The sequence below is a fragment of the Chelmon rostratus genome, chromosome 2, assembly GCF_017976325.1.
Source record: "Chelmon rostratus isolate fCheRos1 chromosome 2, fCheRos1.pri, whole genome shotgun sequence".
Classification (NCBI taxonomy): domain Eukaryota; kingdom Metazoa; phylum Chordata; class Actinopteri; order Chaetodontiformes; family Chaetodontidae; genus Chelmon; species Chelmon rostratus.
In genome coordinates, this window is record NC_055659.1 from 12,926,530 (window position 1) to 13,069,916 (window position 143,387).

Genomic DNA, 143,387 nt, shown 5'->3' on the forward strand with positions numbered 1-143,387 from the left:
ATGAACATCGTCGCAGTCTCCCGTTTTTATGAAACATTTAGTGATATCTACAGCTCAAGTGTCATAAGGAGGGTGAATGTGGAACTTTTTAATGTATGACTGTCCTAAAACAGACCTTTATTTACATGTGAATTTTATTAACGCATTAAAACATCCAGTATCTTGACATAACAAGATGTGATTTCAAGACTAGTGGGTTAAAAAACTGTGTGATTTACCCTGGCTACTTTCTGCCTGCAGAGAAAATAATTAGTCTGTAGATTTCAGTGTCTGGCTTAGGGTTAAAAATAGAGTGTGGTTTAGGTTGAGGTTAATCAAAGGTCTTCAAACTTACAGAGTGTCAAGAGTCTCTAGAGTTGCAGCACGTAGGCAAGTGATTTGTTATGTATCTATATTTGCACCTCATTTTAAGGTGAGTTTAAATGGATGACATTTTATGAAAGAATCAGCACAGTAGATTAAAATTTAGAAGAATCTTTTCTAGGACAATTTGTAACGGTGACTTTAGACTTAGTATGCCACTTAGAAAATGAATATATTAATGTTTGTCAATGAAAATTCACAGGAATTCGTTGACTATTGAATCGGGTTGATTTAATTGGAAAATCTGTCAATTACTATTACTATTAACATCTTCCAGCAGGTAAATTTAGTCCTCCTTAGAGATGTGACTGTAATGACCCCCTTTAGTCACCATTAGTCCGCTCGGGGCTAACCCAACAATCTGCCTAACAAATCAAGCTGTCTCTATTTGACAGGTATGTAACATTACAGGAAGAGATCAAGATCTCAGGAAATACACTTTGCTTTCTCGGTGACAGTGGGCATTAGATGAGATGTTTAAAACCAGTCTCACTGATGTAAGGCAGCCAAATCACGCTAACTAGCTTAGCTCAAAGACTGACAACTGGAGGAAACAGCTAGCCTGGGTCCGTCCAACAGTAGTAAATCTGCCAACAACTCAAAAGCGCACCAGTTAATACAGCAGCTGTATCTTCTTTCTTTAATCCATACAAAAATTACAATGTAAAAAAACCAAAAAACCAAAAAACACAATTAACCATTTTGCCACAGGAGCAGTAACTTTCTGGACTCTCTGTTGGTTGCCTAGCAACTGCTCCTGCCACTGCACACGTTTTAAACCTCATCTGACCTTTGTCAGTTTTGTACAGATTAAACAAACGAGATATAACGTGTTTGTCTGTGAGCTTTACCTGTGCTGGTAGGTGTATTTTGTTACGTTTGGACTGAGCCGGACTAATACTAGCTGTGTCCCCCTTTTTCCAGTTCATGTGTTAAACTAAATTAGCCGGCTGCTAGCTCCTGTCAATGTTACGTTTTACCGTGACGATAACAACAGGATTTACCTTGGCTAACGCTATCTTATTTCTCGGCAAAAAAGCAAAACATGGTAAACTATTCTTTTATAAGTTTGGCTTGCAATTAAATACACAACCCAACAAACAATAACGCATTTACTTTATTAATCTGAATCCCTCAAAAAAGGCGCTCAAATTAAATGGTTAAATAATAGCCATGCTAAAAGGTAATTTGATGCCTCTGCGTGTGTCCTCAGGACTCCCGGGCGGTGGTGCTGAGAGGAGGGAGGAGAGAGAGACAGGAGAGGCAGGCAGACACCGACCTCTGCAGCAGCAGCAGCAGCAGCAGCAGCTGCATGACCAGGAACCTCCACAGCAAACAGACCTGACCGCTTTGACACTGCACTCCTGTGGACGCGACCAGACGCCGCGGTTTCCAACGCTGACGCGCACATTTGCACAACCGAAGAAGGCGATCCAACTGCGGAAGAGCGAGTGGGCTCCGTCTGCTGTGCGCTTCAAAACACTGATCAGGTCAGTCACCTCCCGCTCGGCTCACTGTTTGCTGTGAGCGCCGCGAGTGTTGTGGCTGCTGTTTGGAGGGTACATGCCGAAAACCACCTTAAAAAGTAAATCAACCGGTCAACACTGAGTCTGCTTTTTAAGTACTGGGTATTAAAAAATCACCTTGCTTTGGGAAAAAACCCTTGTCTGAACTTAAAGTTGTTGAAACTGAAAACCTCTTGAATCCAGCCATGTCAACATATCCTCTTGTTTTGAGGAGCACTAAGACTGCCAGATGTAATATCTTGTTAAGGTGGACACTTTTTTGGAGTGTGACAGATGAGGGGGTTGGTGATGGCGAGGGTGGGAGGCGGGTGCGGTCACAGGACTGACAACTGCCACACAGTCAGGTGTTGGTCCATAGCGGGTCTGTGAGTGTGAGTTTGACATGCAAACACCAGGCAGAGATTTTAACCAAAGTGGTCACAACTTCTCAGGTGAGTACAAGAGACTGTCTCACTCCCTCTGAATTTATCCTGAGCAGTTTTTATGGGTAGCTCCTTTAGAGGGGTTCATTTGTGTGACATTTTTTCATATATTTTATATATTCCTCTTTCATGTCTTCATCCTCTGTGTCATGTGAGGAACATTTAGGTATTGCACAATGTTCAGGCAGTTCTGTGCTTTTTTTTCCTTCTTTTCAATTGTCTGGAAAATCTTGGTCGTGACTCAGCAATAATGTGGACACAAACTCAGGGGCCAACAGTGACTTCTCTTTGAGGGTCTGCCGTGTGACTCTGCGGTAGCTGACGTGAGCAGTGCCAATGTTGTTTCATTATGATGTAATAATAGTACTTGGGACGGCAAACTTATCAGTTAGTTGGACAAGACTCGCACTGTTACTGCTAACAGTGCCTCAAGTTGTTAACCATTCTTCAACTGTTTGTGTAATCATCAGGTCCATAATCTGATCCTGCCGCAAGCAAGCAGGGAAAATTCAAAGAGAATTATTTTGCTATTCCAAACTAAATGTATTCAAAACAATGAAAGCTATTTTTGTTCTTGAGATTCATAAAACTACTGGGCAGATTCAGACAGCTTCATCCATTTCTTTGGTCCACTTACTTGACATAACTGCAGACCTTTCAAAGTATGTTGCCTACCTTCCAGGCAGCCATTAGTTTCCAATAGTGTCACTATTTTATCTAAAAAATTACTTGCAGAGACTGTAAATTTGTTTGAGATACGCCTAACCGTTACTCAACGTTTACTCAAATTTAAGTAAACTTTACGATACTGAAGTGATGCAGCTGACGACACTACATTATCACACAATAATACTTCTTAATACAAAGTTCATTGTGATAGATTATCTGTTTCAAGCAAATTTTAAGTCTGAACAAGTTTATTGTAATAGTGTACCGAGAGCACTTGAAACCAATTGCTGCCTGGAAGTAGGGCTGAACAATTAACTGAAATATTATTGAAACTACAATGCAATACCCAAATCGCAGGAGCTGCAGTTTTTTGATAAAGATAAAACGTGTCACAACACATCATTACAAATTAACCATTGCAGTGCTACAGAAATGCCCCGGCCTATTCTGCAGGCATAAAGGGAACACGTTTGTTTGGTACAGACCCCAGCAAAAATCACATCATCATCATTTCTATATATTTTTTTTAGTAAAAATAAAATACAGAAATTACCGTTCCCACTAAAATCAGGACTTACAAGGACTTACAGGACAATATCTAATCAAAATAAATGTTTTGTTTTCTTGTTTTTTTCTTTGCATATCAATCAGCTCTACCTGGAAGACAGGAAATCAAACTACAGCAGCTTTGAAAAATTGCTGCTGGTTCAGTGCATGTTGTTGCTAACAAATGAGCTGAAACATTTGCCTCTTTGAGAATCATGCTGTCATGCCTCCAAATACTCAGTACTCAGTACTCAGTGATAATGATGTTAGTGGAATCAACAGCTCTGTAAGACAAATAGCAAAAACAATGAAAGAACACAAAACGACAGATAAACAATAGGCAAGGTGTTGTCTTTTACCAGAAGTAAGATGTTCTCTTACCTTAAAAACCAGGTTGTTAAAAATAACTGACAGAGAGAACGAATCAACAGTTTATCTGCACTTCTTGAAAAGATGAAAACGAAGAGTTACAGGTTTGTACAGATAATCCCATAATGTTCAAGTAACAACGTTATTCTGATCCTATAAATTATTAGGTATTTATCAGGATTATATCATGGATGTTAAGTTTATTAAAGGTTAGAATTTCATCACAGATGTAACACGGCTATTTTAAAGTAGGAGAACTTATATTTGTGGTTGAGAAATAACCTCTACTTTGGAGAAGTTATGAAAGGTCATTTCTCCGTTCGACAATGTTCATCTAGATTAATGTCACAATATCCCGTTCTCATTTTAATGTAATATTTTGCTTAGCTATCGTGTTAATTTGAATTTACATGGCACTGGGCATACTTGTTTGGTATTTCCGAAGTATTTCTGTTTCAAGCGTGTGGCTGTTTGAGTTTTGCATCTTTTATGTACTGGAAGTTGTGCCTGGCACACAAATGGATTAAGATGTATCTGTTTAAAATCTCAGGAAATTGAAATCAGTCACAGGAATACACACAACTTGTATGTCTTTTAATCTCTGCATGTGTGTGTTGATATGGTGCCAGTCTGTGAATTATTACTTATCAAGTTATAAAATTCCTAAAGAGAGGTGTGTGTGTGTATGTATGTGTGTGTGTGTGTGAATGACTGAGACAAATGTGGACTTTGCTCTGTTGTCGTAAATGAAAGGAGTGTCTCAAGATAGCATGCTATGTTTATGTTGTCCCTCACATGGCCTGAAAGTGATGTTTAAATCTCTGCAGACGTAAAAACATGCATACGTTTTTAAAGACACCTCCACACCAGCATACTTGTTAATTTAATATACTGAAAGCAACTGTTTCCAGTGTTCTAAGAAGTTGTTTGCTGCAGCTGGGAGGGCTAAACATGATCACTGCATGAAAGGAAGGAAGGCGCTCAACTACACATTTGTATCTGTATAAATACACAGATAAAAAGAGAGTGACACGCTCAGGTTCAGCCCACAGATAGTTAACCACTTTTGCCTCTACACCGCCAACGTCCTGGTGTGCATACCATAATTCAGCTTTTCTTATTGTGAACGTTTTCAGAAAAGCCACCTTTGATTCGATTCTATCAGATGACACTGAGACAGTGTTGACACAGTGTAGCCTTAAGCTCATCAATTTGTTTTTTATATTAGGTTTAATTATTAACTTCAAGGCTGATCATTTCGGCATTTACTACTGACAACAAGATTTTTTAGCTGCAGAATTTGATTTATTTTATCATCAAACAAAGTTTACCTCTGGTTGTTTGCTGATGTCAAATCCAGCTCTGTTGCTTAACTTTGTCTTCCTGACTTTATGTACTGATTATATTGTAATTAATGATTATCTTAATAGGAGATGGAGTTCAACACAGTGATGTATTTGTAATTCTACTTAAACATTTCAGCAATAGTCTTCTGGGCAAATATGTTTAAACGAGTTCGATTAAAAAGTTTAGTATGCTGTATGTCCTTAGAGCTTTCTTGGCTTCTTTTTTTTTAGTGAACCAGTCCATTTGTTACCATTACACCTGTTCACACTTTGTCTCTGTCTCTGTCTCTCTCTCTGTCTCTCTCTCATCTGTTTACAATGACAAGATGTGGTGAGAACAAGCTTCAATCACAACAACTTCAAGCATCTGAGAAGTGACACATGTTCAGGGCAACTTCAACATCAGTTCTCGTCTTGTTACACTTTGTATTAAACTCTGTCTACATCTGCATGAGCAAAGAACACATTTTAAAGCAATTTGCAAACATGATGGCTCTTGTGCCATTATTAGTTACTTATCAGTTACTTTCATAAACACATCTCTAACATCTCTTTCTTCAACATCTCTAACATCTCTTTCTCTAACATTGTCTCACATCCACAATTTTCACACGCAAAAATGTATTTTTGAAAAACAGTTTGCCTGCCTGAGACAGCAACAGAAATAACATTTATTTCTGTTCTTTTGAGGCTTTCTTCAGTAAACAAAACATATCAACGGGCTGTTTGGAGTGACCCTAGCCATTGCACTTCATTCCACTACTCGTAGCATGCTTTGGATTGTGAACGTTTAAAATGATGTCTGATCACAATCTATTAGGGCTTAGGGCTATTTTCATTGTTGATTGTGTATTAGTAAATGACAAGAAAAGGTAAACAAAGCAGAAATCTCATGATAATAGTTTAGTTGTTTTTTGATAAATCAATCCATCGTATGGTCTAGCAAATAATAAAAAAACAAAAAAAAAAGCCCATTACAATTTCCTAAACTTAAACTTGATCTTGTCATCAGATTAAGAAGCTGGAACCAGAGAATGCCGTTGCCTGGTTGGTAATTCACCCTTGCACACACAAATATAAAGACACACGTCAACCAACACAAATACACTAATATGATGCGCTTTCCTCGCCAGTGCACTTTAACATAGATATTATTCAACGGACAGTAGGAATATTTAACAACCTTTGCCCTAATTTCCCATTTAGAAAGATGTGGGAGCAAACAGCAGCTCCTCAGGTCAAAACCTCAGTCTCTAGTGGGAACTAAGACTGACTCAGACTTTATGTGCACATGGTTCTCCGTGGGTTCACTGGATGTGGCACTGCTTGAGACATCAGTTGTTCAGGTCTTGCTAAGGATGATGCATGATGAATGTAATCCGCCTCCTCAATTTAACATAATAATATTTAAATGTCAAAGGATCTTGGAAATGAAACAGGAACATGACTGTAAATTGCTTTCCCTCTTTCTGGAAACTTTTTCTACCTCTTATACCCTGAATGGCTGCTGATCTTACATGCTCTTTCCTGTCTTGTGTATATTGTGGACTTTAGGATTAAGACTAACTCTAGGTATAGAGTAAAGGTGTCTCAGTTCACGAGTTTGGCTGGGGTTTGCTGGCCTCTAAACATGACAGAGCTGCTAACTTTATTGTCAGCTCTGATATATTAGCATCCAGTTTCCACACAGTGGGGGAACCACTTTAGGGGGTCTGGTTTTCTGCTTCTATCTGCTCATAGTGAAAGGTTGCATAATAAGCACAAACAGCTATCACAATAGAGACAATGCTTTGCCACAGCAGTGTAATTAGTTGACAGTGACGTTGCATTGGACAGACTACCAAACTGTCAAAATAATACGTCTTAACACCGAAAAAAAAAAAAAAAGCGACAGATGTTAAGAATACATTCATGGAGATTCAAGAGGGTAGTTGTATATGTCAGGATATGACACCTCGAGGCCAATGGGTGGGATCATTCATCCACTTTGATGGACGCAGACTCAAAGTACACGCAGTCACTTGTTAACTGCTACATTACAGGCCACATAATGAGAACCATGAATGAAGTATTGAGCTGACATAAAATGGTTAGGTGATGGGAGGCGTGGGAGCATTCAGGTACAGCTACCAATTACAAGTAATATTCGACAAATTGAAATGTAAAAAATAGTATCACGTAACTAGAACCTAATAAGAAGCTGTAGAAAATGATTAATAAGACAGTAATGATAACATAGAAATCATTTCCTAATATACCGTATGTCTTTAATATGAGGGTGAGTACATTTTGCCCTTTTTCAACATGCTTACAATTCAATTTTGTATTACAGCTCACACTGTTTAATCCATTCCTTACACTTTTGCTTACGTGAATTTGGTTTTTGACAAAGCTATAAAATCCTCTACACTCATCACATGGCCAGTATCTTAGTTTAGCCCCATGCAAGTGTTTAATGTGTGGAGAAAACCAAAGCTTGACGGTCCTGCTGTGCGTGGGTGCAGATGATTGGACAATCACCGGGAACGCATTCGCAAGCAGGCAGTTATTGAGCCAGCTCTGACACTTATTTTGCTCTTGTCAAACCTTCATTTAACCTTTCTTGTCCACAGACAATTCTAAATCAGTTTCTTTTGCGTACACCGTTCCTGGCACATGAGTTTACAGTACGTTCTGTGAATGAGAGTTACGTCATGAGTTGTTTTGTTCTTGTCCAGCTAAACAGCAGCTGGAGACAGCACACTCCCGTCTTTTCCTCTCCACTTCGAGGAACAGGGCACGACCCTTTCCACATTGTACCTCTCCCTCTTCCTACCGTGTTACCCTCCTCTCACTCCCCGTCTCCGTCAAAACACAAGTTTGGCTGTAAATCTTTCACATGCCTCCACCAGCTGAGACCACACTCATGTAAACAGATAATTTACCTATGTGACGTCATCACAAATGACAGTTGTATAGGACGAATCAGGTGTTTATCTCCTCGTCTGCCTCTCTCCGTCATCCTCCTTCTCTTCCTAACCTTCCTGCCCCTCTTGGACTTTGAAGTGTGTGTGTGTCTGTTTCAGTGTGTGCGAGTGTGTGAGACAAAGAGATTTTTTTTTTATTTGGTTCTCCTGTCTTAAATGGAAGGAGTGCCCAGGACTATGCTTTGTTTTTGCAGTGCACACATGTCCTCAGACATCTCCTCACGTCTTTCAGAGTGACAGCATGGAACATACATGTAAATGTGTGTATGAGTGTGTGTGTTTGAGGCCTTGACAGCATGCAACACTCCTTGCTTCCTTATCCAGCGAGGAAGCTCTTGAAGCTCAAGAGACTCATCAACCATTAACTCATAACTATTTAAAGGAATTGGGGGAAAGTTCACGTCCTCAGATTATTGTTAAAACTACAGATTCCCAGAGAGCAGCATATGGAGCACACACACACACAGATATATAATACAACTGTGCGTACTCTCTCTCTCTCTCTCTCTCTCTCTGTATGTATACTGACCTGCTTGTGTGTTGCCCATATCTGAGTCAAATAGTAAATGTTTAAATTCCTGTGTGCTTACATGCCCTCGCTTGTGCAAATATATGCAGCATGAAGGGTGTGTTTGTCCTTAAATGCTTGTCTTTGTTTGCATAAAAGGGTTCAATATATTTATTTACAATCCCCCAGAGTGCTGTTCATTGGACTTCTGTCACCATGCCGTCCTATAATACAAGGCCCACCTCACGTCCCAGTCACATTATGACTCTGACAGCAATGTAGAACATATCCTGAACATCAGTGTGTGTGTGTAAATCTGGCAGGAACAGCCATCCCATCACAATGGATAATTAAATTATGTCACAATGATCAAAAGCTGGGTTGACCGATTGAAGAGATTAGATTAGCCCCTTTTGTTTTAAAACTGAAGCAGAGTGAGCGTGTCATAGCTAAAACATTTGTTGTTTTTTTTTTGCTAAATTAGGCTGGGACACATGACGTTCTGATTGTTGAGTTGATTATAACCATGATTTGAGTGTGACGACGGAACAGACCAAGTCCAACCAAGACTGTTCATACTGTTCACAGTCAGGAGATAAAATCACATAGTGTGTGGTGTTTAATGATTCTCATAATTGGTCTCCTAATTCAATTGCTGCCCATCGGCCATGACACGCTGACATGTGTCCAAGAGGGAGAAGTAATAAAAGAAAATTGGTCGAAAACAGCAAGCCAACGGAAAAGTAGTATGATATGCTGTGAGTGAAAGGGTTGCTGTTATCTTATTATCCACTTAATCAGGTTTTAGCACAGCTGCCACTCAGTTTAAAGGAATAATCCAACGTTTTAGGTATGTCCTTATTCACCTTCTTGCAGAGAGTTAGATGAGAAGAACAGCTCTCATGTCTGTGTGCTAACTGTTGAGCTTGAGCTGTAACTCCACGTAAACACATGCAACCCCATATCTTATCGTTTTCACATTTCTTTTGTATTTGAAATAAACAAATCAGGTACAACATGTCATTGATGATCTTTAGTGGTGCTGATAGTGTGTCATGCCATTGTTCCAACCACCCATTATTTGATTTCCTTTATTTTTTTGACCCTGAATATGCACATTTCCTGAAATGTTAAACTATTCCTTTAAGAGCGTCTCACTTTTGTGATCACAACCTTAGTGTTATCTCTGTATTTACTCACTTGATCATTATCCTCACTTTGCTCATTGGTGGAAACAGTCTTTGTGTGGTTTGTCTTCATAGGTTTCAGCTAGTCGTCAGTTGTGTCCCCAGCTTCACAAGTTGTCAGTGCTGCAGTTCCACATTTCCACTGGCTCACTGAAAAACATGATGCAGCCCCTTGGCAACAATGCCTAGAGAGTTAGCAACGAGGAGCCAACAATCACAGTGCTCCCTTTTCTGAATGCTGTTGTGTGTACACTCAGTTTGGACCCATCAGAGGTGAAGTCTTCGTAAAGAAACATGCATTCATGTTTACAACCGCAAATGCTTTTTTGTTTACTTTGACTCACTGAAAACCAGTTCTAGGCACTTGTCACAGGTTGCTGTGTTGATTCATGAGTCCAGCCCACGCTATGGTTAAGTTGATGATAGATTCTCTTTGGTGTATGATTAGTTTCAGCACACACAACTTGATGTACAGAAACACAGAAACCTTGTTTCTTGTCAGATGAGAAATACTGTATCATATGATTTTATGAGTCATTGTTTTCATGTTGTCTCCATACCTGAGGTTTTTCAGATGCAGTTTTAACTTCTATCTGAGGTTTATGTTTCAGAACTACACAACTGGATCTTTCTCAAACTGTTAAACATGGTAGGAGATCTATCATGGTGTGGGCAGCCTCTTTCTGTGAGCCTTGAAGTTAACATTTGCTTGGCCTTGAAATGGCCCCAAAACAAGCGGTTAAGTTATGGTTGATCGGTGATCAGATTCAGTTTCATTAACATCCGGGTAGCATACCAGATACCTCACCTAGCCAGACACCTCATCTAAACATCTTCGAATGTTTTTTTTGTTCTTAATCTTTCAAAGAACTGAGGACTTTCCCTCTTGAAAAACGTGCAGTTCAGCATTCTTTCTAATTGGCTGTGCAATGTTGGAGGGATTGGTTATAGTCCCAGTGCACAATTGGGAATGGAGTGGTGAAAGCTACTGCCAAGCTAATGTGAGACCACTTGACCTTACCTGTGTAGCCTTGACCCCTTTGGGCAAAATAGCACAGTAGTGAGTGAATGATTGACACCAGCAGATGAGCTGAGACGCTCAGCGGCTGAATTGTTCAGTAAGTGCGTCTCCTTTTTTCCCCAGACCACTTTTGTTATATAAGTTTTGCTTTGTAATTTTTGTGCATCCCTGTAAAGTCACGTAACTTTTGCACAAATGGAAACGCAGGCAGAAATTTTCCATTGTCACAGTTAATAAGAAGAAACCACTTCTCTCTTGTTTGCCCTGGGAACATGTGAGCATTACTGCATATTTTATTTGGTAGAATTTTAACGCATTTATAGTCAGAGACAAATAACTACTGAATGCTGCGCTGTCTCAGTTTGTTTATTTACTCTGAAAGGACAAAGCACATTGATCAACATTACTGTCAATGTCTCAGTGTTATCCAGAAGGCTAATTTCGTCCAACCAGATGTTCAGTCAGCCCTTGAAATTGACAAAACAAAACACACCATGTTAAATAAAAACAACAGAATGTAGACAAAACATATAGCACATAAACTGAGATTGTACTATACTATATTCTGCCATGTACGAATGAAATAAAGACTGACTTGAGGTTACTGCTACACTGCAAAAATCTTTTTGCCCTCAGATAAAATTAGAACAGTAAAGGCAGTGAGCATCTGTCTCCAGTTTATAGATAACAGCTCTCATAGAAAGTAGCTGTTATTTTTAACTAAATCAGAGAGCCAGCAGACTTGTGTTAGTATTGCATGAGGAGGCAGAAGTGAGTGCGTCACCGCTGTCACATCGACACTGAGTGACTGAACGGAGGGAGAGAAGTGCAACCAGAGAGGCATGATGAGGTCGCCTGTCAGAGTGAAGCAACAGGAAATCATCTGCATCTGATGTCTACCACCTTATACACACACACACACACACAGACACGCGCTCGCACACGCACACACATGCATACACACCTGCACAGGGGAGGAAACAGTTACAAGGAAACACTTTTAAGCACATGGGCACGTATACACAAGTACGTACTGTACGCAGAGATATGCAGAAATAAAAAATTAGGAATGAAAGACACATGCACACAAACTTGCATGCACACGCGCGCACACATGCACACACACACACACACACAAACACACACACACACACACACACACACAGACCACATGATAGTTAGCTGTCTGAACTTCTGCTGAGCCCAGACTCTGTCAGAGAGAGAAAATGTGTGTGTGTAGTTCCCTTTCTATTGGTCATCACTTCCTGAGGAAAAGCATGACCACGCACACACACACACACACACACACACACGCACACACACGCACACACACACACACACACATACACACACACCAGTCTCTACTGTCGCTGCCACTGTCACTTGGTTGCTGGTCAGTGAGCCGACACTGAACACTCTGAACTGAAACGGGAGAAACAGGGTGAGTGGACTGTCCTGTACCCTCTCTGTGTGTGTGTGTGTGTGTGTCACTGTCATTCAGTTCATCATGCTGAATCAATGCATGTGCTGTGGATAGCTTCAATGAATGCTGAGTTGATTTCCACTTTCAGTCTTTTACAAGCCGACTTCAGTGCTTATCAGCGAGATACTGTAAGTCGATCAGTTTTGTCTGATATGCAGTTTGTCTTGTCTCAGACAGTTTAATGCCTCAAAAGGTTGACTGGATTTGTGTTTGGCAGAAGTGAGCTCAAAAATCTACAGATTGTAGATTTTCTTTCAGTTTCTTCCCCAAAAGCGGTAGCCCCATATTCTCCACATTCTTGTGTTTTATTTTGTGTCCTTGTGTGTTCTTTAGTAAATACATGAACCAAGTGTTCTTTAAAATAAAGACACACGGTGTAATTTAGAATTAGGATTAAAGAGTTATTTATATAAGAATTCAAACCTGTTTGTGCATTTTTGTAAAAGCACATTTGTGCCCATTTTTACAAGTGTTGCCTCCCCCTCAGTCTGACCTCAGGTTCACCTGATGTTTAACAGTGCTCCACTTTCCTAACTTTGGAAGTTGAAATACAAAAATGAGTAAAAAAAAATCAAACAGAAATCAGATAGAGAGTTTGTCTACGTGCTTTTATTCACAGCTGTGTAGACAGAGATTGTGGTTTCTAACATCCCAATGTGCCAAGCTTTAAAGTTTCATGAGTAATGTCAGTACCAACAGATAAGTGGGTTTTCAGACGTGAGGAGACTCTCGATTCTGTCGAGAGGGCAGTCCAGACCTCTGGTTGACACTTTGTGTGCACATGGTTTTCCATTACTGTCCTGCTTCATCATTTAGGTGCAGAAGGGGAAGGCCCTTTCAGGTAATTCTGCCTGTAGTGGCTTCACACCGCCAAAGTGAAAAAAAAAAGCTAATTTCCTGAAGAGTGTGACAGGATGGCAGCATTCAGCATTCATGCTACATGCAACTTTTTGTATCCTGCTGTTTTGACTGTTTTGAATCTAGGCATATGTGTAAAATGTAAGAAAAATCATGTAAGTGGAACAAAATCTATAATGGCGGTAATCTGTGATATAAAGTAGTGCAGCAGTTAAAATAACCAAATGGACATATATACAAATAATGAGAACAGATTGTAGAGGGCTATGTATATGAATAGATAAATGTGATGGATGGACAGCTTACAAAGAGGTGGTAGTAAAATAAATACATATACTATGATGTGTGCAGGTATTTACAGGTAATAAATATACATATGGTGAGATGTAAACGGTGTGTAAACAGTAAGTAACCAGATAGTAAGCAGGTGGAGCCAGTGCAGTAGAATGTGTACTGTATGTACAGTACCAATAAGTGCAGTACAAGTATGGCATAAGTATAAAGTAGCAAAGTGTAACATGACATCCATGTATCAGTGTGGTGTGCATTAAGTGTCACAAGAGTTTCCATTTACATTCTTAAAATCAGTTACCCACAAATAAAACACAGCATGATCACAACACATAGCTCTCTGTCCCACAGTTTCCTCATGCACGACTCACCCGACAAAAACCAAGCACACTTTATCTTTTCAAATAAATTGTGGGGACTGTGAGGCAGACGTGCAGGCGGGCATATCTTTGTTTTAGTCACCGACACTGAACCACATGCTGTTTTACATGAAGAGGTCAGGAAGTCACTAACTCTCTCCGCCTATGTGTCACACACACACACACACACATTCATATGCACTGGGCAACTTTCATAATATAAATGGCTTACTGTGCAAAAAAAAACATGCCTTCTTTTAGAGGGGAAACACTCTGCAACATGTTATTTTGTCCAGAGGATGTTATAAAGGCAACAGCAAGAAAGCGTTTTAGACTGAGCTTAATTAAGCATATGTGCAGCTCTGGTAGAGGGCACATATTTACATCTGCTTGTGGTTTACTTCACTAAGTTAAGATGTATTCAAACACCATCAAAAATATGTTCTCTTCCTTTGTATATGTTACAGCTAAATTTTGGAGTTCTCATGAAGCAACCCACTTGTAAAATTTGTTCCAATTTCAAACATGTTTCCAACTGTGATCGAGTGATTGTCTGCTTTGACATTAGTGGTGTGGTTCTCACTCTCGGTAAGGGAGCATAGTTTTTATTCAAACAGAAAAGATAAGAGTGTTAATGCCTCTGAATGCAGCGGGGCAGGTTCTGCCCTTTGTCTCTCACATAAATACACCAGACAGGCTTCTGTGTTGACTTCTCTCCTTTCCTAAACTACTTCTCACCTTGTGCATTTTCTTTGCTTGACTGTGAAACAACTTACTGTGTAGGAGTGTTGGAGGCTTCTACACCCTTGGAAAAAATGATGATGATACTGGATATTTTCTCAATTATTCATAATGAACGTTTTGCGTTCTTTTAGTGTTTTTCTTGAGTTTCTGTTGAGCTCACTAATTATTTTCCCTCTGTGGATTTTTTGTATGGTAAAAAGCTGGTAAAACTGGCAAAAAGCTCAGGTATTAAACTCCAAATTCAAAGGTACAAAAAGGCCTTCACCCACTTTCTGTGCAGTAATCTGATCCCCAGCCTTTGCTTTAGTCTGTTTTTGGACCCAATTGCTGCTGCTGTGAAGAAATACGAATGTTCAAAAACATTTCATTAGTTTTGCAACTTTGTCCCTGAAGGAAAGATTTCACATCTCTCTGTATGACCTCTCAGTTTCACCTCTTTTTTTCTGAGCTGCTGCTCTTAGACGGGGAGAACATCTTTCCCTCCCCTGAAGATAACATTGCAGTGTTCTAATTTTGTTTGATGGTCCAGCTTTTGTTGGTCAGTGTGTACATTTGTTCATTTCAATCCTGGCCATGTAATGCCCATTCAAAGATATTTACAAGATTTTACATAAAATGGCCAATGCGCTTTATTGTATGCATTGGTTCACACACACACACACACACACACACACACACACACACACACAGACACACACAGTGTCAGTCTGGCCTGTCGGTACAGTAGCTTGCCAGACCTGCCTGCCAGTTTTGCCGTTGGCCTTTTGTTATTATGTCATGACTGAGGCAATAGCTGATAGAAAGTACTCCTACATGCTGTACTCTCACCTGTAAGACAAGTCCTGACATGTGGAAATCTGAGAACTGGCAGGAGACACCGGTGCAAATGTCACGCACGTGCTCATACACACACCTTTGCAAACACAATACACACTGCATAAAACTTACTAATCATCTGTCACCTTTTATAATGTCTGACAGGCTGTTTGCCCACACAGCACTCACAGATACAAACATGTTGAATTCAGTAGGTTTTGCACTGCAGTGTTTCCGTGAACACTCTCAGGAGAGAAGTTACAGTACAAACTTGTTTTCACAACATGATTTAAGCACCATGGTTTAACTGCCAGGCTGCAACCGCCTTCCTTTTTGTCTTATTTTCTTTCTTTTTTGTGTGCTGAAGAGCCTGCTGAGCATAGAGCATGAATTTCCTATGATAAGGGGTTTTTCTTGATGCCTCTAGAGTGCAGTTTGACTTCTCGAAGTGGTCAGGGGACCCGCTCTCTGTCACCCCTTTCAACTTTATCTCTCTCACTCTTAATCTCCAGGGTTCTCTCTCCCACGAGATTTCTGTCTCCATACGATGACTTGATGCCAACCAGGATGCAAGTCGCTCCAATGCTCCATCTATTTTAGGTTTAAGTTGGCTGGCAACTGGCCAACAAATGGAAAAATAACCAGGTTTCTCTGGTTATTAATAGTCAGCATTTTCCCCTCCAGCTTCCAGGACAGTGGAAGCTACAGCCTGCACACACACACACACACACACACACACACACACACACACACACATACATACACACACACTTTCTTTCCTTGTTCTGAAACAATGTCAGAGTCGATGTGAATTTTAAGTGGATCCCCCGCTGATTTTTGTTGCCACAGTCCAATCAGGTAGAAAGGAAACAATAAGTAGCTGAGAAGGGAGGATGTTTGCTCCACAGGGATGTTTTGCCAAGTGATTTGGAGCCATTTCTATACCTGGTGCTTCTGTGCCATCGGAGTATTGCTATTTTAGTTTTGTCCTGTTGCATAATTCAACACATTCTTTGTTACATTTTTTTTTTCCAAATCAGGCACACAAGGTTGATTACAGGAGGTTTATTTTGAGAATCAGTGTTGGTTACTAAAGGTTGTTTCGCAGGCCAGGTGGTGCACAGACCTTTTACTCTATTGATTATTTATAAATCATTGCTTTCGTTTCAATTAAGGTCATAATTCAAGCATAGCTTCCACCTTTTTAACAAGCAGAAAAAGATGTGGGAAAAATAAACAGTTTCCAGTATTTATATTCAGACACATGCATCAGCCTTGCCCTTCCTATTGTAGAATAAGTATTCTGCCTTCAAATTCAGCATTTAAATCATTTTTATTTAATGCAAGTAGCAAATTCCATCACAGGTCAAAATCAACAAGAATTGTCTGACTATCCAAAGCCTGATACATCTTATTCTGTTTCTAGCTTATTATTATTCTGTGCCATAGACCTCCATTGATGTCTTCTCTCTTTTTCATGTCCATGTTCCCTCATTACGATGAACAGGGCACTGTAGTTTATTTTGGTCAATCCACCGTATGCCGTCTTGCTGCAGTACATATTCATTAGTGCATCAAAAATGTATTAATCCATGGCCAATAGTTTCCAACAAATACACTTATTACAACTGTGTTGTGCCAAGCTGTTTTAAAAACTATATATGGGTTACCCATTTTTAAAGATTTATATTGTCAGTAGGAATGAGGGTTTTGGGTTTGGTGGGTAGGGACAGGGTAGAGCAAGTGTTGAGTGACAGAGCAACATTGTTGGTTTTGGACTATTTATGGGATTTGTTGACATGAACAAAAATCGAGAATGTCTCCAGCCTTATCCTTTAAAATCTTTACTTTTGTCAATTTTATGTAGCCTTACTTTTAAGAATATCATCTTTTCTGTCTGGCTCTAGTTCGTTAAATATATATATAAGCTATTTAATTTGTAATGAATTGAAAGAGATTAAAATGCTTATAACTGTAGGGCATGTAGTTTAAAAAAGCCACATTAACAATTAAATGCATGCATGCATCATTAAACAAGATATTCTACCAATTTCTGCATCACCTTCTACAACCCTGATTCCAAAAAAGTTGTGACTGTGTGAAACATAAATAAAAACAGAATGTAATCATTTGCAAACAAACTGTCTTTACCAACAACGGTTTTATGAAGTGTCCCTGAGTCCATTAGTATTCTCCTGTATGCAATCATGTGTTCACAAAGTGGTGAACCTCGCTCCATCCTTGCTTGTGAATGACAGGGGATGCCCCTTTCATACCCAATCTTGATCCTATCACCTGTTACCAATGAACCTGTTTACCTGTGGAATGATCCAAACAGGTGTTTTTGGAGCATTCCACAACTTTCCCAGTCTTTTGCTGCTCCTGTCACAACTTGTTTGAAATATGTTGAAGTTGATGAGGTCAAACATTGAATATATTGTCTTTGTACTGTTTTCAATTGAGTACATGTCATAAAGGATTAGGTAATTATTACATTCTGTTTTATTCATGTTTTTCACAGCGTCCCAAGTTTTTTGGAATCAGGGTTGTACCAACTTACCCCTCATGATATAGTCTTTCGTGTGTTGTTTGCTTTTGTGCACTGTAGTAACCTGTGATGACTGAACTTTGACCATCTCTGCAGATCTCTCTCCTCCAATGTCTGATCTGAGTTAGATATTGGAATGACTGAAAAGCCTTCATTCATTTGTATCAACAAAGAGTAGAATAGGAATGAATATCTAGAAGAAGCTGTAGAAGCTTTCTGAATGTCGACTTTCTGAATGATGATTGAAGTAATTTCTCAGACATTATTCAAGTGAATTTGTTCATTTTTTTCCAAGTAGCAGAATTTATTCAAACAATAATGAAACAATAATGGGGAGATACTGTTTTTTCCTTGGTGTCAACACATTGGATGAAAACCAACAATGAATTGATCCTACTATCAAACACCGAGTTTGATGTAGCTTATTTCTTTGTGCCGTAGAGATCCATTGCAGTTTAAAGACGATTAAATGCATATCAGTGAGCAACACAGCTGCGTTGGTTGACAAAGAAAAAAGGACAAAGTCCTTTGCATTTTTTCTTGAAATATGACTTGATAAATCAATAAATGATAAATCAGTTATCGGAATAGCTGCAGGTTAACAGCAGGTTTACACCAGTGGGAAGCTTTTCTAAGGAATTCTTGAACGTAAGAAAAAATAACTAAAAAAGAGAAACTAAACATTTGTGACCATCCACATTCTTTAATATTTCTGGCCAAAATGCCACCTTTTCAGGTAATAAGAATGAAATTCCTGGAAGGTGAAACCACAATTTCACATACCAACCCTATTTATGATTAACCATTAGTATCATATTTCAGTGCTCAGAAGATGCAGTCTGTTGTACTCTAAAAGCTAGAATCTTACATCCTTGGCCCTGGACAGACTGAGGCTCAAACACTGCCTGCTTTCTGGGTGCTGGTTGGTTAATCACACAGCTAGCCACCCAAACAGAAACAGAGGAGGACAGTGTTTTGAGCAGAAGAGACGTTCCTCAGTGCCAGAGTTCGTCTTGTACTCCCTGTGACACTATCTGACTCCCTGTTTACTAGATAACAGACAGACTGGAGGAATGAGGTGGGGGGTACTAATCGTGGTGTGGAGTGTGTGTGTGTGTATGCATTGTTTATATTTCTGAGCTTTTCTCTGACATATTTAACCATTAATATTATGTACAATGCAGCCTGTTGTCTTGTCTATGTATATTTTCATTGTCATCTTTCTTTCTCCCTTCCTCTTCCTCTTCTCTTTTCTGATATCATCCTCCTTTTCTCCCTCTGTCTCTGACTTTTCCTCTTCCTCCCCTCCTCTCTCTAGCTCTCCTAGTGCTGTTTTCTTTTAACAAGGCCACATACAGTCAACAAAGGATATTGCATCAGCTGTCGCGTCACTGCTTCATCTCTCTCCACAGAAGACATGGTGGACACCCAGCAGCTCCTAGCCTGGCCTGTCGGGTTCAGTCTGAACGCCGTGGACCTGTCAGAGCTGGACGACAGCTCCCACTCCCTCGACATGAAACATTTGTCCACGTTAGACTACGCCTCCATCTCTTCCTCCACCATCCAGTCCTCCCTGTCTCCCTCACTCGTATCCTGCATCTCTCCTGCCGGTGTGGCCTATGACCCCAGTCCTACGCAGAGCGAAGAACACCTGACCAACATGGACTACGCAAACATGCACAGCTACAGGACAGAACTGGACACACACAGTAAGTCTGGTCTGTGTAATGGGTTTACCAGAAATAAATCAGTTTTCTTTGTACTGATTATGTGCACGCCAAGCTTAGCAGCAAAGCTACCGCACATGGCATAGAAACTCAATCATTTGCAACTTGTTTAAAGTCGCTCAAGTCTTTGAATAAGACAGTTTTAATGTTAGAATGCACCAAGTATGTCATTTAGAGAAGAGTTGGCCGAGATCTTGATTTGTACTTGTGCTGAAAAAATGAGAATAGTTAATTAAAAGCCAGTTAAAGTTTACAGAACAAACATTTGAAGAGGTGAAATTTTAGCTTTCCGTCTGTCTGCCTACTTGGTGTCCTGCCTGCCTGATGATGTCTCTTCTGTTAGACTCGATCAAGCTGGAGCCGGGGTCGCCTCCACAGTTCTCTGACAGTCCAGTGTTCGCCAAGGTCCAGGACGATGCGCCGGCAGCAGCGCTGAACATCGAGTGTCGCGTGTGTGGAGACAAAGCCTCAGGGTTCCACTATGGCGTCCATGCCTGTGAGGGCTGTAAGGTAGGACTGAAAGACATCATGAGTAAAGGTTAAAATAAGATGTCTAGCCAAACTGGAAGAGAATGTATAACCATGATTTTAAAGGTTTTTCAATTAATCAAGTTCAAAACCCAAAGATGTTCAAAGCTAGAATCTCACATCCCAGACAAACTGAGGCTCAAACAGTTCCTGCTTTCTACTTTTGTTGGGCAGTCACACAGACAGACAGCCAGCCCAACCTGTGGACACTGTATAATCAGCAGGGCTCTGCTGTCATATTGTTGGTCGATATCAGGCAAAATTGTTTGGATCAAGTTTGGGTTTTTTTCTTTATTTTCTTTTGAGAAATTCTGGCCACCAATCAATTGAGAGATGCATATTATGACTTGAATTGCAGTGCACACTAGTGGAAAATAAAGTGATGGCTGCTCTCAAAAGGTAATGCTCAGGTTGAAGAAGAAAAACAATTGCCAGCCGTACGACCTCAGAGTCATGTCAGGAAATGGTAAAAGGGGTAGCAATTTTCTCTGCCAGTTGGCTTTTTTCTGTCACTGAGTTTCACTCTTCGGTGAAACATGTTCGTGGAATAAATCATTCGGTAATGCATGGAGAGGCTTGTGCATTGTTTCATCTTTTTGATGTCTGTCACTTTAACCACAAGCCCCATACATTTTCCACTCAGCAAGTGCTCATCAAAGCAGCCAGCCCCTTAAACTCTGTCTGTTTGTCTGTCAGTATAGAGTATAAATAACTAATAGAGTGTAGGTGAAGTTTCACACATATTTCCATTTTCTTTGAAATATGGAGACATTGTGCGAAGAGGAGCTATAAATTGTGACATTGTCCTCCAAAGACATATGAGATGGATTTTCAGAAGTGTCAGCAGTACCACGTATGCTTTTTTCCTCCCCCCGCAGATCTGAAGACACTGATTAGTATAAAAAGCTACTGCACATGCTGTGTCTCTATCACCTTCAGCAGCTCTCTGCAGTGTAGGAAAAGCTAAAACGTTAAATAGAATATGGTAGATTTGTAGTCTTATATTTTAATGTGGCATTAATATATGGATATTTTAGATAACCTAATCTGAGGACCTTTACTAAATGTAATTCAAGCAAAAATATTATGTTCAATCTTCACTTTGACACCATCAGAGAAAAAAGAAACCTTGAATGACCAAACACCTGTATGATGTAACTCAATGGTATCCTGGTATGATTACTACATTACTGGAACAAACAAACAAGTATTGTCTCTGTAGGCAAAGCCTGATATAACCTATTCCGTCATTGTTAAAAACATTTTAATGAGCCACACAATTACACTGGGTGATATGCTTCTTTATTACCATGAACATGGCCACTGTGGTTTATTATTATTGTTATATTATTCCGTCTAACATACTCCAGCCTGCCGCCCTAAATGCATGCTAGCAAAGTGGCTAAGAGTAGTTCTCACCAAATACACTACTGCTGTGTCATTAACAGTTTTTTAAAACTACAGTGCCCAGGCTTTTTAGCCTGTTTCAAAAATGAAAGTATACATTTGTAACGATGTCTTTGCTTAGTAGGAATGAAACATATCAAGAGCAACAGACAGGAAAGGGAAGTTGGAGTGTATGGAAACACAGACTAGCACATTTTAATGGGATTTGTTGAGGATAAGTAAAATACAGAATATCGCCAGCCTTTTCCTTTGAAGTGCTCAGCTTTCTGTTATAAGATTGCTTCTTTTGTTGTTTGTGTGTTTACTTAAGTGTATGACATGTTTTAAAGCTTTCCTTTGTGGTGGTACTGTAATGGGCTTCATTGTATTGAAATATGTTTTTAATATTTTGATAACCTAATTTACATATCGGAGAAACAAAGTATTAGGAACAACTTTCAGTGTAATACAATCAAATACAAGACAACCGGTAACTGCAGCTTTGATCATTACCACAGAGTTAAATCAGCACCTCTCTGGCACTGTCAGGACTGTTGTGTTGGATTTACTACAAGGTACAATGGTTTGTGTTTTCCTGTCCTCTTAGTTTAAGTCATACTGTACCTTCAGAAGCTGAATGAAGGTGAGGTACAGTAGTCATTGTTCTGCCAAAGTCTCAGGGGAGACTCACCAGAAGAGGGGGTCAGCCAAGCAGGCAAACACTTAATTGTTTCAAAACAGAAAACATTCTTTATTGAGGTGGAGTCTTGACCCCCTTTAACTTCCTCCTTCTTTAAATAACCTACGATTAAAAAAAAGGAACATCTGTGGATCACAGGAATGCAGATGCCAAACACACCGGTGTTCACATTGAGTCCAGATGTGGATTTGTATTCTTACAAAATATATATAGTTCTCCTCATAAAGTTTACAGACCTGAGGTTCTTCTGTTTGTGTCTATTCCACTGTATTCAGTTAATCTTTCTATTAGCTTACTTAGTCAACATAGACAAATACCACAGCCATCAACAAGCCTGTGACTCTGTGCATAGGAGTGAGTGTTTGAACGTGGCTGACCGTAGTTAATAGCTGAGATAAGTGTAAAGCTTATGGTCCCATTGGTCCTAAGGTTGAAAACATCAAAGCACAAATCCACCCTGAAACACAGTGTACTCTAATACATGCTCATTGGCTGTACGATTGACTTCCTCACAGATTAGAAAGAGACAGATGTCTAATCTGCATTTATTAGTCAATAGATGCTGCATGGAGCTACTCCACCAACAGGAAACTCTCTTTTCTGTTTCCCCTACTCCAGCCTTGTGTTTGCTATAATACAGATTAACAAACTTTGTGAATGTCTCTCTCTTTTTTTTCTGTCTTTCTTTCTTCATAGGGTTTCTTCAGACGCACTATCAGGTTAAAGTTGGTGTACGATCACTGTGATCTTCACTGTCGCATTCACAAGAAGTCCCGCAACAAGTGCCAATACTGTCGCTTCCAGAAGTGCCTCAATGTTGGCATGTCACACAACGGTAAGATGGCGATGCTGTCTTGCACAGCTTTTAGAACAATCAGTGTACAATCACAGAAGGTATGCTGTTCTTTGTTCGGTTTTATTAAAAATAAACTTAGGTATGAAATTGTATACATTTCCAGTTAGGCTATGAAAAACTTGAAAAAGTGTGTGACGGTAGCAGAGGTCAGAGCTCCTGTGCACTCGGGGGTTTTCATTTTCATTTTCACTATAAATAAGCAGACACACATTAAAAGACTGATTCCTCTTTGAATTTTTAGCCCAGGAAACGCCTCCTTGCAGACCAACTCTCCTGCCTCTGATGCCCTCTGAGAACAACAGATGCAGCTTCACCACACTGCTGCCAATTTTGAGGTCAAAGACCAAATGTTCTTGGTTTTACTATATGCAGCAATATACACCACTGCCTAATATGTCGCCATGTGCTTCCTCTGTGGTCTTCAACCTGTATGGGTTGTGCAGTTCCCAGCATTTGTGCAATGAACCTGCCACCCCATCAGACTCAAAGATGAAATTGTGGTTGAAAGCTAACTTAAACACCCTGCCTTCCAAGGGCTCATAGTGTCAAACTCAAAACAGCAAAATACGGATGTTTTGCAAAACTCTCTGATATTACTGTCAAGCTGAAAGAGTGAGCATACTAATCACTAGACTGGGTTTCTTTGCTCACCTGCATATTTAATATATTATTAATATATTATCAAGATATACTGTACACCTGAAACTGTGGTTTAATAACCCCATGAGTACAGCGCTAGACAGGTCAGGGTAGAACTGCACCAAATACTGCAAGGCTGCCCACACCTCTCATGCTCAGCTGCCTGTGGGCTGATCAACTGATGCTGTCAAGAGAGGCTGAGTTAGACACTAAATACAAAAGCTATCAGATGACAGCACCTCAGGAGCTCCACAACAGAGTACAATATCAAGAGAATTAATGTCATTGATAATAGAATTCTTCCTCCAATGAAACAGCTTTGCCCCTACACGTGATTGCCCAGCTTTAGAATTGTTTTTGCTTTGTAACCCTTAATTGGCTGCTGGAGTGCATCAAGTCTGTTTTTATATTAAGTGCTGACTATGACTCCCCAGATGAGTTTCATCGTAGATCTCACAGCTGTGTAGGTGTGCACAAGCAGTGCTTGATCTCCCCGACTCACCTGTTAGTTTTGTTGCACCTGTTGGGCAACAAAGATACAAAGAGCTTTTACTCTTTCTATACAAACTTTGATTATTGAGCTCTAGAATCTCAGCATAGCTTTGCACAATTTGAGTCTTAAATTCACATTTTTCTTCTTGTCCAATAAAACTACTTCCCACTCTGCAGTTCGATTAAAGCGAGAAATAGATAGAGGAAGTATTTACAGAGTTGCTAGTTAATAGACAACACAAGTCGTCATTTGCCCATTCACACATTCATTCATACACTGGTAGAGACTACCAGGCAAGTTACCACCTGCTCAACAGGAGCAATAACCATTAACGCACGAACCAGTGGAACAGCATTTGGGGTTCAGTATCAGTACCAATCAGAAGGGATCAAACCACCGACCTTTTTGCTTTAGATTAGTGGATGACCACTCTATCTCCTGAGCCACAGTTGCCCCTAGTGTGACATGGTCATACAAGATTTGGCATGGTGAAATGTACTCGCATGTTGGGGCAAGAAGCTGGCAGGACAGGAAATAACATGGGCAACAGTCAGTCCCAACCCCTCCTCCAAATCAAACCGGCTCGACAGAGGAGAGCCTCATGATTTTTTGAACTTGTGCAAAAGGAAAGGGGTGGGTGCAAATGGCATCCAGAAGTGAATTTTTCTGGCCATGCTCCTCAGTGAATGGAAAGGAGAGCGAATTCCAGGTGTAATCAGATAAATACTTGCAAACACCTGTCAGGGTACACCGGGCCTCTAGTCCCCACCTACACCTGGTATCAACATGCCATCTGTATCTATCAGCTTTATAACAGGCAGTCAACAGTTTACCCAATTTTACCCAATAGTGGGTATTAACTGAGATTTCAGACATTTTTCAGACACTTGATCCATTGTCATTTTGGATATAGAGTCAAACAGCTGTTAATTTTAACATCTATAAATGATGTATTGCATTGTGGGATTGTTTGCAGAAAGCTGTGTATTTGCCATGAACAGTACTTTTTTGTCTAATGTGGGAATTTTTAAAGACACGATGAAAACTGAGCTTAATGTGCCCATCTTAAGAGTTGGTAGAGGGACTGTAAGGCTCTGTGATTAGTTTGTTTGTTTCTCCACTCCTGACACTTTACCCCTCTGCCCCTCTCCTTGCCTCGTCCTTCCCTCATATCACTCCTCTGTTATTTCATGAGGAACAGCGTTGTAAGTCAGCTCTGCGTGGGTTTTTATTTAATCAATGATTGACATCTCAGAGTACATAGACCTCAAATGATTTCTCCAACCTGCTGTGTCACTGCTGTGGGCTCATTGCCAGTAGGTGGAAGGGCCACTTTAGTTTGTATTCATTTGCTTAAGGTGTGCATTCATCACACCGTCACCATTACACAATCACGTACACCCTGCAGTAAATGCAGAGTACAGGGCTGAATAGAGGGATAATTAATGACTTCCACTAACAGAAGAAGGAGGGTTTCACCATTTCGTAACTCAGTGTCAAATTTCAGTGAGATTGGAAAAAACATTTTCATCACATTGATAACAAAATCTAGATTATCATTATAACTTTGTCAAGCATAATGCCACTTGAATTATTAACTTGACTAATGGATCAATAATAGAGTATGAATAATGAAGTATTTTCTTTAATTGAACAGAACCACTTTTTTTAAAGTGGTGTACCTATTTTTACAATCAATGTAGAAGCTAAGCATAAAAAGTAAAACCACCACACTTCCACTAAGAAGTATACAATGTTAAGCAATGAATACAATTAAATTTCAAACAGCATCCGTAAATGATGAAATAAGACCTGGCTCTTTTGTTGGGTTTTTGTAAATGCACAATGTATTATAACCTGCAGCAACAGGTGGAACTACACATGGAAGAGAAAAGAGACTTGATTTTTAAGTGTATGAGACAGTTTTTCAGGTTTTGCAATGAGCTGTGAAAACACCATCACTAATTAAACTAAGCATACACATTATTCACAGGAAGTGCATTTTGTAGTTGCTTCATGAGTCATAAAACCATAGGTGGGACATTTGTTATGTGTTGTTGCCAATTTTCCCTTTCACTTTCCCTTTTTCTTTGTTGTTTACCTTGTAAATGTAGATGGACTGTGCATTTATTGTTTTGTGTTTGCAAAAGCTGCATCTCTAATTGGAAAATAGTTGATTTTTGGGCCATTTGGTAAGCTTTTGATTAGGGTAAGCCTCTAGAAAATGAAGTAAGTCTGTATAATATCCCCAGAAGTGGCCTGATTTTTTGTGTGTGTGCGCTTATGTGTATGTGTATTTATTTATTATTCTTGCTTACAGTATCTCTCTGCATGTGCTCTTATGTTCTATATCTGACTGCCTGCCAGCCTGTGTCTACAAATGTGTACTTGTGTGCTAATGTGTGTTTTTGTCTGTCCGTTTCCTTTCCCAGCCATTCGTTTTGGCCGGATGCCGCAGGCAGAGAAGGAGAAACTGCTGGCTGAGTTCTCGTCTGACATGGAGCACATGCACCCTGAGGCAGCAGATCTGAGGGCTCTGTCCCGGCATCTGTACGAGGCCTATCTGAAATACTTCCCCCTCACCAAGGCCAAGGCCAGGGCCATCCTCTCTGGGAAGACCGGAGATAACGCGGTGAGCAGCACTGCCTTAATTCTACTATACTTTTATATACATATCTCTATGTATAATGGGGGAAAATACTGCACATTGCATGAGCCAAAAAGATATTGTTGAATATACTACTGGATATCACCGTACAGTCAATTAAGTTTTCAGTTTCAGACTTATTACAGACACATTCACTGCATTTGAAATTTTCCCTTTTTTGTTGTTGATTACATTTAGATGCAAAATATATCAGTTGTTGACCTAGACTATATAAATAGTGGATAGAGTTTCTGGCTCTGAAAACTGAAGCAAATGCAGAAGTGCCTTAAATGTGGTTAAAAAAAAGTCCAGTCGTTTGTAAGCTTGGGAGAAATTGAGCCTACTTCTCACTTGATTACCTCAGTAAACATTTTCTTAATTAGTTTATGGTCTCAATCGCTACTTTCAAATAAGTACCAACAACAATTTACAACATGATATTCAATCTGTAAATTATGGTCCCATTAAAAATAAAATAGCCAATAAAGCAGGGTATGCTTTAGGACGTGGCTACCTTGTGACTGACAAGTTGCTGTCATGGCGTGTCCGTGGGTTGTCGGTTAGATCCAGTCAGGATAGAGGATTAGCAATTCATATCCTCTGCAGCTCCGCGCTCTTGTCCAAATATGGTCACTTCTGGCTCCAAAAAACCAAGATGGTTAATGATAGTGTCAATCTCGAGACTTCAAGACAGCAGTCCACAAACCAGGGGGTGACATCACAGTGGCTTCGTCCACTATTAATTGTACAGTCCATGGTTATAGATTATACTCACAGGATGCTTTATGTATACTCTGAACAACACATTTTAGGCTGATCTTGACTGCTGGATCAGTTGCACCATCTCTGGCGGCTTTTCTGCATCATAATTGAAATGCATGGTGTAAATTTGACGTACATTTTTCTACAATATTTAGGAATCCCACTCTGGGAAATATCATAAGGAACCCAACCGCCAAATATCAACCAAACAGCACACAGTTTACATTTATACTTAAAAATAACCAGTCCTAATGATCGCCAGCAGACAGGCTGAGCAAAAATCCACACAATCCTATACTCTAGCTAAACTTGGATATGGGACATAAAAAAGCCTTTTTAACGGTGTAAAATCTCTGTGTCTTCACCTAATCATGCATTATATTACAGATAGAATTTACACGTTTCAATTGAGGGAGTTTAAACTCAAAGTAGTTCATATTTCCACCCTGGTGGACAATAAAGATGTATTCTATTCATTTCCATTCTTTTGTAATGATACCACGCTCAGTTTAGTTCAAATGAGATCTTTTATTTCTGCTCTAACAAGGAAAGTGGATTGACTGGTTTCTACAAGTCTGGGCTGCTTGAAATCGTCTCAGATTACAGTGGTCAAGCTATGCAACAGGATAACACGTCTCCTCTGCAGTATGATATACAGTAATGGCTTCAACATTCCTACTCAAAATGTCAAACTCATTTATTCAGACATTTGATCATTTGTACAAGTGGACTGTGGGAACATGTGTTGGCCAAAACTATGAAAATGTGAGATATCATCTATTTCTGTGTTTTTGTACTTTAAATTTTGAAAGACTTTAATCAGGAAGTCCACATCAGTTAAATTGCAAGTGGCAGACAAAACAAAGCTGTGGTGAATATTTTAGATTGATCCAGAGTGAATATAAAAGCAAGCAATATAAAGCAAGAGGAATACGAAACATGCCCCAGCACCTTTTATGGAGTATTGTTAACTGACACGTCAGCATACTGTCTTTTAATATAGTTTTGGAGTTAGTGATTTTATCTTTTGTAGAATATTTACATTTTTTGACATGTGCCGCCTTGAGATGAGTTGATGTATAATGAGAGCCGCCGGTACACCAGAAACAGCGTCAGAGGTGAAGGAAAAAGACACATTTTTACAATTTTACCCTCAATAATTTCACGTAAAAAAAAAACAAAACACCTTCTTGCAAACAAAATGCAAACAATTAGATAGTAAAAGCCCAAAGTGAATATTAACAAATTATTAAATGTAGTCTGGCAGTAGGAGAAAGGGGTTACAAAGTCAAAAAAGTGACTCAGCTCTGTCTGTTATACAGCAGCATCTATCAAACATTAGCTAACAGTAACCAATTTAGAAGGGATGCAATATTTCTTCTTTGTATGAGTATGAATTTAATCCCCTTTTAATGTTTCATATTAGATTTTCTATTTTTTTATGATTATATTATTTTAAATGATCATAACTGAACAAAACTAGAAAACTTAATATATTGTAGACATAGAGACAAAGTTCAAGCACATACATAATGATCATTCATTTCATAATATTTTGTGAGAATTGCTTGCTCTCATTCCCGGTAGGATGTCTTACTATTCATTTTACTATTATAAAAAGGAAGATTTAACTATGTGAATGATACCATTCATCATTCAGGCTAGTGCACGTCTTTGCCAGTGTTTTAACAGCAAGCACATCTTCAGCTCAGTTAAGCTTCATTTACCTGGAGGTGGAGTTTTCTGCCTCAGCCTGCAGCTAAGATTTATGTACTTTGCCCATCAGACATATGAAATGTGCAGTGTTTGCTTTTGCAGGTCTGATGAATGAGCAAAGTGCAAGTGCATACACAGTATATGTGATTACATCCGTCGCCCACATGTCCTCAGACGACCTATGAGGAGCTGACGCTGCCTCTTTTTTCTCTCTTTTTTCTCCTTTCACCTATCCTTTTCTCACTCGTCCTTATCCTTATTCCTTACCTGCAGCCTTTTGTCATCCATGACATGAAGTCTCTAATGGAAGGAGAGCAGTTTATTAATTGCCGACAGATACCCACCCAGCATCACCAGCAGCAGGCCTCTGCCCAAACAGTCGGACATGGAGGTTAGAAGTATAAACATCTCTTATATTCTAATATTAGTTTCCATGATTCTATTTCTGAATTAGTTCATATAAACATTAAGTGTTTACATAGCTCTGCTACTACAACTCTCAGCTTTCCTGATGACTTTATGTCGTTGACAGCCCAAAGTTTTATTCACTTCTTTTTTTAAAGCAGATATTTGCATGTCACGCTTGTTATCACCTTCCTTGCTCAAAGGGTTTTAAATAACTGAAAATATTTCAAACATTTCACACTGCTGGTCTAGTTTTTCTTGTAATCCTGCAACTGAACTGCCTCACCAGAGACCTGAGCTTTTTCTCTGCTCATTCCCCATCCGGTTTTAGGTCTCACACTAGCTCACCAGGGGTCAGAGTGTAGCATTTCAGAGGCTGTGGAGCTGCGTTTCTTCCAGAGCTGTCAATCACGTTCGGCCGAAGCGGTGAGAGAAGTTACAGAGTTCGCCAAAAGTATCCCAGGATTCATCGATCTGGATCTCAATGATCAGGTGAGAGGCAGGAATACTATTGCTCATCCATTCTGTGACTCACATCTGGATACACGATCATTCACTCCAGTCTGTCAGCAATAATTTTGTCATTCACATGTATAGAGGTGTTATATCGTCCCTGCAGATCTAATTAGCATCAGCTCTTCACCTCAACCCCTTACCCTTTTCCCAGGTAACTTTGTTGAAGTACGGTGTGATCGAGATCTTAATCATCATGATGGCTCCTCTGATGAACAAAGACGGGACCCTCATCTCCTACGGACAGATCTTCATGACGCGGGAGTTCCTCAAGAGTCTCAGGAAACCCTTCTGTCAAATGATGGAGCCAAAGTTTGAGTTCTCGGTCAAGTTCAACACGCTGGAGCTGGATGACAGCGACATGGCGCTGTTTCTGGCTGTCATTATCCTCAGTGGGGGTGAGTGTTTGTGTTTGTTTGTTTATTTTCTCATGAGAAATGTCGGGGATGGCATAGATCATAGCAGCCAAGGTTTAGTCTTAGCAGTCTTAGAAGAATAATTCCATACAACTCTCATGTCTGTCCCAGACCTGTCACCCCTCCCCGAAACACTCAATTTATACTATCTCTGCCATCCTTTTACGTAAACTGGTAGGAGAAATGTCCTTTTGTGTTTTCATTTATATAATGACGGGATGTTCACCGCATTTCACTTTCTAACAGGTGTCTGATTCTGACCACCTAATTGTAGTCACTTAATATAGGAACTGGTCAACCTGATCCTTCTTGCTCTGATATTTTAAATCAAGTGGTTGCCTAGTAGTGATTTTAAGATTCACTGTGTGTCCCCTTGTCTAAATGTAAGCGTTATGTGGACAGTGGTAAAGGTGGTGGGATGGACCAAGAAGGGGCACAGGTAAATTTCCGTTATTTTCAAATCCCAGTGTTGACAGGTCAGGTCTGTCCATTGATACGAAGCTGCAGCCAGGAGAGAGTTAACTGGGGCTAGCGGGGGGAAACAGCTGTCTCAGAAATAGTCTGGCACAAAGGGGCCTGCATTGTTAGAGGGTTAGAGTTAGAAAAGAAATGTCAGGGTCAGAGCCAATCAGAGGCAGAGTAGGGCCAGGTATTTGCAGAATACAGCTGGGGGGGAATCTGAATACCCCAATAAAACTGCAACTTGTCATTTTACAGCAAATAAATTCTTAATGAGCTTTAGCAACTTTATGATACATCTTTATTTTAAGTCTTCTCCAGTGTTTATCCTGGATAGCCTAGTTCCTTATTTTTACTTCACTATTTTTTTTATATTGTTATTTTGTATTTTGTATTGTATTTTTACCTCCTACTTTAAAGTTGTTCTTTACTACTGAGTTGATCTCTACTTGTAAGTTGTTCTTTACTTGAAAGTAGTTCTTGTTCTTATTTTGCATGCCCTTGTGTGTCCACCTTTTGAGCTGCTGGAACTGCAAATTTCTCTTTGGAGATGAATAAAGTATCTATCTATCTATGCTAAGCTAAGCTAAATGTGTAATATCGTTTAACAAGCTGTTGTAAACAATCAAGGATTTTGCGTTTTATTCATGAACCTCGTGATATATAATGGCAGATGTGACATGAGCCCTGTTTATGTGTTGGAGGGCTCCTGTTAACAATCAAAGTTACCAACCCACTGCATCTTACATGCTACGTATGGCCTGCCTTGACCCAGTGTGGTGGGAGGCATACATATTAATTGGTGATTCATTTTTTTTTCTCACACCTTCCAATATTACAACCCAAACTGTGCGGTCTTATATTGCTGGTTTGCATGCGGCTACTTGATAAAAGTCTGACCTTGACCTGATGAGGATTCAAATCAGGTAATCAGGTATTTAAGTTAATAAATAACTTAAATTACTAAGATTATACCTTGAAATGAAGATAAGGAGTCTATTGCAAATAGCAATAATACAGCTAGGTCTGGTAATAAAGGACGGCTAAACTGAGGGATTTTCAGCCAATAAATACTTAATGTGTAGTTGTTGGCACCTTTCATCCAATTTTTTTTAACTTGCTTCTCTTTCTGCCTGTTTTTCTTCTCTTGTGGAGAACCTCGTTTTAATTCTTCATGAATACCCTCACTGATCCATCATCCCTGTCTCTGTAACCCGTCCAGACCGTCCAGGCCTGCTGAACGTGAAGCCCATCGAGCAGCTTCAGGAGACGGTGCTCCATTCGCTGGAGCTGCAGCTGAAGCTAAACCACCCAGACTCTCTGCAGCTGTTCGCCAAGCTGCTGCAGAAAATGACGGACCTGCGTCAGATCGTCACCGACCACGTCCACCTCATCCAGCTGCTGAAGAAGACGGAGGTGGACATGTGCCTACACCCACTGCTGCAGGAGATCATGAAGGACTTGTATTAGAATTCAACAGGAGAAAAAGGACAAGTGGAGAAAAGCGGGAAGAGAAATAGAAAGCGTGAATAAAGAGATTTTATTTTTGAAATCATGACTTGCGAAATTAGAGGAGAAAGCGCTTTGTGCTGCCGGTGGGTTGGAGAAAAAAAAAAGTTGGGTAACCAGACAGGCTGACTGAAAATGAGAAAGAGGTAGAGAGGAACAGGAAAAGAGAAATCAAGGATAGAAAGACTGAATCTGAGCGTTAGATCTTGTCTAGACAGCAGCATGTGAGTAACTTGCGGTGCACAGTCATTTAGCCACTGCTGAGCCTGGACATTTTGTGAATGAGTAGGCTGCCAACTTAAATACCAAACTACCACCTACTGCAACAATCATCTGTGACTTACTGACAGAGAGGGGACTTTCTTATTGGCGAGCTGAAGCTTAAAATTGCGAGTGCTCGACACAGCCTGCTTCAAAGCGCCGTGAGGAGAAACGGATCACTGTGAATATTTTACACCATGTGTCACACAGTACAGTATGTGTCGTTCATGTGCAGCTTATCTACACGTTGCATTACAACCGTCATAGGCAGCAGCGGCGTGTCCGTGCTTCAATACCTCTGTGAACACGCACAAATGCATGAACGCAACACACACACACACAAAACGATGAACAGACAGAGCATTTTCTGTTTTGGCATCAGGGTGAAGGTGCTATCTCTTTTTAATCAGCTTTATCCAAAGACAGAAATCAGATTACCGCCTGTAACATATTTTAGTGTCGGTCCCGTGTACAAACTGTGAGAAAGTGTGAAGCCAACAGAAGGCACATTTCCATGATGATGTCAGCTCTTTGTTGAGAAATGAAACAGTATACGCCATATTGTGCCTTTAAGAGTCACTGTTTTGTTTTTTGTCTTTTGCTGTTTTGTCTGTTTTCTTGTGAAATTACTGCCATTTAGAAAACATTAGATATAATACACATGTATAATGTATAATATATATTCATGTATATTATTTTTGTATAAATGAAACTGTCAAACACAATTGGCTTTTCAGCCTGAGCGGTTTTATTTCAAATTCTTGAAAAAAAGTGGTTGAGTTTTACTATGAAATTATTTTGTACATGCAAAGTGTCTGGTATGTCTGTTGTTTTTCTTTGACGGGGTGTCTTGGACAAAGGTATTGGAATAATACCAGTAAGGGGAGAAAATAGAATTGTGGTAAATAAAATATTTTCTAACTTTTTATTTGAAATCAGTCTCTTGTCTGTCTCAAGCGAACTTGCACATGTACTGTCAAAATCCATTTCCAAATAGTGTCTTGAAAGCAATCCAGTCACCCAAAACTCTTGGAAATGTGTTTGCATTCATTACATCAGCTGTCCTCAGCGTCTGTTACCAAACACACACGCGCACACACCCTGTTGGAAAGATTGCAACATCTGAACTCTGCTGAACTCAACCAGAAGACCAAAGTCTGTGGATGCAGATTTGATCAGCAAGAGGGGATGTGGGTTTATTTTTTAGTCTTTAATACTTTTTTGGAAATTCTGCTTTTTTTAAGCAGGCATCAGCTTATTTCCAGGAGACAGGCCAGAGAGAGGAAAGCATGAGACAACAAGGTCAGAGTCAAACCGAGGACATCACACTATCAGGTCACCTCAACATGTGGCGATGGTTCACTTATACAAAGCTCCTATTGTCTGGCTTTTTGCCAAGTCTGTCAACACCCGAATGCATGTGTTCTTCCTCCCTTACAGCAGACACATGCCTTCATCATATGAAGGACTTATACTCAGTTAAATCCAATAGTTAGTTAAATAATAGTTTATGGCTATGAGGTATTCAATGTGAAATTCAGCTTTCAGTTCTTAATGATGAATTTTCTTGTTAACTCATACTCCTTGATTTGCTTTTTCTTACCCTTCTCTGGAAGATTGGGATGTTCTGATGGTGTATCAATACAAAACTGATCAGATATCTGAAGAACAATTACCTGGTGAAAACAAACCACATACCTGTATGTTTGAAAAGTTCCATTAGAACATACATACTGTCCCTTGTTTCTTTTTTTTTTTTTTTAATTGTTGTTTTCAGATATGCTTTATGGACCTTGCGCTTCACTCTGTGGTTTCCCATTCGGTATGGAACCTCAGGAAACAGCCGCTTTTGGTTGTGAAACAGAGACGAGCGTCACATTCCTTCTTGCTTTGCATAAGAAACACAACTCTTAGTTTAAGAACTCCATAATTCGACAAGACTGTTGGCTCTAAACTGGTAACACCGAGAGGACTTCCTGTCAGTCCTGACTGTGGGATCCCGTGTTACTCTCAGTCACTGCCCTCATGCTCGCTGTCCTCACTATCAGCAGGTAAAGACATTACTCATCAAGATCCTTTCACCCCTTTAGAACATAAAATGTACCTGTGCCCTGTACCTGTGTATTGCTGAGTATTAACATAGAGCAAAAACACTGGCCTGAAACGAGCTTCGAGCACTACGCTGACATATCATCACCTCTTCAGTGGATGCGGTGAACTTGTTAGAACATCCAGCAGACAGCGAGCAACACTATCGATCATTTGGAGCCATATTTCTGGCCAGCTGATGAACATAAGTCCAGTAGTCACGCTCTCTTAGCTGTGGCTGGGTAAAAAAAGCTCAGGATCCTCTGTGGGGCTCGTCGCCATGATGGGCCAAATGCAAGACCTGTGCTGTATGTTGTTCTGCATCCTGAAAAGGTGTTCCCACGCCACATTATGCCCAATTCTGCTGCTCATTTGCTTGTTCGGAAACATAGAAAATAAATAAATACTCAGAAATGGGAGGATGTAGGACTTAAAAAGACTTTATGTCGGAATGACGAGGTGTCTCTTTGTCTTTCTCTCTTTGTTTACACATGTCGGGGTCTTTTTCTCAGGTTATGAGGACAATCATAAACGTTGGGAACAATAAGACGTGATGAGAGGAGAAAAAGGGAGAAAAGATGAGGCGAGGAGAGAGCCGGGCCGTGAGAACGTGGCAGCGTAAAGGAGAAGTTTGGCCCCTAAAAATAAGCCTTTGAATTGGCAGATGATGGTGGTGGGGGGTTTCTGGCTCTGACCCGGATGGTCCTGTTGGATGGTTGATGATGATGGTAATTAAATGTGTTCTTTATGTCGAGTCAGCATATCCTCACTTTGTTACGGCCGGTCTCTGCTGACCGGACCCTGCCAAGATTCCTGAGCTAATCTGCCAAATAGTTTTCAGAAAGTATATTTCTAATGTTGTCCGTCCACACAGAGCCAAGTCCAAAGATAGCAGTTGTGATTTACACAAGGAAGTTTTGTTTTTGCTCGATTTCCTTAAGAAACAGCAGCTTCGCTTTTCAGCCTCTTTTGTTTTAGTATCAGAGAGGAATTTCACTCCCACCAGAGTGTGATGATACCTGATATGTGTGTGTGTGTGTGTGTGTGGGTCCTCGTACGAGCTTTGTTCCTGAAGTGATACACCTGCCACTGTAAGACAAATGTAGCTCTTGAGAAACTGTTTTGTTAAATCTGGTGTTTATACAGAAAATACCTCCGGAATTTACATGAAGGGACTTCAAGTTCTTTTGAGCTTTACTGGAAAACAGTTTAGACTTTCAGCAGAAGAAATAATGTAGATACTCGGTTTGAATCCAGGTAGAAAAACAGCATGTTTTATGTGTTTAATGTGAAGCTATTCTTTATACAATGATGTATTACAATGAAAATCTAAGGAGGTGTCCTGGTGGAATAGTAGTTAAGATGCACACTGCATGATGCCAACATCCCAGATTTACTATAAAATTATGCAATAAAGCAAAAATCAGTGATTGATTTAGTTTAATTGTGGATTATTCAGTGACATGAAAACATTAAAAGGTCTTTCACAGTTCATTTTTCTCCATCTTTCTTTCTTTACTCCTAAAATAATATGTAGCTTTTGGTATGAAGTCAGCTTTCATAAATAAGTAGGCTAAAGGAAGTGTCAGAATTATGATTTGAACATTAATAACTATGTAGCTCTACACTACACATGAAGAAGAGACTGAGATTACTTGACAGCTTTGATTCCCTGGATGTAATTCATGTGTAATTTAATATTGCCCAACATGAAAGAAAGAGGAGAAATGCTTACGTAACTTCCAGTGTCAACATGTTTCTCCGCCCACTCGTACTTTTCACAGATTGTCTGACGTCAGTTTTAACCGGCAGGGCTCACACGCAACACGTCACATTACCTTTGTCAGGTGGATACTTTCCAGGTGATTCACTCGTTCACCTGCCCTTCAATATCGTTGTCTGGAAAATTAGTGCGAGGTGATGAAATGTGACCTAGTTTATGCACATGATGAGGGCATTGTCCAAGTGACAGGGCCGATACTGTTAGCCTCTCAATATTTCTTCATGTTCCAAATGGCATATTTAACATGAAGAAACACATATACCCGACATTACATGTAGCGGTTAAAGTATTTTTCCCAAAAGAGACTTTTTCTGGATATGAGGAGAACAAACTACACACAAGCAACATAAGAAAGACTGGATCAAAAACACACGCAATCCGAATCATCAACAAAAATCTGAATATTTTCAAAAAGAGCTCAAGAAGTCGTTGTTATGAAACGACATCTGTAAAAAAAACCCCAATCATTTCTTCAGTAGTTCTAAGTTTTATTTGCTTTCTTGCCAATAATTTGATGAGAAGATCAACAGGCCCACCACTCTCACAATTTTTACTACATGAAGCCACAGTCATGTTGCTATTACCTTAGCTTAGCATAAAGACAGCTAGCCTGGCTCTGTCAGAAGATCAAGAAAGGCACCCACCCTTTGGTTTTCATACAGATTAAACATGTTAACTGGTGAGCTTTAGAGGCGCTGGTAGACAGAGCAAGGCTAGTTGTTTCCTTGTGTTTCCAGTTTTATTGCTATGCTAAGCAGTGTCCTAGCTGCAGACCCATATGTAAAGGACAGATATGAGAGTGGTATTGATCTGCTCATCTGACTCTCAGCAAGACAAACTACTCCTTTGAAACTCTGTTTTTGCACCGAATGAAACCAAGCGGATGCGGGCGAGTGGGCATCTTGTTTACCAACGCTGCCTGCACAGCATCGTTACTATCTCTGTGCATCAAAGTGTCGTGCATTTTTCTGGCAAACTCAGCTTTAACAGTCTGCTTTTGTTCTCAGATTGATGCCTTTCTGTGTGGCGGAGTCTTTCAAGGTTGTCTTTCTGAGGAGGCCCTTTAAAGCCTCTCTCACAGCGTACCCATCTGTATGTTGATCGTTAGTCCTACGTGCTTTCCCAAATCTGCAGAAATAGAATGGATTCCCCCCAAAGATAAAAGCTAAAGTGCGCCTAAAACTTGGCTAAAATTTCCTCGAGGGAGAGCCTGGAAGGAACGGTGGTCTCTCTGAAGTTGACAATGTACCAACTTCTCCAAGCCAAAGGTTGGTCAGAGGGGACAGGCCTCCATCTATTTCCCCTTTTGTTGGTTTGGTTGGTAGTCATGGTTATAGTGAAACTGTGGCCTTACAGTCCACAGGGAGGATCACAGCATGCCAGTGACAAGGCAAAAAAAAAACCCAAAAACACTGGCACTGGATCTATTTTCCCAAGACCACCACAGACCAGCATGAAGTGATCAGGAGAGGTCAAGGCCTTGTCTGGAGTCCAGCGGCTGAGGGTTCATCAGGTGAGATTTGTATTGGTGGATAAAAAGCATCTAATCTGGATGGAGGTTTGTTTGCTCGGTGTTTCTGAATGGTAACCCGGCAAACTTGACTGTAGACAACACAACAGATCCCATTACAAAGCATTTTATTCAGGATACAGGAAGACTATCGATCCATTCTTCTGGATCAGAGTGATCAGGAGTGGATCAGCAGTTTGATTGGCAGCCCTGGCGTCCTGTTTAGTTGTGTAATATCTCCCTCTGCAGGCTGGAAACAGCTCCTGAACCTCACAGCAGGGATGTTTTCCTCTGCTGGAGCCAAACCAAACCAGTGCTGCTGCGCTGTGGTGACCTTGCCACACATCCTCTCTGCAGCTGCTGATTCAAAAGAAAAAAACAAAACAAAACATGATATTCAGCAGATCAGTCCTGTAGTGTGATGAGGGCTCAGGATTGAGCCATTTGAAGGCAGAGGTTGAGGTCGAGGATGGATCGCAATCAGCTCGCAGGAGTGAACATCTCCACATCCATCTGATTATTACAGATTGTCCGCAAACATACATTGATTGGAGGAGTTGCAGCACCTCAGCGGCTGTTGTATTGTTTCAGCTGGTTGAGCTGAAGAGGGAGAAGGAACAATAGAGGCCAATAACAATAATGTAGCTGTCAGGACTGTGAGGGAGGCAAGGTCAGTGAGGTGATACAGTAAACAGGCCAGCCCAATTCCTTCCCATGGCCTCCTGGCTTCACTGAACGAACAATAAAAAGTCGAGTTAAAGCTGTTCTGTTTCACAAAATCAAACCGTAGTCATGAGTCGCCTGGACGGGATCAACGCAGGATCAAATCAAAGTGACGTACGTTTGAAACACCTGATTATTTTTACCTCTGACAAGGACTTTATGCTTTAGATTCGGTTTGTTCGTTTGTTGGATTATGGGGAAACTACTGGGCCGCTTTGGACCAACATGGACCAAAGAAGAAACCCCTTTAGATTTTGGAGCAGATCTGAATTTCGCGGCGAAAACGCAAATTATTTTTCACTTTTCGTTAACGTTTGGCGGAATAAATGTCATACATTTTAAAATCCAGTAGATGGCGGTGAAGTTCAACAGTGACAAAACATAGCCAGTTGAAGAGACGCGATTTACTCAGTTTCACAACCCGCTGTTATCAGTAATCCTCTGGGAAACTTCGCTGCCATAGAAACGCACACATCATGCAACTATAATTATACTTTTACTCACGTCTAAATGTGAAATTCTGACAGTTATGGAAATATATTCAGACATATATCAGCCTTATGGTTGCACTTTAGATGATGGTTACAGATTAGATTATAGATGAGTAGACTCTAGCCTTGGGGGAGGCCTGCCCTTCTAGTTTAACACAGTTTTTTTAGTTTATAGATACATATTATTTAAACAGAAAAAAAGATAAATGTATGTCATTTGTTCTGTGATGTTGACTCATTAAAAGAGTTGAATTTTGTTTGCTTGCTTTCTGCATGTGAATAAATGTGTGTAACAATATTTGGAAGCAAGATTAAATTACTTTCAGGCCTTTAAGGATCAGCATTTTGATTAATGCCATGCTCATCAATCTGCCCTGTTTGTATATGAGACAGAAGGGTTACAGTTGCTTGAAAGCAGCCAAAAATAATCAGGTTCTTTCTGTTTATATTTCTTTAACCATAATGAATCTCGCTCTGGGCAACGTCTTTTTTTCCCATCTATCTTGACACCGAGGAACAGGAGGAGAAAGTTTGTGTCAGGCGACCTTTGGAAGTGCAGACATCCGTGGTCAAAGTTGTCCAATTTCATGTGTTCATGTCGTCGATTTTGTACTGCATATTTTGGCCAATACAGGAAAAAACAATGTAAGTTGTAGCATCTTTTTTTTTTTTTTTTTTTTGCAACAGCGGTTTAGCTCTGTGGTTTTAATTAGCTGCTGCTGAAGCCAAACATTAGTCATGTTCCCACAACACAATCTCTGCACTTCATTTGAAATTCCATAACAAAAATAAGAATTCAGTTTTTTTAGCGGATTAATTCTGTGTAACCACTGTGGTGTTCATGAAGTGGTGCTGAAATCAGTGCAGCAGCTATCCATCATGCCTCTCACACACACCTGCCTCAGGGGGACAATCAACTGATCAGAAGCAATATCTCCCACTGGACTGTCCGAGTTTATGTGTTTGATTCCAGACGTTTTCCCTCGCAGCCCGGCAGGAGGGAAAGTTAGTCTACTGTTCTGTGAACATAAGAGCACCACTGCTCTCACTGTGTGTGGTCCTGACCCTGCGTACCATTCACGCCGCCAGGAAAAAAGTTACTCTGTTTGGATTTTTGCTCACATTGCAGCATATTCTCAGCGTGTGACCACAGAGGAGCTTAGAGGAGCGGCTGATTGAATTAAAGAATTTTCAGATTTATCATTTAAGATTGGAGGCTGTTTCACAGTCAAAGTACAGACGTTAATAGTAACACAAATTCAGGATCCTGGTACTGTGGCTAAGTGTCATCCATCACTGGGACACTTGCATAGAACATCATTAATGTTAGCAACAACTGTGCTTTTCCTATGATGTCAAGTCAAAATATCTCCTGTGATTAAGACCTTTTTCACACCATGTTGTTAAATGTTGACTTTTAGAATGAAAAACAAGGAAGCGTGCATCAGCAGCATCATTTACAAGTTTCAGCTGAGGAACTCTGGAAATATTTCTCACCTTAATTTTCTATACAGTTAGTACTCCAGCCCGATTTCAAATGTAGTCACGAGTCAGTTTTCTTAGCCAGGAACACATACAAGGAATTTGTATGTATAGATTCTTTTCATTTACACTATATAAAAAGCAATAATGACCAACATCATGCAATGTCTATATATGTCAGCTCTTCCCCCTAAACTACAACAACAACAAAAAAAGCAAATAAAATAAAAAAGAATAAATATTGGATTGGCAATGTAATAGATTACTTTATATACATGAAGTGTGTGTACACAGTATATACAGTGTGCAGGATTTATATTTGACTATGATGGTTTATATGTGCATGCCAAAGCTCAGAGTTCATTTTAAAGTGTGAATATATAATTCATCAGAAGTAGTTCTGTGGATGTTTTTTGTGTTACAGGGTTGTTGACGCTATATGTGAATGATTTAGCTGCTCATCACTGTGAAAATTACAAATACAGAGTGGCTTTACACAAATTTCACAGCAGTCACTTACTGAACAGCCAAAGGGGACTGAGGGCAATTGTGTTTCTGTATCTATCAGAGTGTTAGTGGTTAGGGAAGTGTATTCAGGCCATGAAACAAACACTAGGCGGCGGTAAAGCAACACTGGATGTAGTCCGCCGAAGAAGAAAACCCGGAAGGAGCCTTTATTTTGGTTTTGCCTCGGCGGGAAGGGAAGTAAACAAACCGAATGGTACGTTTTAAGTTCAGTGTTTAATCTAAGCAGTGTTCTTATGTAACCATAACATCAGCTAATGGGTCAGCATCTTTCTCCAAAAGAAAATGCCATTGAACGGGCTACGTTCAAGCTAAACGTGCTAACCAGACTTAGCGTTAGCGACTGTAACTTAGCTAAACAACGGAAACCTTCTTCCAACGCACTGTGCATGAGGACAATGACTACTTTTAGCGTCCAATAATGTCTTGGACGGCTCATTTCATTTATGTGGCTCTCGATCCCAATACTCAATCTCAGTTTATGTTATTGGGTGATTGGCTAGTTAGCCACAATTAAATAGCCTACAAATCTCCAGTAAAAGTATGCTCTGACCTTTGACTGTGAATTTGAGTGCTCTTGACCACAAAATAATTTACCTTCACAATGTTTCTAAGCCGACAGGTCAGGTACAACCACACTAACTACTATAAATGATTTGGAAATAGAGAAACACCCGCAGTGAAATTCGACAGCTGCACGAAATGCATCCTCCAAAATGACCAGCTAAAGCTTAATTTATGTAAGGGATGATGATAACCCGACCTGAAGAGGTAGACGCCCGACGCGACGAACACGGCTTAATACTAAAACATTCAGTAATGTGACACAAAATACTGATTAAACATATTTTATTGATGTAAAATTAGCCTAGCCTCTGCTGTCACTGCTCTCACTACGCAGCGGCATTGAAAGTAAACAGGTACGTTGCACAACAACCGCCGTGTGCAGGCAGGCAGACAGGAGAACATATTTCTTTACAGTTATTCAGCGAAATATGTCAAATGTGGAGAAGTGACGGGATATCCCAAAACTGAGAGAGACGTAGCTGGAGACAAAGTTTTGTTAGTTGTGTTATGTTAGTAACACAGCAGCATCTTTAATATTTGACATGTATTAAGCACTGTCTACTTTGTAATCCCCCCTCTTCCACCAGGTGAGCCACCTTGACCATGTCGTCCAAACAGCAGGATGTGGCCAAATCTGATGTCTCCCCAGTTCTGTTCATGGCAGTGAACGGTGAACCCATGTCCTTCTTCTTGCGACCGGGTCCTGTTAAACGTAAACTCCAGCCGCTCATCACAGCTGGAGGAGGGATGCTGTGCAGTGTCCAGCAGCCGGGGGCAATCCTGCTGATTGACCCAGATGAAAGAGGCTGTCTTGCTGAAAGTACTGCTCACTGGTAGGTGCCGGACTGTGCTTCCTTTAGAAAGTGTTTATGTCAGGAAGAATCCAGCTTAGACTATTCAGTTAATTAAAAAAAAAAAACACACTATTTGGCTGTATTATGCAAGACTATTGTTTGGTGTTGATGAGTTTATTCAACAAATTTATTTCAATTTCATATTTTGACATTTAGTCTGCTCAGCATTGAAACACGTCCCAGTATAGCAGAGAATGTCTTTTTCTAAGACATTCCAAGTTTTTATTTTACTGTTATTAAAATGTTTAAGTGTCTTTTACAGATGCAGCTTAATTATAGCACATAAAGTCAGTGTAGAAATTGGATCTTAGCCTTACACACAGTGAGCAAAAGTCTGTCTCATCACACACTGGGTAGAGGGTGTGTACATATCCATGTTAACATATGGGACATTTTGTAATTCAGTATTACTAAGATGTTCCAACATATGTAGTAGCTGTTGTTTGTGGACTCATTGAAACAAATGCCTACATGCTTGTTTGAAGGTTTGTATTTTAACTTTGCTGCTTTTAGAATTGCTGTACAATTGGGTTTCCCCAAAACAACATTTGATTCATATTGGTTTTAATCAAATTGTGAAAGCTATGCACTGCTCTACATTGCCCTTGTTAGACAATTAAACAGCATTTCTCTGCACTGTAGGTAGGAGCATTGTCAGATGAAACATGGCTAAACGAACATTAACCGTATCACTGACTTTTAGCAGAATATTCAATATTCATAAGTACTGTTACTGGAAAAATGTTCTATACATTAAAATGGCTTACTACATTGAAGTGATAATCTTGAAGATTTTCATTTAGATAATTTTGTGTTAAGTCGCTATTTATCCCTGAATGAGGTAACACAATGGTAAAAGTAAAAGTATTGCAATATTGATATAAAGTCAATATTACATTCCCAGAAAAGGTGCTGTGTTACTTACTGGTAATGCAAACTGAACATTTCCGACTGCTGCAGCTTCACGTTAAAAGTCTTTAACTGATGAAACACGAGTTGACTTTTATTATGAAGTGGTCACAGGAAATGCAATGTTTCTCAATGGGCATTGCACGTACCACTATCGGTCATCAAAAACGCATCTACAAAACAAGACAATGGTCATTTCAACATTTTTTGACAGAGGATCAGCTTGACATATTGCAGGGAGTAATCACAGAAGAAGAAGCAGCCTCAGTGAGCTGTTAAATGAAGAGCTGCAGGCTGCACACCTCCAGCCTCTCAGCCAGGTAACTAGCTCCTTGAACTGAACCGTGCTGTCTGCAGACTCATGCTGTGCAGTTTTTACTGCTTTAGTTTTTGAGTAATATGACAATCATTTGTTTTACTGTCCCAGAATTCTGTGACCTGTAGTATTAAACCACGTTTGCTATTACCCGCAGTAACTACAGGTGTCGCCAAATCAACCAGCACCAAAATCTTTGAGATTACCACTTAAAGTTTTATGCCTCCTTTCTAATGACAGAACACTCTTGAGATTTAGCACAGTGAGCTAAAGCATTGCTGTGTATATGTATTTGATCGGCTAGCTCCTTTAATTTAGCAAAAGTTGTCCCTATGTCACTAAACACTAAAAAAATCTGGGCGCTGTTTTCTCCTCAGGTACGTGTCCACTCAATACATTCACGACTGTATTGAGAAGGATGAACAGCTGAATTTAGAGGACTACAGATTAAATTCTGAGGTTGTCCCGAGACACTCTGCTCGACTCAAAAATAAAGGGAGCTCTCCTGGACACTTAGGAGGTATGATATGATCAAGACCTAACTCTAATGTTTGTCATAAGCATAATCAATGTTTCTAACATTTATGTGTGCCATTGATTCTGCGTTAACATTTTGCGCAACACCCAAATTAAAAAATAGTTAACATGTTGTTGTTGTAGCTGCACCATTTGTTATTGATCTGGAATTTATGTTGCTCTGTTTATTTGTTTTGAATCTACTGATGTATCCACACCATTATTCTTTCATCATAATTAGGCAGGGTTGCCTACACAACTGAAGATGACGCTGCCATTTTGAGTTATGTCAGAGAGCACAAGGCAGACACCGGGGGGAACCGGCTTTGGCAAGAGATGGAGAAGCAGCGTGTAACCAGTCACAGCTGGCAGTCAATGAAACACCGTTATAGAGCACGCCTGGCAAAGAAACAGTCAGAGGCTGTGGAGGTCGCAACGACAGAGCAAGACGCCAAGGCAGCAGAGGGAGACACCAAGGTAATTAACCTGGACGGTGTTGCCAGGTATTTTGTTACATATTTCTCTGTATTACACGTTTCTTTCAATAATTAGAGGCACAGGTTTCAAGTACATATGTACAGTCTAACCCAATTCAATAGACAAGTCCAACATTTGTGAAGCTTATAATGTTCAGGTTCTGTTGGTACTGTGTCAAGAGACGTCATTTTCTGGTGAACAACAATATATTGAAAGTTCCTAATTTTATGCCCCCCTCATGTGTTTAAATGCATGCAAATAAAATATGAAAAGCATTTCAATATAGTGCAGATATCCCAAGTAGCCAGCAAAACCCAAAACGCCCACTGATGTCACAGAGGCTGCGGGGCGAGTGTTGTTTTTGATGCTACCACTGGATGGCGCCAAATTAAAAGACTAGTCACGGTCACAAAGTTTCTCATGTTTCTGCTCATAGGTGGAAGGAAATGAAGAGACAGACGTTGAAAACCCCTCCAGGACAGAAGACGCTGTTTCTCCTCAGATGCATGCAACAGAATCAGACCTAACGCAGGTACTAACCAGAACTCACTGCTTCCAACAGACACCACTGTTTAATGTTGTATGTTCTGTATATACTTATTATAACAGATTATTTCTTAGTAGTTTGTATGTGATTAGATAGTTAGTCATATTGAACAGAACTGAACAGAGCTGATTTGGTGTCTTCACAGATTGATCAGGCAATACCAGCTGAGCACACACAACCAGAAGCTCAAACATCCATCTGTTCCCGACGAGAAGTGCAACATGTGAGCCCACAGACAAGTAAACAACCAGCTGATGACACACAAGTAGAGACTGTGGAAGCTGAAACATCAGACTCCCCCCAACCTGAGAGAGTTTGTTTGGACCCACTGACAGATGCTTCTCCCATTCCAGCTGAGAGCACAGAACCAGAAACAGATGAACCACAAACAATCATATCTCCACGAAAAGAGAGCATGCCAGAGGCTCAGCCCGAGTCCCTGCGCGACTTCTCTTCTCAGAAGAAGCCAAGAGAGAAGCTGAAGTCCTCCCCCAGGCTTGTGCAACCACAACGGCGATCCACGCGTAGGCAGCTTCAGCTCGAGGATTCAACATCGCCTGAACCATATGGCAAAACACGCAGATCGTCATCAAGTTCTGCTGAGCACCTGTCAACATCTCCTCATCCCTCGAAGAAAACTAAACCAGCCCTTAAGGCTGCTCTCCAAAATGACACAACAGTTGACGAGCCGCCTTCTAAGAAAGCCAAAGGAAAGAGTGCAGCAGAGAGTGAACAGGAGGAGAGTAGGCAAGCTGCTGTCTCTGAAACAACACAAGCAGGTTTGTAAGACATCTAGTGTGGGACACAAAACACAACGACAGCATCTTCATACCTCTGCAAGCCTTAATACCACAGAGATTTGAGACTGTTTTTGTTTTGTAGATGCCGAATCTAATGCAGCGCCACACAAACCAGAGAAGAAAAAAGAAAAGAGAAAGCTGGGGATTCTGGAGTTGGCTACAAAGGAGTTTGAAGATGAAAGCGAGGTAAGACACAAACACTGGTTTTTGAAGAGCGCATTTATAAAGGGCAAAGCACTGTTGGCAATGTTACTGCATGGAAACACCCACCCACTCTAAGGCAGTGAAGAACCCACATCCACCACACAGGCTCACACATTCAGTAACTGATCATGAACCTGAGGAAGTACAAGCGTTTTTAGCTCTTAATGCGACCACAGAAATATACAGAGGAGCCAGGCCATGAAGTACATTAAAGACTATAAAGATCTTGTTAAAAAAAAATAGATTATAAAGAACTGAAATACATGTTTTTTTGTTGTCATTTTTAATGTTCCGTCTCTCAGTCTGATGAGGACGAAGCTCCAGATCTCCAAAACCCAACTGAAACAGTGACGGTGCCGCCCACATCTACAGAACCCCAGCTCCCCTCTCCAGACGCATCTACTTCCACACAGGCCAGCCCTGAACATGGACCTGGCCTCCAGGAGAAGGAGCCAGAGGCGCAGGCCTCCGTTCGCAACTGCCTTCCACCAACAGGCTGCCCTGAGCCCAGTGCTGCTGAGCCCGCTGCCGCCAAGCCTGCAGCCGTCAGTGCAGCCTCCAAGGCCCACCTGTTCATATTCGACAGTGAATCTCAGGAGGAAGAATCTCAGTCCATTTTTGTCGGCAATGCAGCAGCTTCAGCCAACCTCCAGCCTACGGTGAAGAAAGACGCTGCTTTTTCACTGACTCAGGTTCAGCTTGACGAGGACAAGGAGCGAATCACAGAGCTGATGAAGGAGACAAACCAGGTGGACACTGTGAAGCAGTAGATGCACCTTACTTTTCCTTCCTATTTAGTGGGATGTTGGCAAATTGACTCCACATGTGATGAAAGAGTCCGCTGCTGAATTTGGCATTTCCCCCCAAAACAAGTTAACTATTAGAAGATGAAATTGTTATTTTGAAACTTTGCCTAAATTCCCCAAAATTCCTGAGCTTAACAGTTCCATGCTTTTTTATTCTTGGCTGGATTTGGTTTGGCAATATTCTGTTCTTTCTAACGTCTTCTGTTTTTGTTCTAGGACTTAGGCAGTGTGACCAAAGCGCTGCTGAAGACCAGCGGAGACTTCTCTGCCGCTCTGGACCTGCTTCTGAATCCCTTCTCTGTTTCAGGACCGTTTTGGAAACGCAGTGACGACGGTCTTTTGCTCTCAGCTGATCCTGTCGTCCGACAGCAGCTACAAGAGAGATACGGTGAGGAGAAGGTGGCCAAAAGAATAATGTTCCTTGAGCTAGATGGATGAATATGAAACACAGATTAATGTAGAAGCAAGGGAAAATAGGCCGTCTGTACATAGGGAGCATACTCGTGTATCTACTCAACATCTAACTGGTATGAAATGTTCATTAGAGTTTGAGTCCCCATGTCCACTGTCAGTTTCTCTGTTGCCGTCTCCTTCATTTCTGCTTCTTCTGATTAATTCTGAAGAGATAAAGTCCGAAACAGTTGAGAATTAAAGCAGATGTTTTTAGGTAAATTAAGTCAACGCTATTGTTCCTGCAATTTATAAGTTTGTGTGGGAGCAGAATCTTTTAATATGTTTTAACATAAATGTTTTTCTAATGTTTGCTTTCAATGAATTGCATAATAAAGAGTTTATTACCATGTAAAAACACCTGCTTTACATTATGAAATGAATCCCCTTTTCTTGTATTGTATTTCACCGCTTGTTTGAGCAAATTGCATTCGGATGGTTAACAGAAAAATGACGAAAAAAAAATGATATATCAAAAAATATGTTTAGATCAAAATTAGCTAGATTGTTTCCCTTTAACCAAAGAAGTTACTGCTGTAAGTGCAGCAAAATGTGCCTCCACTCCTCTAGGAACTAGAAATCTTACAGTAACCAGGATCTTGCATGTTTCATACAGTCACATTTTTCTGTTGTTTTTTTTTTTCAGGTAAAAATGGCTGAGTGAGAATGGAAAATGTGTATGAAAATAAGGTCCAGTGTTTATTCGGTGCACATTCTGGACAAAACTCCTTATCAGTTTGAATTAATCAATACCAGCAGTTACCAGTTTGAGTCATTAATTGACATTAAAGTCATTAATCTTCACTACAGCAGATATTGAACCGCTTGGATTTTGCCAGGTAATGATTTGATTATGAAAATCAGACTTTCCAACAATTATTATAGTTTCATATACTTGGCTGTTAGACAACTGCAATCCAAAATTGTCTTCTGATGATCAAGAAACTATAGTGTTTACAGTCACACTAAATAGCTACTGTGTATAAATTGCTTTGACTCCAGCATAGACTGTACATAATAATAATTAAAAACTTCATTTATTTAGCACTTTACAAAACAAGGTTAGAGGTGCTTTAAAAAATACAAGATGATGAAGAAATCAAGTAGAAGAAATGTTTTACTAAAACTAGTAAAAAAAAGCTCTGCATTGTAACAAGCTTTAAAAGTTGTTTAAAGGATAAAATCTTTTAAATAAAATGTTGGGATCTGACGTGAACACATGAAGCCTACTCTTTAAATAAGAAGGGATTATTGAGTGGGATGTATAAAAAAAGAAGCAAATTAGCCTTGATTTTTATCCAATCCACCATTTTATTTCATTTTATCCCCAGTATCAATTGATTACATTCATAATTTTGAAACAACCTGCCCCAGACCCACATGAATACATTGTATCAGTGGTTTAAACAAAATAATCAATCCACAAACCTAAGAGAGAAAAGCAGTTAACTTAAAGCAAACAAATGAACCGCTCGACAGGATGCTGCCTGTGATGCAAATGAAACAAAGACCAGTATCCAATACAGTTCAGTAGGTTTTACCCAAATATGGCCACAAGTATTGCTGCACCTTTTATGTCCCCATCATGTTTCTGAAATTAAATACAAGCAATAATGACATTTAACAGGTATGCCGATGAACATGTAAAAGTGTATGTTGACACGACAGTTAACCCCATAATGCCAGTGCTACACTGATTAAAAACCACTCGTATAAAAACCCTTTTTAGTAAGAAACATTCACATCCACCAGGACCTCATTTACATAGGTCACATTAAGTAAAGCAAAACATACCAAGGTCTCCAATAAGTAACAGCACACCATATATCCCTGGATTTAAACAGCTACATGTTGTTTTTGCTCAGGTTTTACTTGTAAGGTCTTTAGAAGACACCTCCAATCAAGCTACATTCATTAAGGAGGGTTGCTACAGTTTATCGACTGGACATTGAAGGGATTTGACCCGCTTTAAGAGATGAAAAGGGAGATAATACACTTAAAGTAACGTCTCATAGTTTGCAAGAGTTTCCAATTTTGGGAAAATCAACAAACGTGTGGTAAGCATGTACAAACACTAAGACTTTCCAGAGTTAGTAGGATTCATAGCTTGATTTACATCTTTGTCATGTCACTGTACACTTTGCTTTGGTTGGCTGGTTAGTGTGATGGTCAGAGTGGTGAGGGCTACAGTGTCAACACAGAAGAGTAAGATACAGCAAACTATGTTCCGGGGGGTTAACAGCCGTACAATCAATAAATAAAGCATCTGATGTGGTCAATATAAAGTACAGTACCAAGAAAAGAATGGCTCTTTGTTACTTATCAGGCTGGTTTTACATCAACTCAGACATAAAAGGATATGAAGGTTCTCTGAGAGCAAGACTCTTCCTTACTCTTGTTTTATACGGCCAATTACTTTTTATTAGGGGTGAGCTGATAGTCAATAAGTGACCAAAACGTCTGGAACAAGTTTAATAGTCCTGCAAAATCAATAACAGCAGAAAATATGGCAATAGCACACTTTTTGGTTAACAGAGAATGATTAAAAAACAGTGAAAAATACATTTTCTGCCACAAACACACTTAATTAATAATGATTAGGATAGACACTGTTTTGATTAAAAAAGTAGCGCACAGACTGCATTGCAGCTATTTAATTAAAAAAAAAGATGTTATAAAAAAAAAGACCCATAGCTCCTTTTCTCCACACAAACATGCTGAAATAACAAAAGGCCTGTATTTTAACATTCTGCTTCTGTAAAACTTCAAGAAAGAAGTAGCACTTAGTCTTTGATCCAGCAAACCGTACATACATTATAATACAAAGAGGTGATAAAAAGATCACTTTTGTCCCCATGCGTCGATCAGTTTCCACGCTAATCCAGCGAGAGCACTGAAAAGCGAAATTGAGAGACATCTCGGTCTGTTGCAAAAAGACTAATATGAACAAAAAGGCCTCTGGGGTGTACGATCACATGCCTACAGCCCTCTATGTACAGTCTTACACTTTTAGCCCCGATTCAGAAGAGACAAAGCAGGATGTGCAACCCGCCTGGAACAGAGTCCCCTGCAGGACAGCAGGAAGCAGTCTCATTATGAAACCTCAAAGGAACGGTTTGTCCAACATAATAAAAAAAAGCGAAGATTATGTAAGAGGGAAGCTTTTCAAAATGTGTCCTTTGGTTTTGTTTAAGACGTTGGCGGCCATCGTTTGGCTCTGACAACTTCAATTTGATTTCCTTTATAAAAACTATTGGATCTTAGCCATTTAAAATTACATGTCTTGACAAACTAAACAGCACAAGACGAGATGAAGGTTTCCTCAGTGAAGTACATCAGAAGGAGAACATGCGCTGCCTGGTTTAGAAGCATCTATCAAATGCTAACGCTTTTAGTGTCATGAATTAAGATACTAGTCCCTTGTTGAGGGGGCGCTGTTCCAGTTTTTACTGTTGATGTTCGTGAAAAAAAACAAATGTCCCATTCTAAGATCATTTCACACTCAAACGCACAAAGAAAAAAAAAAAGTTCTCAAAATGATACATAGAAAACACCTGCTTTGCTTAAAAGGCTAATCGTATTGGTTTTTAGGGAAACAAGGAAGGGTGAAAAGCCAGTCCAAAAATAAGGCCAGCTAAATTGCATAGAACTTCAGTAGTGCACTGATGCATCAAAAGGCTGTGCTCCTTTCCTCTGTCAACTTTGGCAACCCTGCAAAGTTCCCTCAGAAACCACCAGAACTCCAACACCATTCGTCTGCACTCCGTGTTTTGTCTCCTTGGCAGAAGCCGCTTAAACCCCCAACAGCTTAACTTGGACTGCAAACACCCCACCCGGACCTCTGTAAGTCACGTCAAAAACAAAGCAATGTTCTAATGGAGGGGCACAGACAATCTAAATCAAATATTAAAAAGTACATGATTGTATGTGAATGGTGTGTGGAGGAGCACAATATGTACTATTTTCAATTCCTTTAGAAAAAAAGGACATTAATAGGGTAAGAATTTGTACAAAATACTTCTCAGCCAGTTTAAAACGTTATTTTTTTCTCCCTCTCCCTTAAAATGATGTGAAGCTCTGGACAAGGATCCAGCGAGGCAGCAGTGAGGAAGAGAGCACAGCTCGGACTCTATTTGCACCCTCTCTCTCCGTGAAGCAAAGACGCCCCGCCACCACTTTCTAATCAACAGAAATCGTATGAAAGCACCAGTTCTGGGCCTGCACCAGTGAGCACGACCATCAGAACTTTTATAGGTCAAACAGGCCCAGATTTCGGCTGCTCCACCTCTCTAGCAGGGTGGAGCTCTATACATATGAGAACGAGTGGCGTTCAGGAGGAGATGGGACAAAGCCCGCCTATGTGGCCATCAACTAACGGGCACTTCAGCCTCCGCGTCCTTGTCCGAAATCTCGTCCTGGATCTCGTCTGTGTTCCCTGAGTCGCTGCTGGCCACGGAGCTGAAAGAGGGAGAGTTCCTGCCTCCTTTAATCATCCGTCGGCAGGTCTCCATCTGCACGTCCAGGCCTCTCTTCATGCTGCACATCTCCATGTACTCGTGCAGATGTCGGTTCATGTCGCTCTTCGCTGTGGCCAGTTCCATCTAGAAGAGGAGAAACAGATTAAACAGAATGAGGATAAGAGCGACTGTAGGAAAATCACTCATGTTTCACTTTTAAACAAAGCTAAGCCCTCTGTAGATTTATTAACATTTTAAATTAAGTCTCCCATGAAAAGACTGTCCCGGCTAATATAACAGTATTTTAAACTTCATATGTGGCACTGTCATTTTCACACAATCCACCAAATTGCACATTAGGTATTTGCAGAAGAATTGATCTCACAGTGAACTTGACCTTTGACCTTTTGCATGTAAAACGTTATCACTTCATCATTTTGTCCTATGAGACATTTGCAGGAAGTTTGGTTGGAATTAGCATATGAATTCTTGAGATATAACCAAAAATGCAGCCACGGCTGTAGCACAGAGGCATAAAAAAATCAAATGAGGCATACAAAAATCAATGAGTTCAAGTGTACTCTACATTTAGAATATTTTCACTGCTTTACCTTGCTGTCATACAGCCCTTTCTGATGGGAACTGAAGAAGAATTAATATTGTTCTTTCCAAAGCCATGGTCGAAACCAGACTCCTTTGACAAAAACATTAATTTTACCTTGCAGAACACAGGGGCTGCTGGTCTGCCGCTACCTCGACCGGTTAGTTAGTTTGTGTTATTGTGTGTGTATAGGCAGGGATGTATTTCTCACCTGTCACTAGGTGTGTATGTGTGTGTGGGGGGAGCTGTGGGTGTGGTTGTGGGTGTGTCACTGGGGTGAGTGATTGCCTGATGAATATCACCTGCACCTGCCTGTGAATTTGTTTGCTTGTACTGAGAGAGAGGAGGCAGGGGCTGATATTTCTGTTGACCGCCAAGTTTTACTATCATATAGTCCAGTAATGTAAGTCCATCTGCATTTCCTGGATTAGCTTTGTCCCAAATCCATACTACATACTATCAATGTATAGGTACTGTCTGCTTTGTTGCCTGAACACACTACATAATAAAAACCTGCATAGAATCAGTATGTTGTATGGATTTGGGGCATTGCTGTTGTTTGTTATTTTCTGTTTTCTGTCTTACTTTGTATTTGCTTTGTGTCTTTTTCTCACACAAAACACACACACAGATCGTCTACCTCGATCTGGCCGATGGTCTCCTGGTACTCCTGCTCTCTGGTCTTAAATAGTGACTCTGTTTCATCAATGAGGCTGCCAAGGCTTCCATCCTGGGAGTCCTTAGAGAGCACAGACAGAGGCCTCATTCATCATGCATGAGAAAATGTCTGACACAGCATCCAAAGCAATGATCTGCACACTGCCTTGCATGAGTTTAAAAACCATATACTGTAAAGGCCTATCAATGCAGACAGGACTCACTGGGTCAGCGGCTTCACCGTTGCCTTCAGAGGGGCAGGCGTTGGTGCAGGCGGTCGCGGCGATGGTGCACGGCACGTTGTAGTTGGTGAAGTCCTCCCACAGCAGCAGGGTCTCCTCGTTCTCCTCCCACGTCAGACTGTCGCAGTCGTCGTCAATTTCAAATGTCTCGCGCCTGGCAACAAAGGAGTTATCTGAACAATGTCTGTGTAGGACAAGGACAGGGAACGGAAAGAACAAGAGAGAGAGGAAGGAGAGGAAAGACAAGTATAACAGCCACCAGACTGAGCAGAGGTTACAAGCAAAGAGGAGGATGCGCTTAAAAGGAAGACAAACAGACGGAAGGGAAAGAGTTATGGAAACAAGACAAACTGAAAACTTTGTTTGCAAAATATTTTAGGGGTTAGTCATCGGTAAAGAGGCTGTTGCAAAATGAACAATCTTTGTGAGAGTAAAAAACATTAGTGGCACCCAAAAAATAACTACTTTTGACTTTGACTTTAACAAAGCAAATTAATGCCCACAGTATTTATATTCACTGTGCTTTGCTGAATCAGCACACTGTATGTTAGTTGCAGCACTCTGTATAAACACTAGAGGGAGATGAAGCAACGCACAGTGCCAATCAGCCACATTGCAGGAAAGCCACTGTACTGGTGTAACTGCAGAGCATGTGCAGGTTCATTCAGAACAGCCAGGACTTGACTCTGGTGTGTGTATGTGTGTGTGTGTGTGTGGGCATGTGTGTGTGTGCACGGCTGGTGCATGCATGTGTGTGCTGTAGGTGTCGCTTACAGCTGGTTGAGCATGCGTTTCATTTCGTCCGTGATGTTGAGCGACCCGGGGGCCTCCTCCTCTGAAGGGCTGGGCTCGGCATCCATCTCTGAACTCTCCTCATCAGACACGGCTTTACGCTCTTTTCTCTTGCAGCAGGCCACGGCGCCCTGCACACACACACACACACACACACACACACACACACACACACATTTAAGCTACTGTTTTTGATTTTTTTTGAATTGTGCAATTCTACATGCAACATTAATTTGTGTACAAAGATGACACTTTTTGCATGTGAAAGTGCGAAAAAACTTCTGACATAAGAGAAACCACCAGCTTGAATCACATTGGATTTCTACTTAGGTGTTAGCCAGCACTGTCGGCACAATGTGATAACCTTTGTGTAGAGCGAAGACCAACCACAACAGCATTTCCCTTTTCTTCATGTACGTCTGTGTGTGCATATGTAAGAGCCACTACTGTAAGTATCCGGCATGTGTATGTTTCTAAGTATGTGTATTGGCGAACATGCAGGGGCTCATTCCTGCCCCTTCAGACGGGGTCACTCAGTACACGATCAGCTGATGAAAAAGAAACTACACACAGTCAGCCACTGGCAGCTCGGATTTCATCTGTCGAGTGCTGACTCTTTCCTTCACAAAAGAATTCATATTTTTGCGGCAGTGAAACAGCAGATGGATACCCACCCTCTCTGGGAGCGACCTGGCGGGACTGACGTTGAACATCTTTGACATGTCCTCTGAGTTGCGTTGCTGAGCCACGTCGCACAGTTTGGCCGTGATGTCGATCCGCCTGCAGATGTCCATGTCCACCCGCCTGGCTTTCTCCTGGATCTTGGTGTCCAGGTCAGACATTTCCTGCAGGGGTAAGGATGGTTGTTTTAGATGACAGCTTGTCACACCATGTACACATGGAGCTCGTCAACTTGATCCACTAGGGCAAGAACTGATACGGTCATGTTACATCAGTTAAGTTAGTTCAGTTGGTCACCAGGATTTAACAATGACACTGTTGGTATATTTAGCATCTGAATGTTTACCTTTCATATCATATTGACTTCTGATTTTTGACAGCTCTTTAAAAATGATATTTTATGTTTCCGTTTACTGCAGAATTTTTGGATGATTTGACTTTATGTTGGACTTTTTGTTTAATTCTGATCTTGTGACATATTTTCTCTTATTTGCAATTCACCGTTACTGCTGCCTAGCTTGGCCACGACACTCTTGACAGTACTTTCTTGTTTTACCCGCCAACTGTCTCACCAATAATCTCACAACATTTCCAACCACATGGCTTTTGTTTACAGTCATCTTCTTCTTCTTCTGCATTCATTGTCGGTTCGTTTTTCGGGTAAGTTACCGCCATCCACCGATCTGGAGGGTTTTGTTTACCGTTCTGGATCGTTTGAGTTTGGCCTTTGTGAACGCAAACCGGACCAACTGGAAAACTGAAACAACCTCATCCACGCACAAACAGACCTTTAGGTGTGAAAGCGACCTTAATCTTGATGAGACTCTCCTGGTTAAATTAACCATAAATGAAAAATAATAAGATAACATCTGCGTCTTTATAGAGTAATGAAGCTCTTAGTTTGCACCATCACTTTGGCAGGTCATTAATTATGCAATGATACTCTGTTTGCAGATATGGATCATTCAAATGGATCACACACAGACTGGTTCTTCCTGCTACAGTGAAAGTTTGAAAAACTGGAGGCTTTTTCTGTGAGCAACAACAAGAGGGCCACCTCATCTAAAGCACATACAACGAAATACAGGATGTCCAAGCACAACTAGAAAAACCTCGACACTAAACAATCTACGCCTCCTACGTGATCCACTACTGCGACGTCACTTACCCGTCTCTGGATTCACACATCATCACGGATGAAGCCAAGCAGAGAAAATAATATGAAAAATCCACAATGTGCAGATGCAAAAAGTGACGACAAGCGAGATAAACAACAAAGCTGTCCATAAACAAAAACAGCATCCGTTTATATTTATCCCTGAGCAAGCACAAGCTGTGACTGAGCCCACTGCAGTATATTACAACTGTATATCACACTAGAGCAGACCTGCCAGGGAACAATACAGCGCTGTACAGAACAGGAAGTGCTCTTCATCTACAGCTGCTATTTGAGCTATTCTCAATGAATGCTTGAATGCTTTCTGGCATCATATATTTTTCAAGGAAGGAAGGAAGGCTGTGTTCAGTGTTATTATTTAGGCCTGTATGAATGGCAGCCTTTATCAGAATGATAGCCGCGAAAACAATTGACCATTTTTTAGAAGGTTCTGTGGGAATGCCTAACATGATTGCCCTAAGCGTGGGGGTTAACGCAGCACTGCGGCGTGAAAGCCGTCAGACTTGGCGAAGCGATGGCGACGTCTCTCGAGCGCTGAACAAATACTCACATCGCTCATCAGACTCTTGAAGACCACGAGTTCGGCCTTCAGTCTGTCCACCTTCTCGCTAAGCTCATCCTGGACCTCAGAAGACTCCTGGGCGCTCTGAGTGGATGTCACAGTGAGGTAAGCATATAGACACGGACCAGGTAAACAAAGATACCGTTTTATAAATCAGTCAATGACCATTTCCAAATCTTTATAACAAACATTCATATCATGCATTCGGGTAGATAAACGTCTGACACATGTTGCTTTCAGGTCAGGCCTTTCTAATGAAATAAAGCACACCTGAGCGTATCTGTTAATTACACAGAGTGGTCAGATATTCAGTAACATAGTCGTTTGTCTGTTCGAAAAGGAGAGGACAAGCTTCATTAAGTACTTAATTATCTGTTCAATGGCAGGGGGACATTGTTTCCATTGGAGAAAGCCAGGCAAGCTGTTTCCATCTGCTTCCAGTCATTATGCTAAGCTAAGCTAACTGGCCACAGGCTGTGGCTTCATATTTACTGTACAAACATGAGAAGGAATAGATGTTCTGATCTAACTCCAGGCAAGAAAGCGAACAGAGCTTGCTAAATAGATGATTCCCCATAATTTCCCACTAAATCGATGGCCGTCCCATAGTAGCTAGCTAGCATGTGCTCAGCAGTTTAAAGATTGAATTTCACAAAGACGATGACTAACCCTGTTGGCTTTATTCTGTCCCTAAAAGAGTGCCAGCTTTTGCTTCTGTATTAAGCCAGCACATGGTAACAGCCCTTTGGCTCCAAGCCCTTCACAATAAATGGCTGTTTGCACTGAATTTACTATCTCTGAGCAGATTTCCAGCTCTTCCATACACAATGACATCTGTGTGTGCTCCATAAAGGTTAACGCCTCTGGGGGATGGCACTCCACCTCTCTATCTGGGGTTTTGCTGACCCAGAATTTAAGACTAACACGCATGCTGCCACTGATCGATGTGTGCAAGGGAAGAGATAGAAGGATACCGGCTAGATCAGGCACCCGCACCAGCTGCGATGGCCTCAAGGTGTGACTCCTTAAATTGATTTCGCCCTCTACATCTATTTCCTTTGCCCTGAACAGAAGCATTATGGTGGAGTGCTGGTGATATTTGATGTTTATATCTATATCTAGGCCAACAGACTCCTCCTGATGGGTTTGTAATATGGTTTTTCTCATCCGACACATCCTCCTGTAGCTGCTTCTAGTACAGCTCTGCTGAGTCCACACTGAATGAAGCACCACGGAGAACTGAGCTATATATAAATATTTATGCATGTGCTGTAGTAGCAAGTTTGAAAATGTATGTATGCTCACGCTTTTTGCTCAGATTTTATTCGTGCTCCTTGTCTGCGTGTGGTAAGTGACCCTTGGCAAGACTTCAAATAGCTGTGCATGAATGTGTTTGTGGAATATATTTCATTGTTTATGTTTCCAAACCTGCTGCATGGTTTCCACCGTGGACTCCAGCTGCTCTCTTTTGGACTTCTCCTCCTCCCATCTGCAACACAGAGCACAGAGGTGGGTCAGTTACTGCTGGGCCTGGTCCCCCGGGGGCCACTAGGCAGGTTAATGGTACTTTTGTGGGGATAATACTCCCATCTCTGATTACAAAATGCCCTTGACAGTGTGGGTTCACACCCACTTCCCCCCCTTTTTTCATTCTGTTGTTTCCTTCCCCCTTTGTACGGTCATCTTTACAACCCCACCGCCTCAATAACAGAATTAGAGAGAGAATGGAATTCCGTCCTTCTCCAAACACAGCAGACGTTGTTCATGAATAGTTTTTGCACCTTTGAGCGAGTGCAGAGGGACAATTGAGCTTTAACACACCCAGAAGGGTGGAGTACTTCTGCTGCAGCCTGAATTCCTTCATGCAAACATCTTTCCTCATAAAGTCTCAGGACTGGGGAATCTGACAATTCAAAGCCAGTGAAACTCTTTATTCATGCCGCTGACGGATACGAAACCTACGGAGATAAATCGTCCCATGTCTTAATGCTACCAACCATTGTGCAAAGCCATTAGTAGAAGGCGTAATTCCAATATTTATTGAAGATAAGATAAATTTAATTATTTATCATATCATAGTCGCCAGTTCGGCAGATAAGTCGCACTAAAACAAGCAGCTCATGTTATTAGTTTAGTCAATTTGCAAGCAACATAAAATGACCCAAGGCTGAGAGTCTACAGCCATGCTAGCAGCTGTGTGAGGCTGTATTCGGGCACAGCAGCGCTAAAAGCTAATGTCAGCATACTAACATGCTCACGATGTCAATGCCAAAATGCTTTGTTAGGGAGGTACAATGTTTACCATGTTCACCATCATTTAGCGTGTTGGCGTTGTGTTAGCATGCTGTAAAACAGTACAGCTAAGGCTGATGGCAATGTCATGTGATCGCAAACATCATTAGAATTCATCCTGAGGGAGACGTGAAAATGTGTGCCGCATTTCATGCCAATCAATCCAATAGTTGTTGAGATATTTCAGTGTAAACCTATGTCATGGACCAACCAACTGAGGGACGAACCATCCCAGAGCTGTGCTGGTAGCATGGCTAAAAATACAGCTCCAGACCCCCCCTGCAATTGGCTGCAAGCCATGATTAGCAACACAGTTTTCTTTCCCCTCTCCTGACAGATCATATTACTCATCGGCACTGTGGCAGCTGTGTAAAAACAAAATCAGGAGCATCTTTCATTGCCGTGCAGCATATGTACTGCGCACAAGGCACAGATCGCTCCGCCCGCACTGCGCCGGTCAGTTCAACCTGCTCCTAACACACTCCCTGAGATATGAGACGGCAGGCGTGCTGAGTCACTGACGCTTCCCAAAAAGAGAGTCTGAGGAGCTCATTCAGTAATATGAAGCAACCGCCCAGAGTCAGACACACGTGCTGATGAGCCACTGTGGCCACATGGACGACGACAGAGGAGAATCATTTGAGAGGGGGTTTTCTGTGTGTGTGTGTGTGTTTGTGTGTGTATGAGAGAGAGAGACTGGGTGAGCCAGTGGGATGTCTTGTGTGTAGTGGTGTAAGTATGCATGCCTGACCATATGTGTTTACTGGAGAGGAGAAAGCTGACCTATAGCCTTTATCATAGAGAAACACAAGCACAGCCAGAAGTCACTTCTGCATCACGACATGCGTCACTAGAAACTCACTTTCACAACAAAACTCAGCCATCCAGGACACACTGAATGCACGCTGTCTAATTAAAGAGAAGTATTCCTTGGCTGGGCGTGCCAGCTCGCACTGTGATTGAAGCCTTGTTCTAAAAACGCTGGCAGAGCTGCTTCACTGTGTCCACAACACTCCGCCTGTCTGCCGCAGGACTGTGGCTGAGGTCACCGGAGTACACAACTGCATCACATCCTCCGCAAGACACAAACGCGTTTGTCCCAGCGCCTGCATCGCCTGTGGTGTCACTTCCTGTAGAAACCACCACGTCCTTTTCTATAATGCTGCGGGTGATAACTGGACAACATGATTAAATCGAGCGACTGATGGAGGGGAAGCCTCTCTGTCAACAATATGTCAAGGCTATTTATGTCATCTATCAAAGGTAATGGAGTCGTTGACGGAACGAAGCAGCAGCCGCTTCCACATTATCTGGAACAGTTGCAATTCATGAAAGTCGAACGGAAAACCACCGACTGTTTTCAAGCTTCCAGTTTAAAAAGGCTAATCCAAACAGAGATGACACCACAGCTTAGTGAAAGTATTCTGTCTGGCCTCTCAGCCCTAGCTCTGGTTCTGGTTTTCCTGCACCTTTGGCGTGACTCAGTCAAACGAACACACCCGGAGTCTCCTTACAAGGACATAGACAGCAGGAGGGTTGGAGCCTGTGTGAACTCACAGACATCTGTTTACCGCCAGACATCTCTGCAATCCTGCTCTAATAAATCAAAAACTGGGTGGTGTTACAGATGCGTTGGTTCAGCCACAACACGAATTGAAACTGCTGCAATAAACAGTGGTTTCTTGTCTGTTTTTGAGAGGCAAAATTAAACTAAAATAGACAAAACCTAAATTTAACTATGGAAGTTTTTTCAAAGAGCCACAGAAAAATTCTTTCTAATTTCCATTAAGACAATTTTAAGCCCTTTAAAGAATAAATGATTAGTATTTAGTTACCTAATTTTTCCACATTTTATTAATTCAATCAAATCTAATAGTAAACATACCACAATTGTTAGGTTGTAGACTGCAACCACCTGAATACCCTTCGCTTCACCCTCCTTATGATGGCTCTAGAAAATGAGTTTTCTAGAGCCAGTGATTGTTTTTTTCTGTTCTGGGCTACTGTAGGAACATGGCGGACATCTGCTCCCTCTGTAGATATAAGAAAAACAAAATTCCTATTTCAGGTGATTGTACACTAATTAAAAAATACTTATGAGTATTATATTTCATTTCTGCCATATTCTGCCAATAGATCCCCTTAAATCCTACACACTGGACCTGCAAATCAGTACTGCATGATTTACAGAAGCACTTGAAGGCACAACGTGTAGGAATCGGCCACTTGTTGTATGTTTCTCCAAACAAATAGGAGGCAGCATATCACCAGAGTAACCGCTTACTGCTGCTCTGTAGGCAGTGGAACCGGGCTCAGCAGCCTCCCAGTGGACAGAGCCGGATCAGGGCCGAACACAACCTCCTAGATCGAAGGAGGCCGGTTTGACAACAGGCAAAACTCTACCAAGGTGATCCACCGCAGCCCCAACTAGGACTCCAGGGCGACAAAGACTCGGCAGGCCGGGACAGGAGGGCCGCGAACCAGGAGAAGAGCGAGAGGAAGGTCGGCCAACAGCAGCGCAGAAAATCAGAATCTAGAGCCAGAATATTTTCACATCTAACCCGGAGAACCAAACCAGAGTTGATGATTGTTGCGGTGATACAAAGACAAAACAGATTTGGTGAGTCATTTTTTGTTTCTGTTGAGATTGAGTGAAGTGTGTTTTACAGTGAGTTAATTTGGCACTTAACCTCATCTTTCGGTAAAAGACAGAAACCTGAATTCAGACAGTTGTATTTTTCAGTTTGATAAGGAAAATAGGTGTGAGAATATTTCCTTTCTTGGCAGTCTGTGAGCCTATTTTGTGTATTAAACTAAAAAACTAAGACATCCTGTGAAACGTAGCAAACGCACCAGTTGCATACATCTCCCAGCTAAAACTATCGGACTATCACCTCTTGCACACGAGACAGGTTAGCTGGTTAGCATGCTAACTGCAGTAGATATTTCTCCAACACAACACATACTGTAATTTGAACATTTTAAAGTATAATTTTGTCCATATCCTATACATTGCACTGCTGAGTAAACTTGTTCAAATGAAACAAATGAAAAAAAAATCCACATTTTAATGGATGCAAAAAACTACCTATTGTGTGATTCATGAAAAGCTACAGTGCAGCACTGATGGAGCAAAATCAAGTGTCTCGCATCAAACACACATTTGCTCATAAATTTTTTGCCTGCTGAACAATAGGCATTCCTGCAGTGCTTGCCAGCTAACACTCCCTGCCTTTTGTGGTATGTCTGGGAGTTATGTTTGCACGCAAGCTGTCTGAATGTTTTCTCATCAGTGTGCCTGCAGACACAGCGAGCACACATGCACATCTGATGCGCTAATGTTCTTGGGCTTGGCACTTTTCAATGGCAAAGCTGATGGTGATTGTTTTATGGCACAAATAATGATTTAAATTTAAATGTTGATGATTGATCTCTGCTAGAGTCAAAATGATGAAAATTATACCTTGGAGGTGATTGTCACATGATTAATGATCAAATTCCAAAGACCACTGCAATGTAACGCAACAGGCGGGAACTACCAAAGGAGCATAGAGTCAGCAGTAAATACCAGGAGGAACACAGGGAAAGCTCTGAGGTGTGGTTACGCATCATTACACAAAGCCTCAGTTACTCATAGCAAATAAAATTTTGAGTCAAACAACACCCTGTTTAAACTATACGATGTAGTGGAAAGTGTTACTTACCAAGTGGAATTTCTCAGTAACCGGACATCAAATTACGAGCTCAGAAAGGAATCCTGTGCATTAGAGCAGGTTAACCCTTTAACACACACCTTTAGAGACTGTAATACACTGCTTCTAAACTAGTCATTTATTTTATTTAATTTTCACCCTAAAGTGAAGTTCCTGCCATTCCTCAAACTATTTGTGGTGCCAAAATCAAGCAATGTCACCCTTTCCTCATTAGTCTAATGTTCATGGTTACCTGTTGGTATACAGTTAATTGGCCTATGTATTTACAACAGAAACACCTCTTTCTGTAATGCAATACAATACATGACTTCATGAAGGTAGGACTGTTGTGCAGGACTCTATTAAACTGCATTAGCTTTAGCAAGGTGTACCTAATAAACTAGCAAGTGAGAGTATATATTGAACTGCTTTTTTATGCTTGTCCACATGTAAAACATCCTAATTAAATAGAAGCATACATTAAGAAATACTTAAAGTAATATGGTGAAATTATGTTTTTTGGGGGGTTCATTATTTCTAGTACAATGTTATAAAATGTTGTAAAAAGTAATGTTATTTTAATTCCAGGATTAATATTTGTTTCCGGGGTATATGGGAATGTTTAACAATAACCAGAGCATTTATGGGTTTCTGCAGGTAACTGGAAACAAATCATCATCACTTATATACAGTCTATGTTAGCAATACAATATCAATATGCAATAATATTAAAACATCACAATAATAATTAGTATTCTTTACCATAATTCATGCCCAACCTAAACCTAAACTCTAAATCTAAACCTGATGCATTAAATAATAAGAATAATACTAATCAGAAGAACATTCATTTATTCTTAAATACTTGTGAGGACACAAATTCTTCATATGATTTATTCTAAAACAAGACTCTTAGTCTAACCACTATGACGAGGTTTTTATAGGGCCATTACAATTCATTCTCATGAGTGCAGGCAATAGTATAACAGGAAGTGTTACATGATAACAGATTCGAGGATCAATACATCTGGCTACATGCAGGACAAACACCCATTGAGCTCAGCTGCTCATATGAAACGGGGCCACTGACAGCTTTGATAAATCACGTCTGAGAGTTCAGAGAGCACGTGATCCACCCATGGATCCCTATAGGTGTCTATATAATGTCTCCTCCGTGACAGCAGCATTCCCCCTCCTCTATGTGCAATAACACAGCGTACGAGCCGGGGCTGTAATTTATTGTCAGTACAGATTCTTCCTATAATCATGGCTGGATAGGAGGAGCGTGATGGGAAGAAGCATCTGTGGCAAAGAGATGTGAAATAGTGAGCGATGTAAGGCTTTGGTGAGAGGAAAAAACGAGGGGAGGGGGTATGACTATAGTTGGTCATCGATTGAATGTCATGATGCTCTGTAATCTATAGCCTCCCCAGACTCCACAGAGACACATGTGTGGCGTGCTAATGATGCAGCCACGTGAAATGGATCGGGCCGGCAGGTAGAGCGGCTCAGGAGCCCGCTGTCTGGCTGCTCGGGGGTCTCTGCTGACGGGACAACGCACCAAGGTCGAAGCTCATTTCATTTCTCTCCTCCAACTAACTCCACATGATCTCCCTGACCTCCGTCCGTAACACACCCGCACACATTTTTCCCCCATCAGTCGCATTTTCTTCTCGAGCCATCTCGTGTCCATGGAAACCGTGCAACCGGCCTGCATCGGAAGTGCACGCAGATTAATCGCAGATTAATTCCTGGCTCACTCGATCATGTAAACTGTGCACAGGGCCATCGCTCGCTGGCGGATGACTCCTCTGCTCCATGTTCCACAAGCATGGCCAGACATAAATATAGCCCTCCTAACCTAGACAGGACACAGACGCCGCCAGGACGAGCTGGAGGAATGTTGGTGTTGCTAAGTGACCACAGACATTTTCCCCAAGCCACCATTATCGAGGGCCTTTAATGCTATTACATACATACATATATGCACATGTGTGTATATATGTGTGTGTGTGTGTCAAACACGTCTTTACACTTCTCCACAGCACAGTTTTAAACTGGTATTTTGAAATGAACAGACGTCTAATAAATGACTCTACCAGACCTCTTCCTGAGAACCAACTGTGTACCTTAAACGTCTCTTCCAATTAACCGGCTGCTTTAAGCCGAACTTCAAACTTTCGGGTTGTGAAATATGACGACAGTGACCAAAAAAGGTCAGCTTCGTTATGACAGATGAGGACTGCATTCTAATCTACTGGTTGTCCCCTCCGATCTGTGGTCTCGGCCTGCAAAGCTCACCTTTATCTGAAAGCTTTGAAAGTTGATAGAGATAGCTCTCACTGAGCCTTTTCCTTTCAAGCGATCCTCCTTCAGAGAGAAAATACAGACGGCTCTGATCAAAATCTGGGAGCTTCAAGAGAAGAAGCATTCGCTGACATTTTTCAGCTTGTGAGTGGTAAACTGCTGAATGCTAAACGTACACGTTTAGACCTGTTTTTATATACATTTGTACTTTTATACTCTACATTTACTTATGGTACATTTGGGTATTTTTAGAATAATAGTAATAGATTTTATAACATTTTTAGTTAGACTTATTTTTGTGTATGACGTGTTGAATTTTGCCCTGTTCATCTTGTGTACTCAGTGATCTCACCAAAGTACTTTACTTTTTGCTTTAACGGCAATAAAATCAAATAATCTTGAAATTTCAAGGGTTATTTGCCTGCACTCCCCAACATATCAGTATTCATCACCAGCTAAATAAACACTAGAAGGTTATCTATGTTAAATAATGCGCTCAATAAAACTGTACTGGAGCTGCACGTGTGTTTCCACGGTGTGGAAGGAGTATATGAACTGCTGCTAGATTAGCTATATTATGTAAAATGCAATACAAATAGGATGAAAATGTTATTGAGTCCTCATATTAAGAAGAAATTGCATGTAAGTAGATATCTTTTGTACATAAATACAAAATTACTTATTTCATTTGTGCATACAGGTACATATGCACATATGAAGAAAAAAACATATAATGTTACATGCAGATAAAATAGTTTTTCCTCTTTTCAATCTTTTTTTGTTTCTGTCTGTAATGAATGTAGTGAACTGCTGCACAATTAAGTAAAACTTTATTCTTCACAAAGTCACAGTATTACATTAACATGCATTATTACACTAAATGGCAATTATCACCACCACCACCATCTGACGTTGTAATATTAAAAAGAAATACTGGAACATCTTAGCTCCATAACAACTTTGAACGATGTTGTTTAAAAAGAATAAAGTTGGTGATTTTTTTTGGGCAGTAAGTGCAGTGTTTCAGGACATTTAGACAAAATGTTCCAGCAGCACAGTATCAGTTGGTGGACACTTGTCAAATCTGGGACGTAATGCATGTTTGGAACAGATTTGATAAAATAGCATTGACATTGAGGATGAGAGGCTGCAGCCACGGGGAAGCGTCATAATCAGTGAGTCTGATGAATGTTCTGTCTTAACCTGTTCTCTAAATTTAAGTTCTTGCAACAGCGGTATATTTACACGCACTCAGACAGGCCTAAAGCTTCCAGAAGCTTCATGTGTGTCAGCGGATCTCCATGAATGATCGCAGACTAAAACGTCATATCATGGATAATCTACCGTAAATCCTCGCTCAATGGAACAACCTTTTCATCGATTACGACACAGAAGGAGCTCTGAGAAGCGAGTTCAGGCAGAGTGAAGTCTTGTATAACGTGGACTAGCTGCAACACAACAAGGCAGCATTAATCAGAAAGATGGTCTGGACACAAATTATATTCCTAATGTTCTTTGGAACAAGGTGAGACTCTAGCGGACAGAGATCAAAGCATCAATCTGAATAGAGGGTTTGGTACGACACCAGTGGTTCCTCCCATCATACTCATGGACTGACACATAATTGGTGTCTAATCTGTCTAAACATGTCTAATCCTCCTTCCTGACCTGGCCACACAACTCTACCACACTGACTTTTTCCCAACAAAATGGGTGTGAGCTTGACTTGTTTGCACTACGCTCAAGCATTATCTAATTGCTTAACTCCCAAAAGCTTGTGTTGGCCCTCTTTTCTCTGGCCTGAGGGATGCCGCTGTCAGGTTAGCTGTAGCGTCTTCAGACTGTCGACGAGCGCGTAGGTGTTCACGTGTAATTACCATCACTTTCAAACGATGACCTCAGAGCAACCCGAGAAAAAGTGGATAATTGCTTTCAAAGAAACTTGCGTAAGTGTTTATAATGGCAACAACTTCTCAAACCGTGACTGATCCATCTTTGTAGTGGCATGCAAAGGTGTTGCCAGTGTGAAACCACCCCAAACTGAACGGCTTGTTTATAATGGCTGACAGTTAAATCTCTTTGCTGTCAAATGAGTTTTTTGTTAAGTGTTTCTAACTTAAGAATCACTGATAAGCATCTGAAAAGGGAGATTTTAATCACGTTTCACTGACGCATTCTATGTTTTGTTTTTTCTCAGTCAACACAGTCAAGAGCAACAAGGAGAGCTGATAACAACACAGGAACAGGAACAAGAATTCATCTATTGCTTATTAGTGCAGCCTGCAGCAGAGGGGGTGACAGAGCGCTGTGACAGAAAATCAGTTTTCCCTGCAGTCTTCAGTCCCTCACTGCAAACTCACCCCAGCCCTTGTCCTACACACTCCTGTGCTGTTAAGTTGTTATTATCCCACTGATTTAATTTCAGGCGGTCCACGTTGTAGTGCCACCATAATAGCCCAGGCCCCTGGCTGTTGACTCATCATATAAGTACAAGACATTTAACTGCACAAAAGCTCTAAAGGCCTGACTTGTACAGTGCAAACACGAGCCAGACTTCCTATCAATCCTATAATAAGCTGGGATGTTCTGGGTGACAAATGACATGGATTTGTGAGATTTCTTGCAAGAGCACGAGGATGAGAGCACAAACAACGGCCTGCATGCCCGGGCCACTTTAGGGTGGAGCTGCACTGGGAGCGACATCCCATTAAATAAGAAAAGAAGACGGAGATGTTCACCTCTGGCACAAAGCCTCACTGGTCAGGGTGTGTACACTCAAATTATGTGAGACATAATAGAGCTATGAGACATCACCACTAGACAAATGTCTTTTGTAACTCTGGGTACACACACCTGCAGGATGAACCCCAGGAGTAAACATAAAACTGCAACTATTCTATTCAGGAGAAATCTGGTTTCTTGACCACAGTTAGCTTTCAATTTATCACACACAGAGAGCTGAAACTCCCGGCTTGCGGGCCGGATGCAGCCCACAACACAGTTTCAAAGCATCCCCTGCATGTGTAATGTTGTTTTCAGCTTTGATAAATGGACTGCATTTATTTATTGCACTTCTAACAACTGAAAAATTCTCATGTTCCAGCCACTCAGTGTGCATATTTGCTGGTCTTCTATGAATGTGAACTGAATATCTTTGGACTGTTGGTTGGACAAAACGAGTCATTTGAAGATGCCACCTCAGGCTTTAGGAAATTGTTATTTTATTTTATATATTTTTTACGTGTTATAAGTCTAAACGATTTAGTTGAGAAAATAACTGATAGATTTATCAATTATTAAAATAACTGTTAGTTGCAGCCTTAATTGAAGTTGGTTTCCCATTTCCCATTTAGCATTGATGTCACCACAAACACCATAGCGAGGACCAACAGCACTTTGATTTACCGCCTCACACCAAACACCAAAATGCCTCTTTTCTGGACCCAAAGGAAAAGTAGACATGGAGCACAGTCAGTTTCAAGAGACGTGAACATTGCAGTTTAATGTGAGCGATAACTGTCTGAGCTGTAAAGAAAAGATGCTGTTCTCTAAGAGGACAGCGATGTTACTAAACATCTGGCGCAGGAAGCAGCGTACAAGTTGCTCAGTATCTAATTTATAGTAAGCAGGAAAAAAAGTTCCAACGAGTCCCCAGCCCCAAGCAGCTTTCAAGTAATTTGATTTGGAGACCCCCTAATGTGCAGTATTTCTTTTCTTTTGTTCTGCTTAAATGCAGGAGAAGGATGTGAAGATGGAGAAAGGCTGTTAGCCTGTTTGGTAAAGATGAAGTATGTGTGATATGAATGTACACTGAAAATCAGCAGTACTACAACAGTGTTAAAGACTCAGCCTTTAATATTTAGTTATTTCAATACAGGTTTATATTTCTGTTGGTTTCTGATACAGATAAAAGTGTTGGCTTTGTTTACATAGTGGTCATGGATTGTGCCTTTAATTTGACTGTTTTTTTTTTTGCTGCTGTGAGAAAACACTGCAACAAAAGCACTTTATCTCGCAATACATTTCTGAGAAGAGACACATCTGGTCTAGTTTAAGGTCAAGCACGCAGGAGAATGGAGACAGATTTAAGTCCCTGTCAAGGCTCTCACACACGATCTTCCTATCTGGCATACGTGCAACATTATACTGCTAAGAGATTTGTGTGCTTGTTTTCGAAGGTGCCTAAAAAAACAGCATTTCTTCTGGAAAAACCAGCTTTTGAAATATAGAGGTTATTAACTCAGGATGCTGCGTCAGCACACCCAGGCCTTTGGAAAAGGTGCAACAGCTTTTCAGACTGAGCAGGTCTGAACAGAAAGGCTAAGACACTTGTTAAATTAATAGGTGTAAATAAAGATTAGGTCTGATGATTATGGTCTTAGCAGTAAGACTTAGTTGACCTGACAAACTGTTTGTCTGCTGCTTTGCTTCAGGCCGCAACTGCTATTCCAAAATAATCCACCAGCCGAGCCCACGGTGCAGCTCACCTCTCCCCACGCAGTCAGTGCTCACAAACAGACAGGTGCATTCCTGCACTTTTAAATATGGCAACGCGCCACTGCTCTCAGCTGTATCGATACCCATGAATAATCAATCGCAGCTGCGCAGCACAGCAGAGAGAGAACAAAGGCATAAGGAGGCAGAAGGGAAACACAGTCCCATCATCACATCACACCCAGAGAGAGAACATTTTTTCATGTTGTTCAGTTTGTATGTTCCATAAAGGACGAGACTGGCCTTGTTTCTTTATCCATATTTTCCTTATTGTATGAAAACTAAAAACCCAATAATGCGCAAGTCTGTCTTTCAGTACTTTCCAACATTCCTGTCCTGACTGTGGTCCGAGCCCACTGGTTCCTAAAAGATTGTAAATCTGTAAAAACATGTTACAAATATATTAATTCAGATTAATTTTCTATAATAGCAGGGCAATGTAGTTTTTAGGAAATGTTGCTCAAAAAAACTTAAACACTGCTTTTAGCTGCGGATTAATACACATTTGGTGCTCTAGTGCAGTGATTCCCAGTCTTTCTGGCTCATGACTGTGGCTGTGAGCTCATGATTCATTTACCTGAGGGCGTAAAATGCTCCAATATCTCAGGAGAAAAAAGGCAACGATTTGAAGAAAGCCAGAAAAATGTAACATTCTGTGCTTCGTTTCTTCTCTCCTAACTTATTGTTCATCTCAGGACCACTCGAATTTATCTTGCGACCCCTTGGGAGGTCCTGACCCTCAGGTTGATAACCACTGCTCTTCACAGAAGCAGGACTGTGAGTGAGTGAATGTGGGATTTGCTCAAAATAAACACCCATGTTCACTATAATGACAGAACATGTCGGCCAGTGCAACAGTGTGGCATCACTGATGTGTTTCTGGACAACAGTGGCACAGAGGAATAAGATATATCCCTAAATGTTTCCTCTCAGAACAACCAAGGTTTGTAATGGTGGCCATATCTACAAAATTAGTACTTTTTCTAAGCATTAAAGAGCATTAATACTGGAGACTGCAAGTTCAACAACATGTTGTGAGCTTAAGCGAAGCACGCCACGCAGACAGGAAGAGGGAGTAAGAGAGGAACAATATGGACTCTAATCTGGAGCTCAATGGTTTTAGTGAGCTGAGCTCTCTCTCTTTCTCCCTCGCTGTATCTCAGCAGCAGGGAGGCTTCCACTCCGAGAGGCCCCAGTTCAGAGCGGCGGCTGCGTGCCAGGACGTGGTGCAGGGCTGGCAGGGGGTTGGAGACTTGGTGCTAGGTGACGGCTTAGAGAAAATCCCTCTAATGAATAGACGGCCTGGATTATACGCAGGGCAGGTCAGCACCAAAGACAGACGGGGGAGAGGCTGAAGAGCTCATCGCTGCTGCTCTACGTGACTATATATGACATTTGAAACACAATGCAACCTTCAGCTTTGGAATCACAGCACACCTCACCCTGTAATTAGTCAGTTCTTCGTTACGACAACCCCGAATCCCGCTTTCAAAAGAGATGCTCAGCTCTGCCTTTCCCCTCTCTTAAGCGCTGGAAGAAAAGATCAAAGCCTCGGAAAAGTGTCTTCGGTGAATTCTCATCGCATTGATCCACACGCAGCTAAATTCGGCGGTGTGTGAATTATTCATGCAGGAAGAACATGCCCGAGAGGCCCGGAGACCGTTCTGGTTCACTATACGTCCTGTGTCGCCCACACTGTGATCCAGCAGCACAGTTGTTTGGCCTCTGCTCACTGATCGGATAAACAGCCAATTAGGAGAGGCCACGGCAGTGACCGGGAATCTCTTGTTTGAGTCCCACCCGGGGCACATCTGGTAGCTAATGTGTCCTTTAGCACAACAGCATGTCGAAACCACTGCAGCAAGCATTGCACCTTAAGTTTGTATAATGCTGTAAATGATCCTGCACTCTGCATCTTTTGCTTCCTGTCTTTCCTCTATTCCACAGAAATGCATGTAAAGTCAATTGTATACTGTCCTCTCATCTTTTAATAAGCAAATAACTTCCCTTATCTTTATGCATGCAGCTTGCTGACAACGTATTAGCATATTAGCACAAGTGTCACTGCTGTCTTTTAGTCCCTATCTTTCTGTCTGTGCAGTAATCTGCATAATGGATAAAGCAGTCTGCAATATTGCAGCACCAACATGTAAATTCTAAACAAATGTGCACTTTGCGTCTTGGTCACTTAAAGGTAGCTCAGCCTGACATGGTTTCTATTCTTAGCTTAACATGCAGTCTGTCGTCGACTGTCAAATACATTCGTCAGTGTCAGCCACTGTTTTCATGGCCGTTTTAAGCACTGTTGCGCGCTGGTGGCAATTACTGGCAGGGACTCACTGACATGCAAGTGGTATATTTCACAGTGATCCAAGAGAGTGGGCTGAAAACATGTGGATGAGGGCAGTGGCATTGACCTTACCCATCCTCCTTTGCACGGTCGTTTGTCTGCGTGTGAGGTCTGTCACCCCGCTGTCCAGACACTGTGGCACTAAGTGGATCCTCATATAATAATTTACGAAGCCCGTCCTTGGTCGACTGTACGTCCATGTGCTGTATGTTCGTGTGAGAGAGGGACCGTGTGTGTGATCGAGCTCCCATTTGCATTTGATGGCAGTGAATGAAAACAACAGTGTTCTGAAAGCCAGCAATCAGATAAAATCGTTAAGTATGTGCACTAAATCGGTTAAAGAGCTTGACCAGATCCAGAAATACATCCAGTAACTGAAAGAGCATTGTTGTTCTCTACCAAGAGGATGTTGTACAAGGAGAGATTTGGAAATATAATCTAGGTCAATTAGTGTGTGTCGGAGAAATGAACTGGAAACTGGAAATATCAGCACACTAGAGCCTTATTTCTACCATTCAATCTGAATGTGTTTCCATGAACACTGTTCACAGGTGACACATTTAAAGTGAAGTTAAGTGTCCAGAACAAAATATACTGTCAAATATCTAAAAAGGTGCATTATGTCAAGTAGGTTTATGTTTGTTTACACTGCAGCTGTTCACAAAAGTGTATTATTTTAAAGGGAAAGTCAGGGCAAAAACAGCCTTTACTTGTTCCAGAATGTCATGAGTTTCATCTCAGAAGCACATTTGCAATACTACTAGTTCTTTCACATTTCATATATCATAATAATATATAATTTTTAATGTGATAGAATTCTAATAATACGTAATAGGCGAGAAGTGCAAGAAGACTAGAAAAACTAGAGGGGCAATAAAACAAACTTTTTCACCACCTCAAGCAGAAACACTAAGTTAAGTATGAGGCCAGAAATCCATGAGGAGAGCTAAACAGATGATGTCAGTCCTAAACCAAGCAGACAAACTACACTGGCTCAGCAGAGCATCACCAGATCTTTGGCAAGTTTTACTTTGGATTTTGTCATTGTCAAGAATATCATTATCAGAGAAATACCCTGAAATATTGTGACATTATTTTAGAACCACATCGCACACTTCTAATTTCTAGGCCCATATTGTACATTTGTCCTGGCAAACATGGATTCTGTTATATTTCAGCCTTTTCATGTACTCAAGCAGCCTCTGAACTCACTTCACAATGCAACCTCATTAAGTGAACATATTACAAACAACAACGTTTGACACATAAATGTCACCTCCGGCTCAGAAAATGGGCTCTTGATCAGGGAGAGGAATGCTACTTTTATGAGTGCAAGCGGCCAAGTCAGAAATGGATCAGCTGGCCATCCGTCTTCCTGTGATTGTCCACACTCGTAAAGCTTTAATAAATCACCAGGACGGTGTGGGAGCTCAGGGGTGCGGGGGGCCTCCGTCGGAGCTGAGCTTATGAAGCAGTCTGCGTGACACAGAGAGAGGGGTGGAGGGGCTTTAAGAGGGGTGGAGTGACGGCAGAAGGAATGGCCGAACACAAAAGGAACAGAACAGAGAGGGCACGGCAGGATGGGGCTCGGGGATTGAATGCTGAAACGTGACTGTAGTAAAGAGGATTTAGACTCGGAGACGAGAGAAAATAACTGGGCAGTGAACTCACCAGTGATGCAATTATTGAGCTCAGAGGAGAGAAGGAATGTGAGAGGGAGGGAAAGAGATTGATTACCATCATGATTGGCCAATAAAGAGCAGCTAGGAAATGTGTCTTGTTCCTCACTTCTCTAGATGTAGGACGAATAATAAGAACATGTTTGACACTTTGGTACTCGTACGTGTCATTAAAGTAACATGTAAACACACCATACCTATACTTATGTAAAAATCTTAGCCACTATTTGGAGACATAATACACATTTCATGAATGAATGTGCAAAGTGCAGTCGTTTTATGTATTTTGCTAACTGAACCCCTACTTAAAAAGCAACTGGAATGGTAGTTTCAATGACTTAAGAGCTCCCGTTTTTTGCAGATGGCGATCCAAAATATTGGGATTCAGCCGCAGCAGTTTTCAATTTGGCTGCCGTCCCAGTCCCTGCCGTTCATCTTCTCCAGCAGAACTGCACAAAAAAGGATATGCTGCTGTTTCAGAGAATGACTGGACAGGATATGCAGTTTCCCACAGGAGTGGGAGAGCACACGCATTCTGTGTCACTGAGTCAGTGCTCTCACAGGGAAGCCGGCGCTCGTCATAGCCGACCTCACCGAGCAGACTGGGGCCTGTTAAAATGCCTCTCTGCTTGAATCACGGCAGCAAACAGGAGCTGGGCATGTTTCTCCTCCAGTAGCCAGACAAGCCGGCCGGCGGTGACGCGGGTCGGCCAGGGACGCTGCAGTGAGTCCTCAAGGGAACACAATTAATGTGACTAAAGGACAAGAACAATTGGTGGAGACTGAGGCATGCAAAGGAATTTCCTCAGAAGAGTGTGAGAAACAGCGTTGGTTCATTTCACAATAAAAGTCTTTGTGAAGCTAAAATGCTGAGGGCCCATTTATGTGAAATAGTACCTCTCTGTCACTGTGAAATATTTCCACTCTGCTGTCAGAGGGTCGTCTGGTCGTCATTTTATCGGGCCACACCCGCAGTCACACTGATAAGATAGAAATCATAAAGTGATGGTGGATGAAAACAGCTCCTCGATCACGCCGCTCACATCGCTCCAACCCACTCAGAAATCATTTCCTTCACTGACTGCTTCATCTTTTGGTCTACAAAATGTCAAAAGCTGTGAAAAATTCCCATCACTGTTTCCCTGAGAGGAAGGTGACATCTTCAAATGTCTTATTTTGTCCGACAAACAGTCCAAAACCAAAAGATCTTCTTTTTTTTTTTTTTTACAAAATCCCACATAGAAAAGCAGCGAATCATTGCATTAAAGAGCCTGGAACCAGATGATGTTTGACATTTTTGTTTCATGAAAAAATGATTTTAAACGATTAATCACCTAATCTTTTCAACTCTGATGTGAATCTAACAAGTCAAGAACGAGCTTATCTTTAAGAGCCACATTGATTAGGTCTCTTGATTTAACGTAGCACCACATCAGAACGACTTCTCGGCTTATAAACTGCAACATCTGCACTGAGTGAGTCAACGCTTGAACTTGGGCCTTTCGATGATGACGACTTAATGAGAAATATTCCTGTAAAATCCTCCACGGAGGTATGAAGTGACATTTTGTTCTTATTTTCTGTTTCGTTCTCATTTCTTTGTAGCTAGTGTGATGGGAAGTGATGACAGGGGCCCTGAACAGAAAAGGGGGCCCACAGAAACATCATGTCAGGGCCTTTGATTTCTTGCTCCTCCCCTGCAAATGATTAGTATCTTGTCAAACACATTCGGATGTTTTCAGGCATAAAAATTACTAAGCTACTGTATGTTTTGATAATGCAAACATGCTGTAGATTACCATCTGTGCGGAGGAACGATCAGCAACATCAACAGACACAGTCTCACATCAGCGCATCAGTCTTTACTCACTTTCTCCTGTACTCGTCCCTCTCCCTCTTGACTTTGGCCAGCACGTTATACAGAGCCCTCAGCTCTGGGGTGATGGTGTCTATCTGGACCCCGACTCCGTCCGGATGCGTCCACGTCACCCCGGGCCCGTGCAGGGTCTCAAAGCGCTCCCCTTGCCTCCGGACGTGGGTGAAGCTCCAGATGGTGCCCGGCAGTCGCGACTCGGGACCGTCCGTCTGCACTGCAACTTCGCGGGCGTAGAGGTGGCGGTGCAGCGGTCTCTGCAGAGCTTGCTGCAGCTGGCTCTCCAGCAGCTTGTTCCTCCTCTCCAGTTCGTGGACTTTGGCAAGGAAGCAGCGGAATCGCAGGTTGAGGGTTTTCAGCACATGGATGTTGGAGCCCAGGTCATTTCGCAGGGCGCTGGTCACCGCGCCCGACCCGGCGGGGACGTTGCAGACCGGGCCGGGCGGAGAATCGGAGAAAAACAGCGAGTTCATGTTGGTAAAAAAAAAAACAATAAAAAAATCCAACTATGGCTCTGTCTGGTTCGGATGCAGCAACGAAAACTGTGTTTTTTATCTCTGCATATTCCTTCGCAATCCCACTCCCACAGGACGAGTTTCTCCTTACAATGCAGATGCTGCGAGTGGCTGAGTGGCTGGAGACCCGGTGACCATCACCGTCCCTGCTGGATGTTTACCACCAAGAGGCTGACAGCATGGAGCCCTGCGGCACGAGCTGATAATGAACCCAGAAAGTCCTTTAAGAGGCACCGAGGGCATTATCTTCCGACGGGGCGAGGGGTTTGACGCAGACCGCAGCAAACAGCAGCTGTACTTCCCGTCAACCTCATGTCTGTCTGAGGAGCCGCTGGTGCTGTGCCGGGTTCATATACACAGAGGAAGACGGTCCACCTTCTTTCTTTGTCATTCCCCGTTAATGCCGTGGCTCTATCCGGTCTCCATGTGCTGCGGTGGGACGGTGTCAGGACGCAGGACCGCAGAGCCCGGCCTCTCCGTGGTGTGCAGGGATCATGTTGCAGAGCGCTAAACTAGGCACTATCACCCACATCGGCCCCTCCCACGTCCCTCCCCCTTTCTTTCGCACACCGACAGCGATCACGGGGATCACATCCCGGCTGCAGGCACAAGCACCACAAGCGTCATTAATAGGAGACAGTAAGAACGCGCATCTTCAGTTCGTTGGGTTTAACACGCGTTATTCAGGCGCAGGGTGCAGGGGTTCGCTTATTGCTGGCCTGCAGGTGACAGCTGGATCGTTTCTGCAAATAAAAGGCGCCACTGACAAACTTTCACCACTATAATAACAAAGCATTAACACAGGGATATGAAAGCTTACTGTACTATTTATTCATAGTGTATTCTACTCCATTACATGACTATGTACTGTGAGATAACCTATTATATATATCATCATCATGAGATGTTAATATGTATTATTACATTTCAGCTTTTTATATATATATACTCAATTTCCAAAAAAGTTTCACAAAGTGGTGAACCTCCTTCATCTTTGCTTGTGAACTACTGAGCCTTTCCAGGATGTGCCTTTCATACCCAATTACGATACTTTCACCTGTTACCAATCAACCTGTTTACCTGTGGGATGTTCCAAACAGGTGTTTTCAACTTTCCCAGTCTTTTGTTGCTCCTGTCCCAACATGTTTGAAATGTGTTGCTGCATCAAATTCAGAATAAGCAGATATTTACAAAAATCAGTGAAGTTGATGAGGTCAAACATTCAATATATTGTCTTTGTACTGTAGTATAAATTCACATATATACAAGTATGATGACGAAATGTAGATTGTAAAACATTGGTTAAGAGGATGGATCCAGGAGGACAACTGACCAGCTTCAGGTGTTGCCCACTGTGTAGGATCTGAGTCACGCCACCTCCTCCACCATGAAAATAAATAACACTGTCTCATTAATAGACTCATTTTAAACAAATATGTTTGCCTTCACTTAACAATGGAAAAATATAGTTATTGCAACTTATAAATCCATTGAGTTTCAGCTGTGCATCATTTCAAAGCCATGGACATGTCTGACTTTGCCCGGACTTGTTTTGCTGTCAGACTGCATCCACCAGGAGAGCAGGGGTGGGTGTGGGAGTGGATGGGAGTTTGCATCCAATGTCAATTAAGTTAATTGGTAAGTTTTGCTTTGTTTTATTCACAATGGCTACTAACTGTATAAGCACAGAGGGAAAGAAATTGTTTTCATGCAGCACTAATCTTAAGTGAAATTACATCTTGTCCTGTGTTGATTTAGCATTTGTAAAGTTACATAGAATTTCAAAGTTAGCAACAGGAGGTGAAAATAGGAACAATAGGAACAATAAGGTGCAAAATAAGAACAATAAGGGTGCAAATAAGAACAAACGGAGCAAAGAATTACAACTGTAAAAGTTTAAAGTGACTTTTGCTCTGCAGTAGTGGATTTGGATGTTTATAATCAGAGAATAATATTAGAATGTACTCTGGCCTACGTATTGTACTGTATAGAGACTTTGTAAATTTCAATTTAACATATAGTTTTTCTAGTTATTATTTACTCTAATCTACTAATTTGTACTTGTATAAAGATTTTTAATTTTGATTTATGGGGAGTGGAAATCTTTTGTAATCTTTTCTGGTCTGTTTTAGTCTGTGACACATGTTTTCCCACCTGATGATCAAAGTGTTTTCTCATCTTATACTATGTTAAATGTGCTTTTCACCACTATTTTTGTACTGAATTGGAAGACTTTGTATCACATCAATGTATACAGCCAGTAAGATACTCACTGATGATTTAGCTTTTTTTTTTTAAAACCTTGTTATCAGAACCAGGGCAAATGAGTAACTGTCCTGATGTCACCTATTACTGCTTGTCTGAAAGTGATATGATGCCATGCTCACTCACTGGGCAGGAGGAGCAAATGTCTTGAGCCTGCTGTCCAGAAAGTGAGTCTGCAAGATTTCTCTAAAATAAAAAGAAATGTGTGGGTACAACTGAAAACTGAAAAAGAGACTTACAGACATAGACAAGGGCCACACTTCTATAAGGGCCAACAACACACCTACACTTGGAAGCAGTATTCTTGTGAGTGATGTCCCTGTAATTGCATGCTGTTGCTTTGACAACAGGGCCTCCTAGCGGGTTAATCAGTACATAATCCCCATTAGGTTAGACATTATCTTCATCCTGTCGTGTTATGCTTGGATGTAAAATTAATTAAGGACATCTGGGCAGTACTATGTTGCTTTTAATAAAATGTTATGCACTGAAATATTTGTAGTATCATAATATGCAATTTAATCGTCATGCGGACACCTGAATTCATTATGATTCCGTATATTTTAGCTCATTTTAGCTATCTGTAATCGTATCTGTATGCATTGCACACATCAGCTAGTGCCTGCCAAGCACTGTTTGAAATAACGCCAGAGATTACATCACTCTTAAAGCAACCTATGTGTAAATTTATGTCGGAGCAGCAGTAAATGTCTAGACACCAGCAACACCTGGGAAGTATAAATATTTTAGCTAAAAGCCGTTTTTTTTTTTTTTTTTAATCTTATTTTACTTTTAAAGCCAGGCACCGCACGGTCAGCTTCACCCAACAGAAACATTTGGGGTCCTTTTTCTTCACGTGTGCGCCTGCTACTCTGCCATCGTGAGAGGAAACCATGCCGAAGTCAAGGAGGGACAAGAAAAGTAAGCGAATATACGTTCAGGTGTTGAAATGTAAAAACACATTAAGCGGTTAAGCTTATGACCTGATCGATTTATGTAACCGCTGTCTCCGACTACAGAAAAGTAGCGCTAGCTTCTTCTGGGGGAAATAGCAGTTAACATGCATAGTGTGCTGTAGCAATTACGGCTAGCTGATTTAAGTTAAACTCATAGCTAACTGACCTACTGCTTTTCACACCATTTTCCCTTCAGTTTCGTTAACGAAAACAGCCAAGAAGGGACTGAAGTTAAAACAGAAATTAATCGAGGAGGTGAGTGTTTTCGGCTCTGCTCTGCTGTCAGCTCTAGCTAGCTGTATGCGAACTAGGGCTTCCTGAAGCTGTTGACATGTTTGACACATAAATTAAATTCTGTTTTTGTTTTCTAGTTACGGAAATGTGTGGACAATTACAGAAACTTGTTCATATTCTCTGTGGCCAATATGAGGAATAACAAACTGAAAGACGTCAGGACAGCATGGAAACACAGCAGGTAAAGACATCAACCAGTCTATTGGTGTGACATATCAGTGAATCAAAGTTATCTTGGAAAACGGCAAATTTGTGTTGGTTTGTGTTAATTACAGGAGGGATGGAGTTTGAAAAACATGGGCATTTACCAGTCAGGGGTGGTCTAATGAAAGAAGCTACCAAGTTGCATTAAGGGAATTAAATGGTTCAGTGTTTATAGTTCGGTCCTTATTAGGAATTAAAAGTCAGGATATCTCAGCCCCTGCTGCTTCAGTTTTGAGCATTTTCGTTTTAAAATGTGTCTCTTGCCATTACCCAAACTTTATGAAGGTTCAACGCTAAACAATGAAATACTCCTTTTATAATTGTACTCCTCTTTTTCCACAGATTCTTCTTCGGCAAAAATAAAGTCATGATGGTTGCCTTGGGTAAAGGAGAAACAGACGAATACAGAGATAATTTGCACAAGGTAGGTGAGATCTAAATTGTGGTGTGAAGAAATGTCACAATAATATGCTGCAAAGATTTGAAAATTTTATTGCCTTTTGATAATGTGCAGGTCAGCAAGTATCTTCGAGGAGATGTGGGAGTACTATTCACAAACAAAACAAAAGATGAAGTACAAGAGTAAGTAAGGCTTCACTTAATGCACCATTGTTGCAATAATTCACCAAATATTGTTCATCAGTTCACAAAATGTTCTCTGCCTGCAGGTATTTCAGTCATTTTAAAGAGGTGGATTATGCACGGGCAGGCAACCAGGCACAGATGGACATAACTCTGGATGAGGGACCCCTGGAACAGTTTCCTCACTCAATGGAGCCCCAGTTGAGGCAATTAGGACTTCCCACTGCTCTCAAGAAAGGTAAGATTACAGGATAAGGCTGGCATTATGCTACATTTGTCATACAAAGACAAAAATCCCCATTGCAGTAGTCAGTGTCTGAACACTTTTTTGACTTCCCTACCCTTCAAGTCTATTGGTTCTTATTAAATACAGACAATGCTTGTCAGTAGAATGGGCCTTGTCCTTAAAATGTGTTAAAGTGTAACAGGTCCTTTCTCTCTGAAAAATGACCACTGCCAGTCATTTATTTCACATCAGTTGGATGTGACCCACGATAGTCACGTGTGTATCATCTGTCATGAAAGGTGTGGTGACACTGCTGAAGGACCATGAAGTCTGTAAGGAGGGAGACGTGCTGACTCCTGAGCAGGCCCGTATTCTGGTGAGTTCTTGACTGTTTGACAGAAAATGTCAACTTTAACATACTGTGTTGTGTTGCATTTGACTCACTGTCCACATTGGCTCCTTTTTTTTGTCCATAGAAACTCTTTGGCATTGAGATGGCAGAATTCAAGGTGCAGATCAAATGTATGTGGAACTCAGAAACAGGCGAGTTTGAGAACTGTGCCGGTGAGGAAGAGTCTATGCAGGATAATGAAGAAGATGAAGATGATGACGATGATGATGCAGAATGAGACATCTGCAAGGGCAGGAGCTCGTACACATTGTTTTTAAAGGTCATTTTTGCCAACGTCGACAGCAGAGGGACATTGATGTTGAAACCATTCATCCTGACTGCCTGTGCTGCCCTTGGAGTCTGTAATCTCTTTCCTATGTCCTTTTTTCAGCCCAAAACATGAACTTCTATCCTTGACCTTGAATTTTAGCTTTGGACTGAATTGTTGTTCAGTAAACACTGGTGACTCGAGTCAGAAGACTAAATGATCTTACATGTAATCATGTTGATGCCACTTGTTTTGTCAAAAGTATTTTGCCATTGAGCAAAAACAAATTTAATCTTGTGTAAAACAAACCTTTTTGATGTGTAAGGACAAAAAATTTTTGATTTGGTAACATGATTTTGTTTTAATATAACAGTTTAAGGCAGACTTTTCCCTGAAAAATTATTTTCATATTTTTTACATTTATACATTAATGATTAATTGCTTCGACACATTAATACATATTGGTCTCAAACTGATCCATGCATTTGAGGAAAAAATGTGTGATTTGAAGAAAAGGATGTAAAGTAAGGGAAAACTGATTTAGTCATCCATTTTCTGTAGAAACCTAGACAATATTTGATTAGAACGGTATGGAGATTTTGGCTCTTCAGCGGAAGTAGTTTGGACACTCGTGGGCTACGAGATTCCAGGCCTCGTTGAAGGCAGCGACCACTCTCTCATCCAGAGGACCCTCCTCTGCCGCAGCAAGGTTTTGTTGAAGTTGCTCCATACTTGACATGCCAATGATGACTCCATCACCAAGTTCACCCTGAACAGCAGTGGTCAAAGAGAAAAATGATGCTGTCAAACCAGAACATGGTTTTAATGAAGATGTGCTGAATTTCTAGTAGGTACATGGTATAATATTATCCAGCTACTACAAGCACCAATACAGCTTTTGACTCTGTAGTGTTGAGGTTAAATATACAACTGAGAAGGCTCTTCCAGATGGTAAAAGAGCTAGAATCTTTGGTATTTAGTGAAGCCTAATTCTCAGTATGTGCAGTATCATAAAATTTCTGTATCTAACTTCTCTAAAGACTAAATGACAACATTTCAAATTAGTTGAAGGGCACTTTTAAGTTGCATCGTGCCAGGTTTTTGGGGTTTGTGATGGGCTTCTTGAAATTCTGTTTCACTTCATTAATCTGAATAGGATGTCAGAGCAGAACCAAAATATAAAACATTGAGGAGTAAGATGACATTTTCAAATCTCATTTTGTATATTCTCTCCATGATAATGAACAGTAACTCATGCCAACTGTAGCTATCCATGCACAGCAGAGGCAGTCTTTGTCATGTTAGAACTGCAAATTAAGATGGATTTTATTGGGGTTATGTATACTAGACCAAGATGAAGTAGTCCACAATTTTGAGGTGGGGATGAATATTACATGGTTTTCAAAATAAACTAAAAATCTGAAAAGTATTGAGTGCGTAGCATTCACCCCTTTTGCTGTAAAACCCCTAACTAAGATCAGGTGCAACCAGCTGCCTTCAGAAATCACGTAATTCGTTAAATAGAGTCAGCCTGCATGCAATTTAATCTCAGTATAAATACACCTGTGAAGGCCTCAGAGTTTGTTAGGCACAATACCAAACAAACAACATCATGAAAACCAAGGAGCTCACAAACAGGTCAGGGATAACATAACATTGTGGCGCAACAAAAATTATTGTGCACCTTCAAAGAGCAATGCATGTTGTCTTCATGGAATGGTTAAAGAGTCCAATAAAATCAGTTTGACACAGTTTGCAACACTGTAAGTGTAGAAAAGCCCAAGGGGGGGCTAAAAATGTATGCAAGACACTGTACCTTAAGCTGGGAGTGGTGGTACATCCAGCGCATAGCAGCAGAAATCAGAGTGGGTTTCTGTGAGCCATACACTGTCTCCAAGGCCTTTTGAACCAGATCTATAGCCTGGAAATGATTCTGCTTCCAGTATCTGACAGAGAAGCAGGACGACATCATTTTTGATCAGTGTTGGCAAACAAATCCATGTAAGTGCAGACACGCAGAAATGCCTAATTTGCAACAACATAAGACAAAAGGAGTAGCTTATTTGGCAAAGCAGCTGGTCTTTCACCTGTCCTGGTATGCTGCAGCCCAGCTGTTGCCAAAGAAGCGTCCTGCAGGCTGGGAACCATCTTTGTCTTCATAACTGTACTTTCCTGTCAGGAGGCCACCTGCAGAGGAATAATGTCAGAAATCAAGCTATAATTATACAGAGCTTGACTATTTCTGTACTCAGAAATGTCACTCAAAATGACATATTTCCACCACATGGGGGTGCTAAAGTTGGAAATAGTCGCCTTTATTTCAAACAACTCAGGTGGTGACTGCAAGGTGCACCACAGAAGGCAGATATACAGCACCTGCTAGAGGATTGTACGCGTAGAATCTCATTCCGTTGTGCCTCAGACATGGCAGCAACTCAGTCTCAACCTGTCTCGTAGTGGCATTGTACATTCCCTGCGAAAGGTTGTAAAAGTTATGGTACAAGTGAAAGTATAGTCATAAAGATTAAAGCAAGATAAAAGAGGCGTTGCGGCCGACTCGTTCCTCTACGCTATAAAAGGATGCTTAACTGCTGCTTGACACAAACATTTCTATCTGCTCACTCTGAAAACAGGAATTTCTACCTCAGCAATGAATATGTTCACATGTGCTTTCTAGCACATAGCCACTCATTTGGAGGGATGCAACATGGGCATTGAGCAGCTTATCTCCTCTAAGGTGGTGCAGTTGATTGGAGATAAAACTATATGGTTATTTTTAAAAAGTGCAATAATACCTGATAAACAGTAGGAACAATCCAGTTGTTGTGTCTGCAGATGCACACGATTTCAGCCACTTCCCATGATGCATAGTTTGACAGGCCAAGCTCCTTGAATTTTCCCTGAGGGCGATATTTTAACATTAAGTCATAGTTTAATAAAACAGTGAAGTACGGAGATTGCACCTTAATGTACCAGGTACAGTATCACTGGCTGATTTTATAATTGACATGTTGTGGACATATATTGTATGCAGTTATCTTTTTGCTGTGTCGTGTTAGAGGAAATGTTCCAGCAACATGTTTGGAGTTACGACTCATAGAAAAAAAGGTATCTGGTCTCTTACCTCTTTGTGGAGTTCATTGCAGGCCCTGAGGGTATCCTGGATGGGGTTTTGGTGGTCAGGAGCGTGAAGGTAGAAAAGGTCCACACAATCAGTCCGCAGCTTCTGAAGGGAAGTTTCCAGCTGAGAGCGCACACTCTCCGGCTTCAGAGTCTTGCCCTCCCAGGGGTTGGCTTTGGTAGCTATGCTTACTGTCACACAAACACATTAAGTAAAAGTCTGTCAATAACAGGCTGGGTTCAGCAACAAGAACTGAGGGTTTTCTTTTTTGCATGAACATGGAGCTCAGACACTATGTGAGTAATGATGATCATAAAAGTGCATTAATAATATACTTGCTCCCAGGGCTCTCAATTTCTGTCCCTTGCTCTAGTTTTATGCTCTCTTTGTTAAGCCTCCCATGATGGGAAACATAGGATCCATTTATCCTTAACCATATCAGGGACCAAAGGTAAGGATATCTCTGCCCCTGCTGAACTGATTTTCATAAGTATTCTTTTAATCTGTCTCTTGTGAGTCCATCTACCTTACATAAGTGCAATAGTAAATTGCTGGAGTGCCTCTTTAAGGTAATAGCTAGTACAGGGTTTGATCAAGACAAAATCTATTAAGTTTGCTAGTAGCAGTAGTGGAAAGTAACTAAGTACATTAAGTAACTTTGGGGTACTTGCTCTCTACTTGAGTATTTCCAATTTATGCTACTTTATGCCACTCCAATATGTTTTGGAAACCAATATTGTACTTTTTACTCTCCTACATTTAACAACACTATTGACTTTGCAGATTCATATTATTAATGCAAAGCTAATGAGAATTAGCCTCAGATTTTCTCTGGTTCATATCAAACAGCTACATTTATGTTTAATGTTGTACTTTCTCTCTTAGAAATAAAATAAATTGTCCCTCAGGCCGTGAAAATGTCAGAGCACTGCCCGGTGCTGGTTACTGTTAGCCGTTGGTTACAAGGGGGCTTCTGTTACCCAGAATTCCCAGCAGGTGCCAACGAGCAGGTACGTCGTTGTCTAGTAACAACTTGGGCAGTTCACTCTGGAAACGCTGCTAACGTTAGCACACGCCTCAGTGTGCTAATCCACTTTTTGAGAAAACTACGATTATGGGTGCTTCTGGTATACCTGTTTTGGGAAGATTCATGCCCCCTATGACCGTCTCTGACTTCCCATCCGCGTACATGAAGGCTGTGTCCACCTGGTTGTGTCCCCTGTCCAGGAAAGCCTTCACCATATCCAGGCTCTGCTTGGCGTCAGCTCGTCCGCCGAACGCCATAGTTCCCAGTAAGGAAACCGGCCGCTTAGCCGGAGAAGACGACATGTTTCGGCGAGCCACAAACCTCGGCAAATGTACGAGCACGTCTTTAATAGTGTGACTCTGTCTGAGTGTGCACAGTCCTCCTTTTATTACCCACAGCATGCTAAGGTGCCGCAGTGAGCACGCGAAGGGCAAAGGTCGTGTTGGAAGTGCTAGTTAGGGAGCGTCGTAAAGTTACTTAACCGGTTTAAAACGGAGCATGTGCCTTTAGCATTAGATTTACAAAACTGAAATTCAGTTTCTCTGCCTGGCTGCAGTTCAGGCAGTGCAAAGTTCGGTGTGCGTGACCACTTCCTGTTGTTTAGGACACGCACGTTAATATTTGTTCAAGTCTGTTCGTTGCATCACCTGCGGAACACTTGTCAGCCCAGCTGTAGCGTGTGGTTCTTATTTTTAACCACAAGGTGTCAGCAAAGTACCATCCATTTTACAAAGGATGCTTGTTGGGTTTCTCATGCATCCAGCAGTGTGCAGTCCAGGTATGCTGTATTTATGTGCCTATGGGCTCTGAGACAGCAATGAGTTGTGGGCGCCCCAGTGTCTTAGAAACCAACATTGTTTCTATGCTGGATTAATACCATGTCAGAGGTTTGCTGTAAATTAGTTTGCTAATTTCAATGAGTACACATTTGTTGGAGAGTATGCACCATGTAACCGTGACTGTAATATTAGTCTAGACTTTGACTCAGGGCCCCTGTATAAGATGGGATCAGTGTATATTGTGATTTGATCGGTTCATATTACCAAACAAATTAATGAAAACAATCAAACTAACACAAGATAATTGCCATACAGACAAAATTATGGTCTCCTAAGGGGCTTCCTGTAATTTAGTGCGATCACAATTATGGATAGGTTTCATTTGTGATTAAAAGACAGCCTACTGACATCTTGGAGTTAAAGCCATTATTTTGGTAGTACTACTTGACATGGTTTGTACCTGAGGCACCTTAAGGGGTCTTGGATGCAAGGCTGCTCAACCAGGCAAACTGGACAACTGTCCTGGTTTGCTCTGTGTTGGTAGGTTTTGTTAATTAGATTAATTGCAAATTTGTTCTGAATTTTGCACCAGTAAAGTACAATTATCAACTGCATTATGAAGTAATTAAGCATACCATTCTAAAATGTAATTAATTTTCATATTTCATATTATTTGTTTAAGGGATCATATGCAATAACATGTTGCGGTTAGTAGTAGCTGCTGAGTACAGCTACTTTTTCTGGTACTCCTTGGTGTCAGGGCGTACAGTATACTAAAGCAGCCATATGTAGTCTGCTGTATGCATCTTGATGGGTACTTAGGGTTAGGGTGGTGGGGGTGAATGTAGGGCCCAGACATCAGATTACTGCCCAGAGGTTTCTCAGAAATAAACACAAATTAATTCGATTATCACAAGACATCACTTTTGTTGATGCAGTTCAAATGACTCTTGTTTTCTGTCCCCACTTTGGCAACGCACATCCTCATTGAGCTCTGACCAGGCCTGAAAGAGCCCCTGATCTAATTCAAACAACATGCCGTATGGCTGCTACCCTCGGAGGTCGCACGGACCGTGGTGACCCGAGACTCTTTTGGGTCACGGACACACATGCGTGCAATGAAAGCTTTGTTTGGCGAGCAGCAGTAGTCAGTCCTGGCGGCTGACCCTTTGACCGCACCATCAGCTGTTTGCCCTGCAGAGTGACCACGAGCTGCTCCAGACCGACTCCCCCTCAAACATCCTCTGCTGCTCCGCGGGTGATAGTATATCACTCAATTTTCCTAGCTGTCCATGCTTACCATGAGCGGTCTGCATCTTCCCTTGTGCACAGGCGTCATGGCTCCGTGCGCGGGGATACTGCCCTGCGTGTTCCCTTTTTCCGATCTCCACGTGCTTTGTTGTCCACGCGCTCATGGAAATAAATAAACACCGTATTGTCGGAACAACAGAAAATCGGCATGTAAAATGTCTGTAAATATACGCATATACCACTTTAAGTAACGCATATAAGCTCGAGTCTTAATGAACACATTAGGTTAAAAGAAAAGTTTTATTTTTTAAATGTTTTTTGTGAGTTTTTTGTTTGTCAGTGCACCGCTGCGGACTGCTGGGCGTCTTGTGGGGCTGCTCAAGCTCTGAATAATAAATGGCACCCTATCCACCCCCCACCTCCTCAAAGCCCTGCCATCATTACCAAGTCAATGGAGAGAGGCAGAACGCGCTCAGCCTCCGCGAGCTCTTTGGCAGTCAGTCCAACATCTGCAGTGAGGAAGCGAAGGTGAAGCGCAGTTTGAAGGCAGCGTGTCACACACCGGCCGACAGCGAGGAAACGCAGCGCCTGTGATGGCTGCGACGTGTTGGGAAAAGTCTGATCATCTCCACGCGGAAGATCCTTTACGCGCCTTCTAAGTTTGTCCCCGCTGACCGCACGGATTTTTTTATTGGGTTATTTATATGCTTTTTATGGCTAAACAGCTGAGTTATACCCATGAATGAGTTTGTGAGTTTTTCACATTTTTTGAAACTCTAATTCAAGAAGAGGAAACATGGATAGTGTTATTTTTTCTTTTATCCTAATATTTATTAAAGAGACTCAGGCATTGCATTATGGCATCGCCAACAATCTCCAGTCTTACATGTGAGTAAGCTTTTGTCCTTTATTTTATTGTTTATAGGCTATTCAACTTAATTTCTATTTTCTTAGTACACAGATTCTTTAGGGATTATTTACTTTACTTGTCATCTTCCTAAAATGTTTTTACATTTCCTTTGAAGTTTGAGAAAACTACAGGCTCACCTGTAGATGCATAACCTTGTGTCAAACACTTAACCAGAGGCAGAAAACAGAGGCTTGTGAAGTGTTTTGCTCTTGTTTCAGAGGTATCAAACAGAAGCTGGATGACAGATGTGTTATTGATGCCAAAAGGTTTATTTTACTGTTGTGTGTTCTTATCGTGGTCTTTTTTTTTTCTTTTTTGGCTGTCTATGGATAGTATCACTGTAATTTACATGATTATATATTAGCTCCATGTGGATGGTCTGTACAGCATTTCTAACTCTTTCAGGGGCTGTTTGTTTTAAGAGGCAGAAAATTATAACAGGTATTTTAAACCCCAGAATAATAAATAAGGATCTTAGATTATGTGTGAGCAGATTCTCTGCAGTTACCTGCCACTAACAATAAGGTCTTTCATATGCAATTATGTGTACAGCTGGAGGTGATAGTGATTACTATTGTTTATGGGATGAGCAGCTGGATGTTGTCTTAAGATTCCTGCTGATTTCCATATGCCGAGCCTTCCTGTCTGTCCTTGGAGAGTTACCAAAGGAGAAAATGTTTCGTAGATCATGTTGCACTTTTTCAATGAGGCCAATGGTGTGAAGACATCACTGACAGGTTTGCCTGTTAACCCAGGCAGACTTTGTGTAAGACAGACATCACGTTGAAGTCTTACCATGTTTTACCCAGAGGTGAAAATGTTAACCGTCTCCTGTTTCTGCTGACTTCCAGACTTTTGCACACAAGTAAAAACATGTATGTTCTACCTCGTGTCCAGAGAAAACACTGTAAATGTTTCATGTGAATTTGCTGGAAAATTGTGGCATGCTTTTTGTTTTATTCATTTATTTTGAAGATGTGCAGTGAAGAGGTAATTCGTTACAGGGATTGTACATCATACGCTTTTGTTTTCCAGCAAACCTGACACAGATCTAAAATATTTCTTTTGTTGTTATGGTTTTCATTATCTTTGCTTTTGTATTTGGAGTGAAAGATCTAAAATCTTGCCACTTCCATGTCCATCCCACCCTCTAAAAGACTTTCAGGTGACACATTTCAGATAAATGCTGAGTTTAGGTTGAACTACAGGTAGTATCTTGTAGCTTTGCAGCTCAGCGTTCTTGTAGGTGATGTATGAGGAATTCCCCTTAAGTCTTTAAAAATACCAAAAACCAGACATCATAAGCAGCCTTACACCGCAGCACAAGTAATGCCCTCACAGGCATTACATCGTTGACAACTAGAAAATGCCTCATGCGAGCTTTGCTCATCTACCTTTCTTGCAGCACTCATAAATTTCCTTGCTGCCATCTGTACGCCTGTAAAAACACTGCTGAACATTTTGACACGTTAAGTATTTTTACCAATGTTTTGATTCCAGGCCCAATGTGTGTGTGGAGAGGGAGGTGACGCTGGTCGCCCAGAGGCAGCCGTGTGTGCAGGCCTTCACACGCATGGTTAAAGTGTGGAAGCAAGGCTGCGTGGGACAGTCATGGTGCATGGGATACGAGAGGAGGTGAGTAATAACACCTCATTTGTAGTCTGTCTCCTCTCCCCCCTCTGCAGTCGAAACCTCTGACTCTGCCTGTGCAAACACTCCCATCTTCACCTGCAGGGGATGTCGTGCTTTGCTGATTAAGCTCTGGTTAGACCAAAGCATTAATTAATGCTTTTGTGTTGTTTCCATTTGTCATGCGACCAAAAGAATTTATCGGAGAAGGTATGATCCTTCATTTAATTCCACCTTCAAACAGGATGAGATCTCACTCCCTGATCTCCTCTTTCCTCTTCCCTCTTCAGCTCCCTCGCTCTTGTTCTGTAATCACAGCTTTGAACCTCTCACACAGTTAAGTGCAAGGTGTAACCCCACTTCATCAGGGGTTACCAGCTATTTAACACACAGCCCTCTCTGCAACCAAAATTCCTTTTGAAGGAGTAATGCTAACATTTCAGTCTATGTCTAAGAGTCAGTTTCAGGAGAGTCTCACTGTGCCGCTCGCGCTCGCTTTCTCTGCATTATTTACCGCGTTACAAAGCCAGAGGCTTCTTTGAAGGTAGCCAAGGCCACAATTACTTGCTGTAACCAAAACGTGTTTCCAGGATGTGTAATGACTGTGGAGCAATGAGAGGGGTCCCAAAGTACAGGGACAGGCAGCGTCCTCTGAAGTAGAGTCTGCCAGTCTCACACTTAAAAATGATGCCTTCAAAGTCTGGGAAAATGTTTGTTGAACATACAGCATTTTACTCAAAAGACTGGGAGTCATTTCATCAGATTTTGTGTTTTTCCTAATCTACTAGTTGTCAAGCACGAGAAACATTACAAATTATGCATGCCAAATATTGTCAGAGGATCCCTATGTACACACAGACGCACATGCACACACTACTGTTTTACAATGGAATAGTACAAAAACAGCCACTTCAGTGTAAAGATCTTAAGTTGATGTTTGTTATGTTAACAGGACAGCGTACTACACTGCATACAGACAAGTGTACAGACAGGATTATCAGACTGTGTACAAGTGTTGCCCTGGATGGTCTCAACTCAACGGAGAAGCTGGTTGTCTGTATCGTAAGTATCCTCAAATATTCACATTTTTCTACTTTCCATCCCTTAAAGCACATTTATTTTTTATTCATTGTGACGTTTTTTTGTTTCAAGCAGAATATGCAGGTATGTTTACTAAAAGGCAGCATGTGTTTTCGTGACTCAGCAGGAGGAAGTTATGTTTCAAACATCACCTCACCCTTGGCACAGACCTCTGAATGGAGGGTTTTCAGGAAAAGGTCAAAAAGGTTCAAGAGGTGCTTTGCCCATCCAGACTCCTCAGCAGATGTTATCAGTCAGTGCCATGTCCACAGTACTTGTGTTGTTAAAACAGTCTCACAAGGTTCAGATGTGGATGTTGGGAAAAAAAACCCTCAAGTGTTGAAAGACTTCAAGTGTTGACATTCGCTCTCAAATGAGGTTTGCATCGTAGTTAAGCAAAAAGCAATTACGATCTGGGTGAAGTCATTGTTCTGTAGTGCTCCTATATTTAGCAATAGATAAACCTGTCTGGCACTCAGATTTTGTTTGGCTTGATATGTAATTTGAAGGTACACACCTGATTCTAAAAAAGCCAGGTGGCTGTGTAAAACAAAAATAAAACAGTGTGATGATTTGCTAATCATTTTTGACATACAGGATACTCAAAACAGTACAAAGACAATATGTTTAATGTTTGACCTCAGCAACTTCATTGATTTTTATAAATAGGCGCTTATTCTGAATTTGATGCAGCAACACGTTCCAAACAAGTTGTGACAGGAGCAACAAAAGACTGGGAAAGTTGTGGAACGCTCCAAAAACACCTGTTTGGATCATTTCACAGGTAAACAGGTTGATTGGTAACAGGTGATAGTATCATGATTGGGTATGAAAGGAGCATCCTGGAAAGGCTCAGTTGTTCACAAGCAAGGATGGAGCGAGGTTCACCACTTTGTGAACACATGATTGTATAAAGAAGATTACTACATGGACTCGGAACCACCTTGTAAGACTGTTGTTGGTAAACACAGCTCTTTTGCAAATGATTGCATTCTGTTTTTATTCACGTTTTACATAGCGTCCCAACTTGTGTGTATTCAGGATTGTATATTCAAGCTTCAAATGTCCCATATGGCAGTGGCCCAAATGTTTAAGTCTTGGCTCTCATCCATATAGTTGTAGTGTGACATGACGGTTCAGGTCAGAGGATGGCCTTATGGATATGAAAATGGACAAGCCCATCCAGTGTTTACCCCAACCAATCACAGACAAGGCCCTCAAAACAATACCCATCAGCTCATGGTGGAGAGACCACCTGCTGATGTGCACAAAAAGAAAAAAGGAAAACAAATAGGAATCTCCCCTGTGTAATTCCAGTCCACGGGTCCATGTATGGAAAAGTAGTTCTGCTGCTCACACCGGGGCTGCCAGCAGCTCATCTCCTTGAGGATAAGCTTGGCTTCACACCGCTGAGACCAAGAAGCCTTCTTTGATGGGATTTTGCAGCCAGTGATCCAGATCGCATAGCCTGCATACCATAGACAGACCCTTGGCAAAGCCATCCTGTAAACAGTTTGTCACCCTGTCCGGTGAACTAGTAAGAAAGTTCCCACTTCCTTGCTCTCAGAGCCCTACCTGGAAGTGACCCCTGCTTAATGGCCCTCACACAGCCAGTACAGGCCCAGCACTTTCTGGGATAGCCCTCAAATGAGATGGGGAGCGGGAGAAGATCTCCTGGGTCTACCTGTCATCGATGTCTTAGGGCATTTATGCTCTGTTCAAAGAGCTCTTTGTTTCCATGCAAAAGGTTACAGTATTGAATTATACAAGGAAGCATTACACTGTCTGCTGTTCAGTGAGTCTAGTTTGTTTTAAAACACTCATAAAGAAATGTCTTAAAGGGACATTCCTCGGGACTGCCCAGTGTCTCCCCTCACTCAAGTAGACGGGGGGGTTTTGTTTCTCTCTCGCGCGTGACAATGGCTGCTCTCTTCGACGCGAGGCAGGGCTTTTATCTCTGTAACCAAAGACGTGGCAGCGCTTTGAGATGGGACAAACTAATCACCCTTTTCTCTGAGCCATTGAACCAGGATAAAAGGAAGCTCACACCGCAATCCTCCCTCTCCCACTCCTGCACACTTTGCTATGCACTATCTGCACTGTACCTCAGTCAGCACAATGCAATCTGTGGGGCTGTTTTCAACAGCACCTCCAACATCCAAAAGAAATGTACAGCTTTAGCAAATCCTCTGAAATCCCCCAAAAGGAGGGAAGATTGGGAAGATGGGAATGCTTTGTATTGAGATAGTGATTTAGTGTCTGGCACTTCTGAGGTTTCTCTCTGTTGTGTTGTCCCTCTCTGTGTTTGTGTGTGTGTGGTGTGCCCTAATAAAATTTCAGTGGCAGGTAATTAGGCTGATGATTTGCGGTTATTGTGCATGGAATTGAGGGTCTAATCATTGTAGATACAACTCACACAGCAGCTGGGAAATGACTGCAAGTTGAATAGATTGCCCTTTCTTTAGTTCACCTGTGTTTCCTCTCTGGTCTACAGTACATCCATCCCGTTGTACAGATGTTGTCGTCCTGTCGCAGTCCTGCAGTGAATGGCCTCTGTTGTTGTGCTCTCCAGCATTCCTTGCCTAGCATAATTAGTCACATATTTGGAGAAAGAATATACCACAGCACGGCAAACGTCTGGTTACTTTCACATTTTATTCCACTATTTTGCCCCCCCTCCGTCTTGTTTTCCGTATCTTTGTTTTTCAGGCTGCTATCATGTAATTATGAAGGTTTATGAGTTTTCCATTGTCACAATAGCATCGATTTAGAGTTCCTGAGCTGTTTTCAAATATCTGAGATTTGAAGTTTTTGTTTCCAAGTTCTGATGTTTTCCAGCATTGTTGCACAAGGAATGCACAAAGTAAGAGAGTCAGACTGAAGGCCCTGCAGGTCTTTCACCGTATGGGTTTGCTCTTGTGCAGAAATGCATATTAAGGCTGCAAGTAATGATTAATTTCATTATGAGTTAGTTTGCACATTACTGTCTTGATTAATCAATTAACCTTTTAGCCTGTAAAATATCAGACAGATGTGAATTGTCATAGTTTTCCAGAGTCCAAGTTTTGTTCAGCCACCAGACAGAAATCCGAAGATATTTTGTTATAAAACAGAGAAATGCAGCAAATCCTTAAATTGGAGAAGCTGGAACCAGAGAACGGTTGACATTTTGGTTAAAAAATGACTCAAATGTTTAATCAGTTGTCAAAGTAGCTGCAGATTACTTTTTTATTGTGTTAACCTCCTATCTAAGATCTTAGAATCGCATCTCTTCGAGGTTTTTACAGTGCATCTAACGACACAGCCAGGTAACTTGTGGAGGCAGGATGCAGTTTTCGAAAACCCCAAAGTGCAACCGAGGTAACTATTGTGTGTTTTGTAAAGACTCCAATTGGCTCGATGACTATCCTGTTCTCTTGAAGGTGAAGAGCTCTTGACTTTGTGATGGCGACTTCCTCCACTTAAACGTTTGAAGGACCCACTCAATCAATGAGTTAAACCTTTTACTTAGCCAGTAGCCACGGGCCGGGTGAAGATGGACAGGGTTAGCCGGGAGTGGAAACGAGCAGTTATGTTGATTGACAACAACAATAAGCTTTGTGACAGGGGCTGAGGAGCAGGGACAATGGCTCCTCCAGTTTGTCGTCCTCGTTAACTGCTGAATAGGAACTGGCCCCCTTTTATGGTGGGGAGCAGGCTGACGAAGGTAGCTACATGTGAAATAGGCCCAGTAGCAGAAAAGAGGAAATGGTCCTCTGTCTATCCATGGGTGGTCTGTGTGTGTGTGTGTGTGTGCGTGTGCGTGTGCGTGTGTGCGCGTGCGTGCGTGCGTGCATGTATGTACAGCAACTATGTCAGCGGTCATGGGGACCACATCATGCATAGCTGAACACAAATGACCCAGACACATACAGAGAAACAAACAAAAAATCAACAGAGTGAGACGTAACACAAAACAGTGGTGTAATTTAGTTTGTTTGGTCCATCACGATACTGCTTCTGGTCACACTGCCATACTCCTTCTGATCTAATGAGTAACATGCAGCAGAGGTCATAAGGTCAGCAGAATTCTCCAGACAGAATGACGCTTCCACATTTTTTGAGAAGTTTGTGGGACTGCTGTCAAATATGAGGCTGTGGGCAAATACCAGTTTACTCTCAACAGCTTGATGTCTGATTGAATCTGGCAAGCCAACATGCCTCTCAAAGTCCTCAAATGGCCTTGCTGTCCAGTTACAGACGAGGATGTTTTGCGGTTTGCGATGTTTTGCCTCATGAGTGTGGCTGTGCTGGATGCTGGTTTTTCAAATTAGTTTTCTCAAATGCTGCTGAACTGCTGCTGTACTACTTTGGTGAGTGCAAGTGGCAGTCTCTTCCTGTTCCTTTAACGGCATCCATGAAGATAGAGGCAGTATCATCAAGCTACAGACTGACAGATATCCATAGAAATTTTTTTGGTGAAGCTTTAAGGTTAGAAATGGCTATAACTATTCACAGCTGTACACATTAATATGATGCTCAGTCATACAGTACTGTTTTTTGGATGGGCAATGGATGAGGCTGCAGAAAACTCACGGTATGTTTACTCTGAGTGACAGCCTCTGTTGCATTAGAGTGAGGAAAATGCGATGGGCCAATTACTGACCGGGGTAGGTGTTTTTGATCATTTTACTCTTTGTGATGTGACTAAATGTCAATATCTCCTATATCCACCTGTTTGAAAAACTGTTTCTCTCACAGGAATCTGTGTAATATAGACCTACAGGATGATGTATGGTGCAGCAAATGGTCCAAATATTCTAATTCCAGGGTCTTTTTTTGCTCAGCATTATTGTTCCCGCTTTGTCAAACCGACCTAGCGTCTAGTTCTGTGGTATTTACAGTCTTTCAAAGAAACCTGTCAGGTCCTCTGACATAGCTGGCCCTAGTTTTCACAGGAATTCTTTGAAATGACACATTCCTCTGCATAGCAAAACATGATTTTTTGCCTCAAAATACAGCGCTCGGCTCCGCACGTACCAATTATGGAACCAAATGGAGCCCCGAGCGCAGGCCTTTGTGTCTTTGAATTGCCCTAAATGTGGTCCCCCTCTGGGTCGCACTCTGGGGGTTAAACAGATCGACTGAGCCTAAATAAACACGGGACTGCCTCTGTGTCGATGTGGTCATCCCCTTCACAAGCTGAAAGGGTGACACCTGCTCATTGGTTTGCAGTTTCTCGGCGCGAGTCGCTGACCCCTGCTCCGTCTGTCTCTTCTTTTTGTGGAAGCTGCTAATCCTCTCAGAGAAGGTGTCTTTGTAATAGAGTGCAGGAATTCACTGCAACGGATGAGAGTGAGTTTTATGCCACGCTGCATGCCACATTAAGAAATTATTTCAGGGAAGATTAAGCAGCGTAAGGGGCTCAGGATGGGGGCGGCCCAAAAATGCCCTGGTTGGCTGCCAACAATCCTGTGTGTCTCACGTCTCAGAAGGGGGAATGTACAATCCCCTTGTTGTCGCTTAGCCATGCTACCCTGAAGTGACTGTTAGAGACATCTGACCTTTCACTTTGTTGCCGGTAATTTAGTTAATTTAAAACATTTTCACCACAATTTAGGAATGTCTCATTAATTTGATCTCTCACAGCTGATGGTAAGATAATTGTTCTGAAGAATTTGCATCTACGTGCAACAAACCTGACCACAGACTAATGCTTTCTTTCTGCTCGTCTTTCATCTGTAGCTGTCACCACATCAAAATTCCCTCACATTAGATAATCACAGAAGTGGGGAAAACTATGTAACTGTATGTTGGGCTACTACAGCGTATCATAGCTTCTGTAGCCACACAGTCCAGAGGAACTGGAAGTCATCCTGGGCAGATTAGCAGTGGTGACATGTTGGAGTTCCTGTTGGAGTAGGATTTCAGTTGCTGCACAAATTGGTCAAGATTTTGTACTATTAGGTATTGAGCGCAAAACTGGATGTGTGTGACAGTGTGCATCAGTTTAGCAAACCTCTGATCTTTTAGAGACAACAAAAGATGGGTAATGTGTGTGCGTGTGTTTTTGTGTGTGCGCGCGCAGTATAGTGAGTCTGTGTGTGGGTTACTTGTTGTGGACTCCCTGGATGGTCCAACTGTTGAGCAGGTGTCTGAAGTTGGGGCCAGATGACAGGCAGATGTTCAGGCTGAGCCCTGTGAATCTGCTGAGAGACATGGATGAAATTACTCTGGCTCATCTGAGATTATTAGAGCTAACGTCTTCATGTCCTTCTCCTTTGTCTGGAAATGTTAAGTAATCCCCCCTCGTTGACATGATTCGGTTGAAGACCATAGATATACTTTTGTCAGCTTATATTTATTTATTTCTGCTGATCAGTTGTACCTTTTGTACCTCTGTTTAAAGTATCTGGTGTAAATATTTATATTATATTTATATTAGTAACTGATTAATCAGTCAAACAAATAAGTAATTTAGTCCATAAACGGTCCAAAATAGCCACCACAACCCGGGAATAATGTCTTCAATGTGATTTTTTTGTGTCTTACCAACAGTCAATAATACAGAGAAAAGCTCTTAACATGTGAGAAGCAACAACCCGTGAATGTTTGGTATTTTTTTCTTGTTTAATTACTTCAATGATAATTTTTACCAAATGTGTTGTTGAATAAATGTATTGCTGATTGGATGATTAATCGACTAATTGCTGCAACATATTTACAGACATCCAGTTCAGTTTGCACTGTAATTGTTCCATAAGAGGAAATTCTTTTTGTTGCAAGGCAGCATAAAACGAATAACACGTTACAACAATTGAGAACATCCTCTACATGCAATACAGAACACAGTAAAAGGCAGAGGTGATAAAGGCAAGAAAGTAAGCAACAATGAGAACAGGGATGAAATCTGTAGATGTGGGTCAGCCTAAAATCACACAGTTTCTGTTTGCGTTGTCCTGGGCACATGAATACCATCACTATGACCATATATGGCCAGTAAATGGCATCATCGCCTGGTGTGATGATTGGTCATGCTGCCTGTGGTTGGATTAGATGGGCAGAAAAATGCATATCTGGCAGAAGATGCACAGTTAAACTGGCGTTCTGAGGGTTTCTTCACAATAGTTTGAGGGAAGGATTGCCATTTAAATTCCTCTTGTGATTAGCTGGACTGTGTGTGTGTTTTTTTTTTTTTCTCATTTCCATTGTCCACATGTTCCCAGTCAGGAGGAGCAATGATAGAGGCCGACATCAATGCTCTGTCATCACGAAGCACTGCATTCTGCTCAGGAGAGTGCAAACAACAGGCCTGGCTTAAACAGCTGTGTCTTCCTTTACAGGGATGATAGCAGGGATACTTCAGCACACATGTACTGTACATGCACACACAGTTTGAAGTGACGGACTGTCATGATTCATGAGTGTTATGTGTGTATAGAACATGATGGTACACCTGAGTTGGATTCACATGTTCTGTACTACCTAGTGGCTCTCACTGTTTATGTGTCCTGGATTCTTTGAATTTCACATCTTAACGACCGACAGCAGTTTGACTTCCAGGGAATTATGGACACAGGGCCGCCGGCTCCGAGAGATGGATGAGCCACGCTGGCCCCGTGGCTCTCTGATTTTATCCTGTGACTCACCCATGCACATTGCTGTTTGTGGCGACGATCAAAACTCAGTTAATCAATCAAGGTCATGCTCAGATAACATTCTCAAACTGTGCGGGGAATGGGGCGCTTTCTCTTAGAAGTCATACAAGCTGTTGCTGCCACTCATGTTAAACACTCTTTTTCTGTGAAAATGAAGTTTAGAAATGTCTTTTGCTTGGCCCAAAGCCCGCTCGTCTGTTCAAACAGAGCCAAGTTCTGGATTCCTCTTACATTGGTTAGTGTGAATGGAGGAGCATCAAGGCTCCTCTTTAGTGAGGAGTTAACAGGCTGATGATAAGGCTTTGATAGAAAGAGGTCAGTGTTTGAAACTGCAGATGTTGACATCTCATGACATCAGCCAGGTGTCTCTGCTTCGCTTACTGTTTCTTCTCTTTTTCTGTGACCCTGTCTGTCCACATGTACAGCGGTGTGCAGCTACGGTGTGTGCTTCAATGGGGGCCAGTGTCGGGAGGGATCCACCCAGCTTTGTGACTGTCCTGCAGGATTCAACGGGCCCAGCTGCCAGTATGGTGAGTAGAAACAACCTGACCGCTTTCATGTTCAGAATCTCTTTTCTTCTCTTATTTTGTCTTTTGTTTTATTGTCTGCCGCTCTAGCAATTTTTCAGTATTAGAATGGAAGTGGATTGCACACAATTCGTAGAAGTTATATGATGCAATTCTCTGCGTTTAACCCATGTCCATCCATCATTGTGAGATGCTGTATGTAGTTTCTGACAGTAAAAACAGGAATCATGAACACACTTCACAGGCTGATTGAAACTGATAGCACTTTGCCATTTGATTAAAAACACCTTTTTGGCTCTTTGGCCAGAGCCTACAATTCTGATCCTTTTTGGTCAGCTCTCCAAGCCTTCCCGCTGAGCTCTTTGAGTGATCGCCTTTCTCTACGAGTGAATGAGAATCTCCTCACATCAGCAGTTGGCCTCTTAACCAGCAGCCCAAGTATTTTATCAGCAGCTCCATTGTTGAATTTGAGCTGTTGAAGTAAAACAGTGGAGGATTGTGTTGTTTTTCTGATAGCACCACACGACAGGAAATTCCTCTTAGTGTCAACTTTTTAGCAGAATCATCCATCTCCCCCTCCCCTCAAATTAGGCCCTCCCAGACACGACAGACTTTGTTGCATAAATCAAGTTCAAACTGCGGGGACAAATGAAAACCCCGGCCTCCTTTTGTTGTTATGGTCTGACCCGACTTTACGCTGTCTTCCAGTGTTCAGCTTCTTCACCCACACATGATTTTCTCAGGAGTTCTCTGGTGCAACAGATGAAGCCTCATGACACTTTTTAGCATACTATACATTCACCTTGTCGCCGGCTAATATCGGGTTTATGATCAAGCCTTGGAAAATGCAGCACTGACAGCCCCCTTTATGTGATCAGAGCTCTCTCTGGTAGCTAAGCTGACCTGGCTTAAACTTGATTACTTCATGCTTGAATGAAAGACTTAATAATAAGGATGGAGGATCCATGAGCTCACATGCCCACTGAGGTGCTGCTTCAGACCATTGGTTGCCTTTTTCAAGCTGGGTCCAGTGGAGGTCTTTGGAGAAAATTAAAGCCATCTGCGGAATATAATGTTGCTGATCAGGAAAATTGAACATATAAACACAATTACAGACCCTGTCTAAACACCCATTTGGGTTTTAATTATCTGCATTCTTAATACATAATCTGGAAGACATGTAGAGTATTTACAACAAGATGCCTGTCTTCCATCATCTCATCACAGCTTTGATAATACAGAGCAGCACAGCAGTGGAGTGGCATATTTCGATGACACATAAGATGCGTCATGGTGAAGTGAGGGTACACGGCAGAGTCCGGTGTGAAGAAGGAATAAAGATCCTGAACCCAAGTCATGAAAAATAAGACTGAGATTGAACCCTAACCCTAAAATCCTGATGTATTCAGTAAACTTTAACTTCTGTGTGGAAGAATCTTTTTGTAACATCTTTCTGAGGTCTCTTTACTAGAATAGATACATGCTTTTATTGCTGTTGGTGCAATACATTCTTCTATTTTGATAACAATGAGTTTCAAACTCCCCCGCTCATCAGCAGTAGATGAAAGATGTTTTAAGGAAACAGACATTCAAGAGGGATTTATGACAGTTTCTTGATAAACTGAGCCTCTGTACCAACTGCTTTGACATTTCCTCTTGTGCCCTGTCAAAATATTGGCCCATCAGTATGAGACAAATAACAAGAGGAAGGAAAGTATTGGTGCTGTATGGTTTTATTCAGCGCTTTTGTGTCTGTGAATACGAGATACGACGAGATATGAAAGATGAGTTCCTGCTTCTGAGTTCCAAACCAGTCCTAAGATACCACAACATTTACATATTAGACACATTTATTGGAAGAAAATACATCATCCGATCCAAAGTATAGAATTTTAATCTAATTTAATGAAAACAAACTTATCTCCCTGCTTTTGGCTCTACAAAAAGTGGAGTAGTATGTATGAATGCTATGACTAATAAAGAACCAATATGCTACTAATATGGATGTTAATAAGCAACTATTTATTGGTGATTCTTTATACAAAATACCAACATAAATGCTAGATGATAAGATCTTTGTTACTTGTGTTCCCAGCAGCAGAAGCTCAGTAGGGCTTTTGTATCTTCTTACAAGGTGCATAAGGAAAGCAGTCTTGAAGCATCAAAACTCCAGAAATCCTTGATAGTATAGTGAATTTATTATGAGACACACCCACTTCCTGTTGTGGCTTTGGGTTGGATGAAGGCAAATTTTGGTGAAAACATCACCAGTAAAACCTAATTATACGTTCATTCTACTTTGTTTCCTGCCACTATATTGGACCTCATCCCTTTTGGTTTTGCTTGCAGGCAGCCCCTGAGCTACATTGTTTGATATCAGTGCAGAAATCAACCTGCCCCCCCTTCCCTTCCCTCACACTGACATCCACCAGCATTGTTCTGCATTGTGAATGATAGCTGTCATCAATGGGTACCTAAGGGGCCCTTGCTGGTGGAGAGCTATGTAGCAAACCCCCACACCCTGATCCTCCCTCTATTGGAGGCTATCAGTCCGTAAACTTCTCCGGCAGTTATATTGCCCTGTGATTGGCATAGAAAGGGCCGCTGGGTGAAGGGTGTGGGGGCTGTGGGGTGACTCCGCCTGACCCTGGGCGACATTAGGGACGATGGGAGTCAGACACAGGCGGGAATACGCTCACAGCTGTCCCATTTTGAAAGTCTTGCATGTGCCAAATACAGGTCACATCAGAGTCAAGTGTCCTGAGGGCGAGGGGGATAGCTGCAGGCTCATTGGAAAAAGAGCAATAACATCACTTCTAATGAACGAGTCAGTGACAGCTCTGATATATAGTCCAGCCATTATGAAGAACCCTCCGTGGTGCTTGGCCACATACCATTTTGTTGTACCTCACATTCCCGAGCCCTGGATAATTAAGCTTGTTGTGTAGACGATAGCACGTTGCTCACACAAGCTGTGATAATTTGGTTACTGCTGCACTGCACAGGCGCCACACAGCTGTCAGTCAGCGCTTCTTTCTCTCTGGTCGTGTTTACATAATAGCTGAAGCCGCAGTGGAGGATGTGGCCGAGGGCGAACGCACGGAGCTGCACCTCCCTCAAAGATTCACTCAACATTTAATCACGTTTAGATGGTTCTCGGCAGTGTGAGCATTCCTCTGCAGTGGCATGTGTTGCTATCCCCCTCAAGCATTTTTGATGTGGTGTGTCCATGTTTGTGTATAGCAGTTGGTGTGTGTGTTTATGTCGTTCAAAGGGGTCAATTAGTGCCCGGCGCTCAATAGCTGTCTGGAGCTGTCGTCTGTTTTCCTTTTTAGTAGCATTGTGTCTGAGTGATGTGTAAGACAATAATTACTGTTTTTTTTGTATTTAACTCTGTGGTAAAGTGAGGACTGGTGCCCTCAGGCTCTTCTCGTCCTTTCAAAGACAAATTCCATTTACCAGTCACCTGCCTCAGCCTCTGAACCACGATACTATCATACAGTAGGATAGATCATTCAAGGGTTATATAATCTGACACGACTGATGGAGACTTCTGAGGATCGTCATTGCACTTGTGTGAATTACTGTCCAGCCTTTTTAGCAAAGACGGGACACATGTTGTAAAGTTTGATGGCATTAATTATTTTAAGTATTTTAAGGTCCTGAAACCAGTCCCTGTCTTCTGAGCGAAGGAGTTCCACATGAGCACAAAATATTCTCTCAAAGCTTTAAAGCCTTTAAGATTATTCCGCTCAATGAAGAAAAACAAATCTCCATCTTTAGCTTCACTTATGAGTTAAAATGTAATTACCAATGAGCATCATGAACTTGTCACAGAACTGGCAGCTCTTTTGAACCTGAGCGTATGAAGTGCTGTCTCTGTTTGCTCTAAAGTCTTTTTAAAACTTTCTTTCTTGTCTATATCCAGTGGGATTTAGTCACTTGGTGCCTGATGTGCTCGGTATCCCGCCTGTCATCAGTAGACAGGTGGTATCCTCTGGGATCAACAGCTTCCAAGGCTTTTAGACCTCTGGCAGGGCAGATGTCTTCATACCAGCTGACATCTGGGCTCAGTCACAGACAAACGGCCAGACAGACGAACAGAAAGGCTGGCAGAGACTTTTTTTGACAGGAAAACTTACAGTTGTAGTTCAAGATTCCTGAAACTTCTTTTAAAGCTACCTCTTGTGTTCTGTGGTTAAAGGTAAAATGACGGTTATCTCAGATACATAAAACTGATGTATGGTGCAATAACTTTAGAAAGTTATGTGAAACGAATATGAGGAGTCACTGATGTCAAAGTTAAATCCTCGATAGCAGAGGATAAAATTTTCCAAATAGACGCAACCCGATATACGGAAATACTGAATTTTTTCCTTTCCCACAGGTTTAAAATGTGTTTATTTGGCTTTGGTTTGTTGATCCCAAACTGTGAAATGTTTTACTGAAAGAGCTTTTTCTCTGTTATGGTAATTTATTTGCTCTTTTCGAATGATTTCTGAACCGTAAGCTCATGTCTTGGCCGGGTGTGGGGTCACTGCAGTGCCAGGAGGACCAGCTTGTTCTAAACATCGCTCAAGGCAGATCCACGACTGATGGCCATCATCATTGTTATTATTCTGTAATGCTTCAAAGCAGCCTCTCGGACATGCTCTGTCAGCCACAGGCATGTTGTCTTTGAAGCTTTCGGTCAGTGCAAATGTTAGTATATCAAACCATCTGTTACTTGTAGTCATCCACCAAGATTATGGTTGTTAAAATAAAGCCTCTTATTGTGATTTATACTACCATATTGTACAACTTATATCTGGCAAAATAAATGCTGTTGATATTTTTATTGGAGCTGGGATATTTTATCGGAGAGGCTACGCTGCTGAGGCCTTTGGCTATATATATTTTTATCCTTTACTTTTCCTTTTAGAAACAGATATATATCTAAAACAAAACAGCTAGCAAACCTTTTTGTTCATCAGAAACATCAGACAAAAGTTATTTTTAAATGTTTTACTTTTTGTGGCATCATTAACACCCGTGCATGTTCTTAAAGAGTCGGTCCCACCACATTTAAGGTCAGAGATGGAAGTTCCTCCTTGATTCTTACCAGAAACAGATTTTCCTCCTGTAATCCAGAAAGATTAACACCCAAGTTGTGAATATGATGTCTTCAGAGTTTTAGTTAGGCTTATAAACAGTTGACTGAAGCTCTAAGTAATGAGGTCAGTTATTTCTCTGGAGCCCGTCGGTGCATGACGCACGTCCTCCACAGTCTAGTGGCCGAGGTGCTGAGAAGTGGCACAGCGGCAACACAGTGAGATCCCACTCTGAGCAAACACCTCAGGAAAGATTTCTATACCATCAGTTAACATGTTCTGTGATCACATGGGGCACAATTACATGGTAACAATGGTGGAAAGTATATTTCTGCAAGTACTATACTTTTGAGGTACTTCTACTCAGCTTTACTCATTCATGCCACTTCATAGTTCCACATTACTAAATTTAAAGAGCAAAATATGGTGCTTTTTACTCCCTTGAATTTGCTTGACACCCTGAAGTCACTGGTTATTCTTTAGATAGTGTTCACTTACAAAACATATGAACATCTTAAAAAATATGATATTAAAGATTAAATACACACTAGTGCATAAAGTCGTTGTCACAACTACAATATTAAAATGCTGCTTACACTTTAAAACATCTGTAATAATACAGTATTATGTTCTATATTATAAAAAGATTTTGCTCATTATAATTTCTTGATAAGTACATTAGTGAATGCAAGACTTTTTTGTTACTTGTCAACATATTGTTTTTGCTTTTGTTTGAGTTCAATGAACAACCATTTGAATGAAGGCAGGAGAGCAAACTTATCAAATTTGGCCCTAATTTCTCATGATGTAAATGTTTTTCAGTATTCTGTTTATTCTGGTTCCATCTTGGAGCTGTACAGTGAAATTGCATGCTGGTTAGCATGGTTGCAAGGTCAGGACAGCAACCCTGGAGCTATTGTGGGGATTCATTGTCTTGTTAAAGGACACTTGTTGAGTTGCACAGAACCTTTGAAGTACACAGAATTGAGCCGGGGTCGTCTGTCAAGAATTCAGTGCAAGACAGAAAGACATCTGAAGAACTCACGCGTCCTTTAAAGTTTGCATTTCATGGTACCCTATCAGGTCTGAAATTGAGACAGTGAGTACTTGAACATCTTAACCTTGTGATTTATATTTTAACTAATTTGGTCATCACTCAAGACCACTTACATCTTTTTCCTTGCTGCTTCTCTCCGCCTTTTTTTGTTCTTCGAGCTGAACTTTCCAGAAAGTTTGATGTGCCTGGAAAGTATGTGCTACAGTTTATCTTGAGACAGGGATGTCTTTGCGTGTATAGCTGTAGTCAGCGAGGGTGATTTCAGATGTTCGCAGTACCTCTGTTCCCCCTCTAATAGCTGTCCTGCTCTGCAATTACTTAAGGTTCAGTGGCAGTCTCTCGTCAGTTACAACAGTCCAGTGGCCTGTTGTGACATGCCTTTCTTCACCCATCCTCTCACCTCACACCTGTAGACATAGTAAGTTACCTTAAAGCGGGCAGGTTCTCTAACTCATCTATGTTTGTTGAAGTTTGCTAAATAACACATGCATATCTTGCCCACTCACAAACATATGGTTTGTTGTTTTTGTTTTTTTTCTTCTTTTTCTTCTTTTTTACATCTGTGTGTCATGCATGCAAGGTTTATTCCGTCTTAGTCATAGTAACCACTGTAGCACATTAAGGCCAAATGTGACCAGAAACGTGGGTGGCTCATGCCTCCCAGATGTCAAACCCCAGTTAACACATTAGTGTCATGTTGGTCAGAAGTGTTGCTGGCCTTTGCCGCTTTATATTTGAATGCAACAAGGCAGTGATGTGGTGTTTGCTCGCCTTTTTTAGCCTTGCAAAGTGGAAGCTCACCAGTGATTATAGTATTATTAGACGAACTGTGTGCTTAGTTAAGTTGACTTACGTGACGGTGATGACTTTTGCTGGTTCCCTCTGCACTGAAGATTGCAGGGGAGCAGAGAGGTCAAAGGTCAAACCAGCATGTGGACGCAGTCTGTGCCATTTTAGAGGCAGCGCTCACTGGTAGTGAACAGCAGGATGGCCACACGGCATCTGACCTTATTTGAAAAATGCGGGGTAGCTGCTATCATCTCTGCTGCTCATCAAACCATTCAGAGACTGACAGCGACAGGAGGGAGCCGCCGTGATGCAGATGGTATCTGTCATGTTTAGGGGATGCAGGTCTGCATGGGGCCATGTTGTAAAAGAGAACATCCCTTTACCGTATGTTGAAACCATTTCACTGGTGAGGGTTTGACTGTTTGACCGTCAGTTGAGTGGTGTGGAAATCTTTGGCTGATATAGTGTACCACTGAGGAATGTAATGAGAGAGGGGCTTTCAGTGTGTTGGCCTTGAGACCCTCCCCATTGTAAAAATAAATCCCTGAACTTTGAGTCCCATTGAATGGTTTTTAGTAAGGATCAAGACAAACATTGGAGAAACCTCTGTGTTGAGCTGGCTGAGCACTTTAGCAGGTAAGTGCCCCAAAATGAAACACACATGCATGCCGTGGTGCTTATGACTGGAGAATAAAACAGTTTCTTTGCCTCAGCATTGAATTGGTACATGATCCCGTTGTGGCGATGATGCCTTCTTTTTCTAAGAAAATATAAGTTGGTAGTTTTCAGTGTGTTGGAAAACCAGCAAATGGCCCCTGAAGAAGAGGATTTGGAAAAGATAGAGACATTAACATGTCCATGTCAGCCTAAAGACAATATGAAACTTACTGTTCAGCCCTTTTCCACTTCAGGATTTTAACAACCTGTAATCTGAGGCTTCCCCTAACCCACATTTCTAGGCACCTTGTGAGGCCTTGGTCCTAGCATGTCCTCACATTTCCACTGTATTTTACAAACTGTGACATTTTGGGAACACGCCATTAAAAAGGCAAAAGCAGGACAGACCACATTATCTTAACATGCCGGCTGCGAGACGAATGACACCTAACGAAACATTTATGAGAAGATGAGATATGAGTTTATATGCTGATGGAGAATCCAGCTGAGTCAGGTACAAGCTGATTGGTGGCTGTTTTCTCGAACTACTGTACATAAGAACTGGGAACTGCTAGCTGGCTTTAACACTCGGCCATAATTCACATAATAATCTTTTATTTTGGTCAGCTACCCGGAGCTAAATGTGAGCATGAATGTCTGTAAGGTCATGAGATTGTGAGACTTCCAGCTGCAGCAGTTTGTCACTCATGACTGTCGTGTCCGTCCTCCGCTGGGAGGTCAAAAGGTGCTGGGCATCAGGGCATTAGGTTATATAACTGTTGTAAAACGATCACCACATTGGTTTTATCTGCTCAAATCTGGCTGTTATGTTTTTATAGAGCTTTTTTTTTTAAATGGGAGAGAAAAAGTTGTAAAAGTCAAATGGCTGATAATGGGATAGTAAATGTCTAGAAAGATCACAAGCTGTCTAAGTCATTCTCAGGGTTTCCCTTCTCCTCTCTGATGCGTTTAACAGGCTACAGCTGAAATGGCTGTGAACAGGTTGAAGTCTGCTTTTTTACTTCATTCGGAGAGAATTACGACGTCTTAGGTTTTAACCTTAAAAACACAAGGAGAAGCTGAAGAATTCTTTGCCGAGAGCTGTTTTAACAGCGAACAAGGTCAGGTGGTGACATAATCTCGCTATTCTTAACTTTTTTTGTTACGATGCAATCCCATTAGCTGCAAATTGGAGTCTAAATGGACCATTCTCAGAGTCACTGAGGTGTTTTCTGTTTTTTGGCCATTTGAAAGTTTAATCCTGTTCTTTGAGTATTGTTAGCAGCCAGCATAGCGTGACTTCCAGAGCGGCTGAAATGAAGGAGGCCATGCAGATGTAGGCACTGCCGGGAGAACCAGAATCTCCTGTGTTTTCTCACACATTCTCCACCTCTTTGTCCTCAACCCCTCTGATTCTTTGCTTTATTTACCTTTTCAGTTAGAGAGAGTGAAGCAAGGGATAACAAAAGGGAAGTGAGAGGGATGTTCAGAAAACACATTTCCTCATACCCCTTCGAGTAGTCGTAAATTCTCACATTTGAGAACCTGGAACCAGCAACTGTTTGATGTTTTTATTTAAGAAATGATTTCGAGGTGTGGAGTTTTTGACCACTAAAAGCACGGTGGAGCATTTTTTTTACATGTCAGTCCCTGTTTTTTTTTGTTTTGTTTTTTTTGACAAACGTGTGATACACAGCCATGCCACCAGTTTGAGAGACAGTTTTTAATGGTCAAGAAATGTAGTAATGCCCCAGCAAAGGCAGGGAAGTAGATTCCAAGCTGGAAAACATAGATAAACATGGATAAACAAACTTAACTTTTTGTTTTTAAAAGGAAACCCCACCTTTTAAACTATCCTCAAATTTTGTTCCATATTATTTTTCTGTTGGTCAAATTAATTTGCTAATTATTTTAGCTCAATTTCTTTAAAAAAATACACTGAATGTGAAGGAGGAAGGAAATTTTGACCTAGAAAAAGCAACAGAAAAAAAACCCAAAACAAAACAAAAAATGGACCCATAAATCTCTCCATGTCTGCTGTCCCTAAATCACTGTGAAATATTTAGGTTAAACGACGAGAGAGGCAGAGAGAGCTGCTCTGTTCCTGTGAAGTCAGAAAAGGCCTTTTCTAATGAGAGGGAGTGCGTTGCAGTCAGGGTGGGGTACATCCTTGCCCACCTACCTGCCATTTCGTCCTGTGCAGCACCCTAATCTCCCATAATTGTGCTGAGTCTGGGCTCTCACCCTGTCTCATTAGGCTCTTTACAGCATTCCTGATGAAAGGTCGCTCCTGGTCACGCTTGGGTCGAGGGCATGAAGCTTGTGTAGATTGGCAGTGACAAGAGTTTGCAAAATACAATTAGAGGAATAATCAGCGTGGACTGATCTCTTCATCTGCCATTGGTGCCCTGTGTCTCTCTCCTTTTTACTGCACTGAAACTTCTTCTTCCTCTAAGTTTCTTCACTACATCTGCATTTGCTGCCTTTATTCCTCCTTATCAGCCCCTTCTCTGTTCCACTGAACAAAACACTTCACTTCTAATCTGTTTTTCCTCCACCTACAACATTATGTGTAGTATCTCCATATGGAAGCCACTCAGCCTTGGGGAACATTCACCCTGCTCTCTTTCAGTGCACAGCCAGAGTCTTACTGATGTTTCATGAGATGTGAAGAGCAAATGCTAATCTGAGAGAAATGTAAAGAGACAGGGTCAAGGCTGTTTTTTTTCTTTTTAAATCAGACCATATTTTGAATCTCATTACTGTGATTGGGCCCTGTTTTATCCCATTTTATCTCCGCACAGACTGCTTTTCTTGCATTCTTGCTATAGTCACATTACATTAACATTAATGAAAGATGCTCTGACGAAGGCCGCTAGGCCTCTTTTTGCCTTTTGGGTATTAAACGTAAACGTAAAAGAAAAGTAATTACTTCAGGCGAGCTCTCAAAGAATCGGAGCAGCAACATGGATCCTGCTTAGAAAACTCACCTAACTCTAATAAACTCTAATAAACACATGCATGAATGTTAAATCTTAGTTACTACAGCAGTTCCAGAGGGTGAGGGTGAAAATCACTCTTTGCTTGAGGTAAGTAACCACTGATCTTAATGGATCTTATGTTTGACCACTGAAAACATTTTGACATTATTCCATATTATTCTGTTGTTATATATTTCTGTGATGGTGTATTTTCTTGTGGAATCACCTTATTATCAACTGAGAGACTTTTTGTGTGTGCTGCGTATGACAACACCAAAGACATGGACAAACCTTATTTCAAGGTCAGGAAAATACCACCCAGTCATAGTGCTGCTTGATCTGGCTCTCGCCCTGCCATGAAAAAAGAGCCCATTGCATTGAATTGGATATAGCCAGGGAGGGTGTGTATTCAACTGCTGTGCCTTTCAGCTTTGAACAACTGTGAAACCATGTAGTGTCACACTTGAGCATGTGAAGCAATAATCAAAGCCTCAGTGTGTATTCGCCCCGAACACCTTGAGCATGACAGTCTGTCATGTATCTGCCACCTTTTGCCTTGTGGGCAAATGGCTCTGAGCAGCTTTCCCGTCCGCTAAGGCCCTGCACATACCACAGCAGTATATCTCACACATGCGACCGAGAGGGAGACAGGCTGGAAACCACAAGTAATTTTTGGATTTATGCTGGCCTCCATGTGTTGTCTCAGGTACTCAGAACTGCTGGGTCAAAGTTGGAAAAGACAGGTCCTGACAGGTAGAGCACAGAGAGAGCACACGCAAAGGGTCAGAGGGCAATCCCCTAAGGTCCATGAGGTATTTGTTCCTCCTGTTTGTCTGTGTAGATCATAAAATGTTATTCTGGAGACATGCATAGGTTCATGCAGCTGGCCTACTTTCTGTGTTGTAGACTATAACTTTTATGAACAGTTAAAATGAGTGGCAGAAGTCAGAAACCTTTGCTATTCGCAGGTCTTTGAAAGGCAAACTTCTCCCAAGACTTATTGCTCTGTCAGATACCTTCCACCAAACCATTACAGTCAAAACAGTGATGCAAAGGTATGTACTTTGGGGCTGTCTCTGCCAGCATACAGCACTCAGATTTCCAATTTGAGTTCCATGCCTGCTGGTGGCACAGCCTTGTGACTCTTACTGAGGTGATTTTAGCCACTTGTGTCAGGAAATGAAGAGGTTGCTTTAGTCGTGTTCAGCAGTGAAGAAGAGACAAGCAGCTGGTTTTAAGAATGGGGAATCCCATAACATATAAACATTCATATGTACCTACACTCAAGTGTGTGCACATGAAACACACTTGCACGCTTACCTTGTGATTCAGTGAAGTGGATCATCAACACAGGGATTAGAGGAGTTTAGGACTCAGTAGGCCAGAATGTACACAAAACAAGCTCAAACACTGGATTTTAGTGTCTTTGATGTTGCACATAATCCCTTGTGGTCAAACCTGCACAAATAATACAACATAAGGCTCAGTGGGAATAAGCTGTACAGAGACTACCGAGTGGCTTGATGGATATTTTTCCCCAAGAGTCAGACAGCCTCTCAGAGCTTCTCTCAGCACAGAGTGCAGCTTGTCTGTGGTTTCTTGTCAACACATGCCTTGGGAAGAAGAAGTGTATAAAAAACAAACACAACTGTTTAAATAGACAGATAAGCAGAGAGTTTAGATTCTGCTCATCTGCATTTTCACATGAGAAATGTTCAGCAAATCCTCAACACATGTAATGTAGTGTTTCCTGAGTGGACTGGAGCTGCAACCACGGTTTATCGTTATGATGATGTATGATGTGTTATCATGCAAATAGTTGATCAAATATTGTCTTTATCATGAATTAGTGGCGTTGTTTGTGTGTATGAATGAACAGCTACACTAATAGTTGGATAACTGGCTCTAATTGGCTGTTTGCTAAGCCCCGCCCTCCTCCTCCAGCTGACATTTACATGTGACACATTTTAAAATGAGAACACAGTAAAAGGATCTTGATGTTTGCGTACATGAGGCTATACCTACATAACGTCAGCATCATTATCAGTTGTTCATCCATGCAACATATAGGAGGGACCAACGTTGTTTGTGTGTTTCAGTGAAGAGAAAGTTCAATAATAAAATGTAGGCTAATTGAAATGTTGTTTGTTCTAACACCCTTTAATTATTTTGGATGCTTATTATAGAAAAGCATACTTTGACAATCAATGCAGTGGTTAGATTTAGGCTTCATTGTTTGTGTTTTTAAACAATGTGCTTCACTTTTACAAGAGAGGATTTGAGAATATGAGGAATAAGCCTTGAGTTGTCTTATTCAAACAAACAAAGCACAGCCGTTGGTACAGTTACTGAACTATTTGGACAGTTGCTGAAGTTTATCAAAGGGTCAATTAGCCAGCGAGTCTAGCTGTCTTCAATGTAGCTTGCTCATGGGCATCGCAATTTACAACAACAATGACAATTACATGTCATGATAATAATTTATTTATAATGCCTAGTAATCTGTTGAGTTACAGACAGCAGTCAAAAAGCAACAGAATTATATATATGTATATGTTTCATATGTCTCAAATGTGTGTTTGAGTCTATGCATTGTTTTTTGGGAGAATCCTGCATAGTATACTTTCCTCTTTTGGTCAGTAAAACGTCACAAAACAGTGAAAAATGGTCATTACTACATCCTAGAGCCCCTCCTCACAACACACTAACATCTTGAGATGACTTTGTATTTCAAGAGTGTTTTTTTTTGTTGACATTAGGTACAGTTTAAGTCTATTTGCAGTCGTTAGCAGCTTTAAACACTTCTGCTTTGGCTTCAACACAGAGACGTGTGGCTGCCTCCTGTTTGTCTTTAAGAAAATATCTTCAGAAGAGAGATGGAGCCACTTTTAAATGCCTCTACTGTAATACCCTTTACTCTATTGTAAGACTTTTTACTCCAAACTTGAGACAGATTGTTAGTGACTTCATGGAAACATTAGAGGTTTGTGAAAGGAGGTACAGACGTCTTCAGTGGATACACTTCATAGAGGTCTGTGTGTGGTTAGTGCTTCGTCATTAAAGGGGACATTTTTTCAACTTCTGGTTTGATGAAAACCATACCACGTCCGAATGATAGTGCCACATAACAACTTAGCTGGCCACAATTACAGGGCTACAGGAAGAAACTTGTGCTCAAAAGTGGCACTAAGAATGCATCAAATAGGATAAGAGGTGGAAATTGTTGGATGCTTAATACAGCACACATAGTTTTCTGGTATAAGTCAGTGCGGCGAACCAGAGTGAGAGATGTTTTCCATGAGCGGGCATGTTGACAGGTTGAGTGGCCTTCTTTGACGTTGAATTATTATATTGTGGCAGCTGTGTTTTAGTTACATGATGAATGAGATCAGAGCAGAAGCACATAGTGTCAACTCAATAAACATCCAGCAGCACATCTGGGCTGTTATTGATGTAGCAGCAGATTAACAGCAGGGGGCAATGTTGAACTTGAGCTGATGCCTTGCAGAGGAGAAGGAAAGAAAGCAGTTTTTTCCCCATTTTTTGTTTGTTTTATTTTGCATGAAATCATTACCTATCACATTGTTGTCTGCTCTAGTTTTAACCGTATTTAATGTCTTAAAGTTGTGCATCATCTCAGTTTGGCTCTCGTGAAGATCTGACCAACCAATGTCATCAGGCTTAGTTATCTCTGCTCCTGTTTATGCAGAAGCCTCCTGCTATAGTGTGCAGTGCTTTCATACCTTTTATATTTCATTTAGTTACAAATTCATTTAGACCTGAAGCATAATCCTCAAAATGTCACTTTGCCTCATCTGATTTCACCTGGCACACAAAGTGAGCAGGCGTCTTGATCTATGCTCTTGTTTGCCTTTGTCGTCTACCTCTAAATGTTACATAACACACAGAGAGACAGTAGTCTGGCAGAAAAGTATTACAAGGAAACCTTAGCGCTGAAGTACTTACTCACTGTAGACACAATGACCTGAAATGCAGTGGTGATGGTGGCTTGGATGAAACATTTTAAATGCATTTTCTGTGCTCTGATGATATCTGACTCCAGGAGAATATCCATGTGAAATCCACGAGGAGTTATGGGGTCTATAAAATAACTTTTAGAATATATATATAGAGAGAGCTTGGGTGAGCATATTTCAGCAGCTCATATGTTTCATTTGAGCTTCTTCCAGGCACCCTTTTGGCACCCAACTGTCTGTTGGACGGGTAAAGGAAACGTGGCATGTGCAGATTATTTGTATAGCATCTCTCAACAAGGCATTTCAAACTGCTGTACATAGGACATAAAAGGCATTAAGGCAAGATATAAAGGGAAGACAAGGCAATATGAAAAGACAATGTAAAAAGAAGCACACAGACAGGTCTTAAAAGTAATAAAAATAAGGCAAAAGAAAAGAGATCTTAAATAGAATATGAATTATAGTGCATTTGCAGATATGAATACATAGTGTAGAATTTTAGTAGATAAAGAACATAACAGATAGAAAAGTCTTCTCATGGATCTGTAGCCAACCCTTAAGAAAGCATTTTAAGGGTCGGTTATACTGGAGGTCAAAGGTGCAGATGAGTTTCCTGTCAAAGAGTGTGAAGTAAATTGTCGGTTCCAGTTCATAGACGTTTGGTTTGTTAGTCAGACAAGATGTTCTCCTGCTGCCACATGTGCAGGTCAGAAAGAGAGAGAAGAGAAATCCTCGTCTGAATGAAACCTCTCACTCAAATACGTCTCACAGAGCTGCGAGCCAATCCCCGTCTTTATAGCACCTGGTAAATGAAAGCAGCTGTGAGGACTGCAGGGAATGCAACCAGGAAAGAACACTAGCAAAGCACATTATTACACCGGCAGGCTTTTAGATCAGCGCCCTAAAAGGAAACAGGTTAGGCTATCCTCAGCGTCCCCCCTCCTGATCCTCGATGAATGCTGCAATTTTCCGGCCCATGACCCCCGGAGATAATATCAGAGGTCTGGTGGTTTTTCTTGGCCCTCTCGTGGTCTGCCGAGATGTTAGCCCAGTCCTCCTGGGAGCAGTGGCTGTCGTGCTTATCACAGGAAGTCACACAATACAGCAGAGGAATGTAAACCCGGAGCTTTGCTGCAGCTGAACTTGCAGAAACACAATCGAGAGGGGTTTTTTTGTTTTAATTCTTTACCTGATTGCTTAGGAACAGAGTGTCCACTACAGGGAAATAGACCTTTTTTACCCATTTTACAGATGTGTTTTTGTTTTGTATTCCGCTTACAAGAAGACATAACAGCACTGAGCAATTTGGCACTTACTCTTATATCTGAGCTTTGTTATCCTCATTGAACAATGCACAGAAACTCCACCTTCATACATGCACGAGGGTTGCAGAATATCAGAAACATTTCCTCGGAGAAGCCACTTGAATCCTGAAGTTTTGTGATCAATTTTGTCAGTTGGCTGCCTAGAACAATAGTCAAAATCAGTAAATATGTGGCATATGTTGTGTAAAATAGTTTCTCTGCTCTATTCTCACAGGTTAGTGTTTTGTTTTATATTTTGATATTTTTTATGAGCAGTCTTGGTTTCCGGCGAGGTGTCCCACCTCCTTCATATAACACTGCATGAAACCCTAAATACACTGCAGTAAAATACAAAACCACTAAGTACAGTCTGGCATACAGTTATATCTGCGCTTCTTTGATTGAGTTTTAACAAAGACTGTACAGCTTTTAGTGGCGAAACAATTAGTCATTTTATTAGTTAAAGGCTGGGTTAATATTTTTTTTCAAGGTTTTCTATGCCCAGACTGTATGTATAAGGGTTATTGGCCATTGTAGCTGTTCCATCCATACTCACTGAAAAGTTATCTTTGTAAAGCGATTTCAGTGTGATAGTGATAGGAGACAAAATCCACAGTCCTTGTTTTGTATAAAAATAGAATATTGGCTGAAGGAAATATGAGGCTTCAACAGTGTCTTTAAAAAACAAAACAAAAAGGAAGCTAAATACCTTCCAAAGTTAGTGTTTTTGGCACCAAATTACTGCAGCGCGCCTCCATCCCTCTGCAGTGGTCCAGCAATGGTGTAACAGAGGAAATGTTGTGCTGCAACGACTAACTTGGGATGATATCCACTTAATTTATCAGCCTGAGGTTGCTGAACCCTTACATTAACTGACACAGATACTGACAGTGAAATCACCTCAGGAAGGAATCTCTTTGCAGCCAGTATAGACAGGAGGAGCAATAAACTTTTCAAATTATATATGGGTATGTGAGTATTGTTTTAAGAAAAAAAAGTGCACCTATCCCTTAATTAGTCCATCGACAGAAAGTTGACTGAAAAACAATTAATATTTTAAGTCATCTGTCAAATTCAGTGCCAGAATCGGTTGTGATTCTCTGTTTTGTAACATTAGAAATGTAATATCCTCTGGTTTTGGACTCTTAGTTGGAATTGAAGGACATTTAAGATGTCAACTCAGGCTCTTGGACCTTGTGATGGGTGCTTCACACTATTTTCTAACATTTTGTTGAGGGGAAGTAATTTTCATTTTGGGACATTTTCGGAAAATTCCTGACTGTTCGAAGATAAGAAAACCCTCCTTCAGCACTTCTAAAGCTCACTAACTTAGTATTAAGTCTGCTAACTTGTGGACAGACCTCCAGCTGTTTCTCCACCCTTTGCAGTCTTTATGCTAAGATAGGCTAACCAGCAGTTGGCGGTTGCTTCATATTTGGCGTAAAGACTCAAGCATTGTGTTAGATTTCTCACCAAGCTCTCAGCTAGAAAGCAAATAACTGTGTTTCCCAAAATGTTGATCTTTTACTCTAATTGATCATTCGGAACAATAATCAATAGATTACAGTAACTGAGAGATCTGGACTTATGCTTGCATTAAACTGTACAGATGTTTGCAATGAACAGTTCTGTGTATAATGTTTAACTGGTAACATTTTATCAAGTACTCTTCACGTTGGTTGTCTTAATGCTTGTTCACCACTTGCCAAGTGGACTTTTGTGCCACATATATTACATACCTGAACATCCTTGTATGGGGAAACGGTCCCGTGCAATTCTCCCTGCATGGGTTTGCCCCCGAACTTTGACCTTTGACCCTGGCCAGGGGCATAAGATGGCCTGCAGACACTCCACCATCGTCCAGGCATCTGATCTTCTTTTGGAAAACGTGCACGCCGATCCCCAGAGGCTCAGGTCAGGAGAGAAAACCTGGTGATCCGATGTTCACGGGAAAGGGGTTGATGTTTAAACATCTTTTTTTTTTTTTGAAGGAGGCCACAGCTCTTGTTTCGCTCCTTTTTAGATGTGTCTCATCACTCCGCTGGAGTTTCAGCTTGGTGAAGGATTGATGGATGGGTGAGGGTGATGTAAAATGGATTCAGGTGAGGGTGCAGCCTTCGCTCTAACCACCAGACTCGTGTCTTCAGAGGCCATTGGGTTTATTCTGAGAAAATACTTTTATGGCTGGAAATGATTCTGTTCTGCAATGAGCTTATTCTAGTAAGAACAGTGGGGCAGCATAGAGATATAGTGATTAGAAAAGGTTCCATGTTGGAGCCATACACTAATGATAATCTGGTTCATCTCTCTTTTTGGTCTTTTGGCAGAGTTTCGGAACTATTTATTGATTTCCAATATGGTCCTTATTGTAAAAGAGCATCAAGAATGTAACTGAAGACAATGCAATAGAAGACACTAATAGAATACAAACATCCTAAAAGTACATAACAAAGGTTCATTTACATATTAAAACATAAAGTCTGTGCTTGGTTTTCTGCTAAATATCTGATTGGAAAAAAGTAATCTTGCCCCTCCTAAAAACAAGCTGCTTTATTGATCCGCTGTAGACATCCCCACTGCTGCTGTACGTTATTCTCCTCCTGACCTGTAGCAGTTCAGCATTCCTGCTTGTTTATTGGGCAGAAAGGCTTGTAGAATGATGAGCGTGACACTGACCCTGGCAGACCTCTGCTCAAGCTGCCACACAGGTGTGTGGCCTCAGGGGGCGGAGGTAGACGTCCTCACACGCACTCAGCACAAACACACTCATGCTGCAGGTCTCAGGATCCACATCATAGGATCCTTCAGGGTCTTTAATCCTGCCCTTGACTTCAGGTCGCATTCTGCTCAGTCACCATCACTTGTCAGCTTTAGTCTGGTTGTTTTCTGCATAATAGTCTCCAAACATGCTGCTATTACCATACTTACTATGCAAGTTAAATGAAGTGCACTAAATGGCAGGCACTCTCTCTCACCCCAGGACCCAGACTCATTAAATGAAGTTCTTGTGATGCAGTGCCCAAATAAAAATCAGTGAGCATCCCCAATTGGATTGTTAGCTGCACTTTATCTAGTCTTGCTATGGAGGTTTGGAGTAATAAAGTGATTAGGAGTTATGTTTCATTGTATAATAAAATGTATTCTTGATGTAAAAGGTAACATTTCAGTACATATTGTAAGTTTTATGACACTTGGCAATAGAAAGAGTGCAGTGTTGTTGCTGTGACCACTTCCAGATGTTGTAAACTGACAGAGAAATCGTTTAATTGGCTGGTGAAATGCTGGCATCCCAATGCAGCGAAATTTGCTAGAGGGGGGAAAAAGTTCTATAAAGCAATTTTCTTTGCATTCGTACGCTTCCTCTGTACAGTAACTCTCCTCTTTTATGGACACGGAGAGAGTTTACAAGCTGATTAGTGCCAAGTGAATGCTCCCTCCTAATTTTCTCCATGGTTTTCAGTTTTCAGTCCAAGATTCCTTCTGCTGGCATGGCAAATGAAACAGCCCCGTGTCCTCAAGTCTAAAACTACTCTGTGAGCCTAATCTCTCCTGACAAACCCCCATATGAAGGAAATTTAACGTAAATGCAGGCAATGTGGAGCCCTGTGCTGAAACTGCAGTGTAAAACTGAACAACACGTACCACATTACTCCTTTCATTTTCAATTTTAATATCTCCTCATTACACAGAAGCTCTGCAGCTCAAATTATGGTATATGGTGAACTGTCAGCACCTGTATCTGACCTGAGTCATTATGTGTAGTTTAGAAATTGGAGGGAAAGATTTTATCTGGTTTAGCTGATGACAGCTTTGGCAGGATATGTAGCTGATGGAAATGAAATGGTAAAACCGTGACTTCTTGTGGAAGTGTTGTGGAGGTTCTGCATCAGTGGCAAATGCCTTGCCCTGGCTCATGTTGGAGAAAGTTGGAGGCAATTTGGACAACATGTCACTGCTGCATATTTCCCTTTGCCCTGCTCAATTTATTATTTGATATGTTTTCATCCAGTTTTGGATGTATTATGTATTTTTCCTTCTTCATTCTCCTTGAAGTTGCTGCTAAGGAGGCACATTTAAGATTGGAAGCGGTGCACACAGTTTCCTGCAGTAATTTTCATGAATTTCCAGGCACTTGAGCACTTTCCACAGTTTTGAAATCTATATCCAGCGTCATTCACGGAAAACATTTGGAGCTTAATCATTCTGACGTGAAAAGGAAGACGCATTTTTTTTCTTCATCCTCTGCGCTCAAAAAAACTCCATGCTTTTTTAAACATGTTTGACAGTTCTACCACAACAGTTCTTTGTTCTTTGTAATATCTGCTTTCGGTTGTGGTTCAGTTTCAGTGACTGCAGGATTAACTATGTCCTTGTTGTTCCCCATCAGATGTGAATGAGTGTGAGGAGACCAATGGAGGCTGCGAGGCTCTGTGCTGTAACACCATTGGAAGTTTCTACTGCAGGTGTCCTCCTGGACTGAAACTGAATGAAGATGGCAAAACCTGTCAAGGTGAGTCCTCTGCTATATTTGTTTGGTTGTGGCACTGGGCTATATATCAATATCAGAGATATGATACCAGATATTTCTGGAAAAAAAAACAAATATATTTGATTTTGTCAGTATTGCTCAGCCCAAGTTGAAAGCATGTAATTTCACCCCTAACCCTGAAATTACCTTTATCTGGTTTTCTGTTCTTATTCCGCTCAACATCCACTATATGATTAAATGTTTTCAGCCATATTAGCGGCGGGATAGCAAAGCCTGTCAGCTGCTTGGTCCACCACTTTGATCCAGATTGAAATATCTTAACTGGTGGACATGTTGCCTTGAAATGTGTTCAGACAATCATGAATTGCAGCAATTTTGGTGATCCTCTTACTTTCCATCTAGCACCATTATCAAAATGAACTAATGATACTCATTTGTGGTTTTACTCTCAATTGTAGAGCCTTTAGTGTAGTTGTAGACTCAGTCTTGTTTTAACAGCTTATGGATGATTGGATGACACTTTGAACGACCCATCTCTTTTTAAACACACAGAGCCCCAGATCTTACCTCTAATGCTTGTCTCATCATCATTACAGTAATCAGGATCTTGACTGATGAATGTTTTTGGTCCATTATTCTGTATTTTTTTTTTTTTTTTGCACGTTTTTGTTGAAATTCACAGTCTTTTGTTTTCTTTTTATTTGTGGATTCTGCAACTAAACATCAAAGCCAGATCATTTTAACTCAAAAGAACCACAGGACCAGATCCTTTTAAGTAGATGATAAAATGATTTCATGACTCAGACTAACTGTGGAAGAGAGGGCAGCTACCAGTCCATCATGAGGCCCAGCATCTGTGAACCACAGCTCACCAAAACCGAGCTGCTTCCCAGCATTTTCCCGTAAGATTTCTTTTTGCTCAAACATAGTTTGATGTCTCTGATTGTGAAGTCTCTGCGAGTGGTTTGTTTAATCAGAATAATGGTCGCTCTGTGCAGCAGACAAGCCTAGAGGAGAGACGCTGGAGTGTTCTGCAGTGTGGCTGTCTGCTGGAAGAACCACTGAGGGATCTGGTCCAGGTCATGGTTATTAGGAGAGCTGATGGGAACGTTGTCACAGCTGGCTTTCATAGCTCCCTGCCCTCCACCACTGGTGTATATTGGGGGAAAACAGCCACCCGCAGCATTAATGTTGTAATTGTCGTAATTGGCAGAGGCATTAACAGAGGTAAAAGAAGCTGGGTGAATGTTGTGGATGTTTAAAGTAGCGTTGCATGTGTGGTGCTGCGTCTGCACAAAGTGATCAGCTCTCCCTCTGCATGACAGCCTGGAGGTGGGGGGGCTGCAGAGTCAAAGCCCGCATGAGTCCAGATGAGAGACAAGATCCATTCATTTAGCTGTTGAGAATAAAAGGTTCTGGGAGTTGGATCGTACACCACCACACTAATGCTTTTGAGGAATCCTGTCCTTGGCAACATGCTATGATTTTTTTTAATGAAAGACATCTGCTGAGGGATGTTAATATGCCAATACTGTTGGCATGGATGAGAAACGAACACATACTGTACATCTTTTGTTCAGTGCAACCCCCCCCCCCAAAAAAAAAAAAAAAATCATGACAATTTAAGCCCATGTGGAGATTTTCCTAAATTTAAGCTCCTCGTCAAATTCCATTTTACATATACATTTATTTATTTTCTTTCCTATGGCACGGATCAAAATGGAAGAGTCCAACAGTAACTGCTGTCGTGCTGAGTGCGGCAGTGTCAACATTTTAGCCGTCATGCCAAATGAACTGCACTCCTCAGGCCAACACGAGCATGAAGGTGGGAGGAATGGACTGCCAGTGCTTGGCACCTGTCTTAATAGTGAGAGTGTGAGTAACGTCTTCCAGAATCAACACATATTCGATGCTCGTGTTAACCCAGAGAGCCGAACATTTACCGTAACAATTTCTTTCATTAAAAAACATCTCGCCATTGCTAGGTTCTCTGATTTTTCTGGTATTTTATTCACATTTTTTTTACTCTGGCAAGGTACCTTACAGTTATGGCTCTGAGCCTATCATCTGTCTTCCATGCTTGAGCGGACTGCTTCCCCCCTCACCTGGCTGGCATCATTGTCCGCATGATTCTGAAGTCTGCACAAATATGCATTTTATGTGTGATGCGTGCAGAGTTGTGAATATGTTTGCGTGCGGTGTCACAAAAATGGGCTGTATCAGTTTCTGCTGGTCTGTCTGAGCTTGAGTACTTCTCAGATGCTTGTGCTCTGATGTAATGACTGTGCAGGTGTATGTTACAGAAGCTTTAAGGTTGCGTTATGAAGAAGAGCAGTCATAAGCAGTGAAGCTCATTGTATCCTCCAGAGGTCTCAAAGGGCCGTTTCTCTTCAAGTCAGGGAAGTGATGCTGCCCATGAACATGCTTTGCTCTTTATAAGCTCTATAAATTGCTGTCGTGGTCTGGCTGCTGTTTTTGTGTACATATGTGTTGGCAACAGATGAGAGAGCGCAGTGCTTAGCTCCTAAATAGACGATTTCACAGCAGGTCTCATTCCTTTCTCAGATGTTTGGAGTAAAAATGCTGAATTTGACTTTTGGGATTTATCAAATTTGGCTTTGCTTTGATGGCAGGTTTTTTGTTTTTTGTTTTTTACATGTATCAAAATATAAATACAGACAGATCATCTTTTAGTCTATTCACATTTTTTATTCTCCAACACCTGAGTAATGCGCACTCATAGATCTCACTTTTTACCACATGACATTGTTTGAAGAGACTGTAGAATACAGTGGCCCAGTAGTAAAATATAGTAAATCACTGATGGAGCGATATCACTCACTGTTTGCTTGTAAAGTGCTGAATTATTTATTTGTACTTCATGCTGGATGTAACTTTAGTGTAAGAGAGAGTTAAGGCTGGGGGTGAGAGGGAAGTGTGGGGAAAAAGGGGGGAGAGAGAGAGAGACAGAGAGAGAGAGAGAGAGAGGAGGATCTTTAATACGATGGACATTTAGTAGATGGGAGGGTGAAAGAGAGGAGATGGAGAGAAAAATCAGGAGGCAGAGTGAATAAGGAGTAGTTACCATGTTACATCAGACCAGGATTCAGCACCTGGAGGACTGCTCATTCATTTAAATTTCTCATCACTAATGTACTCATCAAAAATAAGATTGTTTCATTTTTGAACATTTTTAAGGCATTACGTTTCACCATGGCTTCGTCGTCAGGACGGTGGATTTTCTCTTTCTTGGTAATTGAAGCGATGGCATCCCTGGCATCTGCTGCAAACTATCCGTACAGTTACTATAGAAGGATTTGCTATAGGCCTCACTGTTACCATGGATACCATGGCCACAACCTTGGCTACATGGCAGCAGGTAAGTGATAAATTCACAGTCACAATGCAGATGAAGCTGTGGTGGCTTTAATGCTTCCACTCTGGGTCCATTGACAAGAGGACTAGTTTTTAAAACGTATGTATTCAACTGTTAAACACTGAAGTGAGTTATTTTACAATAAATGAAGTCTCTTTACAAAAACTAGAAATGCAACCACATAAACTTTTTTTTTCTTTTCAGAACATAAGTGATTTCACAAAAGATCACACATATCTTCCTGATTTTTTATATACAATAGGAGCAAATGGATACGTAGGGAGTTCTTTACAGTAGTCAGAGTATTTGTTTGTGCCTCTCCACAGCCAGACTGGCTAATCAGTGGCACTGATAACGTGTCTGCTGTACGCGCTGTCTGGCACTGCCCAGATAACTTTGTCTCTGATCAGAAAAGGGGAGGATGGCTTTTATCAACAAAGATTAGTGCACATGAAAACATGAACTATGAATCATGAGAGACTCTTTGTAAGGCTAACGCAAACAGGGCTGGAAACCAGATAGACTCTGGACAGATTATGTCAATATTATTATTATAGAATATTTCTTTTCATGTTTGGCAGGACTGAAGCGCTCGGGGATAAATGCACAAGATGAAACACATTTTACATTTATAATAACCCCAGCACTGATAATCCCTCTGAGCTGCTGTGTGACTTCGATGTCATTCTTGGAGATAAATCCAGAGTATTCAGAAATGATTTATCTTGTGTGCACAATAAACAAATCACCTTTTCGGAAACGGACCAAAATAGTTTTCCATGAAGACGACACCGTGCTGTAGGTGGCTGCAGGCAGAGAACTAATGTTCCTTCTGTAAGAGCCAACGGCTGCTGAGGCTTTGGCTCCGGGCTCGGAGGGGATCATGTTCTGTTGACTGGAGGGGATTCACTGACTGTGCGCTGCATTCGACAGAGGAAGAGCAGCTCCGCAGCACTGGACCCATTTCATGAAAAGCCAAACCAAAGGACGGCATGCAGCATGGATGGAAAAACGAAAGGACGGCTCCCGCCAGCTTTCCTGGATGGAGAGGAGCTGAAGTTTGGCAGCAGAGAAATGAAGAAGAGGAAAGTTTAGAAGCTCATTTCTGCCCCAAACACTATATTTGAAGATGTCGTGGGATATTATTGGGAGTAGATGGGTTCAGCCGCAGGATATTTCTATAATTCAACAGTTTGGGCAGGCTTTACTGGAACCGTTAAGAGAAAAGGTTTTAGTCCCTTTATGCTTGTACACTGCATTTTTCTCCTTATCCTAATCCTATCCATGTTTTTATTATGAAGAGGAGAATCATTGTTCATGTATCATATTAACTACTAAAATGTCATAATTTACAGCACTATGCTTCATCATGCTCTAATATCAGGATGATGTCTTTTGGGTCTTGTAAAGAGCTGATTTATGGGTACATCACAGGTCATATACTGTTTGTGTGTACTGCGGGAACTTGACGCCAGTGATGTGGTGGTGCATAATGTGCACAATGAAGCTCAGATTAACTCCATGCTGCCTTCATCCCACACAGCGTGACACCAGCGCTGTGGACGCCAAATTCTCTCCGTACAGTGTGTTACAGACCCTCTGAGACACTAAACAGCAGACAGAGACAGTTAGCAACTAGCTGGTGAGCATAATGGAGCATTTAGCAGCTAAAGAGACAGATGGTTTCCTGGTGGAGACCAAAAACAGAGCTGAAAAGAGTGAACACTGGACTTAACATTTGCCAGGTGTACAGAAACTCAGTGCTAAAAATACGTGCAAATATTGCCCCATATCAGAAAATAAATGAAATAACATACATATAAAAAGAAATGACAACAAAAAGAAGATGGAAATAATCAAAAAGGTTCCAAACAGCGATAACTAAAAGTAGCTTTTCAGTATAGTCATTGCAAGTAAAAACAATCTCTTCACACTGTTAATTATTCTTCAGTTTGGCTGTTAAAATGTATACAGAACAGTAGCATCATGGCACTATGTACAATACATCTATCTAATACTCTATTATCTATACCTGGCCATTATCTATAGCACCAACTGAGCCGTTTGATGCATTGTTTACATGTGGTTGTGATGGAACAGTCAGTGTTTCAAGAGTTTGCACCAAGCAACAAGTAAAAGTGCAATTCTCCTTTTGTAAACGATGTTACTCAGCTAGTTTATAAAACCAGCTATTTTTTCACAGGAATTCCTCTGAATGCTTGAAATAGTTCTTGCTGCCTGGAGTCACGACTGTACTGAACAACACATTTCTCAACCAGACGTTTAACTTGGCACTGACTAATAGTCTTTTATGGCGTGTTAGCTGTTTTTACAGACGTTATGCAGCAGCCAGGAGGCATTCACACTCACCTCTTTAATTTGTCACTCAGTCATTTGGTTCAGTCAGCAACATTTCCATTAACTCCGCTGTGCTAATTTTAGCCATTTTTAGGCAGGTAACTTGTCACTGGCCTGGAGGTGAGGTGGGTTCAGAGTCATGTCCTAATTTTCCTGATGATGATGGCGGCAGACGGGCTGGTAGCAGAAGTCCAAACAGAGCCGGGCTTCATAAATCAGTTTAGATCTCACAGGGGGTCTGCTGTGGAACTCCGAAAACAATTTATTAGTCTTTGACCCCTAAAATAAGAAATGTTTATGAACACGGCTTGTTTCATCTGGTCACACAGCACTCACCACCACTTTCTCAGAGCCCCCTCCTTTTATTTGTTTATAATCTCAACGCTCGGCCAAGAGGAATGTGTATGATTTGCATCCTCTAATTTGAGTTTCCATATGTTTGCTGCACCCAAGGGACGTCGACAAGAAGCCGAGGAATTTAAATTTGGTTTTAAATGTTCAGTAGTTGTTACCACATGGGGGAGTTGTGTGTTTGAGCTGCAGTGCACTTGTGGAATACTTTCCCTTCTCATCCATCATCTCCTTTCTTCTTGGAGAACATCTTTATCCTAAAACCTGCATTAAATTCCTCTCTCAGCTTGGCAGCACATCTGGGCTTTATTCTTGTGACCATTTTTTTCCCATAATGAGAGGATTTAGTCCAATTGCACTCATTTCTCTCCCGTCTCTCTCCTTCTGCCTGCTTCTGTCTGTTTCTTTTCTCCCTCCTTCCCTGCAGATATTGATGAGTGCCAGGTCCATAATGGAGGCTGCCAGCACAGATGTGTTAACACCAGGGGCTCCTACTACTGTGAATGCCACCCGGGCTCTCGCTTGCACGTGGACGGCCGCACCTGCCTCGGTAAGGAACATCACAGCTTTGTGGCTGTGCTTTCATTGTACAAGCTGGAAAAACGCTCTTGAGTCTGCACAGTGAAATACTGCAGCTAACAGGGAAAGCATCAAGTAACACAGCTGACTACAACATGAGGTCTCATCCTTCCTTTAATCCTGTTAGAAGCCAAGTATGAAGGCTCTTCTTTGTATTGTGGCTCCATTTGCTCAAACTCACAATGAAACACTGGTTTGGTGTTCTGTTTCTTTAAGGTATTTTTTGGTCATTATTTCATTGAAGTTTGGCCACATCCACTTTTTGACATGGGCACTTCATCATGTAAACCACATTCACAGTGTCGCAGTAGATGAGCACTTTGATTCTGACAAAAAGCCCCATTGTGACTTGATTCAAGTAGCATTTACTGGTCAAGCCCCACTTTTTAATTCCCTCCAGTGTATATCTTGTAGACAGACATTCTTGAGGCAGTTTTCCATGAGTGACTCAATGCCAAGTGACATGTCCTGGAGAACATTTGTATTGAGACTGCAACTAAATACTATTTTTATTATCCATTAGTCTGCAGATTACTTGAGCGATAACTAGTTGCCGTATAGAGTGTCAGAAGGTTTTAAAATGCCCATCGCAATTTCCTGTCATTAAATGTTTTTGCTTCCCCAGTAGTGCAGAACCCGAAGATATTCAGTTAATGATCAAGTTAAAAACTTGAATTTTCATTTCTGCTTCTGTGAGAGTTGAACACTCACGTACGCTTCCTTCCTTAAATGTTATGCTGTCAGTGTTTATGCAGTACCTGTGTGTTGTTTCTGTCATTAGATTTGGGTTTTTCCAAAAATAGCTGCTAGAAAAAGGAGTATAAACCTGGCACCGGTGTCTGTAGTCAGGAATGTATACAGAGTGTCGTGACATTTAGAGAGGAAACCGTTATGTGTTTTTGGCCTCATGAAGCCAAAGTTGTTTCATTGTCATATAGAGCAGAGGATGTAGCTGGGACCCAACTGTCCCTGAGAGTATCTGGTGTGTGACAGCTGTTGCATGAAGAAATGACTGATTAAGCTAATAATCATAGTGCACATCTGCACTGACTCCCAGGTGAAGCTTATCTGTGCGGCTGCATATCCGTCTGCTTACAGCCGTGTTGGGTTTGCGCAGAGGCGAGCTGCAAAACGTGTCCGTGTTCACAAATAGATTGTGCGCTGACATCAGCTTTGCTTTCCATCTAACGAGTGAATCGAAGTTTTTGCACGATGCACAGCATGACCATACATACTGGATAAAAGACATCACGTGCCAAGCAGCACAGAGTCATGGGGAGAAAAAGAAGAGCAGATGTCCTCAAATCAATTCAGCTCAGCCTATCCAGCTCGTGATCTGCCAGCAGAGGTCAGATGTATCCCACACACTTAGCATGTGGCTGAATAATATTTGCACTGGAAAGCACTCTGTGGTCTGACATTTACTCGTGATGGATGGATCTTGACTCTAGAGTATGAAAAACAGCGTCTATGAGAACAACGGGCTGTTCGGCCTCTACCTGTTGTTTTCTCTGAGGGGTCCAGGCCGTCTACCAGGGGTTTCATCCGTTGCCACGAAGAAGAGAATCCCAGACGGGGGAAGATGATTGAGCTCTGCCCTCGATCTAATCAGTGGATGAGCGCTGTCCACCACAGAGGTCCTGCCATTCAAATCTCACTGTGATTTTTGGCCCTTTTATGGTGTTGGCTCTCTCGTGGCTCAGAGCATAACAATTCTCTGAGGTCTTCTGAGTGTCCACAGCAGTCGAGACCTGTCTGAGAAATATTCCTGTAGATGTGACACTGCAATCAAATTAAGAATTCAGAAAGACTGACATGAAACTGCAGTTTGTTTTTTTGGTAATTTTTCTTTAACGATGCCTGATTTTCTGATTCCATGTGACTGCCTCTCTCTCTGTCCCTTCATTTAAGTTTCTCTGGCATGTTGTCATGCAACTAAGTTTTTCTTTCTGTCTTTTGCTTTTTTAGCTGTTCATTCATGTGCCATCAGCAACGGAGGATGTGAACAGTACTGTGTGCAGCAGTCTGCTGCTCATTTCCGCTGTCGCTGCAAGCCAAATTACGTGCTGGCAGAGGATGGCAAGCACTGTAAACGTGAGTGCCTGAGCTCTGGTGTAAGGCAACACTAAATACACATCAGCACACACGCCACAAGACAGAAAGGGGGAATAATGAGTGGATGGGTGACTATGGAGAGAGTGCCAATAAAACTGAGCACTTTAGAAGATTATGAAGGTGTGATTCTGAAGATTTAATCACAACATTAAACACACATTGCCTGCATCTGCTGTCAGTTATAATTATCTGACAGGATGTCTTTGCTAGAGCAGGATTAACTGTCATTCATGGGATGAGACATTAAACTGGAGTGAATCACAGCAACTCCTTCATTGTTTTCTTTCTCAAATTAGTATTTTGATGTCCTTGCTTCTTTTAATCTCCCCGATCTCTGCGGCAGCACACTTGAGTATAGCTCTCTCGGGGTGGGAAATTATACATATACGTATTTTAAATTACTGTCTTTCACAAGCTTTTACTTTGTAATTGTTGGCTGTGAACGGCTTCCTCTAATTTTTGCAGAGCTGAAGGTTCTCATCCCAGATGCCGGACAGGCTTACACAAGTCAAACACACAGGCACAACTATGCAGAGAGAACAAAAAGAGATGATGTGAAGGAGCAGGGCAGCAGTGTGGATTTAAAGCTCTTCACATGCTCTGCATTAAGATCAGTCAGTTTTTGCAGTTTGCTCCACAAGTGCATCAGAAGTGTTCCCCACTCGGCCAACGTCAGGGGATTTATGTTTCTGACTGTTTGCTTTCTGTGTTACAGTGCAGAATCCCTGCGCAGATCAGAATGGAGGCTGCATGCACACGTGTCGGGCTGACGGCGGCAAAGCTCACTGCGACTGTAAAGCTGGTTACATCCTGGCAGAGGACGGGAAAACCTGTGAAGGTTAATTCACCAGTAACAATAAGAGTGACATTACATTAATGTTACTCGGAGTTAATCGAGTTTTAAGCTACATTTAGGAGCTGTTCTAGAGCTTTTTGTCATATCCTACTGTCCTCTTTCTCAGCAAATGAAGCTCACCAAGTGAACACTTCCACATTGGCTCAAAAATCAAGAAATGGAAATCTGACATATGACAGCAAAGATAGAACGAGCATAAAAATAGTGATTGAAAATTAATCTGAAATAAGATAAAGATGCATAAAACAGGGATAGAATGCCATAGTTAATGTAAAATAAGATGGAGAATAAAACAACGCCCCAGAACAGCAACTAAATGGTCCCATGATTCAAATTTGCAAGTCAATGTCTTCATTTTCAGTTAACAGGGTGTGAAAGAAGATTTTTAGCTGCAGAAATGGATTTGACTTGTAAAGCACAAATAGGACAATGGTGTATGTAAATGAACCTGTGCAAACCAGATGTATTCTTCCATTATATTCATTTTTTATTTTTTTTATTATTTTTTTTGCATATTTTTGTCGCAGATATTGATGAGTGTGAGACAGAAGAGGCCAACTGCGCTCATGGCTGCCACAACACACTGGGCTCTTATGCGTGTGTGTGTAACACTGCCTATGAGCTGGGATCTGATGGAAAACAGTGTTACAGTGAGTTCATTGTCTTAATATTATTAGAATACGTGCATAGAAACATCCTATTTATTTGGCACAGTTTGTCAATTAACACACATGATCTCACTGTGGACTTTTAAAAGGAATTGAGATGGAAATCGTGAACAGCTGCGAGAACAACAACGGCGGCTGTTCGCACCACTGCCAACATTCAACCAGCGGGCCTGTTTGCTCCTGTAACCATGGTTACAGACTGGACGACGACCTTAAAACCTGTGTTGGTAAGAGACTGTAATGCACTTGCACTGACGTAAAAAGATGATTATAACAGATTTGACAGATTGCAGAAGGCGTACTCACGCATGTCAGCACTCAAACCTCTTATTGAATTCATACTGAATTAGAGTATATGTGGATTAGTTAATTGGTGTTTATGACTAGCTCTGGTTAGGGTCTGATTCTCGTAGTCATTGTGGATCTATTAAGTAAAATACCCAAAATACCTAGCAACACTTGAGTTAGCACCTCCCTAAAACAGTTTCAGCAAAAAACTGAACACTATAACCTTCCTGAAGGTTTAGATTTGTTACATGACAGTTGGATTTATTTAGCTGTACCCGATAAACTGGCAACTGTGTGTATGTTTGATTGAAAGAATTTGGATTCAGTGAAAAAATGTGGTGCTGGATTAATATTTGATCAAAAAAAATGAGAGGTTGTGAGATTGATAAAATTGTGCTGTATGAGTCCCTGTGATATTACTGCAGAGGACGGATCAGTGAGTGTTGATGATCATTCAATACAACTGGATAACAATAAAGCTAGAAAAGAAAAAGTAAAACAGGACTCTTGACATGCAGAGGCAAAGACAGACATGCAGGAAAAATCTAGCATTAAATATGATGTCATAATCTATAACACCAAAATGCTCTTCTCTCGAGTTTGTGGCTTTAGAATGCAGGAAAGAACGTTTATTGATACAAGCCGAAGTTTATAAAGGAAAAGTTCAACTTCAGTAATGTTATCCTCCACTTGTAGGTGTTAAACCTGCACAATTTACATTATCTCATAAAAAGTTTGTGTATATCACTGCAGTCGGTTCATGATTCCTGCCTGCTTGCCTGCTTGTTGTGTTTGGCAGACGTGGATGAGTGTGGAGAGCAGAGCTCCTGCTGTGAGCAGGACTGCACCAACTACCCCGGAGGTTATGAATGCTACTGCTCAGCAGGATACAGACTCAACTCAGACGGATGTAGCTGTGACGGTATGCTAAAACATCAGCCTGAATGTGGATGGCATTCACTTTAATGAGACTGATTGTTTACTTCTGTTGAATTTGGGAGAGATCCAGTCAACACAAACATACACACACTGTTTTCGTTGTTTTAGTTTAACATGTAAAGTGAGAGCTGTTCGTTTATATTGCTTTGGCTTTTCTCAGCTTCTCCTTTTCATGGAACAAATGTGTTTGAGTCTGTGTTCCGTCTGGGTTGTTTAGATGTAGATGAGTGTCTGGCTACCAATGGCGGCTGCGATCACACATGCCAAAACAGCGCAGGTTCCTTTCAGTGTTTCTGCCGTCGGGGTTTCCGTCTGGACGACGACCGGCAATCCTGCATCCGTGAGTATCAGCAAGCAGGTTAAAGAGAGCAGGCGAGTGGGAATCACACCAAGAACATGCCGCCAGAAAATTTGGCAAACTGTTGTTGTTGTACTGCAATAAACATCCTGTGTACTGAGTCATTCAGGCGAGATTGTGAGTCTTAAAGAGCGGGTTTTATGGAAAAGGGATATTGCAGTTTGAGATGTTGTGTGAGTGTTAAAGCATGATGCTTGTAGTCTATTTTTTATGGCATGAAATTGTACAATTTCAACAAACCCTTCAAAACTGGCCCAAAGTTTGATGTCATGACTGGAAAAAATAAAGACTAAGTACAGTAATGTTACCAGCCAATCACAGCACTGGTTTTTGAATAATTGGCCTTTTTCACAGCATAAATGTTTCTTGTCATCATAGGAAAAACACATGTGTTACTAATAATATTAAAGATGGCTCTGCTCTGTTCAAGAGTCTCAGTAAACCATGACAGTGTGACAGTGAGCCAGCATTCACAACACCAGGATCCTGAAACTGAAGGAGCTCAATTTGATTTAGCCATTTTTATTATTAACACTTGTGCTTTTCCTACTGCGGCATGTCAGAATGTCTTTTGTGAAAAACAACTGTACCACTGACAGCCTGTTTCAGTAGAGCTGGGTACAGAGCACTGGAAAATGAAGTTCTTCTACAGATACTTTTATGGAGAAAATGTCTCCAAAGTGCATCATAGACATAAAGAATTGGTCATAAAAATAAGGAAATGCCACCTCTTTAAAATATTTTCTTATTTGACATCTGCAAGAAAGACGTTTTTTTCACTGTGTGAATACAATGTGTATTATTATTTGTAGTGAGTGTAACTTTCTTCCTGTCTATGTTCTCGCAGCACTTGAAGATGCAGTTGAAGCCCTGTCCAGCGGAGGTGCCATCGAGTTGCCTCTCATTCGCCCCCAGCTCACCTTGATGCAGGACTACAGCCAACCCCTGGAGCGCTATGATGACTACGAAGACGACGAGGGTGAGCTGAGGGCCGAGAGTAACCTGGCAGAGAAATTTGGTGAGTTTCCCCTTTTAAAACTATTAACTGCTCGTTATCATGTATAGGAACCTGTATCTGATTACCTGAGTGTGACTCCTGGGAGGTGAGGCTGTCTAACAGACTCATTTAATGCGGGCAGGAAGAAACGACACGGTGTGGGTTAACTAGTGAGCTCCCAGATTGTCGGTATATACTGTAGCAACACAGCTTCTCTGGCAGGAATGCTGAGGCTTATATGTCCTGGCAGCCAAATGGAGCCCGTCACAGGAAGTCAAAGGCTCTGTTTTGTGTCACCCAAACTTGATCGACTTTTTTGACAACAGCGAAACTTGAATGTTTAATGTTGCTTCACTGAAAGTTGACAAGAGTAGCGCCTACAAGAAGATTTGGACATTTTTTGACCTGACAAATATTCGACATGGATCAAAACATTGTCCATTCAAATAAATGTGTTTTTCATCAACGTCGATTTCCAGTAACCTTTCGCCTACATGTGATGCAACTGACTTCACTCCTCTTACCTGAGTAGTCATCTGTAAACGCAGACAAATTCATAACCTCTGACATTCAATGAGAAAATCAGCTTTCCGTCCTAAAAACTCAGAGGCGGGAACTGTCATGGCTGTGAACTTACTGTTGCTGTTAAAAAGCTGTGTGAGCCTTATTCTCATTCATTAATCTGTTGTCTCCAGTGTGTTTGGATGACACTTTTGGCAACGACTGCAGTTTGACGTGTGACGACTGTTCTAATGGAGGAAAATGTAATCCATGGAAAACTGGCTGCGACTGTCCTGACGGGTGGATCGGCATCGTCTGCAACCAGAGTGAGACCCCTGACACACATACACATGCGTATTCTGTCACTACTGTATCAAGCCATAAAGTCAGTCTTGTCGATTCAGCGGTGATCAACCCTTTTATTTTTCGATCTCGCAGCATGTTCTGAGGGATACTTTGGGAAAAACTGCTCCTTCCCCTGTAAGTGTAAAAATGGTGCCAGCTGTGATCCCGTCACCGGGAGCTGCCGCTGTCCACCTGGAGTAAGTGGAGACTTGTGCCAGGATGGTGAGTTGTCTCTATTTTTCCCAGACTAAAGTATTTGTTCCTGAATTTTTCCTTAATTATTTCCGACTTGGTTGTTTCCTGTGTGCAGGCTGTCCTAAGGGCTTCTATGGGAAGCAGTGCAATAAGAAATGTAATTGTGCCAATAACGGGCGCTGCCACCGGACCTATGGAGCCTGTCTGTGTGATCCAGGACTCTACGGACGCTTCTGCCACCTCCGTAAGCCCCACTGTCCTAATATGACCAGACTCTCACCCTAAAACTGTCAGGAAGCCCAATTTATGAAATCACTGATTGACTGACTCACTGTGGATTTTAGTAGCATTGCAAGCATCAATATCCAATAAAACAAGCTTATAAATACTTGTATTGTGGCTCTGATTTTAATGTCTGATTCTTTCTGTGCACCATCCTGATGTGAATTCATCCTTCTGTCTCTCTCCTTGTTTCTTCTCCTTCAGCGTGTCCGAAGTGGACCTTTGGCCCAGGCTGCTCTGAGGAGTGTCATTGTGTCCAGCAGAACACTCTGGAGTGTCACCGTCGCCATGGCACCTGTGTCTGTAAATCTGGTTACCAGGGCAACACCTGCAAGGAAGGTGAGCACACTGTCACAATGATCTGCTCATCAAAAGACTGCACTACTGTACAAATACAGATGATGAATTGTATTTGAGTAAAAAAGTAAAGTAAATAAAGTAAATATAAAAACACAACAAAGAAACAACAAAGCACAAGTCTGAACTCACACTCTTGATGCAGACATGCGGTTAGTAAAGAAAAGAGAAGGGATAGAATTGTTTGCCATGGATTGTGAATTTTCTGGCTGTTGTTGAAAAAGGGTGACAGGATGATTGAAACTGATGAAGTATCCACTATGTCTGGCAGTGCCAGCGGCAACTATTCAAACATGCTGCTGAATTGTCCCTGAATAACGGTGAAGCCGATCTGATGTCACCACAACATGCTTGTAGGCACTCGGGCGCCCTTTGATCCGACTCTGGAGATGGTCCAGAATGAGGTCTTTATAGCTGCAGAGGGAGAGGGTCCTCTGCCACGAGTGCGCCATATTGTGCCACCATGTGTCTACTGTAGCCCAGGACAGACAAACCAAACACTGGAGAACACTAGAGAGTTTCGCAACCATCGTAGGTTCTCCTACATTCTTGGAAAGGGAGGGTGAGGCGAGGGGTATTCAGTTGGTTGAAATTTGCAACCTCACCACTAGATGCCACTAAAACTTTTACACTGGTCCTTTAAATTGGTAATGAAACACAAATCAATGCGGTTTGGTTTGACTCGGGGCAGCCAACAGTGCTGCATCTCTAGTGTCTGTGACCACTGTGATGGAAATGTCCATACAGGCTGAAAATGCCCTCAGTCAAATTCACCAGAATGTGTGTGATTTGCAAAGGTAACTTAAACTCTGATATACTCAGCACTGGGACTCTATGTTTTACCACATTTAGTGTCTGAGAAATACCAGATCGCGTCTGAAAAATGATTATGAGAAAATCATTATGCCATTTTTTAAAATGTGTCCTGTCTCTAGAATGCAACCCAGGCTCTTATGGAGCTGGCTGTGAGAAGAAGTGCGCCTGTCCACCAGGAGTGTCGTGTGATCATGTGACTGGACAGTGCCAACGAAAATGCCCTCCTGGTCGTCATGGAGAGAATTGTGATCAGGGTAGGTGGCCCTATAGAAGACACACTTTCCTCTTCCTTAAAAGCTCCTTCGTCTTCAGTGTTTATCCTCACGTACAAATCTCTGCTGTGTGACTTGTGTCAGACTGTCCAGAGGGAAGGTTTGGACCAGGCTGCGCACATCCTTGTAACTGCACCAGCGCCCCATGTGACCAAGTGACGGGACAATGCAAGTGTCCGGCAGGGACGTCAGGAAAGCACTGTGAGAGCTGTGAGTGCAGACAGGTGTTTTCAACAGCTAAGTGCAAAATAAGCACACACAGTTTACTTACCAATGATAAAAATATGAATATCTTTTTTACAGTGTGTCCAGAGGGTTTCTGGGGTCGAGGCTGCACAGAAGCCTGCCCAGCTTGTGAGAACGGAGGCATGTGTGATAAACACAACGGGTCGTGTAGCTGTCCTCCAGGGTTCATGGGAAGATTCTGCCAGAACTGTGAGTATCAGCGGTGTGCATTTCTGGTTTCCATAGCACGGTGCATTAAACAGTCAGCCAGCTGAGGAGGACGGCTGCACTCTGGAATATTGAAATCGTGCAGTGGTGCAGTTTGGACAAGAAATAAAGAAGCATGTTAGACGACGGAGGAGTAGTTTTTCTCAGAGGTCGTTAGCTAAAATCCTTCCCCTGCTCTGAAAACCACCTTGGATGTGTTTTCACTGGGAAAAAGAAATATAATTCCGCTGGCTCTGACGGCTGAATCATGGAACCAAACCTGTTATGGGAACTTGCTGTGCTTTCATGCAATCTGGTGGAGTTGGAGTTAAGGTAGATTAGCCTTGATGTTTAAGAGATTTTGTCTTGCCTTTTGCAGCGTGCCTGAGTGGACGTTTCGGTCAAGGATGCCAAATGAAGTGTGTGTGTGAGAACAACGCTCGCTGTGACCCGGTGAGCGGGCGCTGTACCTGCGCCCCAGGCTGGACCGGACACAACTGCAGGAAAGGTAACAGCTCTGGAAAACATGCATTATCACTGCAGATCTGACCCAACATCAGCTACTAACGCTGAAGGGAATTATGTAACAACACTGATCTTACGTATCTGCCAGCAAATGGTGTTCCCGGCTATTTCCAATACTGATGTTCTGTTGCAGCCTGTGATGCCGGACACTGGGGGGCAGATTGTGCAGAAACATGCGATTGTAGAAACGGAGACGGCAGCTGCGATGCTGCGACGGGCCAGTGCAACTGTGAGGCTGGTTACACTGGAACACACTGCCATCAGAGTATGTGGTTATGTTTCCATTACAGCATTTAAAGACCACAGTGTGTCATGATTTCAAGTTTCTACACGCACAATTGTCATTATAGAATATATCAAGTTTTTGTTTGTTGAAGTTCTCGTACACCAGAAAGTCTTACCGAAATGTCACATTAGAAAAATTTAAAATTCTGTCGATCACCAGTGCTAACTGTATTAAGAATGTTTCAGTCTGAGATGAAGGTCTAAGGACTGAAATGTTAATAAACTGAGTCATTTTTAGAAAACAGAAAAATTCTCTGAAAAAGAAGCAGCTTGCTTGGCTATCATTCTGCACAGTGTCGTTCTTCATGCTACCACCAGATGGTGCCAAAGTAATAATTTCAAATCCTGCACGCAGTCACTTCAATATTTCAGTTTACTCTCTGTTGGGGGCATTGGCCATTGGGTCATTTGCTTCTTAGGTATTTATTTTGTACTGTATCATTGTGTCATTTTACAACCAGCCTTTATAAATCTGACATTCGACATGTTTAACGTCACTTGAAGCTACACATCACTAGGCTGTAAGTCTAAATTGTGAGTGTGTGTGTGTGTGTGATATTCCCTCAGAGTGCCCTGCAGGTATGTTTGGTCTTGGTTGTCGCCATCGGTGTCAGTGTGACAACAAGGCGTTGTGCGACCATGTGAGCGGAGCTTGTACATGCCTGGTGGGATGGACTGGGACCTTCTGTGAAAAGTGTAAGAGAAGCTCCTTGATCATGAAGCCAGATTCACCTACTGAATATGCACATATGTTAACAGGTAGTCATCACATGTGTGTGTTTCAGCATGTCCTCAGGGTTTCTATGGGCTGGACTGCCAGGAGAAGTGTTTGTGCCTAAACGGCGGGAGCTGTGATCACGTCAGCGGGCTTTGTTCCTGTCCTGCCGGCTGGATCGGACCGGTCTGTAACCTGAGTGAGTGGCAGGTGCACCGCAGAAAGTTTTAAAGTTGACAAGTGCTGGTGTCGCTCCAGTGTTATGAAGGCAAGGTGGAATCGGAGGCTTGTATCAGGACATTTGCGTAGCAGCATCGAAGCACCGAGAACATCTTTGTATTGCTGACTCACAGTGGAACAAAAGCACGCTTAGTTTCAGAGGGATTTGGGAAAACCCAGACCAATCACACATGAGAAAGCCCCGACTCGATGCTCCCCATACTCTGGCCTGTATCACTTACCAGACACTGGAATTCCCACTTTTGATCAGTAGAGTTCATGAAAAGGTAATGATATTGTTTGTCCCTCTCCTGGCAGCGTGCCCAACCGGTTCCTATGGGGAAGGATGTAACCAAACCTGTAGCTGCCGTAACGATGGCATCTGCCACCCGGTCAGTGGACGCTGTGCGTGCACGGCGGGCTGGACCGGACCCAACTGCACAGAAGGTCAGTGAACACAACGCAGAGCAGAGCAATCATCTATATGACAGGTAAATAAGGGCCCACAAGATGTTTTTTTCTGTGTGTTTTTCTCCCAGAATGCCCTGCAGGGTTTTATGGAGCAGACTGTCGGCAGCGCTGCTTGTGTCAGAATGGAGCCACCTGTAGTAAGACCAACGGAAAATGTACTTGTGCCAGCGGATGGATGGGCACAGCCTGTGAACTGGGTAAGACTCCTAAATGCTGTGAGTAACAGTCTCTGTATGTGTTACCACAAAACCACCTTCAGATGGACCATTGGAGGGAAAACTTTCATTTATTACAACTTGGGTTTTTTTCTTGTACTTTTGCCCGTCATTTATAATAACATACTCAAATTTGGGAACGCTGATGTTGCTACGGCAACGGCTGATGGGGAAGAAACATAAACAGTCATTTGATTTTGCATTTTACGAGCGCACAGTTCTCAGCAAAAGTGGAAAATGTGTTGATGGATATATCGACATCATGGCAGCAACGTTACACCTGCCACTACAGTTTCAATGTCTGTATCTGCAGAAAATGTCACTTACATGAAAACCTACTTCCTGTAGTTGTCAAATTATTAACAGAACATGATTAGGTTGTAAGCAGACAAACAGTTGCAACTTTTTTATTTGAAAGTAAAGCAAAAAGTAACACAGGTAAACTGTGAGCGAGCTGTAGGTACTGTAGATCAAAGCTAAAACAGGAAGTCGTTCTCCTTTTTGCCTCCAAATGAGTTTGGCTAACCTCAGAGTTTGTCTAAAACCTCTGTGATTGTCTGACTGCTGGTGTTTGTTACCTTGTTGGACTTGTGTTTAGCAGTTTTGCCAGATTCCCTGTACAGTTTCATTGTTACCAAAATGAACATTGAGTAATGGACAGAGCTACAAAAATAAGACCCAGCTGGTACAAAACCAAAATTTCCTTTTCCAAATCAATCTAAGAATGGACTCAGATGAATTTGTAATTTTTGGCCAAACTTGACAAAACTTACTGTACAGTTAAATCAATGTTTCTACCTTTACCTGCCACATTTCTCTCTAAACTCTCACACTGACATGCTGCTCACAGGGCTGCACAATCAGCCGACTTCACCCAATTACAATCATGAATCTTTCACCAGTGGCAATTTATTCATATCACAATTTTCAATAAATGTCAATAGCTTTGAAAACCAATGGAATCTGACCAGGAATTCCACCAACCATCAGCCAACAGATTATTTTATTTTTTTTACATTATCTTATTCATCACGCTTGAATTAAACAGGACAAAATATCAGAAGTAAGTCAAAATGCACTGGTGTATAAACATTATTATCGAGGTGAATCTGATGATTTATCCTGATGCAGACCTCAGGTTGTTCGGGCCGTTTCCACAGACTCACTTCCAGTAACGCTGAAGTCAGCCTCGTGTTCCAAAGCCATAATGACGTTGGTTAGTCTGGACAGAAATGCAGGAGAATAACATTACCTGAACCCTGAAGTGAACATTTAAAACATTGGCCTGTGGTTGTTTTACTGTGCTCGGGAAATACATCAGCCTGAGTTCAATTTGCTGCCTTAGCTCTTTTGGTTTTGCTTACAGTCTGGTTATTTGCTGGCAGAGTTCGTTCCTGCACCACATGCAAGTCTGCACTGTAAAAGTCTCCGTCGACCTGGCAATGACATTCCAGCTCCGTGTCCCTCTTAGCTCCACATGGCACTCGATCCTCCCTCTGTGCCTGTTACAACCTTCCCCTGTCGTGCTGTGCCAGGCCCTGCCCCCCTCCTCATGCTCAGGAAACCTCTAATCTTGTCGCTGGAATGTCTTTACCGTCTAAACTCAGGGGCTACCTGTGACCGCCAACTCCAGACTGTGTCCAACTCTAAATTATTGGGGACAAAAGCATGTTGCAGCCATCAGCAGAAATATGACAGCGCAGGTTTTGCCTGTTTTGTAAAGGTCACATGATGTGTCTGTTTTCTCTCTCTTGTCTGCTTGTGCACGCCGCCGCTGCTGTATGTTCACACAGAGTGTGTAGCGGGCCGGTTCGGTGCTGACTGCCAGCATCAGTGTGAATGTGAGAACGGCGGCCAGTGTGACAGACAGACCGGACGGTGCAGCTGCAGCGCCGGCTGGATCGGACAGCGCTGTGAGAAAGGTGAGCCAGTGAGACTCTACTCGCACAAAGCTAATGGACCGACAGAAGCTGTGACCTCACGGGAGCTGCTGCACTGCGGGAACTGTTGGACTGGCAATATGGTGTTTTTTTGTTTATCATAACCTCCAGTTTGCTTCCTCTCTGCTCAGCATGTGAACCTGGCCTGTTCGGTGCCGGCTGTGAGGAAAGATGCCAGTGTGCGCACGGGGCTTCATGTCACCACGTCACTGGGGAGTGTCAGTGTCCTCCAGGGTGGAGAGGAAAACTCTGTGACAAAGGTGCAAACCTGCAGTAAAGAGACACCTGGTGGACGGATTTGTCTTGTTACTTTAACAATTAATCTACTACGCTTTCAAACGCCTACATGCACGTGCAGGATTAGAGAAATCTGTCACATTTTAGATAAAACTCTTTGACTTGTGACACTTCATGTGTACTTAATATCATGTGTTTATTGCCTTGATATTATTATTCTGTTTCTTGACTTGATGAAAACATGAATTAAAAAATAGATAAAAGCTAAACAAAGCAAGAAAAAAAAAACCCAATATGCTAATTCTCAGTTAAAATGACAAATGTTGGCATCTACATGTAGGATTAAGGATGGGGTTTAAGGGGAATATATAGAATTATTTTTCTTCTTCTAAGTCAAAGCTCTTAACATTTCAAATTGTTGCTTCCTTTCAGCATGTTTGCCAGGCATGTATGGAAAGGGCTGCATGCAGCGCTGCAGCTGTGCTCAGGGCACGTCCTGCCACCACGTCTCTGGGGACTGCGGCTGTCCTCCTGGATTCACAGGAAACGGCTGCGAACAGAGTGAGTCCTGCAGGACCGACTTCTGCCTCCACTGCTTGCTCTGCCCATTTAGAAAATGAAGAAGCTTTGTTTTTTATAACCTATTCTTGCATTTGTTGGAACACTCTGAATGACACATTTAAATTGCATCAGAAAGCAAAAACATCTCTAAGAAAAACTGCACATGTGAACGCTGCCTGTCCCTCCATCAGCTTGTCTTCCGGGAACCTTCGGACAGAACTGTAACCAGGTCTGCCAGTGCTCAGAGACAAACCAGCTCTGCCATCCGGTGTCTGGATCCTGTTACTGCGCTCCAGGATTCCATGGCCCCAGATGTGACCAAAGTAAGTGAAACAGTATATTCACACCTCTTAGACATATCACATTACACTGAGGAAGCAGGGGCCTTTTAAAAATGCTAAATCTTGTCTTTATTCTATAGTTTGTGCAGAGGGTCGTTACGGTCAAAACTGTGAAGGAGAGTGCCAGTGTGACAATGGAGGAAAGTGTGTCCCTTCCACTGGAGCCTGTGAATGTCCAGCAGGATTTATAGGAGCGCGCTGCAACATCAGTGAGTCCATCTGAAACCACGATGGTGACAGCGAACAAATTAGTAATATATGTCAGCGTGGCGTGACAAGTAACCTGGTGTTTGTCTCGGTGGCGACAGCGTGTCCAGCTGGACGTTACGGAGTGGACTGTGCTCAGGCGGCGCTGTGTGGAGACGGAGCCCAGAATGACCCGGTCACCGGTCGCTGCGTGTGCATCCCTGGACGCAGAGGAGAGGACTGTGGACACAGTGAGTTTTCAGTTTAGCGAATACATGTTGTTGTGCCACTTATTGGTGCTGCATTAACCTGCACCTGAATATTCTCCATTAAACACAAACCCAAGACTAAGCTGTCACTCGAAGCAGCAACACCCATAATTATGCATTACTTTAAATGTTAAAATAATTGAAATGAGTGAGTTAAATAAAAAATCCCCTCTGTACAGTTGTCATACATTGGAAAATAGACACCAAAACAGTTTCTTATATCAGGTTGTAAACATATTTATTTCTACTAGAAAGCTGCACATTTTAATATGGGGGTCTATGGGGATTGACTCGCTTTTGGAGCCAGCCTCAAGTGGCCATTCGAGGAACTGCAGTTTTTGACTCTTGGCGTTGGCTTCATTTCTCAGCCCTGGAGGTTTCTGCTCGGTCAGGAAACAGTAAAAATGCCAATGAACACATAATTGGGCAGATTAATTGTAAATTAATATGTGTTTTATTGGCTAATATTGGCAAACTAGTTTTATTACAGAAGTGATTCTTGTGTAATAGACATCTGACGAAGCCATCACAGTTTTATCCACTGTGATGGCAGTGGATAAAACAACCTCAGATCTCTGACACGGAGCCCTCTGATCAGTTTAAAGTCCAGACTCCTCGGTGCAGGTTTCCATTAGTGTCATCAAGCTTATTGTGATGCATCATGTTGTCATGTCTGCGTAAATTGCTCTTCTTACTGTAAGACAAATGAAGGGCAGCAGATGGAAAACAAGCCCAGCTTTTTTTTTTTGTCATCTTGTTTTTTGTCAGAGTTGTTAATGAAGCATGTTTCCTCAGTTTAATCCGTGTGTGTTTTCTGCCCTCAGGCTGCCCTCCAGGCTGGTTTGGGGCAGACTGTGTCCAGCGCTGTAACTGCAGTAACGGAGGAGTGTGTGACACCGCAACCGGCAACTGTACCTGCGGCCTGGGCTGGACCGGCACACACTGCGACAAAGGTGACAACACACACTTTTATATATCTTGTTTTTTAATGCAGTCAGGCTTATTTTTTGCTGCTGCTCATTATCACATGATCTGCTGCGGCATGCTCAGTGTAAACATGGAGACTCTGGTTAAGTCATAGGGTTGATTCAGCTCCTTCTTCTTCTTTTTTTTGACTGTGTCTTCCTGTTTTACTCGTCTGTCTCTCAGAATGTCCTGCGGGCAGATTTGGTGCCAACTGCCAGCTAAAATGCAGCTGTCAGAATAACGGCTCTTGTGACAGAGTGACGGGGACGTGTCAGTGTGGTCCAGGCTACTATGGACATCTGTGCGAACACGGTGAGAGCCTAACACATTAACACACACAAAGAGATTATAACTATGATCAGGAGAGTCCGTTAAAGACAAAACCCAACAATTAACTGATTGTTATAATACGGTTTGTGGAGC

General features: G+C 41.6%; 6 protein-coding genes across 10 annotated transcripts in view; 4 read left to right on the forward strand and 2 right to left on the reverse strand.

Moving 5' to 3' along the window:
* Positions 1-1,621: 1,621 nt before the first annotated feature.
* pparg (peroxisome proliferator-activated receptor gamma) lies at positions 1,622-33,965 on the forward strand. The gene is made up of 9 exons (XM_041955638.1): positions 1,622-1,853; positions 19,435-19,731; positions 20,093-20,259; positions 23,060-23,198; positions 26,784-26,983; positions 29,750-29,867; positions 30,213-30,373; positions 30,549-30,792; positions 32,492-33,965. Exons 2-9 carry the CDS (start codon positions 19,440-19,442, stop codon positions 32,737-32,739), a joined length of 1,569 nt encoding a protein of 522 aa, XP_041811572.1. The 5' UTR covers positions 1,622-1,853; positions 19,435-19,439; the 3' UTR covers positions 32,740-33,965.
* Positions 33,966-41,763: 7,798 nt separating this feature from the next.
* LOC121621517 (telomeric repeat binding factor 2, interacting protein) lies at positions 41,764-49,133 on the forward strand. Of its 3 annotated transcripts, none has more exons than XM_041958041.1 (10): positions 41,764-41,837; positions 42,796-43,041; positions 44,665-44,807; positions 45,045-45,280; positions 45,717-45,812; positions 45,973-46,606; positions 46,710-46,813; positions 47,134-47,580; positions 47,854-48,025; positions 48,734-49,133. In XM_041958041.1, the coding sequence occupies exons 2-10, from the start codon at positions 42,812-42,814 to the stop codon at positions 48,745-48,747; spliced, it is 2,076 nt and encodes a 691-aa protein (XP_041813975.1). In that variant the 5' UTR covers positions 41,764-41,837; positions 42,796-42,811; the 3' UTR covers positions 48,748-49,133. The 3 variants fall into 3 exon arrangements, with proteins under 3 accessions (XP_041813975.1, XP_041813976.1, XP_041813967.1); XM_041958042.1 differs by lacking the exon at positions 48,734-49,133 and having other exon boundaries at positions 45,973-46,066; positions 46,181-46,606; positions 47,854-48,447; XM_041958033.1 differs by lacking the exon at positions 48,734-49,133 and having other exon boundaries at positions 47,854-48,447.
* Positions 49,134-49,396: 263 nt separating this feature from the next.
* On the reverse strand, positions 49,397-76,477 carry iffo2b (intermediate filament family orphan 2b). Of its 2 annotated transcripts, XM_041952958.1 has the most exons (8): positions 75,941-76,477; positions 58,685-58,745; positions 57,245-57,340; positions 55,511-55,681; positions 54,819-54,967; positions 54,027-54,198; positions 53,786-53,884; positions 49,397-52,688 (listed from the first exon to the last, which is right to left on the reverse strand). In XM_041952958.1, the coding sequence occupies exons 1-8, from the start codon at positions 76,414-76,416 to the stop codon at positions 52,455-52,457; spliced, it is 1,458 nt and encodes a 485-aa protein (XP_041808892.1). In that variant the 5' UTR covers positions 76,417-76,477; the 3' UTR covers positions 49,397-52,454. The 2 variants fall into 2 exon arrangements, with proteins under 2 accessions (XP_041808892.1, XP_041808901.1); XM_041952967.1 differs by lacking the exon at positions 57,245-57,340.
* A 3,102-nt stretch (positions 76,478-79,579) lies between these two features.
* mrto4 (MRT4 homolog, ribosome maturation factor) lies at positions 79,580-83,307 on the forward strand. The gene is made up of 8 exons (XM_041952656.1): positions 79,580-79,644; positions 79,876-79,934; positions 80,051-80,154; positions 80,520-80,601; positions 80,692-80,759; positions 80,846-80,997; positions 81,285-81,361; positions 81,462-83,307. Exons 1-8 carry the CDS (start codon positions 79,617-79,619, stop codon positions 81,612-81,614), a joined length of 723 nt encoding a protein of 240 aa, XP_041808590.1. The 5' UTR covers positions 79,580-79,616; the 3' UTR covers positions 81,615-83,307.
* On the reverse strand, positions 80,659-86,367 carry akr7a3 (aldo-keto reductase family 7, member A3 (aflatoxin aldehyde reductase)). The gene is made up of 7 exons (XM_041952645.1): positions 85,899-86,367; positions 84,769-84,956; positions 84,440-84,544; positions 84,021-84,117; positions 83,732-83,831; positions 83,461-83,590; positions 80,659-82,413 (listed from the first exon to the last, which is right to left on the reverse strand). Exons 1-7 carry the CDS (start codon positions 86,191-86,193, stop codon positions 82,252-82,254), a joined length of 1,077 nt encoding a protein of 358 aa, XP_041808579.1. The 5' UTR covers positions 86,194-86,367; the 3' UTR covers positions 80,659-82,251.
* A 2,030-nt stretch (positions 86,368-88,397) lies between these two features.
* The window catches only part of megf6b (multiple EGF-like-domains 6b), a 58,553-nt gene continuing 3,563 nt past the window's right edge, over positions 88,398-143,387 (forward strand). Inside the window, exons 1-34 of one of the 2 annotated variants that reach the window (XM_041952598.1) lie at positions 88,398-88,710; positions 90,233-90,367; positions 91,314-91,423; positions 99,504-99,608; positions 119,848-119,970; positions 126,462-126,584; positions 128,582-128,707; positions 129,444-129,566; positions 130,112-130,234; positions 130,342-130,479; positions 131,340-131,462; positions 131,697-131,819; positions 132,685-132,855; positions 133,530-133,661; positions 133,774-133,902; positions 133,991-134,119; positions 134,362-134,496; positions 135,450-135,584; positions 135,687-135,812; positions 135,906-136,037; positions 136,414-136,542; positions 136,693-136,824; positions 137,412-137,540; positions 137,630-137,758; positions 138,097-138,225; positions 138,318-138,446; positions 140,258-140,386; positions 140,536-140,664; positions 141,074-141,202; positions 141,394-141,525; positions 141,624-141,752; positions 141,852-141,980; positions 142,823-142,951; positions 143,148-143,276. In XM_041952598.1, coding sequence (XP_041808532.1) covers positions 88,619-88,710; positions 90,233-90,367; positions 91,314-91,423; positions 99,504-99,608; positions 119,848-119,970; positions 126,462-126,584; positions 128,582-128,707; positions 129,444-129,566; positions 130,112-130,234; positions 130,342-130,479; positions 131,340-131,462; positions 131,697-131,819; positions 132,685-132,855; positions 133,530-133,661; positions 133,774-133,902; positions 133,991-134,119; positions 134,362-134,496; positions 135,450-135,584; positions 135,687-135,812; positions 135,906-136,037; positions 136,414-136,542; positions 136,693-136,824; positions 137,412-137,540; positions 137,630-137,758; positions 138,097-138,225; positions 138,318-138,446; positions 140,258-140,386; positions 140,536-140,664; positions 141,074-141,202; positions 141,394-141,525; positions 141,624-141,752; positions 141,852-141,980; positions 142,823-142,951; positions 143,148-143,276 — 4,345 coding nt within the window. In that variant the 5' untranslated portion in view covers positions 88,398-88,618. Of the gene's footprint in view, positions 88,711-90,232; positions 90,368-91,313; positions 91,424-99,503; positions 99,609-119,847; positions 119,971-123,111; positions 123,329-126,461; positions 126,585-128,581; positions 128,708-129,443; positions 129,567-130,111; positions 130,235-130,341; positions 130,480-131,339; positions 131,463-131,696; positions 131,820-132,684; positions 132,856-133,529; positions 133,662-133,773; positions 133,903-133,990; positions 134,120-134,361; positions 134,497-135,449; positions 135,585-135,686; positions 135,813-135,905; positions 136,038-136,413; positions 136,543-136,692; positions 136,825-137,411; positions 137,541-137,629; positions 137,759-138,096; positions 138,226-138,317; positions 138,447-140,257; positions 140,387-140,535; positions 140,665-141,073; positions 141,203-141,393; positions 141,526-141,623; positions 141,753-141,851; positions 141,981-142,822; positions 142,952-143,147; positions 143,277-143,387 lie in introns of those variants that run through there. The other variant, XM_041952606.1, reaches the window with a different exon arrangement.

Bases quoted from the DNA above. Each gene is read 5' to 3' on its own strand.
- akr7a3 (XM_041952645.1), bottom strand. From the start codon at position 86,193: ATGCTGTGGGTAATAAAAGGAGGACTGTGCACACTCAGACAGAGTCAC. The intron at 83,591-83,731 runs GTGAAAGACCAG...CTTCTCTGTCAG, and splicing joins GCTGCAGCATACCAGGACAG to ATACTGGAAGCAGAATCATT. The intron at 82,414-83,460 runs GTACAGTGTCTT...ACTGCTGTTCAG, and splicing joins ACCACCACTCCCAGCTTAAG to GGTGAACTTGGTGATGGAGT.
- pparg (XM_041955638.1), top strand. From the start codon at position 19,440: ATGGTGGACACCCAGCAGCTCCTAGCCTGGCCTGTCGGGTTCAGTCTG. The intron at 20,260-23,059 runs GTAGGACTGAAA...CTTTCTTCATAG, and splicing joins ATGCCTGTGAGGGCTGTAAG to GGTTTCTTCAGACGCACTAT. The intron at 26,984-29,749 runs GTGAGCAGCACT...CCTTACCTGCAG, and splicing joins GGAAGACCGGAGATAACGCG to CCTTTTGTCATCCATGACAT.
- LOC121621517 (XM_041958033.1), top strand. From the start codon at position 42,812: ATGTCGTCCAAACAGCAGGATGTGGCCAAATCTGATGTCTCCCCAGTT. The intron at 44,808-45,044 runs GTATGATATGAT...CATCATAATTAG, and splicing joins CTCTCCTGGACACTTAGGAG to GCAGGGTTGCCTACACAACT. The intron at 47,581-47,853 runs GTGGACACTGTG...TTTTTGTTCTAG, and splicing joins TGATGAAGGAGACAAACCAG to GACTTAGGCAGTGTGACCAA.
- mrto4 (XM_041952656.1), top strand. From the start codon at position 79,617: ATGCCGAAGTCAAGGAGGGACAAGAAAA. The intron at 80,998-81,284 runs GTAAGATTACAG...CTGTCATGAAAG, and splicing joins TCCCACTGCTCTCAAGAAAG to GTGTGGTGACACTGCTGAAG. The intron at 81,362-81,461 runs GTGAGTTCTTGA...TTTTGTCCATAG, and splicing joins CTGAGCAGGCCCGTATTCTG to AAACTCTTTGGCATTGAGAT.
- iffo2b (XM_041952958.1), bottom strand. From the start codon at position 76,416: ATGAACTCGCTGTTTTTCTCCGATTCTCCGCCCGGCCCGGTCTGCAAC. The intron at 55,682-57,244 runs GTGAGTATTTGT...TTACCCCTGCAG, and splicing joins TCAAGAGTCTGATGAGCGAT to GAAATGTCTGACCTGGACAC. The intron at 53,885-54,026 runs GTGAGTCCTGTC...GTGCTCTCTAAG, and splicing joins ACGGTGAAGCCGCTGACCCA to GACTCCCAGGATGGAAGCCT.